This window comes from Zalophus californianus, chromosome 15 (assembly GCF_009762305.2).
Source record: "Zalophus californianus isolate mZalCal1 chromosome 15, mZalCal1.pri.v2, whole genome shotgun sequence".
Classification (NCBI taxonomy): domain Eukaryota; kingdom Metazoa; phylum Chordata; class Mammalia; order Carnivora; family Otariidae; genus Zalophus; species Zalophus californianus.
In genome coordinates, this window is record NC_045609.1 from 32,202,310 (window position 1) to 32,319,036 (window position 116,727).

The 116,727-nt window shown below is 54.7% G+C and overlaps 1 protein-coding gene across 2 annotated transcripts; it reads left to right on the plus strand.

The window, feature by feature from the left end:
- The first annotated feature begins 24,228 nt into the window (after positions 1–24,228).
- UNC5B (unc-5 netrin receptor B) lies at positions 24,229–106,103 on the plus strand. Of its 2 annotated transcripts, XM_027596516.2 has the most exons (17): positions 24,229–24,747; positions 84,916–85,140; positions 88,935–89,078; positions 89,544–89,647; positions 90,429–90,609; positions 91,241–91,408; positions 92,182–92,346; positions 92,572–92,604; positions 94,438–94,632; positions 94,991–95,380; positions 96,009–96,096; positions 97,197–97,365; positions 97,508–97,741; positions 99,706–99,855; positions 100,492–100,656; positions 101,422–101,603; positions 102,439–106,103. In XM_027596516.2, exons 1-17 carry the CDS (start codon positions 24,669–24,671, stop codon positions 102,602–102,604), a joined length of 2,838 nt encoding a protein of 945 aa, XP_027452317.1. In that variant the 5' UTR covers positions 24,229–24,668; the 3' UTR covers positions 102,605–106,103. The 2 variants fall into 2 exon arrangements, with proteins under 2 accessions (XP_027452317.1, XP_027452318.1); XM_027596517.2 differs by lacking the exon at positions 92,572–92,604.
- Positions 106,104–116,727: the final 10,624 nt, after the last annotated feature.

A 116,727-nucleotide genomic window follows, 5' to 3' on the forward strand; every position in this document is an offset into this window, starting at 1 on the left:
AATGAGGAGATTAGAGGAGGACATTTTTTATTTGCTTTTTGTGCTTATCTCTATTTCCCAAATTTTCTACAATGAATATGCATTGGTTTGTAATCAGAAAAAACACACACAACAAATTACTTTTTTAATAGCATCTCCCCTCCTCCCAAGTCCCTTGATGCCGCTAACCTATCCCCTCCCCAACGGCTTGGTAGCCCCCAGGGTCATTCTCCAAGCAGGCGGGAGGAGGGGGAAGGAGGCAGCTGACCCCACGCGGACCCCCTCCTGCACGCTGGAGGAGGAGGTCAACACGATGTCACCACCTCCGTCTACCTCATCCAAGTCCAGGGCCGGGAGCAAAGGTACTGGGCCCGGGGCGCCTCTGGCCTCTCTGCCAGGCCTGGCAGTTTCTCTGTTGGCCCCTCAAGGACTGAGGGTCAGCCCTAAACTCAGCTCTATCTGCCTGCAGCAGCTGGGCTGACAGCTGGGCCCAGGGCCAGGCCAGTACTGCGGAAGGCACTCTGTAAGCCATTGCCAGCCCCGACTGTTCCCCGGAGAACACCATTCTCGTCTCTCAGTACCGAGTTCCCCGTATTAATTAGTGATCCCAGCCTGGAAGTGCAGGACCTTGACTCTCACGCACACAGCTCCAGGAAAGAGAGTTTCCTATGCCTCACTACTCCTGGCTCTCCCTGGAAAGACGGCGGGCCATCCGGGAGCGGGGGAGAGCCTGGGGCAGAGGCTGCTGCCGGCGCTCACCTTCCCAGCAGTGGGCACGGAGCCCAGCACCATCCACACCCTCACCCAAGCCTCTCGGTGGGCGTGGCAAAGAGTGACGTAGATCTTTGTGTGCTGACCTCAAATAGTATCAGTGTGGTAATGCTAAGTGGAAAACCAAATTGCATCCCCATATAAAGCATATACCCATTGTGTTTTTACAAATAGGTATTTTGGCCAGGTTCATATAAATGACATGTCTGCATCATCTTCGGATTGGAGAAGCGCCCCCTGAAACGGCTCACAGAGGTTAGGAGGTCGGTTGTCTGCAGTGGCTGGCTGGGTGAGGACAGCAGTAAGGGAGAATGAACACATCTTGTTTTACATAATCCAAAAAAAGAAGTGATGACATTATGGGCTATTTTTTTCCCACCCAGAATAAATAAAACTTTAAAAAGAACTAAACATGGTGGGCACGCTTCTGCCTCCAGACTCTAGCAACTACTAGCCATCCTCATGTCTGGAGAATGAGCGCTCCGTTGCTCCCGCCTGGGAGCTGTGTCCCTCTCCGGGGAGGGTCGGCCACACCCTTGGAGACGGCTGGCCAGCCGTCACGGCGGCCAGGTGGCTCTGGGCTCCTTGGCAAGACCGGCCTTGGCCCTGGCCCATCCTTCAGCAGTGATGTCAGAGACACCCCCTGGGTCCCCGCCTCCCTCCCCGGATCCTTCTATGGCATTGCCACCCAGTGCCTCATGGATCCATGCTGAGGACAGGGACTTCGGACCTACTCATAGGGGACCGAGTCTGCCTTCCTCCGACTCATCAAGCCCCTGATATGTGCCAGACGTTATGCTGGGTGCCTCCATTGCACCATCTAAACATGGTTATGTCACTCTTCTCCAGGGGGAAGGATGAGACAGTTAGAGGCACAGCCAGGGATGAAGTAGACCTGTCCGGTTTGGAAATGCACAGGAAACATACCTATTGTTATACATATGTCTGTCTTCCCACAGAAGACAGAGGGAGAGTGAGTGTTTTCTTGAAAGGCTTGGAGACAATGATCCATCCATTCCATGTTTGGAGCTGGTAGGACATCGTATAAGCTCATAGGCCAGAATGGGGCACAAAGTCCCCCCAAGGGGAAGGAACTGAAGGAGGCAGTTGGTCCTTGTTGGATGGAGAATTGATGGAGGAGGAGTTGGTGGTGCTCTGGGGGCGTACACAGTACAAAAGGGCCTCAGCTTCCCTCTGGGTTGAATGGGACATCTGTAGCAACGGCCTGGGGCAGGGCTGAGCAAATGCTCCAGGTGTTTAAGAAGCAGCCGCAGGTGTGCACTGGATTGGGCATGCCTACCCTGATGTCTCCGCTCAACGCAGGTCACCATCTGCAAAGAATGAGAAGATCCCACTGGGCAGATGGAGAGACTGAAGCCCGGAAATGTTGTTGTGGGGGAACTACCACACCTCTCTGGGTGAGCCTCATGCCTCCTGTGATCTCCCACCGTGCCCCCCACTGCTCCTCTCTCTGCTTCTGAGTTCAGCCTTCTGAAGGAGGGGAGCAAGCTGTGTGGGCCGTCCCCCTCTGCAGGCAAAGCTGGAAAGCCCTGGAGAAGGAAGTGCATGAGAGTGCCCAGCACCAGGTCTTAGAGCATTGTCGTTGTGCCTGCCTCCCCTTGTCTGGCCCAGCTCCAGGAGGGTGCAGGAGACGGGCTGTGGGATGAGATCTGGGGAAAGGGAAGGGAACTCTTGGTCCCAGCTCTGCTACCAACTTTCTGTGTGGTGACAGAGGGCCCTGGCAGGCTGTTGGGACAGGAGATGACAGGCCACAGTGAGAGTCAGGGACTGGTCAGGATGGGGGTGCGCGTGCCATGCCCCCTGCTGGTGCGGGTGGCCAAGGTGGGGGCCGGGAAGGGGGCTAGTCTTACCCATGTGGAAGGGAGGAGAGGGAGCACCTGTGTGAAGGGACAGGAGGCCTGGTCCCCGGGCACATTCAGGGGGGCCGAAGGGAAGGGGCGCATGAGCAGTGGGCCAGAAGCAAATGGTATCTGTGTCGTCCCATGCGGCAGCCCCTGACCACAAGTGGCCACGGAGCACTGGAAACGTGGCCACACTGACTAAGGAACTGAAACTTCAGTTTTCATTTTAGTTCGTTTTTTTAGAATTTAATTTTAATTCATTTCCATTTAAAATTGAATTTAAATTTTAAAACTGATACTTGATTCACTTATTGGAAAACTTTTTAGTATGTTTACAACAACACAGGTACTTCGCCGCAGTAAATTCTATGAACTATAAACACTGATCAAGTATTTCAGTTGAAAATGTAAAGTTCAAACTGAGACATACTTTAAGTGTAAAATACACGCCAGATTTTGAAGAGTTAGTATAAAAAAAAGAATGTGATAACCAATTTTTATATTGGTTACACGTTGAAATAAAAATGTGTCAGGCAGATCGAGTTCAATAAAATATATCAAATTAATTCCACTTGTTTCTTCTACTTTTGAAAATGTAGCTGCTAGAAAATTTTAAATTACCTATGTGACTTGCGTTATATTTTAGCTGGACAGAGCTGAAAGTCTGGAATGCTGGCCTAAATTTAGCAGGAAAATATGCATTATCCACTATGTGACTCTGATATGAGTAGCCCTGGGACATCAACCTCGCTCCCTAAGACTGAGGAGGGCCCCTCTGTATGCTTCCAGAGTACCCCATATGCATCTCAACACTGAAAAAAAAAAAAAAGCGCTATGACTCTAAGGCTTTATACGTGTATTTTATTCAATATGCGCAGAGTCTGTGTGTGAGTTGGGGTTCTGCTTCTAGGCTCTGGTGCCCCGCACCACCATCCTGAGCTGTCAGCAGGCCCCGTGCCCAGAGTGTCCTAAATCCAACCAGGCATGAAAAGCCTCTACCTCTCCTGCCTCCCGGCACAGACAAGGCCAAGGCAGAGTCATCAGCCCGGGACTCTGCACGCTTCCAGTGGCCGGGTGCGGGCAGGGGGGGTTCCCAGGGGAGCACAGCATGACACACGTCAGACCTGTCCCCTCCGATGCTGTAGAGGGACATACAGGCCAGTGAAATAGGACCCCAGTCCCTGCCGCGTAATATCTGGGCTTGGGCCACCAGTGTGCAGGGCCCACTCAGGCTCCCAAGCCTGCCAGAAACTCCCTAGATCCGCATAGATTTTCCCGAGGGGAGAGGACCCTGAGGGATGAGGAGGCTGGACCCATGTCTTCCCCAGGCCCAGGGAGGAACCAGATCGACTTGCCTGTCTTGTTGCATTTCTCTCTGTCCCTAGTTTCCCTGGATCCTTTTCATGGGGCAGATTTTCACACAGTCCTTGAAACCACCTTTGACCTGGTCTTCGTCATAGAGAGAGAACATAAAGGCCAAAATTCCAGACCAGGCAGTTTCTCGGGGCTGCAGTGTGAAACAGAAATTGCTGTGTGGCCTTGGGAGAGTCACTTTGCTTCTCTGTGCCTGTTTTCCCAAGTGGGAAGACAATCCTGGAGGCCCCTCGTCTGCCCCACACCTGAGGTAGAGAAGACCTCTATGGAGACAAGAAACGCTGGGGAGGAAGCCCTGCATGTGCAAGCACGTAAAGATAGGAGACCTGAGCCCATGGCTGATGACCCGGTCCCAGAACCATCGCGTGAGGGTAGCAGATACTCCATGGAGAGGTGGTTTTGCCAAGCGAGGTGTTACGTGAAAGCTACAAGCAACCTGCTCCCCACTTCTCTTCAAAGACTCCTCTCTCCTTTCTCTCCCACTCTCCCCACTTTGGGCACTTACCTGCTTCTCTGTACAGGAATAGACTCATCTTTTCATTTATTCAGTCAACAAACATCAATTTAATATTTATTATTATGAAAATTGCCTGGTACAACGTCGAGAGCTTGCTAGATTTTATAATTATTTTAATCATTGTCTTCTATGTCAGGTGCTGAGCACGCTCTGCCCCTGTAGACCAAGTGCTTCCCTGAGGGCTCTCACCTACTAAATATCCTCTCCCTGGACCTAACGGCCCCAGGGATGATGCGGATGGTGCCTGCGCAGCCTCACAGAGGGGCCCCTCCTGCCACCTCTATCTTTGCAAAGTTTCCCCCCATGCGTGCCCCCTAACAGGATCACTGTGGTCTCCAAACTTCTCTCTCTAGCAGTGGGACCCTTTCTTTAAACAGATGGCCTAATGTGTAAGCCAGCTCCTGGTGAGGGGGTGGGGTTCTGGAATCCTCCTACCCAACACCCACCCCCATCCCACTCTGTAGCAGCTTCTTAGATACTGCTGCAGAACCCCGGGACTCCCCAGAACACAGATCGAAAGTTACTGGGGTGAGGAAAGACTGGGAGTCAGAAAGTTAGGGCTACATAGCACAGGCCATTGTCGTGCTGTGCAACTTCAGGCAAATTACTACCCTCTCTGAGCTTCCGGACCATTTTGGTCCAGCAAGGAGGTTGGATGGGTGAGTCAGAAGAGATGGCCACGATCCTACAATGGGGTGAAGGGAGAGAATTAGCACGAGTAGGGGTGAGACAGCCGCCCCGCCCTTCCAGAAACAGGTGACCAGGGAGCAGCCACATCTCTTCCCCATCTGGAGTGAGTCTTCCTCTGGAGTGAGTCACTGCACACCAGGAAGGCTTTGAGGTCCTGCTTAGACACTAACTGCCCCAAAATATGTCTCCTCTAGTCTTTCACAATGTCTAAAATTCCACCATTAGCACTGCATCCCTTTGGATCCCCGGTACTTTATGTTCCACTCAGATCTCAGGAAAATACGAAAGGCTATATATAAGAAACCGAAATAGCTCATCAGATAAGACCTTGGTGAACATAAGCTGGCAGAGATGGGCTTGGTTTGGCAGTCAAGGGGGTCAGCCCAAGAACCAAAGCCCAACTTTGCCAACTTCATCATGACCATCGGGCAGACCAGCTTGGCCTTCTGCCCCACTTCGAGACCCACGCGGTGCAGCCAAGCTTGCCCTGCAAACTCACCTCCCACCGCAGCCCTGTTCCTGCCTCTCTGCCCCGCCACCACGCTGTGCTGATGGAACCGTAGTTCTAGCACCGAGTGCTGGCTGGGCGCGGTTCTCTGTGCCAGGGATTGGGCCATGAGAGGACACCCAGCACCCTGCCCTCAGACACACGGTAAACAAGTAAGCAAATAAACAAGGCTGCTGCAGATTGGGCAAGTGGTATGATCAGGTTAATGCTTTCAAGGGTCACTGGTCGCTGGATGGACAAGGGATTTGTAGGGGGACAAGAGGAGAGCCATTTGTCCAGGAAGCTGGAAAAGGGGCTGACAGCCGCCCAGTCGGATCCCCCATTTCACAACTGGAGAGACTGGGACCCAGAGAGGGAAGTGGCAGCAGGATGGTGTAGTGAAAACAGTCTGGGCTGATTTGCCTCATCTGAAACCCCAGCCTGAATGTTATTCCCTGGGTGGCCTCATTGAAGTTCTCTAGCCTCCCCGAGCGCCACCTCCCACATCTGCTAGGGGGGCTCCCACGCCCCCTTTCGGGGGCCATGAGCATGGACGAGATGACGCGTGTGGAGAGCCCAGAGCATAGTAGGTGCTCGGTAAACGGGGCTATTAGCATTGCCCTCGGCATCCGGGTGACCCGCCCAAGGTCACACAGGGAGTGAGCGGACAAGCCAAAAGTGGACTCCTGACCTCCCAGTGCCCTGTCCACCCCGGCGAGATCCAGCCAGCTCTCAGTGGAGTTTCCAGGGCAGATGACGGAAGGTGGAAAAAATTAATAGGACATTATGCAATTGACTAACATCAGGATAAGCGATTTTTTAAAAGGAGGGCGGGGAGGAAAGTGCCTCAGAGGACACACTCTCTTCACGAGCTACTGCTCTGTTTCCCAGTGTGTTTTTCCCTGAGGTAAGCTCAGTGAGAAATACAGTAAATTACTGTTCAGCAGGAAAAGACCATCCCAGCCGGTGGGGAGCCCTCCTCCCCGAGCACAACCACCAGGAAGGGAGCTCACTTCTCCAACCAGAATGCTTCAAGTCAGCAGGAGAGTCCAGCCAGACCCACAGGCCTGCTGGGACAGCCTCGGGGAGGACAGAGGTCCAGTGGAGGGGCTAGCTGGCGCCACGGCACCTGCCTGGGGCCGTGTAGAGAGGACGGTGTTGAGTGACTGTGGAGCCTGACTCCTGACACTCCCTTCACGAGCCGACTGTCTTTAGCCGGTGACCCAACTGCTGTGAGCCTCAGGGTCTCCATCCATAACCACCGAGCTGGTAGCACCCTTCGGTTGGTGCAAGGAGGCTGCCGGATCCCATGGGACCACGTGTCGAGGTGCCCAGGAGCCCAGGAGGGACTCAAGGCTTGCTTGCCTCCCTGTGGAGGGCCCCCCTTTGGAGAGTGAGGAGGGATGTGGTTCCTGGAAGGTGAGAACAGGATGGGACTGGGGAGTGGGAGCAGAAGGAGCAAGATGGGGGTAACTGCTTCTCTGCGTGGGCCGTGGGGTGGGGGGGCAGCTGCCGAGCCCCTACTAGAAGGGACCTGGAGGGAAGAGGCTCAGATATTGAGGGAGCACAGAGAGGGGAGTGAGGGACGTGCGTTTGGTGGTATGTTCGAGTTCATAAAGTGGCACTTTCTTAAGGTGCTTAGATTAGCTTCCAGGGGCGGCCACAACAAAGTGCCCCAGACTAGGGAGCTGAAAATGACACTTACTGTCCCACAGTTCTGGAAGCTGGAAGTCTGAGATCAAGGTGTGGGCAGGGCGGTGGTCCCTCGGACACTGGGTAGAAACCCTCGTGGGCTCTGCGTTGCTTCTGGGGACAGCCAGCAGTCCTCGGACCTTCCTGGCTTGTGGCTGGGTCCCCTGATCCTCCATCTTCACAGGGCGTGCTCACAACATCTGCCCCGTGTGCGTCTGGGTCCGGAGAATTCCTCCTTCTTGTATGGACATCAGTCATGCTGCATTAGGGCCCACCCAAATGACCTCATCTTAAATTGGTCACACCTGCAAAGACCCTATTTCCAAATAAGGTCAGGCTCTGAGTTAATGGCAGTTAGGACTTCAACATACCTTTTTGTGAGGCTGGGAGGACACAGTGCAACCCATAACAATGCTCTCAGACATACTGATCTATTTAAGCTTGGGGAGAAGTGCCAGTTGTCCATATCAAGCAATATTTTTTGTGTGACAGCTTGGACAAGGGGCAGGTAGCTATTACGGGGGGGGGGGGGACTAAAGGCCCTGCAAGGCCTCCTTTGTCGCTGCCCCTACTAAGGGACGGGACTAAGGCAGTCCCTCCAGGAGAGACAGGGACTTTGACCGCGGAGGCCTAGAATAATTAAGACTGAAAAGAGTTACTGTGTGTCAGGCCCCTACTGGTCATATCACAAAGTTCATCTCATTTCCCTCTCAAAATGACCCCATGAGGCAGGCATTGTGCCCACTCCCTGGATGGGCAGTGGAGGGTGAGACAGGCTAGGGGTCTTGACCAAAGTCACACAAGTGTTTGTGATGATGAGTACCAGGGGATGTATGCAAGGGTTGAATCACTATATTGTACACCTGAAACTAATGTAACACTGTATGTTGACTCTACTGGAATTAAAATTAAATTAAATTAAATTTTTTAAAAATCAGCCCAAGTGTCAAGGAGAGGAGCTCGGCTCCCAGCCCAAGCAGCCTGGTGCCACACCTACGGGTTTCACCCCTGAGCCCACTGCCTTCCCGCAGGAGGAGCCCACTGGGAGGTCCTTCTTGTCAAGGACCTTCGGTGTCAAGGCCTTGCAGAACCACATCCAAAGGTGAACCAAAGACCATCTGAAAGGGTAGCCAAACCCTCTCCCTGGTCAATAGCAAGATCCAACAGCTGCTCATTGCACTTGAGGTTGGGGAGAGCACTAATCATAGGTGGACTCAATCTAATTACCGCTAAAGCCCAGCACCCATCAATTCAACCTGAGAAGAACATGGTCCTACCCCAAGACAGAGGAAAGTGTTGACCGCTCTATGAAAGATACAAGCAAATGAAGTAAAATTATATTTCAGTCCTCACATTTTTTCTAGGTAGTATTCATAAAAAATAGAAGTACTTTAATACCTATGAGGAAGTAGGAAAATCGGCAGCACTGTGCTGGAACCAGCTCTGCTCCCCAGAGCCAGTGAGCACATCTTTTCATAACTCTGTATGTAATGCTGATAACCTGAACTCAGCGGTGGGGGGAGTATTTACACAACCGACGTTGGCAAACACTGCCAATCAGGGCCGCTGGGACTGTTTGTTCTTCTTTTTCTTCTCCCTCTAAGAGCTGGCTTTGGGCTATTATAAATTATATTTTTTAAAGTTTTGATTTACAATTGTTCATTGCCAGTATATAGAAATACAATTGATTTCTAAATATATTGATCTTATATCTGGCAACCTTGCTAAATTTACTTCTTAATTCTTGTAGCGTTTTTTTTTTTTTTTTGAGCGAGAGTGAGAGCGAGCTGGGTAGGGGAGGGGCAGAGGGAGAAGGCGAGAAAGATTGTTAAGCAGGCTCCACACCCAGTGGGGAGGCCGGCACAGGGCTCGGTCTCACAACCTGAGATCACGACCTGAGCCGAAATCAAGTCAGATGCCTAACCAACTGAGCCACCCAGGCGCCCCCATTCTTGCAGCTTTTTTATAGATTCCATCAGATTTTTTGCAGAGACCATCATGTTGCTTACAAATAAAGACAGTTGTATTCACGTCTTACCAATTTGCTTGCCTTTTATTTCTTTTCCTTGCCTAATGGTACTGGCTAGAACCTATATAACTTTTCAGCTTTATTGAGATGTAATTGACATACAAAATTGTGAAAGTTTAAGGTGTTCAACCTGTTGATTTGATATACCCTTTATTGCAAAATGATTACCACCTTCATCATGTTATATAATTAACATTTCTTTTTTTATGGTGAGAACACTTAAGAACTTCTCTCTTAACAACTTTCAAGTATATAATATAGTACTATTACCTATAATCACTGTGGTGTACATTAGATCCCTGGAACTTAATTCATCTCATAACTGGAAGTTTGTACCCTTTGCCCACTATTTCCCTGTCCACTCCGCGCCCCGCCCCCCCCCCCCCGCAGCCCCTGGCAACCACCATTCTACTCTGTGTTTCTATGCATTTGGCTTTTTTAGATTCTCCATGCAAGTGAGATCATGCAGTATTTGTCTTTCTCTGTCTGACTTACTTCACTTAGCATAACGGCCTTAAGATTCATCTGTGTTGTTGCAAATAGCAGGATGTCTTTTTTCCTCAGCCAGTGCATATATCATATATATATAAGGTATATATATATATCTCAAAAGTGTATATATATTTCAATTATATAAATGTATGTCTCTCTCAAATCTCAAGTAAGAAAACAAATAGCCAATTGAAAGAGGAACAAAAGACTTAAACAGATATTTCAACATACCTAGTAGAATGGCTACAATTAAAAACACTGACCATAACCAACATTGGCAAGAATGCGGAAAAAGTGGAAATCTCATGCTCTACTGGTGGGAATGGAAAAGGGTGCAACCACTTTGGAAAACAGTTTATCAGGATCTTTAAATATACACCTAGTGTTTAATCCAGATATTCCATCCCTATATATTTACCCAAGAGAAATGAAAGCACATATCCGTATAAAGACTCGCACACAGGGGCGCCTGGCTGGCTCGGTCGGTACAACATGCAACTCTTGATCTTGGGGTCATGATTTTGAGACCTACATTGGGTGTAGAGATAACTTAAAAAAAAAAAAAAGACTTGCATACAAATTCTCGTGGTAGGTTTTTTTATAATAACTAGAAACAACCCCATACATCTGGCAACAGGTGATTAGATAAACAAATCATGGTATATCCATATAATATGTTATTACTCAGTAACAAAAAGGAACAGACCACTGATACACTTAACAACGGGGATGAATCTCAAAATTAGTATATGAGAGGAAGAAACCAAACAAAAGAAGAGTACGTTTTGTGTGACTCCGTGTTTAGAAAATGCAGACTAACAGTGAAAGAAAGCAGGTCAGTGTTTGCTTGGGAGGCTGGGGAAGACCGAGAGGCAGGAGGGAGGGATTACAACGGAACATAAGGAAACTTGTAGGAGTGATAGATAACAGTCACATAACAGTTTTGATGAGATCATGGTTCCATGGGTGTATAAGGGTCTAAATTTATAAGATATACACATCAAATATGTGCAGTTTATTATACATTGACATATATTTAGATTTCAATAAAACTGTTCAAATTGTTTAGAGTATATGCTATGGTCCATAAGTACAACAAATATGTAAAGCTTATATTGATTAATTTGATAGATTTGTTTGCCTTTTATTGCTCAAGGCAACTATATTTTCTATTTACAATATTGTGCTGTAACATATAAAACAAGTTTTTCTTATCATGTAAGAAAAAGTTGTTGCTATGGTAATACCAGACAAAGCAGCCTTCAAAACAACGTGTTACCAGCAATAAAAAGACATTACGCCATGATAAATGGTCAATTTATCGGGAAGACTTGACCTTCCTAAATGTCTATGTTCTCAATAATGGAGCTTCAAAGTACATGAAGTGACTACTCAGAAAACTAAAGGAAGAAGTAGAGAAATTATATTTGAATATTTTAACATTATTCTTTCAACATGTGAATAGGTAGATTAAAAAGGATTTGAACAAAGGAAATAGATTTAAGCACAACTATCAATTTGTCAGTTGCTTTCAATAAACTACCTGACATTTATAGAATATTCATAGAATATTACATTTAACAATTATAGAAGATACCTTATTTATATATGTACACAGAATATTCAAGATATTATACATGATATATTATTATTATAGATATATTCATGAAGAAAAACTATAATAAATTTTAAAGGGCTGAAGTCATGAAAAGTTTGTTCTGTGACCATGTTTGGATGAACTAAATATCAGTAACAAAAAAGTATCTGGAAAATACCACATATTTGGAAATTATACAGCACACTCCTAAATAATTCAGTGGTCAAAGAATAATGCCCCGGGAAATTAGGTAATATTTTGAACTAAGTGAAATTGATTTGAGATCTTTTTCTCTTTCCCAACATAAGTATTCAGTGTTATAAATTTCCCTCTCAGCACTGCTTTAGCTGCATCTTCACAATTGTGTTGTACTTCCATTACAGTGCAGTTCTAAGTATTTTTTTTCAAGTGTTAGGAGATTTTTCTGTTATCTTTCTGTTATTGATTGCCAGTTTGATTCCCCTTGTGGTCAGACTACATGATTTCAATTCTTTTAATTTGTTGGGATTTGTTTTAAAGACGAGGATAAGGAATACTTTTGTGAATTTTCCATGAGCACCTGAAAAGAACGTAATATTCTACTATTTGGGTAGAGTGTTTTATAAATCCCTATTAGATCTGTTGGCTGATGCTATTGCTCATTTTTTCTATATCCCTGTTGATTTTCTGTCTGGTGGAGAGAAAGGGATGTTAAAGTCTCCGGCTGTAACTGCAGGTAGGTCTATTTCCATTTCTCCTTCCAGTTTTGTCAGTTTGTACTTCATATATTTTGCAGCTCTGTTGTCTGGTGCATACGCATGAAGGATTTCTATATATTCTTGGTGTGTTGTCCCTTTTATCAATATTTAACGTCCTTCTTTGTCCCTGGTATTTCCTTTGCTCGGAAGTCCACTTGATATTATTAATATATCCACTTTGCCTTTTTAAAAATATTTTATTTATTTACTGAGAGAGAGAGAGAGCACAAGCAGAGTGGAGGGGCAGAGGCAGCGGGAGAGAGACTCTCACGCAGACTCCACACTGGGCACAGAGCCCAGTGCAGGGCTCAATCCCAAGACCCTGAGATCACAACCTGAGCCAAAATCAAGAGTTGGACACTTAACCGACTAAGCCACCCAGGTGCCGTTCCACCCTGCTTTTTTAAAATTAGTGTTTGCACAGTACATTTTCCCCTTTTTACTTTCAACCTACCTATATAGCTACATGTGAAGTGGGTTTTCTGCAGACGCCATATAATTAGGTAAATTTTTTATCCACTGTGCAAATCTCTTTTAATTGATGTATTTAGATGACTTACATTTAACGTAATTATTGATACGTTACGGCTTACATCTACCACTTTATTATTTGGCTTATTTGTTCACTCTTTCTTATTCCTTTGTCCCCCGCCCCTTTTTTTTCCTCCTTGTAGGTTATTTGAATAAACTGAATGAAATTGAAAAGAAAACATATCCAAATTAATGGAATGCAAATAAAGTGCTGCTAAGTAGAAAGTATAGCTTTAACTGCTTATGTTAGATAGGAACAAAGCTAAATATCAATGATCCAAGCATCCACGTTAAGAAGAAAAGAAGAGCAAGCTCCACAGTAAGTAGAAGAAAAGAATTAATAGAGTGAAAAGCAATCATATAAAAAATAGATAAAAGAAAAATTCATCAAAGACAAATATGACCATTTGAAAGATTAAAAAAGGTTTTATCAAAAGACTGACAACCCCTTAGCTAGGTTGAACAAGAAAAAAAAAAAAAGAGAGAGCCAAGGACACTCAAATTACCAATACCAAAAACCAAAGAGGACATATCATTATAGGTTCCATCCTAAAACCCTACACAAATAAATATGAAAATTTAGATGAAATGAAAAAAATTCCATCAAAGTACAGCTTATCAGAAGTGGCCCAAGAAGAAGTAGCAAATATTAATGGGCCCAAGTCTGTTAAAGAATTGGATTAACAACCAACACCTCCAACAAAGAAAACAGTTCTCTCAAGTGGCTTCCCTGGTGAAGTCTTTCAACTGTGTAAGGAAGAAATGATACCAATCTCACATAAATTTTTTCCAAAACTAGAAAAGGAAGAAATGCTTCCTACTCATTTCACGATACCAGCATGACCTTCCACTAAAACCTCACAAAAATATTACAAAAAATAAAAGTACAGATCAACATTTCCTCATGAACATCAGTGTGAAGATTCCTTAACAAAATATTGGCAAGTTGAATTCAGAATGTGGCTTATCCCAGGAATGAGAGGCTAGTTTCTCACTTGAAAATAAGTCACTGGGGGCACCTGGGTGGCTCAGATGGTTGGGTGTCTGCCTTCGGCTCAGGTCGTGATCCCGGGGTCCTGGGATCGAGCCCCACATCGGGCTCCTGGCTCAGCGGGGAGACTGCCTTTCCTTCTTCCCCTGCTCATGCTCTGTCTCTCTATATCTCTCTGTCTCAAATGAATAAATAAAACCTTAAAAAAAAGAGAGAAGAAATCACTGTAATTCACCACATTAACAGAAGAAGGAGGAAAAAATTATGATCATCTCAATTAATGCAGAAAAAGTATTTGACAAAATCTAATGCCCATTCATGATACTTAAAAATCTTAGCAAAGTAGGAATAAAATAGAAGGGAATTTCCTCAATATGGTGACAGATCGCTATGGAAAGCTGACAGTTAACATCCTACTTAATGATGATATATGAATGCTGTCCCCTCACGATCCAGAACATGTGAAGAATGTCTGTTCTCATCACTTCTGTTTAACATTGTACTGAAGGTTTCAGCCAGTACAATAAGGCATGAGAAATAAACACAATTCATAATGATTGGAACGGAATGAGTAAAATGCTTTTTATTCACAGATGATATGTTTGTGTATGAACAGAATCCAGAAGAATTGAGACTAAAACAACAGTATTGATTACTGAATCTAGTAACTCACAGTGTACAAGGTCATTATGCAAAACTCAGTTGTATTTTTATACAGTTAGAAAATGAGACTAAAACCATTTTAATAGCATAAAAACCCATAAGATTTATAGGAATAAATTTAATAAAAATGTACAAAGTCTTTACATTAAAAATGACAGGTTAATGCTCAGAGAAATTAAGAAAATGAAGAGGTACGCCTGATTGCAGATTGAAAACTCAGTGTTAAGATGTCAGTTCTCCCCAAATTGGTCTATACATTTGATGACATCTTATCAAAATCCAAACCTTTTTAATGGAAATTAACTAATTGATTCTAAAGGTAATGGAAATGGTAATGATCTAGAAGAGCCAAAATAATATTGAAAAAAAAAAAAAAGAAGAGGGTTAGAGAGCTCATAGATTAACTGTAAACCCCTGGTGGTAAAGATGGTGTGGTATTGGGGTAAGGATAGACAAACGGATTAATGAAACAGAACAGAGGATCCAGAAATAGATTCACACTTACACAGTTCAGTGATTTTTGATAAAGGGGACCAAAGCAATTCAATAGGGAGAGGAAAGTCTTTTCAAAAACATGGTGCTGAAACAAGTGGATAATGAGATGGGGGAGAAAATGACCCTCGACCTCCACCCCACACTATACATTAAAAATAATTAGAGACAGATAATAGACTTAAACATAAATGCTAATTACTATAAACCTCCTGGAAGGAAACAGGAGAATATCTCTGTGACACAAAACGCAGTAATCATAAAAGAAGAAATGTAAAGCACAGATCTTTATCAAAATTGAAAATGTTGGTTCTTTAAAACACACTGTTGACAAAATGAAAAACCAAACAACAGACCACTGGGAGGAAATATTCACAGCACATCCATCTGACAAAGGATGTGCATTCAGAATGTTCAAGGAAGTCCTACAAATCAACATTAAAACACGAGAAACATCCCAATAAAGATCGGGCAATAAGTTTGAACAGATCCTTCATAAAAGAAGACATACAAATGGCTAATAAGCACATGAAAAGGTGACCAGCATCAGTAGTCATCAGAGAAGCGCCAATTAAAACTAAATTGAGATACCACTTTACACCCACTGGCTTCATTAAAAACACTGACAATATCAAATGCTGGTGAGAATTGTGAAACTGGAGCACTCATACACCAAAGGTGGGAGTACAAAGTGAAATAATCACTTGGGAAAAACAGTTTTGGCAGTTTTCTATAAAATTAAATATATACTTATCTGAGGACCCAGCAATTTCACTCCTATTTACTGCAGGAAAAATGGAAACAGGTTTCCAAAAAGAAAAAAAATTTGTTCAAGAATATTCACAGAAGCCTTATTCATACTAGAATAAAATGGGAAACAATCCAAATGTCCATTACAAGAGAATGAATAAACAAATTATGGTGTGTTCAAATAATTAATACTATTTAATAATAATAAGGAACAAACTTCCGTTACCACAACAACCTGGAATGGATCTCAGTCATTATGGTGATCAAAAAGAGTCGGTCGGCTACATATTATCTGATTGCATGCATGTGCATTCAGGAATAAGCAAAGTTGATCTACGCTGGTAGAAATCAGGGTGAGGATTGTCTGGGAAGGAGGCAAGGGAGTTTTGAGATGATGGAGATGTTCCTATCTTGATTGGGATTATGGTTCCTCAGTGTGTTCACTTGTCAAATGTCATAGAACTCTACACTCCAGATCTGTGCATTTCATTGTATGTAAATTACATCTCAACCAAATTCTTTAAAAGACAGAAGAGGAAGTAGTGGGCAGGAAAGTGGGTATAGTGCTAGTTCTTGAACCTTCGTTTCCTCGAACTTGAACTTCTCCACCGTTTGGGATCTCCTGGTTCCAACAGGTCACCCCAGCCAGGCAACACTGGTCTACTTCCCGACTTCTGCACAGGTCCTTGAGTGATGGTATCTGGACAGCAATCACTGGAATGTTTTACAGCTCTTAACTGGAAGCAGAAGTTTTGACTTGTTTAAAAAATCTCTCACCCTACAACTTGCCTAACTACTTAAAAAGCTTAGCCATTTTAAGAAATAATGTGTATACACACATGCACACTGACAGAGTCTGCTTAAAAGTTGCCGACGGTGATAAAGAGTCATCAGGAACAGCAGACCTAGAAGCAACCAATGAAAAGCTAAATCGGTCCAAATTCATAGTTCATGGTGGAATCGATTTTATGGCAAAAGAGTGGAACAAAAAGAATCTAAATATCCAGAACCAGATGAGCTGACTGCTGATATTACAAAAAAGAGCAGAGGATGTGACGTGGAGTGCTCACCATATGGCCTTTCACTGTAGCATCAGCATTCAACAGAAAGGAAAGGTCTACACCATCCCTCTCCCCAAACACACAACACACAACACACACACACACACACACACACACACACACACACACACACACACACACACACAGTCTACTCTACTCCACTCCCATATTCTTTCCTTTCCCTCTTCCTCCAATTAAGATCTCTGTGGCCCGTGCATCCAGTTCACAGGAAGACCACCTCAAGAAGACTTTCCATGGAAGAATTTCCTTGGCATTTATCCTGAAAATCATAGTGAGTTACCTTCAAAAGAACCAGCTACTGAAAATCCATAAGCACAGAATCCCAGAAACACGGGAATGTTGTCTCTCTTACAAATTAATTTTGAATTATCTCTCATTTTTGGTTTAAAAAACTGCTAGAACTTAAGCAATTCTACTTTTGCCCAAATGAAAACTTTACAGAGTTATAATTATCAAGATAGTGATTTGTAAATAAAGTTGATTTAAATATTAATCTCAGCGAGTGAATTATCTTGTGCTCTCTGGATAGTATAAATATAGCATTCAGTTCGATTAGCAGCCCATTATTACATGAACAATACTGGAAGCATAACATGAGCAGTTCTGAAATTGGACATATTTGAAATGGCAAAAGGCATTTCTATATGCCAAGCGCTGTATTGTTATAGTTTTAAGACCAACGTGAAGTGCCTTGATGTTTTCATTAGACAAAGCAACCTGGTGTTACCTGGACACATTTAAACTGGAATGTTTAAAACAGAGAACAAGGGAGTTTAAAAGGTCTATCTTGCTATTTTAATCATCTCCTTAGACCGTACCCTCTCCAGAGATTATTCACCACTCATAACTCCAGACAGGATCAGAAGAGGCTGGTACTGTGGACCAGTCAACGCTCAAGGTCAGTCCTGGCCAGCTGTCCCTGGCTCTCCCCCAGCCTCAGTTTCCATTTCAGTAAGTCCAGGATCAACACTAACCTCCAAGAACAATGGAGAGGAACAACAGGAAATCACGCTGTTGAAAGAACTACCCAGGGAAACTGAGGTGGTCCCTTGTGTGTGTCGGCCCTGCAGGCTCTGAAACCAGACTGCCCGGGGTTTCAGTCTGGCCTCTTGTCTCCTGCTAAGCAGGGAAATCTGAGTCACAGTTTTCTCATTTTTAAAATGGAGATAAGCAGAGCATCCACTTCACGGCTTATCATGGAGAATTGAAGGAACTGATTCTAGTAGAGCTCTTGGCGTGGCGTCTGGCTCCCTGTAATTGCTTGGTGTTCGTTAGGTGGCTTTGTTCATTTTTAAGACAGTGGCCACTCCTCTAAGCACTGGTCAGTCCTGCATTCACACAGGTATGTTGGGAAGTCCACAGGCACCCCTAACTCACCACGTCCAGATTCTCCACCTTCTCCCCAACCCACCCCTCCTCCTCTTTTCACTCTTGCTTTCATTGCAACCCTGCCTTCCCCTGTTAGCCCCCCCCAGCCCCCATTCTCTCCCCTAACCCCAAGTTCCCATACTCAAAGAGGCCCAGAGTCCAGAGTCTTCTTTCTCCCTCTGAGTCCTTACCACCTGCAGCCCCAGGCCGGGTCTCCTTGCCCCAGGCACAAACCCCACTGGCTTCCCTGCCCTGGGCTGTCCCCCTTAGTCTGCCCCTACAACACCCCAGCCTGAAAGATGCTCCCACAGCTGGGCTCCCATCAGGCTCTCTCCAGCTCAGTCAGCACCCATGACTCCCCATGTCCTACAGAATCAATCTCTAGCATAGCAGGCCCTGCCTTTGCTGGGAGATTCCCCCTCCTGCTTTCTCTGCTCTTTTGTCCCCTGGTGGAAGGACAAGGGCCTGGCCACGCCCTGACCGCACCATCCACATTCCTGGCCCTACATCTTTCTCACACATTCCCTGGAATGCAAGCCTCTTCCAGGTTTATGGTTTCCTTCCCACCCTGGGTCTGGAGCCTAGCACTCTCTCTTCAGAGCTGATAAAGCCCCTCTGGGCAGTACTGAGATTTGCCAGCCAGACTGGGGCACATCCCAGGCCCGGCTCCACAGCCTTTCCCCCGTCCTGTAAGCAGGACAGGTTACCTAATTTGTAGGACCCAGTGCAAAATTATTCTGAACAGGGCTCCTTGTTCAAAAATTATTAAGAATTTTGGGGCACCTGGGTGGCTCAATAGGTTAAGTGTCTGCCTTCAGCTCAGGTCATGATCTCAGGGTCCTGGGATTGAGCCTCTCCTTGGGCTCCCTGCTCAGGCTGGAGTCTGCTTCTCCCTCTGCCTGCCACTCCCCCTGCTCATGCTCTCTTGTGCTCTCTCTCAAAAAAAATAAAGTCTTTTAAAAAATTATTAAGAATTTTAAGATGGACAAACCCCAACTGAGGGACATTCCACAAAATACCTGATCAATAAATCTCAAAACCGTCAAGATCACAAAAACAAAGTCTGAGAAACTATCACAGCCAAAAGAAGCCTCTGAGGTCATGATCACTATGTGTAATGGGGCATGCTGGATAGGATCCTGGAACAGAAAAAGGATATTAGGTAAAAACTAAGAAAATATGAATGAAGTTTAGTTCACAAATAATATATCAGTATCGGTTCATTAATTGTAGCAAATATACTACATATGGATATGAAATACTAATAGTAGGGGAAATAAGGTGAGGGCTATATGGGAACTTTCTATATTACATCTGCAATTTTTCTGTATATCTAAAACTGTTTTAAAATTCAAAGTTTTCTTTTTTTTAATTAACAGCACCAACAAAGAATTTTGAGATAGCAACAAGCAGAGAAAATGAGTAAATTGTCTAAGACAGAGCCAGGATTTAAAGCCGGATCTGCCTGACCCCCAGGCTTTTGTGACTAACTGCTTCTGTTGCCTGAACCCCAGGGAGAAGGCCCTCCCCTGGGGACAAGAGAAAAGATGTGTGTGGGGTAGGGAGTGGGAGGGGGGCTGTCACAGTATTTAGCTGAGGTTAAGAGCCCAAGCTTGACGGTCACGTAGTGTTATGATTCCATTTATATGAAATTCCCAGAATAGGCAAATGCACAGAAACAGGAAAGTAGACTCATGGTTGCCAGGGGCTGGGAGAGGAAAGAAAGAATGCACCGGGGAAGCAGGGGAGGGAACTGTTTCATGGTGTGGGTTTCATGGTGGGATTTCTTTCTGGGGTGATGGAGATGCTATTGAATTAGATAGTTGTGATGACCCTACAACACCATGAATATGCTAGAAAACACCAAATCGTACACTTTTATTTACTTATTTATTTTTTAGTAAGCTCGACGCCCAACATGGGGCTTGAACTCATGACCCCAAAATCGAGAGTTACACGCTCCACTGGCTGAGCCAGCCAGGCGCCCTGAATCGTGTACTCTTAAGTGGTAAGTTTTATGTTACATGAATTTTTTTCTCAATTGAAAAAGAAGAGTACAAACTTGAGAATCCATTCTGTCTGGATTTGCATCTCCACTGCACCACTAGCTGTGTGTGACCCTGGCCAAGCAACCTCTCCGTGCCTCCGTTTCTTTACCTGGCAAATAGGGGTTGTAATAACAGTACCTGTCTCAGAAGGTTGTTGTCAGCATATAAAAGACTTGGGGCGATACCTGGCACATAGAAATCACTCCACATTAGCTATAATAACATGGTAGAGCTTCAAGGGGCTTCAACCCTAGGCGCCTCCCTCCGCAGGGTCCAGGTATTTGGACTGGATGGGTCAGGGGAGGGATTATGAACTCATTCTCAAACCTTCCCTCCCAAGATCCTCCAAACCGAGTCGTCTGAGAGCCCCCCTCCCCCAGACAAGCCGGGGGTCCAAGAGCCACTCCTCCGGAGGCCCCCCGGGGTAGAAGCCAGGGGCGCTTCTCGCTTCCAGACCCACAGCCTGAGGATGGAGGTCGCCGCGGCCGCGGGGGAGGTGTGGAGCTGCAGCGCGCCGCCTAGTGGCCCCTGTGAGAACACGGGTCCCGGCCGCAGAGGGAGGTGCCAACCCAGAGCGGCCAGCCCCGCCGGCAGGGAACCCAGGGCATTGTGACTAAAGAAGTAGCCTGTACTCAACCAGATAAGGGGCTTTCTGTATATTCTTTTCAATTCTAGGAGGTAGTTAGTGTTTCCATTTTACAATTGAGGAAACCGATGCTAGGAAAGGCTCAGCAGCCAGCCCACCTTCTCCCAGAAGGTAAGAGCTGTCCCTGGTCCATCCCGGAATTCCAGAACTCTGTCTCCCATATGCTCTTCTGGTTTGGGAGAAATGAGGATAGCCCATGGAAGCATCTGCAGCCCCCACTAAGGGTTAGAACTGGCTCTGAGACTGTCTCAAAGCAGCTATGTTTCAGGAAGGCAGCCCCACCTCCTTGCCCCAGACCCTAAGCCCCCAGGAAATGGAGGGGGAGGTGAGAGGCTCCTTCTAGGGTTGGTTGAAAAGGCTATGGGCCCTTTGCTCATTAACCCCTCTTTTTCCAGCCTCGTTGATGTTTCCACTCAACCAATATTGATCATAGGCCTATTGTGTGCAGAATGAAGTCTTCCAAGCTGGATATATAATGATAATCCGGAAAGGAGGGGCCCTGCCTCTAAGCAGCTCACCACCTCCCCCTCCTTCTTAACTCACAGCAGGACACCTTTGCTGTGAGTCTGAGGGCACTGGGTCTGGGAACACCTTGGTAATTCTCAATCCAGTTACTCCAATCAGTCGTCCCAGGGCCTGGGCTTTGCCCGCTCTTCACCCATCCTAGGAAAAGGTATGTGCTCAGGGTATTATGACTCCCTCTGAAGTCCTTTCCCTGGCCCTGGCTGAGGACCAGCACTCACACTGTTACAGCATGGGAGAGGGGCAGGGGAATTTCGGAGGGATCCCCAATGTACTAAGTTCCCCACCCTGATGCTGGCATCCTGGAGGAAAAACAGGGCCCAGGACCCTCCCCCCAGTCTCCATAGGCATATTTTAAGAGTTGAAAGAGTTTTTAGGCTGGGTAGGAAAGTGGGGCAGACACCTGCAGGAGAGGGGGAAATAAATAACCACTCTTCTGTTGCTTGCCCTCCCATCCCCCCTTCCCTGCTGCCAGGAATTAAAGTCATAAAACCTGACATTGGATTAGAAGGGCCTACCTGGTGCAACTACTGGCTGAACAGCAAGTCCAGAGGACTGTAGTTTTTGGAAAAATCTCCAATTCCCACTGGCCTCTGATGAAGAAAGAGAGAGAGAGAGAGAGAGAGAAAGGGAGGGCACTGGCACCAGCCCCGTGGTCCCCGCATGCATGCCATGTTTCTGCTGAGGTCCCTGCTGAGTTATTTAGCATAGTGTCCTTGACCATGTGTCTGAATCCAGGGGATGACAGTCAGCAGTGGGTCTTGGTACCTGTGTTCCTGTATGTGTTTCCTCCAGGAAGTTAGGTATCTAAGTATCAATTTGTCTTTAGTGCCATTTTCTTGAGAGTATATTTGTGCTTTTGGAGGTGTATGTCTGTGTATGCGTTTGTGTCTGTGACACAGGGTATGTGTGTGCTTTTTGGGGGTCCCTCGTCTTAGGTATAGGGTTTTCTGTGCAGTTGGATGCCTACCTGTAAGTGTTTCAAGGAGGGTCCTTTTGCACCTGTGGGTCTTTGCTGCACGTTTAGCTATGCTTACTTTTGTAGGTGTCTCTCGCGAGGTGTGCTTATAACGGCGTCCAGGGGTTCGTGCACGTATGCAGGCTTGTAGTTGTGTGGATGGGCGGGGTTGGCTTGGCGTGATGAGCTATTGACTCTCATCCACCACCCCTGCTGGCTGTCCTGGGCCAAGCCAAAAATAACCCAACTACCTTTGCCCACAGGGACCTTTCTCAGTTGGCCAAAGTTCTTCCCAGGGAGTCCTGCTCCACCCAGATCCACCCTCCTGATCCTGAATGCCCAGCCAGAGAGGACGGGGGAGGGGGCTGACTACAAGCACCCTGCCCCAGATGCTCCAGACCCCAACCTGTGCGGGACTGTGTGGGGAGGAGGATATTGGGCAATACTGACTGCTTCTCTGCTCCTACCAAGTCCCCTTCCAGCCTGCAGGGTCGGTCCCCAAGTCCTTTCTCCTCCCATCTAGGAAGCATCCCTGGGGATACTTGGCCCTCTTCCAGCCCATCCCCTACCGGCTCCTGGGCCTGGCTGGACCAACCTCTGAATTTTTTCACCCCTTCCGGAAGCAGCCCACTGCACTCGTATTTGAGGAGCGATTCTAGATCTCAGATCCAGAAAAATCCCAAGTAGAGAACAGATCAGAGCTGGGGGGGAGAGGCATTCCTGCTGGCTGCCAAGTCCAGCCCCAGAGGAGGGGTAGGGTGGATGCTCCCCAGCTCAGAGAGTTTCTTTCCAATCCCATCTCCCCTGCCCCCTTCACTCACTCATTCTCACAAAGCCGTGTGATCTTGAGCAAATGACTTTACATGTCTGTGCCTCCATTCCATCAACTATAAAATGGGGATACAATTGGTACAACTCAGAGTTGTTGTGAGGACTAACTCAGGTAACGCATACAAAGTGCTTAACCCCTTTCCTGGGGCACAGGTCTTTGCCAGTGTAGCTGGCTCACCCCTCCTGACATCTCTGTGTTTCAATCTCAAGACACTACCATCCCTCAAACTCCACCTAGTTCCATATGTCTTCTAGCCCACCTTTGGGTGGCCAGGACTTTCCCCCACAAATCAGACTGGCAGGGAGGCGAGATCTTGGAAAGAGAGATTACTGACGTTTATGCAGTTTCCATACATACTTTTTTCATTCAACTCTACACCCCCTTATGAGATAATTATAATTTTTCTCTATTTTAGATGATGATGAAGGGAGCGTCAGAATGGTTAAGTAACTTGCTCAAGGTCACACAGAAGGTGAGGAGCAGAGCCCAAAGGCTGTTCCTCTCCCCTCTGCCCCACTGTCCCTTGGAGGGCAGGTTTTTAACATTAGCACCTAAAGTGCTACAGGAGGTTTAGAGGGGTCTGGTAAACAGTTCTGCCTAAGGTTGTAGAGCCATCCAGGATGAGCCACATCTGTACCCACCTTCACATAGCTGTAAGCCCCAGCCTAGCCAGGACTTGAGTATTTGAGATTTTCCCATTTAGGGAGTCTTTTTTGGAAACATCTCCATAGGCTGAAGGCATAGGGATGTAATACAGACTAAGGGAGCCAAAAGTGAGAGTCGTCAACTTAATCAGATGATAAAGCCAACACAGCCAAGCCAAAGGAGAGCTTAGATACATTTCCTTAGTTTTTGGAAAAGAAAATTGGGCAGACTCCGTTTCCAGCTGCTTTCCAGTGGCCGGGTTTTCCAACTCGCCAGGCCCAGCATCTCGCGAGGACCCCCCCCCCCCAAAGGCCCCCAGCTCGGGCCGCGGCGCCGCCCAGGTGGCCGTCGGTTTCCCCCCTCCGGGGGCCCCCTGCCGGCCCCGCCCTTGCCCGCCCAGGCCCCGCCCAGGCCGCGCGCCGTCCCGCTTTGCTCGCGGACTGACTAGGGCGAGCGAGCGGCTGCGCTCGGCATTGTGGCAGGCGGCGGGGGCCGGCGAGGGCGCCGGGGCCGCGGGCAGCGGCGGGGCGCAGAGAGGCGCGCGCGGGGGTTCTGACGGCGCGGGGCCAGCCGCTGCGAGGGCCGCTGAGGGCACTCACCTTCCGTCGCGTAACTTCGAAGCCAGGGCGTGGGAGCCCGGAGAGCGCTCGGAGCCCCAGAGCCTGAGGAGCGCAGAGAGGGGCGCGCCGGAGCCTGGTTGGAGAGCGGGCTCTGGGCACCCACTGCGCTCCGAGCGCCAGGCAGCCCTCTGCGCAGCGTGGCTGCCGCTGCCCCCACGGAGGGCACGGGCTGGCGCGGCCGGGCGCCGGGGAGGACGGCGAGGAGGAGGCGGCGGCGGCGGAGACGGCGGCGGCGAGGCTGGGGCCAGGGAGAGAGCCCCGGGGGAGAGGCGCCCGAGCCTGGCCGCGGGAGCATGTGGGCCCGGAGCGGAGCGCGGGGCGCGCTGCTGCTGGCGCTGCTGCTCTGCTGGGACCCAAGGCTGAGCCAAGCAGGTAGGGAGCGATCGGGCATGGGGGCGGGGGTATAGGGGACCTTTGCGCCCCAGTCTGTTCCTAAGTTGAAGTGATCCATCACGCGTCGATGTGCACAGGGAAAGCGCAAGGGCACCCAAGTTAGAAGGTAGATTTCTCCTCCCCACCAAAGTGGTCGATGGCGCAGCCACCTCGCTGGGGGCGCCTGCCAGGTGGTTCAGAGTAAGCTTCCTGCCTCCCCTGACGCCCTCCTAGAAGGGATCGCTTCTTTTCCTTGGAGCGGGTGTCCGAGTCGGAGTCTGCTTCTCCCGGAGGACTGGCCTCCAGGGGACCCCCGGCTCCCCGCGCATGGCGACGGCAAAAAAAAAAAAAAAAAAAAAGAATAGAAAAGACTATTGCTGCTCGGGCCAGGTGTGTGCTTGCTTGCCTTTCGCCGGAAACTTCCTAGTCGTGGTTCCTGGCTCTTCCCAAGCTCCTACGCGCTGCACCCACCGGAATCCGCAGACGGGAAGGAGCGAGAGACCTGCGGAGCACGGGAAGCGCGAGTCCGCTCCGCGAGCCGGGGGAGGCCAGCTTGAAGGGCTTTGGCTATAGAAGGGGGAAGGGCTGAATACTGCCGTACAGCTTTCCCCGCAACCCCAGGATCCGCAGGTCTGGAAGGATTTTTTCTGGGGTTTGGTGCGTGTGTGTGTTGGCGGGGGGAGTATGTAGTGATGCTGCCAAGTTTCCTTTTAAATGGGTCACTGACATTCTCCCCAGTCCGGGGAGCAGACAAGATGCGCTTGCCTACAGTGGGCCTGCAAGATAAGATGCCTTAAGGGGGTTGGTGGGCTCCTAAAATAAAGTCACCACCACCACCACCACCACCCCCTCGCCCTGGTTGTGTACGCCTCTTGCTCGTCTGTAGCTGGGCCCCGCGTCGCCGACTGGGCTGCGTCTTCAAGGCGAGCCAACCTCTCTTTGGTGCCGGAACCCAAGTAGGTGGGCTGGCGGCGGCCGCTGGACACCTCGGCTCCCAGGGCCGGGCAGGGTGGGGTGCAGGTTGGGTGGGGGGCGTCCTGCACGGAGTCCTCGGAGTTGAGGCTGAGAACCCGGCAGGAAAGCTGGCGCAGAAAGTAGACGAGGTGACGCAGCCCACCCCCGCCACCTTTCGCTGGGATGTTGGCATCCGCCCCCCACGTACACCCCAATAGCCAAAGATTCCTCACTCTGGAATTAATGATTCCCACGGCCTAGGAGCGAGGGCTTGGTTTTAGCACATCCTCCACTTTTTTTTTTCCAGCCCTCTGTTGTAAAGTTACGACACAATCATTTGATCCAAGTTAATTACGATTTGGGCAGACTCTGGTATTTAAAGCAGTGTTTTGAAGTTGGAAGGTAATGATGGGGGGAGGGGGCAGGCTGCTGAATGACCAACCTTGTTTTAAAGAGTGCAGTTGAATGTGGGAGTTGCTGGGCTGGGGTGTCGGTTTCTGGTTTGAGGGTGATTGAAGGGTAGGGTGAAGTCTCTGTAAAGGGCACTTGGACAGGGTTGGGGCTTGAGACACTCTTTTAGAACCAGCCCGGCAATGGGATTAAGAATAAATACTGAGGTTACTGAGGGTGGGGGAGGACCTCCCCTGGGCAGGAAAAAGACAGGACCGGTTGGCCTAGGGCTCTCCAGGGCCAGGTTCAGCTGGGGAGGCTGGGGGCGGCCTACCTTCCCTGCTTAACAAAGCATCCAGCCCCCACCTTCCCCAGAGGAAACACCAGGCCCAGGGCTTTGATGGATTTGGGCACAAACGGAGCCCAGCCAGAAATGGCCTCTAATACCGGGCTTTGATTTCTCACTAGTGAGCAGAACCGGTGCTGGAATTGTGCTCATTACTTAGCACGGCGGGGGCTGCCTGCCCACCCGCCTAGAGAAGGGCCAACTGGTGGGGTCGGCGTGCAGTCTTCCCTCTGCCCAGAATGTGAAGCCCTTAGAAATCTGCCTTCAGGAGGGAGAACATGCCCCTTCCTCCTACACAGCCCGTTTTTCTCATGCCACAGGCACAGAATATCTTTCAGAATGTTCTTTGGGTCTGCCCAGTGCGTCCCATTTCACGGATGGGGAAAACCAAGGCCAGAATGTTGGCTTTCCTCATGTCTTGCCTTCACCTGACCATAGATTGTGGACTTGCATGCAGGGCTGCTCCTCTCTAATAGCCAGGCTGGTTCAGGTCACACTGGACTCCTCCTCGTGGCCCCATCCACCTCTGCCTTGAGGCTTATATCAAGCTGAGGGAGACAAGGCTGTCTCCACAGAGTGGGGCTCTTTCTAGCGGGTGTGCAAGCTCCCGTCAGGTGGCAGGCACTTCTGTCTCTTTTCCCTCACCCCCCTCCCGGGTGGATACGGGGATGAGCTCCCTTTACAGCACTGAGGATTTTTAAGCCATAAAGTCTGCTGGTGGAAAAATCAAACCCAGAACCATAAAACCCCAGACCCTTAGAAGGAGGTGTCAGCAAGTGACTGGCCAGCAGAGGCCACTTCAAAAGCCTGGGCAGCCCTGAGGATCGTCTCACCCCACCCCTTAGCTTTCCTGGAGTTTTTAAAGAGTCTTGCCTTGGCCTCTGACTGGGGTGGTTGAGAAGGGACCGTGGTATCATGATAACACTTCTTTTTAAGATGCAGTTAAAATCAGAGTTTTCCCAGTGTCTCTGCTGTGTGTGCAGGTGTGTGCGTGCATGTGTGTGGGTGTGGTGCGGTGGCCCATCCCGTGTCTCCCTCTACACTACAGCAAACACCCATCTCAAACAAATGGAAAATCAAGAGTGTCTTAATGCGCTTTCTCATTAAAGTGAAAGTATCACTACAGGGGAGAAATTTCGGAGGTAATTTCTCTCCTCCCTCCTCTCTCCACTCCACACCCCCAACTGGGAATTCCAGAGGACAAAACAGTTCCCCTTTTCCAACCCCTTTATTTAACTGCTGAAGCTTTGGGACAGGCCCCGACATGTCCAGGGGTTACATGGGGACTCAGGGATAGATCTGGGATCTGAACTCGGGCCTCACAAACCTCAGGCTGGTTCTGGCTCCTTTCTACCGCTGAGCTGCAGACTGGCCAGCATGGGTCTGGCACCGAGCTGCTGAATTGAGGCCGGAGGGTAAGCAGGCAGCTACAGATGAGGTTTGTTTGGTAGTTAGGTCAGACTGGGACTTGTAGCAGGATGGGGGGAAAGAGGCAGAGTCAGGAACCCGGACCCCAGACTGGTGGAACAGGGCTGGGCCAGAGGTCAGAGGTAAGGCCTGAGACTAGCCAAGTGGCCGAAGGCAGCTCCACCCTGGTCCTAATCCTGCCCTAGGTGAGAGAAATCACAAGCCAACCAAGCTCCCTTGGGCTGTGGAACTACCTGCCTCTACATTTTAAAGCTCTGCCTTCGTTTGTACGGGTAGAGCAGAATATATTTTTACTTTTTATTTTGAAGCTTTGGGGAGCCCCTCGCCTCCCCACCCACGCTGTTGAGTTTCTGGCTGTCAGGCCTAAGATGAGACCTTCCCATCTCCCCTTCCCCTCTTCACCACTGTCTTCTAAGGAGGGTGTGGGCTGCCTAGGACTTTGAGGTTGGGGGTAGAGAAGGACCCCCTCCTCCCAAGTGCTTGGAGAGTAAAGTTAGTGATTCTGAATGGCCCCTCCTGGAGCGCCCCGCCCCCACCCCCAGCATGTTCTTTTGACCCTCAGCCCTGATGTTGTGGTGGCATGGGGACCCCTTGGAGCCCCCCCCCCCCCCGCCGCCCCAGGCCTGTTGGAAAGGGAGAGAGGCGGGGTCACGGGTTGGGACTGAGGAGTAGAGACACCCTGCCCCCTTGGCTGGGTGGCCCCCCGGGGACAGAAGGGAGGGGCGCTGGGCATCCGAGGCCACAGCCGGAGCCTCTCCTGGCCTCCTCTTCCTTCTCCTCCTCCTCACCAGTTTCCTAAACAGCTTCCACAAACCGAGTCATTCAAGCTGTGAAGGCAAAATGAAACCAAACAAGTGCCTTCTGGGCTTTTCTGTTTCTTGTCTTAATTTTTTTAAAGGGAAATTTACAATACCGTAATTAGAATAATACGAGGAAGGGCCGTTTCAGGAAGGTCCACGGCATCGGGGCACGGCCCCCTTGGATTTGCTTCTCGAGTTGGGGCTGGCGCTCCCCTCCTGCCGCCCCCCCCGTGGGCCTGCGCTCAGCCAGGGCTCCGCGCGCCTGGGGGGATGTCTCCGGACCCCGACACCCAACTGGCCTGGGCTCCGGGCTGTGAGTTGGGCGGGCGCGCGGGATTCACACTCGGTCCCGTGCCGTAGACGCCGCCGCTGCGCCCCCACCGGGCAGGTCCCGCGGCGCCCCTTCCTCTCCGGCCGCGGCTTTTTTCTCGTTAACGGCAGTGAAAACACAGGCTGAAGTGCGCGCATAAATCAGCCACGGCCCCGCTCCACCACCCCTTTTGTTCCCCGCTCCTTCTCTCCGAAAGCGGCCGGGTGCTGGTAGCCCCCCAGTTGACCCTTGCCGGCTGCGCAGCCCAACTGTGCTTAGCGCCTCCCCGCGCGGGGTGGGCGCGCTGCCACCGCCCAGGCAGCGCTTACCTGGGGGGGCGCAACCTGGACCCTCGCTCCTCCTCCCTGTGCCCCCCGCACCCCTCTCTCCTGCTCCCTGTGCCCCCCAGCACCCCTCTCTCCTCACTGCCCCCCTCCGCATCCCCCCTCCTCCTCCCTCTCTCCCTGCATACCCTTCCCTGCATCCCCTTCCCTCCCCTCCTGGGCAGAGTTGAATCCGTCTGCTGGAGCCCCCAGAACTCCAACACCTCGGTGCCCAGCCTCCGTCCTCACCTCCCAGAACAGGCTGCCCCTAGCGCCTCACAACTTTCCCTGGGCCGCAGTGTGGCCCGGGAAAAGGCAGGCTGTGGGTATGAGAGTGTGTATTAAGGAGTATGCGTGTTGAGGGGGAGGTGAGAATGTCTATTAAGGAGGTGGGCGGAGGTGGGAGTGTGCAGTGGGAGGTAAGGGTAGGTGTGGTGTTGCGTTAGGGTGTTAGGTTATGGAGGTGAAGGTGCAGGATGTCGAATAGATGTGTCTGCGAGTGTTCTGCCTTTTGTATATTGGTATGTGTGAGGTGGCTATGCGTGTTTGGGTGTGTGGGGGTGTGTGCAGGGTGCATATGGGCACAGCTGTGGTGTGTTTGTGTATAAATAGGTATGTGTGGTGTGGGGACAGTGAGTCACCACCAGGCATGAGAAGCTCCATCTATTGTATTCTGCTGGGGATGTCTCTTCCTGATGGGACCCAGGCCATTTGCCCTTCAGCACTAAGGAGAACTTAACTTTGCTCCATGCTGGGGGTTGTGGGCAGGATTTGGTCCAGGTTCTGGAGTTGGAAGGGCAGAGGCCAGGTGTCCTTGCGGTCCTGTCTCCACCACCCCGCCCCCCTTGAGGGCAGAGGACAGGTCCTGCTGCTCCAGAGGGCGGAAGGTCAGCCTTAGATAGGTCCTAAAGCCAGTCCAGAAGCTTGACTGATGGCCCCCAGGACAAGGGTCTGAGTCCTTGAGTTGCCTGCAGTTAACCTCCAGCTTACCAAGAACAGTGGCGGCACCCATGATTTGGAGATCAGCTCTCTGACCTGGGTCAGGCTCATGCTGAATGAAGCCCTCTAGGGGCAATAGGGTCTCCTCTGGAATTTGCTAGAGAAGAGGCAGGCAGAGCTTGAGTGAGTGGCATCCCTCATGGAAAGCAATGTAAACAGGCATGGCTGGGGCTGGGACTCTCAGTGGAAGCCATTGAAAGTGGCCACGTGTGCACACAGACACACTTGAGAGCCATACTCCACTGTCCTTACCACTTCCTTGGTCACCAAGAGTCCCTCTGCTTTCCCATTTATGCCTATACTGACTGCCGTCTTTAGCGCTAGGATAAAAGATGTGCCTTTCCGGACCAGGGAGACCTACAGGAAAGTCACAGCCTCAGTGCTGGGGCATAGTGCCTTAGTTTATAAAACCCTCTTATAGATGGGACCTCACTTGGTCCTTGTAAGAACCCCACTGGGGAGGAGAATGCCCACTTAGGAAGCTGACCTGGGACCCAGGTCGGAGCCAGAGCAGCCCTGGCCCCAGCCCTCCAGGTGGTCACTATGTTGGATGCTGATGTCGACTTCATCACTGGGATGACCTTCAGAGAGTCTCAGATGCCAAGTGAGGGCAGCATCAGTATATGTAGGGGGAACCCAGCAAAGAGTGAACTTTCTTAGCCTTGGGGCTTCCTGGAAGGGGTGATAGGAGTCAGACCTTGATTCTCTCTTTTTCAGGTCTTTCTAAGAGCCTGTCCTGAAAAGACAGAGTGGGGGCTAGCTAGCTGGGGTACCTAGGCCGGGGTGCCCAGCCCCAGACCTCTCCCGCTCTCAGAAAATTGGCCCTGTTGGCATCTGCTCAGCCACCATCTTGGGCGAGCCCAGTCCTTGGTGAGGCAACCCCTGGTCACATTTCCACTCCTGGGCCTCCCAGCCTCATCTGAGGGGGTGCACCTTGGGGAACTGACCCTCAACTGCCTCTGACTGTAGGATGGAATCTGGGGTGGAAGCTGGAGAGGAAAAGCTATCTCACTCTTTGATACTCTCCCTGTGTCTCTCGAAGATGGAGGGAGCCCAGAAAATACTTGTTACGCACTAGTGGGCATTATGCTGGGGGCGGGAGCATGAGGTGGTATCCTCCTGTGTCTTCTGCCATGCCCCCACCAGAGGGGACAAGGAGGGGAGGAGAGAACCCTGGGCCCCAGAGCTACTGTGAGCCAGTCAGAGGGGGAAGGCTTGTTTGTCATGACTTCCTGTAGGAGCTCCCAGCCCCTCTACACCACCCCTCCTCACAGAGGCCCCTCTCCAAGGTACGGAGGGTGCATGGCAGGGCTGACTGGGATTTTGAGGAGGTTAAGTTAACGTAGCCTTCCAGCATTACCACTTACTAACTGTGGCCTTGGCCTCTCACCTAACTGTGTTGTGCCTCAATTGCCTCATCTGGAAAGTGGGGGTAGTAACCATCCTCGTGGGGTTGTTTTAAGGATCACATGACCTGATTATGATAAAGCACTAGCGTGGAGACAGCCCGGTGATACCAGAGTATCACTTCCTCTAGGGGCAGGTGCGAGGAGAGAGGAGGGAGGCTTAGGGCCTGGAGGCCCAGCAGCTCCTGGCCTAGGAGTTAGGGGACTCTAGTGTTTGTTCTTCTACTGTTGTATGACAGCTACCTTTTCCTCTCTGGGTCCTGGTTGGTCTCCCCTTCTGGAAGTTTGGGGTGGGGAAAGGTAGAAGGATGACCTTTAGGGGCCTTGGGTTTTTGTTTCTGTTTTTTGTTTTTTTTTTGTTATTTGTTTGTTTGTTTTGTCTAGTTCCATCTCAAGAGGCCCTAGCAGCCAGCAAGAGACAGAGGTAGCTGAGGCCCAGAACCACTTGTGTTTATAGAGGCCCCTCTAGAAAGTCAATATATCGACTGGAATGCCCTTGTGAGCATTATGTGGCCCTGGGTCTCTCTCTCTGAAGCCATAAATCACCCTTCGGGACTTCAGTCCCATTTTCTTGCTCCATAAGCGTCTCCTGTCTCAGAGGCTGGGAGCCCCAGATGCCAAGTAGGGCCCAGGGGCAGAGAAGGACCCCACTGGCAGAGGCAGCCTGAGTCTTCGAGAGAAGAGGCACTTAGTTCCCCCGCCCTCCCAGCCCCAGCAAGGCTCACGGGGGCCCTGGGGAGGGGGCAGGGGGGGACACACTCTCAGACCTAGCCAGACCATTCACTGTTTCATTTTGCAGGGGTGGAGGGTGGCTGATCTTGCAGGTGGGGAAGGAGGGATCCTGTCGGAACACTGGCCCAGCCCCGAAACTCAGTGCACATGCATATATTCTTTCAATCCGAACAAGCACTGGGCTCTACAGACAAAGGGGGGGTAAAGCAGGGGCCTGACCCTTGAATTGACTCGTGTCGCTTCTTGAGGCCCGAGCCATGTGCCCGGTGTGTGCTGCTGGGGTGCGAGAGTGAGGGAGATGGTGCGGCAGAGAGGAGCCGTCTCACCGGTGGCCCAGGAGGGATCCAGTGCACTGCTTGGAGGGCAGGCCGTGCAGTCAGACCACTTGGGCCAAATCCTGGCTGGGGCCCCATCTGGCTGCGTATCCTGGAGCGAGTCGCCTACCCTCTCTGAGCTTTGGTTTCTTCGTCTGTAAAATGGAACTGCTAATAACGCCGCTTGCATCCGATTGCTGTGGGGAAGAATGAGGTAATACAAACAAGCGCGTCACACATTCTCAGGTGCTCAGTGACATTCACCATCCTCATCAGCATCGTGACTACTGATGCCACATATTGCGTGGTACAACAGGAAGTGCTGAGGCTGTGGAGAGAAGCCTGTGGGCCTGCAGGGCTGGTCAGGGGGGGCTTCCTGCAGGAGGGAGGGTGTTGTTTGGCCTTTGAAGGATGAGCAGAGTTTGGGGAGGCAGAGAGGGCATCCCTTTTAGGGGTATATTTGTGAGGGTGTGGGGGTGGGAACGTCTGGCTCATCCACCCAGGAAACAAATTGCTAATTCAGCTACTGACTTGGATCTGATCATCTGGTACAGTAAGAATTCTGGGGCTAGGGGTCCCTTGGTACTGTGGAAAGAGCCAGGCTTTGGGATTAAAGCAGCCCTCAGCCCTCCATAGCAACTGCCACCTCACTCACTGAGGACCTGGGCCAGGTGGTTCAGTGTCTCTGGACCCGCACATCCCCACCTGCGAGGTGACCTGCCCCCTTCACTGGGCAGCGCTGTGCTGGGAGATGGTATATGTGATCCTGGCATGGAGGAGGTTCTCTTGATTTCTGTTGCCTTCCCTCCTTCCTGCCTCTCCCCCACCCTGATCTGGCTGACCCCTGGCGGGGGCTGTGCCTTGCTTTTTCTCCCTGGACATCTCCAGGAGAGCAAGGAGACAGAGAGTGGCTGCTTCCAGGTTGACCGGAAAGCCAGGGAGAGGGGCAGGAAGAGGGAGTCTGCCTGCCCGTCTTGGTCCCTGGGGTTCACCTAGGGCTGGTGGGTACCAGGAGGCATCCCCGAGGTCTGGGAGGAACATCTACTGAGATCACCCAGGAGCCTGCAACCCCCAGAGGCCTCGAATGGCGTCTAGAGGCATTACTGGAGTCAGGAGACAGAGCTGAAGGAAAGCAGCTCCGTAATGCGATCAGAGGCGCCCGCCTGCCCAGCCTGGGGCCTGAGCACCCATGGAGGATGCCGAGCTTACAAGAAATTGAGTCAGAAATTCCAGGAAAGTTGTTCCTGGTTCCTTCCCTCATCCCACCTTCGGGCATTCTGTGACACAGCAGGGCAGAGCAAGACTCACAGAGTGAGCAGTGACCCAGGACCGGGTGACAAATACTGCATGGGGCAGCCTCCCACTCTTCCCTTTCCTTGTCACTGAGCCAGGGCCCTGGGGACCTGGATGGAGGCAGGATGGGGTTGAACAACTAGGTAATGAAAGAGCAGCTATGACGCTAGGTGACTAGGGGATTGGGTCTGATTTTGCTCCCTGGCACATCCCTGGCACCCAGTGCAGTCCCTGGTGCATAGAAGGTGCTCAATAAAACACTTGTAGAATTGGATGAACGAGAACTCACGGTCAGGCCTCATGCACCCAGGTCGTTGCTACGATTCAGTCCCTACTGTGCTTTGGGCTTGCTGCTATGGATGTAACCAAAGAATCGGGACATTCGGGTTGTTTTGCCTGCATCCTCCCCATCTTTGCCTACCTTCCTCCCTTCGTTCTCTTCTGCTTCTGTCTTACTATGTACCAGACGTGATGAAAGTCAGAGCCAAGTCTTCAATGGTCAGAGCCCCTAGGTATGAGAGAGTTTATTCGCTAAGTCCAGGGGAGCCACGAAGAATGAACCAACTATCGTCATCAAGTGCCTTCTGCCCAGGCCCTTGTCGAATGTTTGTTTCCTACTTGCATTCCCAAGCCCATTGATCATTCCCCTCCAGCTTGCCTTCTCGTGGTGGCTCAAGAGAATGCCTGTTGCATGCACATGAGCTCTGGGGCCTGGGACTATGTGTGGGCTGAGGGGTTATTTTTTGAAGGCCCGTGGGCAGGGTCTGACCACAGCCCTCAGCCCTCCATAGCAACTGCCACCAGTTCCTTGGCAGGAGCTGGGTTTGGTGCAGGGGAGCAGTTTTGGCTGCAGGGTCTAACTGAGCCAGGTTCTCCCTGGCACTGTGTTCAGTGCTAACATTCAGGGAGCCTCCCTGGGAGATTCAACCCCCTCGGGCCCTTGGCCGAGGCAGTGGTAGGCCTGGCCAGTACCACCCTCCCAGCTGGGCACCCACTGATTCTTGCCAGGAGCCCCTATCACAGGCTGAGCTGGAATTCCTACCTAGCAGCCAGACAGCCAGGGCTGCTGGGCACAGTGAACCCTGCTGCAAATCTGATCTGGCCCCATATTTTCTGGCTGGCGCACCCCACTTCTGTACACACGTGCACAGATTCAGAAGAGACAACAGCAGAAAGAGCCCTGAGCTAAGGATTGGGAAGCCTGAATTCTAATCCGATGTGCACAGCTAATCTGCTGTGTGGCACTGAGGTAGTCCCTTACCCTCTCTGGGCTTCGGTGCCCTCTTCTGTCCAAATGAAGAGGGTCTGCCCTTGAATTAGAAAACTGGGTTCAAGTCCTGTCTCGGTCGCTAACTGTAGTTCCCCGAGCCTGCACCTCCTCGCTGTAAAAAAAGGAGCCCCAACTGGCTGTTGGAGAGACCAAACAAGATAGGGCATGGCTTGTAAAAGCTAGTTTCCTTTTCTTTCTACCCAGGAAGAAATCCATCTGCAATCTGCTGGTTTCAGCCCTCGCTTCTTTCTAGTAGTCCCTTTTGAAGGGAATATCAGACATAAGGTTCAGGGTGGCCTGCTGGGGACTTAGTGATCCACCTGGGGTTACAGCGAGGGGAGAAGCCTGCATGATCATATGCATTTGGAAGGAGCACCGGACTAGACATCTGGAAACTTCAGCTCTAAGGCCAACTCTGTGTGACAGAGAACTCGCTCACCCTCTTTGAGCCTTGGTTTACCCATCAGCAAAAGGAAAGAAGAAGTGGCATGTCAGGTTTTCTCTTTCTCCAAAAGAGAAAACACCCAGGGAGATGCTTTGGAAACTGTTCTCCAAACCCAAGGAGCTGATCTGAGGTAGGAGGTGGGCAGAGTAGGGTCTGTTGTCCCTCAGACTATGTGGTTCCTGTGAGAGTTGTTTGCTGGGTGGCAGGGAGGGCCCACCATTTGGTTCCCTGGCTGGAACCTCCCGCTAGTTGGTGGGCCCTGGCTTCTCCCCTAGCCTGGCTGGCCATGGCTGTTGAGCTACATGACGGAGTTTGGGTCTCTTCCCACCCCACTCCATGCTGCTGCACACCCCAGAGCAGAGGAGGCCGGGGTGCCACGTCAGGGAAGGTTAGTGTCAGTGCTGGCTTTGATGTGTCTGAGCCAGTGCACCATCTGCCATGTCCACCAGAACTTACATAATCCCTCGGCCGGCTGCCCGTTCTTAGAAAACAGGGCAGGCAGGACCAGCAGGGCGTTGGAGGGGTAGGGTTTTCTTCTCTGCCCTTTATTCCCTGGCAGCCCACACCTCCCCGGACTAGCGTTCCTTCTCTGAGCTGCTCCTACACCGTCCGGAGCCCAAGACACGAATGCAAAGTCAGAGCGAGGCTGAGGTTGGAAGGGGACGTGGCAGGCCTCGAGGGCTGCTTGCTGACAGCACGTGGCCCGCGTGCCCGCCAGGCTCCGAGGGGGAGGGGCGAGGGGGCAGCTCCAGCTTCCAGGAAGTAAGGGCAGACCCTCCCCCATTTCCTGCAGAGACCTTCCCCTTCCCACATTTTATCATGTCATGAGCATTGTTCATACATCTAAGTAGCAGCCAAATAACACTGCCCACTTATGACCGAGACCCAAGATCCAGCCCTGTCTTTTTTCTTTGCGAGCTGCATGATGTGGGCCTGGCCGCTGCCACATTGTTGGTCTCCATTTCCTCATCTGGGAAATGAGAATAATAAAGCCTGCTTCCACAGCTTCAATCGTGAGGGTTGAATCAGTTAATAATACATGTAGAGGGCAGAGAAAGGGTTCTATAAATGCCAGCTGTCATCGTTGGTACCCAGTTCCATTCTCTCTTTTTTTTTTTTTTTCTAAGAAAATGATACAGAATGACCAACTCTGGGTCATTCTAGGAATGCAAGGTTGGTTCGAAATCCATTCATATTAATAACATGCCAAATGAATATCATGTACCAGATTAATGAATCTAAGAAAACAAAATCATGTGATGATCTCTATAAATGCTGAAAAAGCCTTGGTCAAAATTCAACACCCATTCATTGTATAAACACTCAAAAAAATAGCAATTAAGGGATTTTTTTTTTTTTAGCCTGATAAAATATATACATACTCTAGTCCTACAGCCAGTATCTTGTCTAATGGGGAAACAAACACTAAAGGCCTTTCCATTAAGATCACTAATGAAGCATGGATACCCACCATCCCTTCTCTTCAATGCTGTGCCAGAAGCATTCGCCAGTGTGATTAGAGAAATCACTTAGAGGCCCAAAAATGGGTAATGACAAGATAAAACTATCCCTACCAGATGTTAAAACATACTGTAGCGCCTCCATAATTAAAACTGCAGCATGGGTGCGTGAGTTGTCGGACGGACCAGTCAAACCTAATAGAAATTCCAGATTGAGACCCAAGTGCGTAAAGAAATGTAGTATATGACAAAGATGGTATCTTGGCCCATGGGGATGAAGACAGACTTTGAAATAAATAGTGCTGGGACAACGGGGTAGCCATTTGGGAAAAAGTAAGCTTTGATTCACATTTCACACCATAGAGGAAAAAAAAAAAACTCCAAATGGATTAGAGATCCAGATGTAAGTAGTAGACGAAACTGTGGGTGAATTCCTCTGTAACAGTGGGGTGGGAAAGGCTTTCCAACTATGATTCAGAATCCAGAGGCAATAAAATTAAAAAATCGATTGTGTTTATTTCTTAAATATTAAAAGCTTTTTTTTTACAATAAAGCACCCCAAACTAGTCAAAAGACAAAATATTTGACAAACCAGGAGGAGATGTTTATAACATATACCCAGACAAAGAACTAATATCCCAATACAAAAAGCACTCTAAAATATTGAGGAACAAAGGACCAAACACCTGGTAAAAAGAAAAAGGAAGAAAAGAGACATGAACAGACAATTCACAAAACAAGATATAAGTGACCCTCAAACACATGAAAAAATATTAAAACTCAGAGTTAGAAAAATGCAAATGAAAACAACCCTGAGATACCACTTCTCACTTTATAAGACTGGACAAAATTAAAACTTAGGACTACACCTTCTGTTGGGAAGCTGTGTGATGCACGCTTGCAGACGTTCCTGGTGGAACCACTCCTTAAGTGCAATCCTTCAGATAGATGGCCAGTATTTCACAGCAGTGCATTATATACTCCGTTCTTTGGTCCAGCAACCTTCCTCTTCCTTTCAAGTACAGCTTTATCAATACAAAAATACATATGCACATTGTTTGTAATTGCAAAATATTGCAAGTCACCTGAGTGCCTTGGAGGAGGAGTTCAATCCGCTACGTACAACACAAGCACACATCAGCAATGATGGCACTGTTGGGGAGCCGAGAGGCTGGGACCCCCAGGATGTTCTGACCTGCAAAGGAAGTACAAAACAGCATCTAGAGGATGCTACCTTTCTCGTAAGAGAGAAGCGGGTGTGAGATCAGGCCAGATCTGGACCTCTCTTCTCTTTCTGTTTTCATGGCTGCTTGGATGTTCTCTGCTTCCTCATGCACATGCCTCCTAATCTGCTCATGGGTCCAAGCAGTGGGCTCTTCATGGGGCGATGGGTTCCCCGTGCCACTCCCAGGGAAGAGGGAGAGGGCGGGACGCGCAATTGCTGTCCCTGCCCTGGCTTTAATTGTGACTCCTGGCTCCGTGTGGTCCTGAGAACATCCCTTCAACCCCCTGGGATTCGATTTCCTCTTCTGTAAAATGAGAATAATGAACCCTATACCACTCACCTCACAGAGAGGAAGTGGGATCATCGTCGCAGTTCATGTGTGTGCAAAAGGCTTCATTTATTATTTACCTACAGGGTCTGCCAGTTGCTCTTTGGGCCTCAGATAAGCCTTGGAGCCTCCTTTTCCAGTCCCTTGCCACACACGTGCATACTATACACGCACACACCCCTCCATTCTTTCTAGAGCTGTCAGACATGCTGAGGTGGCTGCCCCGTTTGCTTTCACCTTGATTAGCGAGGGCCCCATCCACATGCACTCCATCTGTGTGCCAGGTGTGTTGTAGGCCCTCCGAGGCCGTGGCCGCCCTCCTACTCTGGGCCTGTTCTCTTGCCCACATTGAGTATCATTGAGCCCTTGTAAGGACTCTGGGAAGAAGGTCTTACGGGGCTCAGGGAAGTGTAGTGACCCACCCCAATCTTCCAGATTTTATGTCAGAGCCTGGTCAGGTTGTAACCTAGTCTCTGGGTTCCAAATTCAGTGTTCCTTCCAGGAACCCACTCTGCATCTGTGCCCCGCGCTGGGACCAGGTCTTACCCACATACACCTCCCTGGACATCCCCGTGAGAGCCGGCTGCACAGCGGTGACTTGGGGAGTGATTGCGTGGTGAATGCACAGGAGCCCTGGGCCATCCTTGTCAAATGCAGCCGCCCCACCAGTGGAACTCTGGTCTCAGTAAAGAGCCCATGGACCGAACTGGGCTTTTCCCACAGACCAGTCCCAGCCAGCATGTCAGCCTTCTCTCTCCAGCCTGTGCCATTTTAAGGGTTGGTCCGAGAGGGCTCACCTTCACTTGGGCACATGGGGAGGAACATTAGCAGCCCCAGGGGCACCTTGTCTGCAGGCCTCAGGCCTCTACAGGTCAGGGTGGGGTCTGGGGGGTGGGGAAGGGGCCCACCCGGACCTGAGCCTCCACAGAGAGGGAGGGGTCCTTGGGCAGGCAGTGGAGGGCATAATTGCCGGAAGGTCATGCTCCCAGCCCTGAGAACTCTGCTTACCAGTCAATAAGTCATTTATTACACCCTTGACAGCGTCCTCCTTTGCCTCCGCCCTGGATCCTGTGCAGCTTGCAGAGGGAAGGGCTCGGCCAGCTGAGGGTCTGGCCTCTCCAGGGAGAGGGGCTGCTGGAAGCCTGAAGTCAGCTGTCTTCCCCACCTTCCCACCGTAGCCTACTGGACCAGAGTGCTCGCAGAAGCTGCCCCCCGCCCCGGGGTGGGGGTTGGGGGGCTGATCACTGCTGCAAAGAGCCAGCTAAACAAGTTCCCAGGTGCTTGAGCATCTCCACCTCACTGCCCTGGACTTCCTTTCCACGGTGCCTTCTAGGGTGTCCTAGTGCTTGTGGGGGAGGGTCAGTCCTCAGAGCCTCTCGGAAACCACGGCCTGGCAGAGCTTGTGAAGGGGCACATGAGGACCTGTTTCCGGCTTGCCTGCCCAGCACTTGTCAAGGTGGTGCCCATTGCTCACAGGCATGGAGCACTTGGAGCAAAAAGCACGTTCACTCGTGAATCTCAGCTTCTTAACAGCCCGGGAGACCTCCGGGAATGACCCCCAGAACAGTGCCTGGCACAGAGTGGGCCATCAGGGCGAGTGTTCGCACTTCCTCTTACAGGTGGGGGAACTGAGGCAGAGAGAGAGGGATGACTTACCCAAGTTATCTCGGGACTTGCTTTGTGGCTGGCTGAGTTTTCACCCTTATCAGGCCCTTTCCACCCTTGCATGGCTGAGAAAGATTAAGAAAAGAAGCATTTTAGACTGTTGTAGGTTGTCTTTCCGGGGCACCCTGTCTTACCTCCAGGATTTACCTCCAGGGAACTCAGCCAGAGATTGAGAGGAGCTGTCAGGGCTTTAGCTCTGAGTGCTCTGAGAGGGTAGGGGTGTGCGCCTGTTCAGGGACTGGGGAAGCTGGTGGCCCCGCAGCCTGGCCTCTAGCCCTCCTGGCGACACCACATTCAAAGGCAGAAATCAGGCTTGAGCAAGAGCAAGGCAGTGGCCATGTTCAGTGGTCTGTCCACACAGTAACCTGGTTGACCCAGCTTGCTTCTGGGCAGGAATGCTCCTGAGATAGCCCCCTGCCTTCCCTCTGTCCACTCTGCCCTCCCTGCCACATCAGGCCTCTGACTCTGGGTACCTGGGCCACCTGTCCCCTCCCCGGAATATGTCATACCCTTCCCTTGGATGCTCACCATGGGTGGGCAGCTGGGACCAGCTTTCCTATAAGGGAAATTCCAGATCCCACTAAATTCCAAATTCCACAGCCTTATCTGGCACCATTCTGTCTGGCCTTCGATGGGCTTCCTGGTGTGGGAGGAAGGACCTCCCTAACCTCAGAGCAATTATTAGGGGGCGCCCACACTTTCCCACCCCCCAAGCCCCCTGGGTGTGTCACGGGTTTAGACCATGGCTGGAACACACAGGGCCCTTATATGGAGAGCAACAAACAGCAGTTTGGGGGAGGAGGGAAGGGGAGAGGGACGGACAGTAGGTTTCACAGCGGCAAGCAGGCTCCGTAGTGGGGTCCCTGTCTCACGTAGCCCTTTCAGAGCAGAGATGCCACACCAAAGCAAATCAGGGCCACTTGCTAAGCCTCAGTTTCCCCATCTGTTAACTGAGGGGGGTTGAACCGGTGAACTCTGAGGCCCCTTACAGCTTTCAGCTGCATGTTTTCTAAAATCCCCCTTAGCCCATCAGCCTGTAGAATTTCCTGATGTCCCAAGAGGGCTGTTGCGACACTGACTGACTCTTTCCCAGCATTTCCTGTCTAGCCAGGACCGTGTAAACAGAGGGGCTGATGAGAGTGGGCCCTGCAGCTGCAGGAGCGCGCCATCCCCATTCAGTAGACGATGCCTCCACGCGGAGTGTTCCCCCCCGCAGCCCCCCCCCCCATGCTCCTTCTTATCATCCAGGTCTTGGCTCAGATGTCCCTTCCTCAGAGAGTCCTTCCCTGATCCCCTGCCCCTTTTACTTCCCTTCTAGCACCTCCTACGAGCTGGGATGAATATTTGTGCACTTCTGTGCTGGCTGATTTCTTATCTGTTACACTCTAGCCTGGAAACTCCACGCAGACAGGCCGTGTCACTCACCCAGTAACATACCCGCAGGGCCCAGAACAGTGCCTGGCACAGAGTGGGCCATCGATGAACAGGTGCTCGGCGAATGAATAATCAGGGTTGTACATGTGAATCTCCTAGAGTTTTTTCAAAATTCCCATGCCTGGCCTTCACCCCTAGCAGTTCTGGTTTAAGAAGTCTGTGCGTATGAATTTTGACCTCTCAGATGCACACCCCTTGTTAAAAAGAGACCCGCTCAGTGGTTCTCAACCTTGACCGAATGATGGGATCACCTCTGCCTGGATTCCCCCCCAGAGATTCTGACTTAATTGGTCTTAGGCTCTGGACGTGGGCATTGGGAACCTTAAAAGCACCCCAGGTGATCTGCTGTGCCTCTAAGGTAGAGGGCCCCAGGATCCAACCCTCTCCAAGGCCTTTCTGGTCCAAAGCTCTGCCATTCTTGGAAAGCCCTGCAAGTTTAAACCATTCTGTGTTCCACGTGACAAGCCCAAACCTCCAGTGGGGGGAACCTCCTTGCCCTCCCCTCCTGCGCAGATAAAGAAAGAGTAGCCCTATTTGACCCTCATGGGCAGTCCATGGTGGGTGTGCCCGGAGCCCTGCGGCCCTTCTCCAAGCAACTTCCCAGGAGCGCTGGTGGCTCTGTGCACAACCCAGCACCTCCCTTTCCTGGCAAGAGGGCTGAGCTGTGTTGGAACCTGTCTCTTCCCCTCCCTTGATAGCATGCAGTTTTAAATAAGATCTTCATTTACCAGAAGTTCACACCACAGCTTATGTGTTATATGAGAAGCAGCGATCTTGTGCTCACGGGGAAGTGCACGGAGACGCAATCAGGGGGACTGGAGGCGAAGTGGCCGCAGGGGCGGTGGGGGCGTGGGGTGTGGGAGGAAGGAGGAACCCGTGGAATCCGAGCTGGCACCCGGCCCCGGGCCTGGCAGTGCCATGCTCCTCTTGGCTCAGCGCGTGGCGGGTGGGGGAGGTGCCCCGCTCTGCCAGCTGACCTCCCGGCTGCTGGAAGGCTTGGAGCTGGGCGCGAGTGTGATGTCACCACCGGCTCTGCCAACTGCCCTCCCCCCACCCCCACCCCCGCTCTGGATCATTTACACGTACGTCTTCAGTGGCTGGAGCCGGGGGTCTTGCCTTTGACCTGCTAGGTGCCTCCGGCCTTGCCTTGGAGGCTGTGATAGGAAGGGATTTGGTGGCTGTGGACAGATGCCCCTCCTCCCCCGCCGTGTCCTGCCTCACCTCTCCCCCCACCCCAGGCCTATGCAGCATGAAGAGCAATAAACAAATTCCAGTTGTACAGGACTCGACAGTTTCCAGGGTGTTGCCACGCACTCCTCCCAACCGCTCCTGACATGGGTATGATTACCTTGCTTGTGCAGAGGGAGAAACTGAGGCTCGGGGGGTAAAGACTCTGGCGGCAGAGATGCGGCCTCGTGCCAAGATCTCTGTGGGCGCTGCCTGGGCCTGGTGGGGGACTGGAGGGCAGGTCGCCGTCACGTCTCAGCGTGGTCTGCAGTGTTTTTACTCCAGGGCTCTTTGTCTCTTCTGGTGACCTGAAAGCCAAGAGGTCAAGGATGGAGTATCGGAGTGCCTGTGACCTTGAGCCAGGCTGCTTCCCTCTCTGGGCCTCAGTTTCCCCGAAGGTAAACCAAAAGAGTTGGATTAGGTGGTTTTTCAGGAAGGTACTACCCTTCAGCTCCTACTTGCAGGTCATCTAGTGTGCCCTCGCCTTGAGGAGATGAGGCAAGAGGGTCTTGCCGTGGCCCTGTTACGGGATCCGTGGTACAAGGCCGATGTGCATGTAATAAATATCGAGCTGACAAATGCTAAGCCGCAACCCCAGCCTCTGAATAAATAAAAAGTTGCCCAGAATAACAGCCAGGAAAATGCTCGGGCTCCAGCCAGCACTCACCTTCGCCCCCTGCCATGGGCCAGGCCTTTGTGCCTCCTCGGCCCACTGCCTCCCACCCCCTTCCTGTCCCCTGTCCATCACTCGCTCCAGCCCCCAAAGGCAGGCGCTGTCCCAGACTGGCCTTAGTTCAGGGCTCTGCAGATGACAGCTGGAGGACAGCCCAGCCAGGCCCTCATGGGGCTGGGGGCGGGGCTGGGGGGGGTGTACTTTTAATCCCCACTGCCAACCAGAAGTCTTTCCTTCTTTGTGGGACCCTCGCTAGCATTTCTGGCCCCCTCCCTGAGAGACCAACTAGCCAAACTCCAGCAGAGGCCTTCTACTCTGCCTGCCCCTGGCTGAGGCCAGCAGGAAATCAGGGCCAGGGGATGCATAGGTAGCCTCAGGATGCTCTAGGATATACTAGTCACACTTAGTTTGATATTGCTCTGATGTGTATATGACTGTGTGTTTCCTCTCTCTTGGTGTAACAGCACAGGGTTTATAGGGGCAGAGACCCAAGTGTCAGGTCAAGCGTAAAGTCACAGAATGTTAGAGCTGAACACGCATCTCTCTTTTCACAGACAAGGAAACTGAGGCCCCAGGTGGTCATGTGGGGGGTGAGGACACCTGCCCAGGGTCACACAGCTAGGAAGTGGCCGAGCCTGGGTTTGAACCAACATCTAGGGCCTGTGCCCTTAACCCCTACTGACAGTGCCCTCCGCCCAAGGCCTTTGTTGGAGCCCCACGGATGACCCCTCACCGTTGGGATCCCATCTAGCCCCAGAGAAGTCCAAGCCAGGGGGATCCAGCCTCCTTGGTCCTGGTCTTGGTTTTTGACCATTTCCCGTCAGAAAGCCTGTTTTCTGCTTTGTGAAAGGAACCACTGTCCTGTCACGGGGTTTCCCTGAAAGCGTAGGGGCCAGTCCCAAGACGTAGAGCTTTCCTCTGGGCCCCAAGCTGTGTGAGAAGCAGCTGACAGCCTCTTGGAGTGGAAGGCTCTGAGCATCAGGCAGAACACACACCCCCTTTTCGTGGCCCTTCTTAGTCTCCACAGACGGTGTCTCCATGGAGGGTTCCAGTAGTTCTGTGCAAGAGGCAGTGGGGGTTTTAATCCCCATTCTACAGGTGAGAGCACCAAGGCACGGCTAGTCAGGGAACGTAGCCAGAGTCTGGTGGCTAAGACCATGGCCCAGCCAGTTCAGGGCTAGGTCTGGGTCCCCTGCCGCCCGGCTGGGAATTTGGGGGACTCGCTTAGCCCCTCCTCCCCTGCCCTCTCATGGAGGTCCTAGGGCCGGTCTAAACTTGTGGGGCCTGATAGCTGGCCTGGAGACTTGGTATCTAGAACCCCTCCTGGGCAGGGCCAGATTCCCACTTGGTCCTCAGGTTCTGCAGGCCCAGAACAGACCATCCTGCCCCGCTTCCTCCCCAGCACCCAGGGCAGGTCCCCTCCTCCCCTCTGGCTGTGAGCGCAGGGCCTCTGTCGCAGGACTCCTGGCCTGCTGCTGCAGCCTCTGACATTCCACCCCAGAAGATAAGGATCCGTCTGGCGCCTGAGTGCTTTTTTCCTCCTTCTTTCCGAATCTGTTCCCTGATTATCTGCAGACAGCTCCTCAGTGGGGGGCCACCAGGGAGAGGGCCCAGCCCACAGAGAAAGACAGGAGGGGGTGGTGACCAGGAGGCCGGTGGCCACCAACAGGCCCTGCTGGTAAGACCCCGCTCACCGCCCCTCCCCCCCCCCCGCCACACCCTCTGGGGGCTTGGCAGCCATTGACTAAGCCCCCCAGCTTTGCAGAGAGCTGAGGGCAGGTTTCCCTCGGTAGACTGACCCACTTTAGTGGGAAGAAGGGGTATGTGGATGGGGGGGCCGGGCCAGAGGGTGGGGTTGCTTCCGTGGTCAGCGTTCCTCAGCACTGGGCCTGGACAGTGCCCAGAGGGGATGTGGTAGTGGCTACAGCCAGCCAGACAGCCACATCCTGTGGGAGACGCTGGCCGTTCCCAGGCCAGACAGGGGCTGAGGACACTTAGGGACAGAGGAGGGAGAGTGCTCGAGGGTTCCTAGAGCCTCTCCCCCAGCTCTGGGGACTGGTCTCAGGAGGCTAGCATGGCCTCCTGGCCTCAGCCTGGAAACGAGGGACTCCCCATCACCGGGGCCCAGGACCTGGCTCCATGGGGGGAACCCCTGCCTTAGAGTGCCAGTGTCGCCCCTAGAGAGCATCTGGTCACATTCAGGCAGTGTACAGATAGGGAGACCTGTTCAGAACAAGAAGGGATCACGCCATCTCACCCACTGGCAGGTCGGGTGCTCCTCCATCTTCCAGGGGTCAGTAGTCCGCATCGTGGGCCCCCACCGCACTGGGAGTTGGGAGCCCTAAAGTCAGGTCAGTATGTTACCGCTAACATGCTGTGTGACCTTGGGCAAGTTCCTTTTCCTCTCTGGGCCTTGCACGCTTCAGCTGTAAACTGGGAAGTTAGCCTAGGTGGGATGAGAACATACAGCCTCATGTTGGAGGTAATACTCTGGCTTGGAGTGGGTGCCCCATAAATATAATCGTGTCCAGCCATCGGCAGCTCTGGCCAGGGACCTCAGGACTGGCAAAGCCCTGCCTCGGGAGCCTGCACAGGGGGTGTCAGGAGGCTGAGGGGTCAGCCGTCTCTCTCCATGAGTATTTGCTTGGGCAGGCTCTGGAAAAGGCCCTACATCTTCCCTGCTCCCAACCTCCACTCACTATCCCTTCCCCCAGGCCCCTAAAACCATTTGGGGGAAGGGAAGCGATGCAAGATCATTTTTTATGGCTTCCTGGCCCTGGAGCCAGAGGGCTGGGGACTGGGTGGTGTGGGCTGAATTCCTGAGCCTCCCGCTCGTAAATATGAAGCCTGGGGCTGGGAGGACATGGCCGTTAAGCTGTCAGCAGAGCGCCCACTTAGAAAGTCGTAAAGTGGTTCTTGGAGCTCCTCAGAGCTGGGCCCAGGGCTCTCCTACCCTACCCTGGTGGGCAGTGGACTCCTCACTTGCGGGTGTGGGGCTCCCTCTGCCTGAGCCTCCATCTGAGCCACCAGTCTCCCGTGCTTCTTCCCTGCTGCTACCATTAGCTGTGCCTCAGTTTCTCCTCTGTGCAAAGGAAACCTGCCTGCTTCTCCTCTGGGGGGGGGAGATGGATGGGAAGTCCAGGCCTGGGGCTCCCTGGAGCTCTTAGCAGGCCAGTGGATGTCTCAGAAGGCATAGAGGGGCCCTGTTCCTGGATGTCTCCTGAGAACAGTGAAGCTCCCGTTATTTCTAACTCCCTTCTCTGTGTCTAGCCTAAGGAGACCCAGAACCTGCCCCAAGGAGTGCACAACATTGCAGTTAGGGAGAGAAGATGGATGCTTATGAAGAAAGAGCTCATGTTTTCTCTAGCTCAGAGGTGGAGGGTCTCCATGGCTGAGAAGGGGGAAGGCTTCCTGGAGGAGGCAGACACGTGGGCAGGACTCAGGGAATATGGGAGTGGGAAGTGGGGATGGGTGGGCAAAAGAGCCTGCCTGGGGTGGAGCCCAGGGTGGGGGTGCAGTGCAGGGGCAGAGGCCAAGGAGCCAGGACCTGAACTTGGGGGGCAGGGGCGGTCTGTGAGAGCCATGGGGCTTTGTGAACACATTGCCCAAGGACCCTCCTCTCTCTTGGTCACCAAGATGCATGCTTATGTGGACAAGCTCTGACAACAGAAGGGGCAGTTGTCACCTCTCCCACTGCTTAGCCCTGTGTCCTTGGACAAGTTAGCCCATCTGAATCTCCACTTCAACCTCAACAAGGAATTAATAGCAATGTACCGCCCGTAGCATCCGTTGTCAAAGTTTAGATGACACGTTGTGGGAGGGGATCACTCAGTGGTTAGGGGTCTCTGGAGTCTGGTAGCCTGGATTCAAAACTCAGTTCTACCTCCTACTGACCATAAGGCCTTGGGTGATGACTTGACTTCTGGTGGCCCCAGTTCTCCCATCTGGGAAGTGGGGTTCAGGTAGTGGAGTTCCACACCAGCTGCTACTACGTGGGGGTGTGGGGGTGCGTAGACAGTGTCTGTTGCAGGGCAGGTGCCTCCATCCTCAGCGTGTGGCCTCTGCAGGGTCGGGAAGGGACGGCTTTATTGGGAGCAAGAATGGTCTTTATTAGGGCTCCTTAAGTTCTTTTTTCAGTCTTGAGAAACGTTTTAATGCTTACCTTAAGGCAAGTAGAAACAATAAATGCCAGTCCATTTTCCTCATTTGTGGAGTGAGCTGGGTGGGTCCGGGGAGGACGGATGGTAACCAGAGCTGGGGAAGATGAGTAAGGCGGGAGCGGCCCCACCAGGCAGGCAACTGGGGCTGGAGGGGACTCCTCTGTCTTCCCGCAGCGGGTGGGAGAGAAGGCGGCGTCTGTGTCGCCTCCTTAAACTCCACCACAAATAGCCCAGCTCCCTGCAACTCCTTGAGGCAGAAATGGGGCGGGGGGGGGGGGGGGGAAATTCAGCAACAAAATAAATAAATAGGAGTGTGATCATTAAAAATAAGCTGCTCTGGGGGCCCTTCCCCGGGGTGGAAAGGCCAGTCTCCCAGCAATTTGGAGCCCCAAGAAGGGATTGCTCACAGCTCTCAGGGGGTCGACCATTCTGCAGAGCACCTGCTGCTCCCAAAGGGGACACGGAAGCCAGGACACTGGCCCTGCACCCTTGGTGATGACCCAGGGAGGCCCTATTCCTGGGCCACTCCCCGCCCCCCCCCAAAGCTCTTGTCTTCCCGAGGCTTCCACCCGACCGCAAGCTTTGCTGCTCACACTCACTCTTATTCTCCATCCTCCCTACTTGCCTTGACCTTGCTCCCTGCGTTCCTTCCCCTCCCATGGCTTCTAGTCTCCTGCTGGGCCAGCTGGGCTCAGACTTAGAAACTGAGGCCTGATAACGCCTTGCCAGCTTCCCTGCTGCTGAGCCGTCCTGGCTGGGGGCTGGGGGCTGGGGGATGATGGTAGATGGCGGATGGTAGCAGAGAGGGCGGGTTCAGGTGTGAGGGGCCTGCCCTCCAGCCACCCTAAACCTATTCTGTGTCCCCAGGGGGCCTCTGACCTCTGGCCTCAGAGACGCTGAGCAGCCCAGGCTTTATAAGGCAGCAGATAACTTGGCGGGTGGTGCCGTGGGTTTAGGAGCAGCCCTGGGCAACGTCTTCCAGGAATGTAAGGTCAGCAGAGACCTCCCCCAGGGGGACCCACTAATGGGAAAGGGGCTCCTGAACAGCAGGAGCCATCTCACGTGCGGGGTGGGCAGAAGGGGGAACAGCAGGTGGCAGGCTGTGGTTCCTCATCGTGCTAAGCAGTTAGGAGCCCCCTCAGGGGGTCGCTGGGCGGATCGCCTCACTTTGTGCCCTGTTTCCCCCTTACCAGCAGCACCTACCTCATGGGAGGCTGTGAGGGGTCGGGTGAAGGATCCCTGAGAGGTTCAGCCCAGGGCTGGTGAATCAGAAGTGCTCGGAAGTACATGCCATGCTTCTCCCGACGCCGAGACTAGTATTTGGTGCTAAGCTAGACAGGGCCCAGCCACAAGGTCGCCGACTCCGCCCCCCCTTACCCCCTCCCCGCGCCCCTCCATTCTCTGTTCAGCAGAGAGTTCCCCAGGTGGGCAGTCGGCAGCTGGCTCCCGGGTCGTGAGTGATAGCCAGTGCTATCACTGGGGGTTCCTGGGTGAGTCTGAAGCCCAGATTCCTCGGGTCAGCTTCATAGGCTCCCGGCCTGCTTCTCCGTCTGCGCCCTGTATACACAAACCTCAGGGCCTGCCCTCAGGGAGCTGCCTGCTGCATGGGCTAGACAGGCCTGGGGCTTGAGCAAAAATAAGCAGCTGTCCTATGTGGGGAGCTTGGAGGCGGGCACAGCCGGGCTCCAGGAGCTTCAGACAGGTGCCAGAGGGTGGCACGTTAGATGCTGAGCCAGCCTCCCTCCCGCTCCCCGCTCCGGCACTGTGGTCTCTCAATCCCCGCCAAGAAGCTCTGCTTCCAGAAGAGTGCCTGAGATTGTGAGCCATCCTTCTCACGTGCCAACCTCTGTTCCACACCCCTGAGGGGCACTGTCACTCTCCGGCCATGTGGCCTGCTCCATTTGGGGACGACTTGGACAGCTGTTGGTCAAGCCTAAATCTGCCTCCTCTGGCTGCCACCCCCTGGCCCTGGGCCAGCCACTTGCCACTATAATTCCTCTGCTAACATAACCTGCTGATCTTTAAATTCCCCTTTGCCCAGGACCCGAATATCACCAGTGAGGAAGGAAGGCTCTCGGGGCATGTCCAGGGTCCCTAGAAACCAGTGGTTCCGGCCACGGAGGTACTGGGTGCAGCCTACCTCTGGAAGCCTCCAGCATGGTCACAGGGCCAGCACGGTGGGTGTGGGTGGTAGGGCCTGGAAGGGCCAGCTTTATCCCTCGTCCTGCCTTCTGCTCCCTCTGACACCAGCCTCCCACGGGGCCCACGCATTGCTTCCTGTTAGGGTAACAGCAAACAGAGGCCAGTGACAACAACGATTTCCTACCTGCCCAGCAGATGCCTGCCTTCTCTCTGACCCAAGCAGATACCCACCCCCCTCTGCCCTCCCATTTGCCCCCCACTCCCCCTCCTACTACGTGGTCCCCTTTCTAGGAGACCGGGGGAGGATGGGAGCCAGGGCAAGCTGAAGGCATATTTGATATTTCTGGCCAGGCTGTCTAGCCTGAGAATGCCTGTGGCTGAGAAATCAGAAGAAAGTTCCTTTGATGGCCCTTAGAAGTAAGAGGAGGCAGGCTCCTGGATACCAGTCCCCAAGAGCCAGAGACAACTTTGGTGGGGATTCCTGCCTGAAGGGGGGGTGGGGGTGGGGGATTCAGGATGACCTGCTAGGCTGCTTTTCCTTTGACAGTCTGAGAGTCCATGAGTCTCTGATTTTCTGGCTTTGGAGCTGGATATTTCTGAATCCACCATCACACTGGCCCCCATGTACGCAAGGGACTGTTCTGCGCACTCTATGTGCATCGACCCTATTCATCCTGAAAGCCTCTTTAGGCAGAAATTCTGTCCCCATCTTCCAGAGACGCCGAGTGACCAGCCAGGGCGTCCCACTTCGGCAGCGTGCCTCCAGACCCCACCCCATAATCATCGCACTACTGCCGGGTCTTCCATGATGCCTAGCTGTCTTCTACAGCCCTCAGAGCCTGTTTCTTGAAATTCAGTTAGCTGTGATTGGCTCTAGCCAGAGGAGAGGTTGCCCAAGCATCCTTGAAAAGCCTGGTGGGCCACAAGTGCCCAAGGGGCCCCCTAGAGAGACCATAACTGCAGCAGGAGCCCCCCCACTGCAGACGTCCTAGAGATTGCCTCGGCTTGTTGCCAAGGCCTCCCTAAAACACCCTGCATCTGTGCTGTAGCTCAGCCCTCTGGACTCAGAGGCTTGTGTCATGGAACCTGGTGGCTGACCACGTCCAACATTAGTGCTGGCTCCGGTGGCCCTGGTCTGCTCAGGGAAAGGGCCAGAGGCCACAGCGAGCACATGCGCCCTAGAGCCGAGAGCTGCCCTTGGGAATGGCCTTGCTGTCCTTCCCCGCCCGCCCTTCGCTGAGTGCTGCCCAGGTAGCCATGTATTATCTGAGTAGGGGGAATGTGGTATCGGGCTATCTAGCTCTGTTCCTGGGAGCATGGGCCAGACTCGAACAGCAACAGTAGTTAACAGGCACCCAGACCCGAGGCTCGCCTTCTCTGCCTGGCACTGCACCAGGAGATCTCTATCTTTAATCACAGGTTGTCAGAGCTGGAAGGAGCCTCCTATTACCATGGCCCAAGTCGAGGCCCTGAGCCTCTAAGTGCTGCCCAAGGACACGGGATCATAATGGTGCTCCTGGGCCTTTCGAGTAGGTTAAGGCCAGGTTAATCTTAATAATAAACCTCTAACAATGGGGATAATAACAGCCCAGGCCTCGCCCGGCCCGGGCCCTGTTATCTCACACATCACCTCCGATGAGATTATAGAGCAGAGAGGATGTGGGGCTGGCCCGGAGTCACAGGATGGGGAGATGAGACTTTCCCTGGAGTCCCTGGCTCTGAGGGAAAGGCTCACACGTGGCCTGGTGCTCCAGGAGGCCACACACAGAAGTGGCCCGCAGTGACGGGCGTGTCCTCTACCTGCATGGTCTTGCATGGTAGCCTTAGCTGCACAAGGCTGTTGAGCACGGGAAATATGGCTGTGCAACTAAGGAACTGAATTTTTCATTTTAATTAATTAAAGATTAAACAGCTAGTGGCAGCCATGCTGGATGGCATGGCTCTGGAGGTTCTGGGAAGATGCCATCCATCGTGTGTCTAGTATGGCGTAAGCATTCCACCGGGGAGTTAATCCTTCTGCAGCCCAGAGGGGCTCCTCAGAGACACCCCTCCACCCCCACCTGAATGGCCAGGGCAGGAGGACCAGAGAGGCCTGGACGGGCTGGAAGTCTGTCTGCTTGTCTCAAGAAGACCCTCTGCGGCATAGAGGGAGTAGATGCTGTGGCACTGGGGATGGCATATGGCGGCGGCCGCTCTTCAGATCTTCAAATCTCACCCGTGCCTGGTAGTAATGACATTCACTGAGTGCTAACCAAGCAGCAGGTACCGTGTGAAGGGCCTGACCTGTCGGCTAAGCATTGTTCTCCTCATTCTGTAGTTGAGGACACCGAGGCCCAGAGAGGTGAAGTCACCAGCCAGAGGGCACACAGAGAGCATGCAACAGCACCAGGATCTGTATGCAAGTTTTTGTCTGTCTCCAGAGGCCATGCCCATTTCCCAACCCTCCCATTGCTCTATTTACCATGTACCTATTCTTCTGTGGCCAGTCCTGGGCCAGGCAGCTTTCGGGACACAGAATTGTACAAGGCAGGGTCCCTGTCCTTCAAGTCTCCTCCACACATCACTCGCAGTACAAAAGGATAAGGGGTGCCCCCGTGCCCAGTCGGGAGTCTCTGAGCCTCAACCTTCATGGGCTGCGGCAAGTCTTCTTGTCCCCCGGGCCAAAGCCCACCCGGTTTGAATGCTCATCTCTGAAAAGGACACCCAGCACCCAGCAGTTTCCTGGCACTGCAGAAGGCTTGCAGCAAAAATCAGTTGGATGAATATTCTCTAGTGTTCTCTCCTCACTGAGCCAGGCAGGAGAACCCCATCTCATTTTTCAGGGGAGGAAACTGAGACTCAGAGGAGCCTCAAGGCTCGCCTTAGGTCATGCCCTTGCTCAGGGCAAGGCAGGAGGGCCCCCAGCTCTCCTGATGTCTCCTCCAGGGCTCTGTCTACCTCCTGCAGCTGCTTTTCTGGGAGAACCAGGGAGCAGGTGGAAGGAAAACACTCCGCTTGCGTAGAGAGGCAGTCATAAATATAATAACATCCAAGAGGAGGAGGAGAAGGAGGGAGAGCAGATGCTGAGAGTAAGGATGTCCGCTTCCGAGAACCTGTGTTCTCCGGCCCCGCTGTGAGCAAGGATCCTGCAGGTCACTGGGACTGCTTTGAGAGAGAGAGGATGTAGAGAGAGAGAGTATGCATGTGCGTGCACGCGTGCCTCAAGTCCCGCTGGTGTGGCCATGTGCATCTGTGGCGATCACGGCACACAGACCGTCTCCAGCTCTGTCTACCCCCCCCCCCCCCAGCCCGCTTCCCAGTTCCCCGGCAGCCAGATGTCTCCCAGATGTTTCTCACTTCCTGCCTGGCTCCGTGCAATGCGTGTGTGTGTTTATTTTGGACAGCTCACTAAATAATAACCATTTTAAGAAAAGCTTTTCATAACCCTGTTCCCACGAGGAGTCAGAGTTCAGGAAACAATCCCAACTCTATTCACTATTGTCCCCAGGCTCTCTTCTCTATGTCCTCTGCTCCCCCCACCCTCGGGGACCACTTTTGAAAAGATTTTTTTTTTATTCTACGGGACGCGTCCTCTCTCCATGACGCTGGCTCTCCAGGAAGCTGAGGCTGGGTATTTCTGAAGAGTGTCATGAAGCTGGGGCCTCAGAGCAGACAGCCCCGTAGAGCTTTGCTACTCCTAGTGTGGTCCCTAGACCAGCATCACCTGAGAGCTTGTTACGAATGTAAAGTCCCAGCCCTGGCCCAGACCTTCTGAATCCAAGGCACATTCCAGCAAGACCCCAGGTGATTCATACCTGCTTCAAGTTTGAGAAGTACGAGGCTGGGCTACTTGTTGAGGGGTCATAGGAGCTGACTTGGAGGGGGGTTGGGGGCCCCGCCATCAGGAGAACCCAAGCGGGGTCTAGTGATACAGACTAGGAGGCCCTGAGCCCCCAGTGCTTGGAGCCTGACCTGCTTGCCCTGGTCGGGGAGCGGAGGGAGTGAATGGGCCTTGAGAATGCCACCCCACCCCCGGCAGCCAGTAGGGCAGCAGGCCGGACCTCCCCAGCCTGGCCATGTAGCACGGTAAAGAGGTCTTGGGCCAGCCCTACCGTCCGCTTCTTGGGCTCCTGCCCTGTGCCCTCTAGAGATTGGTGTGGGCCTCTCCATCCCCAGGGGATCTGGGCTCTTCAAGGGGATGGCCAGAGTTTGTGTTCTCCTGTCTCTACGTGACCCAGCTTGCGGTCCTGCCTCCTATGAAAATAAAGCAAATCATGTCAGCTCTGCTTGCCTCATGGGGGACCTGTGATCGCTCCATAAACTATCCAACCCTACGTGTGCCCAGTGTTATGTCTCTCAGCGAGGGCTTGTGGAAGGCATGGCATGCCTGGCTCGGGGTTGGGTGTGGATGTCCTGAGAGGCCTGAGACCCAGGCTTGGGCTAACTTCAGGCAGCTGGTGGCTTAACTGGGGAGACGAGACTCCCGCCTTTGGAAGGTTAAGGAAAAATCTGACCCCAGGGCAGGAGACCACCAGCTGGCAAAGGCTGCGCCTCAAGCAAGAACAGAGCTGACAGGAGTCCCTTTCTGGACGAGATGGGGTTGCAGGGAGGGGTGTGGCAGGCTGAGAGGGGTGTGAGAAGATGTGAGGAGATCCTAGCGAGGGGGAGAGCCCAGGGTAAGAGGCCCGCGCAGGTTCCTGGTAGAGGGATGGCTCCCAGGCCTAGTTGAGTCCCTAGTGGGATGGGGCTCAGGATGGTAGGGTGGCCCTCCCGGCAAAGACCACCCTGTGGGCACTCTTGGTTCCTTCGCCACAGAAGGTGACCCCATTGTGTGTCAGAGTAGGTGCCCATTAAACCTCAGTAATCAGTGGGTGAGTGGATGGAGAAGAGAGGGAGGGAGGGAGGGAGGGTTGAAGGTAATCATCCTAGCATTCTGTACTTGTCAAAACCCTTTCCCATTCCCCATGTTTCTGCTCCCACGCTTGCCCTCTGAGGGAGAAAAGGCATGAGTATTTCTCCGTAGGATCAGTAAGACTAAGGCCCAGACCCAGAGAGGTACAGCCCATGGGCCGGCAGTCTCCCAGGAAGAGCACTTCCTGAGCACCCCAGCTTCCTGATGCTCCGCAGAGGCAGGGCTGGGCCCCGTGTCATCCACCCTCCCTGGCCCATTCCCTGCGTGACTGGGGACCCGGCCTACAGGCCATCCACAGCCTGGCTGACCATGCCCCTGCTGCTCGGAGGACCCCGGTGCCAGGGGCCGCCCAGCTGCAGCCTTCCCCAGATTCCAGCACAAACCAAATGAGACAGTCAGTGGCCCTGATTGTCCACCAGAGGCATGTCCAGGCCACAGCAGGGTTGTCCAGGAAGCTCATCGCTGAACATTTATTGAGCACCAGCTGTTTGGTCATGGTTCCCCAAGACAATAAAGGATGGTAAAGGTCGATTTCTGCTGCAAAAGCGCTCGTGATGTCTGAGAACAGAGGGCGCACAGAGCGGCAGCAGCTCAGGCTGTGGCACAGACGTCCCCGGTACATCAGGCAGGCTTCCTGGAGGAGGTGCTGTTGGAGCTAGGCCTGAAGGGAGGGTTGGGGCCTGTGGAGAAGGCACTGTTCCATCTGGCCAGCCACTCCAGCAGGTCCCCACCACCCCGCCCCGGGGAACATGCTGGAGAAGAGAGGCCAATGAACAGGCCTGCCTTGTTTTTTTCTCGCCCACCTAGGGCTCCACTCTTGGATGAGCTCCCACACAGGGCACTGTCCGCTGGGGCCCTCGCCCTCTGAGCTCCCCAGACCTGACCCTCTGTAATTCTAATCTGATACCCAGCCCCAGCCCCAGCAGAGCTGTTTCAGGGACCTGAGACTGGGTCTTCCTCACCTCTGCATCCCTAACCCCCCAGGCCCTGGCAAGGATGTGAGCCATGGCCATACCCCCCACACTAGAACCTGTGCATGGTTAGAAGTTCTATGCCTTTCAGGTCTGTGAGAAACCAGGCAGCAAGTTCCGGACATCAGACAGAGGGTCTTAGGAAAGACACACCTCCTTTGGTTTGCCCTGGGGTCTGGTGCCAGGGAAGTAGGGAAGTAAGTCTCCCTAGTGATGTGGGGTCTTCCTTGTGTCCCAGAGACCCCTTTCGAGGCCTCAGGGAATAAGAGAGAAGAGGGGGAGGGCCACCTCTGCATTTGGCTAGCTGCTGATTCCCTTCTCCTGTGTGTCTTTATCCTCCTTTGTGTAATAAGGGGCACACTCAGTGACCCCCTGCGGCCCTGACAGGTGTGTGATATCTTGGGGAAGGAGATGCCAGGTTCACCCTGGGGAACCTGTCCGTGGGCCCTGAGCCTGAGCCCCTGGACCTCCTCTCCTCTTCTGGTGACAGAGCCTCTGCGCAGGAGACAGGCTCCCCCACCCTCCTGGGCGGGCTGCCTTGCCTCTGGCCTGGGCAGCGCTTAGCCAAGCAGGATTGCCTGGGGAGGCTGCCCCCAGAGAGGAGCGAGGAAGGGAAGGAGGGGGGCAGTACCGACAGTGCGGAGAGGGCAGTCCTGGAGCAGCAGGAGGCCCCTGCCTGCCCGGGTTCCTCTTGGGACCTGCACATCCTCACCCGCATTTAGGAGGTCTGAACTGGTGGGGGGACCCCCACCCCCACCCTCCCCTTCTTCCCCTGAGTTGGCACTTTTCTTCCTCTGGGTGTTAAACTCGGCTCTTCCTTTTTTCTCCCATTCCCTACTGCCTGTTAAATAATTTAAATATTTGGGCCTAAAGGGCTTCAATTATCCTTTAATTTACATTAGTAATTTATGTATTAGGCAGAATGGACACGCGGTTAGTGTAACAGCCCCCAGTAGACCGGCTAGTATCTGCTGCATTTGATGTTCTTGAGAATTCCATCATTTTCCTTTGCAGCCCAAGCTCTTTGTTTTAAAAGAAACTCGTATAATGTGCATTTTTACACAGCCCCGTGTACACGTTCACGCGTGCACACGGGAGGGTGCCCGAACTCACAGGGATCACTGACATGCGCCTGCTTACAGGCGTGTACACCGAGGCAGAGGCCATGGGTCACACACACACACAGAGCAGGATGTAAAGCACACGCCCCATTGGCCTGCAGTTGCCACTCGCCCGTCCACCCTTCCTTATTTCTACATACATGCTAGTAGTTGCATCAGTTGGCCAGGTGGTCCCAAACATAGCTCCTTCCAGTAAAGAGGTGGGTGGGTTCCAGATGGTGTTCAGGTGGACCCTTCTGTACCCGAGTTTTCCGTCCCTCCTGTGCAGCCCCACATGGGTGCCTGACTGAGCCCAGGGTTGAACACACACATGAGAGCAAGATCATGGCCACCTTTCCACCCGCCCACAGACCATGGGCTGGTACCAGCTCCAGACTCCTTTTAGGCATCTCTGATGGGCTGCCCACCCAGTCTTGGCACCAGAGCCTTCCAGCCTGGGCACAGCAGCCTGAGCCCTTGCCCTGACACAGCCAGGCTGCCAAGGGGAGCCCATTCAGGATTGCCAGCTCCTGGCTGCCCCTCTGTTGCTGGCCCAGCTGCCCCAGCGCCTGGTTGCAAGGGCTGGGGCTTCCCAGGGGGTGGGGACAGTAGTGACAGAGAACAATGATCTTATGTGTGAGTGTATGTTTCTGAGCTTGTCAGCTGAGACAAGCCCCTAGCCCTGTGGGAACATACCTTGTAGCTCTGTGCTGAGACCATGCTTTCCAGGCAAGGCTCTTTGGATCCAGAGCTGTCCTGGAGGATGTGGCTTCCCAGCTGTCATCCCTAATTCTGTGAGGGCCCCCAGCATGGTTCCTCCTTCCCATCAGTCCCCTTTTGTCCCCCACAACCTGTAAAGCACAGGTACCTAGGAGGCAGGTGGCCCAGTGGGCAGTGCAGTTGGTAGGAGCAACTCATTATACAGACAGAAAACCAAGACCACATCTTAGGTCACAGGACAGTACTTAGAGAATCCCCTAGGAAAGTCCCTCGTAGGGTACTGGCTGCGTATCCCAGTGCCCGTGGGGCCTTTTGGAGCACAGATTTGTCTCTTCCCACTCTGGTACTCAGACTGTTCCCCTGCTACCTGGGATGGGGCGGAGATGTGGTTCTCTTCCCTGAGCACATGGCCAGTGTGCTCCTGGGGTCCTCCTGGGAACCCCCACCATCACCTTTCTCCCAGCCTTGGCCTCTTTCTCTTCCTCGTCTATCTGGTCTGGCTTGGGTGCGTGGGTGCTTCCCAAGTCCAAGCTTAATTCCTGCCTCCCCCAGGAAGCCTGCCCTGATAACCCCCAGCCTCTCTAGTCCTGTAGCCCGTACCTTAAAATCCAGGGCAGCAGTGGCAAAAACAGTTCATCTCCGGTGACTGTTTGCAAGCCAGAGGGTGAATACCTGATGTGTTACATTCAGAAGAATTCTAGAGCCACACCTGGCCTCGTTTGTAAAGGTAGCATCAGTTAGGAACGTCTGCTCTGGACACGGGATTGGATTGGAGTTGGAGGCACTGAGGCCAGGTAATTTGCCATCCTGGATCCAGAGCTCAGTCACAGCCTCGTTACCACATTCTCATGGTTGCCCGAAGGCTTAGCCCCCTCCTGACTCCCAGCACAATGGCGTAGGCTGTACCTCTCCCTGGAGCAGAACCTACTTCTCTGCCCCCACCCCCGATTCTAACATAGGTCTGGATCTAGTAGATGCTGAAGAGGGGGATGCTTAGAGTATGCTCAAGGTGGAAGGAACTCTGGAGACCATCCAGTTCAGGGATGGCAGATTGGCTTCCTCTTGCCTGCCGACGAGATGGAACACGTCGTGGGCCAGTGTGTCTCGAAGGTGGCCTGTACTATAATAAGCTTGCTTGTAAATGCTGTCTCTTGCTTGTGTTGCACGTGCCTGCCGACAAAGTGATGTAAGTTGCAGAGGGTCCCTGCAAAGACCCTGAGGCAATGACTTCTAGGAGCTGTGCCGATCCTGAGGCGAAGATCAGGCTCAGCTGGAGAGAGTGCCGTGAGCAACTAGTGATGTCTGTCACAGGCTCAGCCATGGCAGCCATCCTACCAGGGTATGGCTGTCTGGGTTTTATTCAGTCTTCTGAGGAGACTGATATGGAGCCAGGAGCCAGAGAGGGGTACTGTGTCAGACATCGTCCCGTTGCTTGGTTGAATGATTGCAGAATCCTAGCTCCTGCTAAGAGAGTCAAAGTAAAGAAGGCAGGAGTTTTTCCAGCACATTCTCATGAGTTTTCACTTGTGCTTACAGTACTCACGAACACACTGAAACACATACAGTGCATATAGTCATGCTCCCAAATATATGCAAACACACACACACACTCTCTCTCTTTCTCTCTCCTGTGCCTTCTCCCTTGGCAAGCCTTGCTTGGCTGATCAGTGGGACGTAGGGGCAGCTCAAGGGAGCCTTGGCAGATACATTGGCCATGTGTCTGTCTGCTTCCTGTAACTGCAGTCTTCATGGGTCTTCATGCAGTTTTTAAACTTTTAAACTTTTACCTTTTACCCTTTAATGTCGTAGGTGGTTGGTGTGATGAAAACACTCTGTAAACGGCATTTAAAGGCAAATTGGATTTTCTTCTGGCAGCCGCCCTAGCCTTGCGACTCACAGGCTACAGAACACACCTCCCCATCTGCGAGAGCAATTTTCCATTGGCCCCGTGATGGGAGATGGAACACATCGTGGGCCAGTGTGTCTGGAGGGTGGCCTGTACTATAATAAGTTTGCTTGTAAATGCTGTCTCTTGCTTGTGTTGCACGTGCCTGCAGACAAAGTGATGTAAGTTGCAGAGGGTCCCTGCGAAGACCCTGAGCTCTGTCTCCATCCGACACCCTTCCCCCGACCCCCACCACCAGCCACACAGCCCTGAGCAGACAAAGGGATGAATGAACCAAGAACTCCTGTCCTGTGAGAGTCTCATATGGGAGCTCAGGCTGGGAAGAAGTGAGGATGCTATTTTTCTTTTTTTTTTAAGATTTTATTTATTTATTTGACAGAGACAGTGAGAGAGAGGGAACACAAACAGGGGGAGTGGGAGAGGGAGAAGCAGGTTTCCCGCGGAGCAGGGAGCCCGATGCGGGGCTCGATCCCAGGACCCCAGGATCATGACCTGAGCTGAAGGCAGACACTTAACGACTGAGCCACCCAGGCTCCCTGCTATTTCTTTTTCTTTAAGCTCTCTGAAAAAAAAAAAAAAAAATCCACAGGCTGGGGTTGTATATTTCCAGCCTGTCATTTCATTTGCTGTTAGATTGACCAGACTTTTCTGGGGAAGTCTGCTGCTTGAGGTGTACCAGGTGTGCGGGCTTTGTAAGTACATGAAGTGAGATGTAGTGAGTTTAGAACAACATGAAATGAGGGCTTTTCTCCCCCTCGACGAGAGAGTGAGCTGAGGTCTGGGTTAAAATAAGTATCCTATAGATTGTAATATTTTTCTAAATGTACTTTAAAAAAAAAAGGAAAGGGGGAAGCAGGTGCTCTCTCAGTGGCACCTGAATCTTGAGTTTTAGCTTTCGGCTCTAGTTCCTTCAGAGTTGTTCCCAGGCTGGGTGGTGTAACTATGAGCTGATCTGTTGCCCTCTCTGAGCCTCTGTGTTTTCATCCATCAAATGGGACGACGTTGGGCCTGGGGCAGCAGAAACCATGACAGAGCACCCGGCCACAGTACGTGGCTCCCGTTTGTGGCTCCGTACTAGGGCGTGGCAAGTTTGACCTGTGCCTCACGGGGGCCGGACATCAGTCCCAGAGCCCACAGCCTCCTGCCCTCCGCCTTACCCACTCCTGTTGGCAGCGTGCATCGCATCCCTGTCTCTCACCTCTTTCTAATCTCAGTCACCCCATGAAGGCAGGATTTGCACTGCATTGTACAAAAGAGGAAACCAAGGCTCCAAGAGGTCGCTAATAATAGCCTCTAGCAGTTTTTAAGATTTTATTGTGTGCCAGGCACTGTGCTGAGCTTGTATTAAATCACCCCCTTCAGTGCTCAGAACAACACAAGAGGTAGGCATCCTCTCTCCCTCTTGGAGTGGAGGAAGCAGGCTCAGTGAGGTGGAGAGACTTGCAGCAGGCCAGAGCCCTTCCTGGGGACTTGCCTCACTAGACAGCACCTGTGAACTCTGGGGAGAGTGAAGGCATTAAAAGCATTACAGTACATTCCAGAGACAACCAGTCAGACCCTGGCAGTCTGTTTTTCCCAGAGGGGCAGAGGGCAGGCAGGGAAGAGGGGTAGGGGTTGGGGAGAAGAGGGGGCTTTTCCTGGAAAACTCCAGGGCGGGACAAGCTAGGGCAGAGCCCAGGATGTGGGGTCCCTGGGTCTAAGGGCTTTTCCACCCTGTCCCTCTTAGCTCGTTGCCTCTGCAGCTCAGACCCTGACTCCTCCCCCACACCCTATCCCTCATCAGCTGTGGGCTCGGGGGACCCCCAAAGCATTGACCATCAGAAGTGCCACACCCTGTAGCAAGGCCATATTAACCACCCCACTGTGCAAGGCAGTTCCCTGAGCTTCGGCCTTTCCCCTGGCACCATGCCCTAGAGATCCTGATGCAAGGAGTAGCAATGGTACTTCCCAGAGATGAGGCTTGCTTTTCACCAGCCCCTTTTCCATTGCCCAGGCCCTGCATGCAGCAGGTGGGCAGGCTCACAGGCACAGCCCAAGTGGCACATGCCGGGAGTAACACTGTTACTGGCTACAGGGGTGGAATGGTGTGTGTGTGTATGTGTGTGTGTGTGTGTGTGTGTGTGTGTGTGCACTCAAGCTTGCATGTGCTGAGTCCACTCAATCCTTGGACAGCCTGGGCTTTGCCTTCCTTTCCCTGGGGCCCTGCCAAGCTCCCAGCACCTGGTTCACAGCATTTCCAGGCTGTCAGAAGCTGGGCTTCCCTGAGGGCTGCCAAGGGGAGGCGGGGCAGGAGTGCTGGGTGGGCTGGTGAGCTCTCTGCCTCCCCAGGGCCTCCCAGAGCCTGGGGGTGAGAGGTGAGCACCGATATGTGGGGGGAGGGGTTGCCCCAGAGGCTAGAGCAACTGTCTCAGGAATGTCTTCCAGGAGGGATTCAGGCAGGACCTGTGACAGGTGCGGGTCACAGCTTGAGAGGGGCATCCCAGGGACCTCCTCCCTGCTCCATGTGTGTCCTTCTTATTTACCACATCATGTCAGCTTATAGACCAGCAGTGCAGTCCCCAATTCAGCAGGTGGGAGACTGATGTCTGGAGAGGACAGAAATCTGCTCAAGGTCACATCGAGTTAGTAGTATTGTTAGGACTGAACTCCAGGGTTTCTGACTCGGTTCAGTGCTCTTGCTATGATAGCAGGTGGTTATCAAATTAATGTAAATTATATGCAAATGTCCATGGCTCTGTACACCCAGCATGGCAGGGTGTGTCCTAGGGAGGCTGGTGGGGATCTCTTCCCTTCACAGACTATCAGAGCTCATAATGCCCATGGAGATCATCCTGCCTGCCCCAAGGCTTGGGTCCCAGTGGCCTGTGGCAAAAGGGGAGGGGTGGGTGTTGGCTCTGGGACTGTGGGCACCCGGCGTCCGCTGCGGTGGTGGCATGGGGCCGACAACGCCAGGAAATAGCCAGAGGAAGCCTCCAGGATGGGCCCCCAGAGTCTAGAAGACGCCGTGGGCCCAGCACAGGGAAGTTTTCTCACGCATCCTGGGAAGGTGACTAGCTCTCCCCAGGCCCCCTGGGTCCCCATCAATAAGCCGGCCTGAATGGAGAGGCTGGGTTGGGGAGATTTATTTCCTGGCTTTGGAACCAGCCATTCTCCCTGCCCCCACCTTCCTCCTGGCCGGAGAACAATGGGACATCCCCGGAGAGGCCTTCCTGGGGCAACAGGTGCACAGAGCAGGGTGGATGGCCTCTGGCCCCCACAGGCTCCCAGCCCCCAGGCTGTTCCATACTCCATGCACACGGCTTGGTTGAGCACTTCGGGAGAGCTTCCCAGAAGTAGAATTCTAGAGAAGGCATGCCGTCCTTGACCCATGTGGCCACACAGCTTTGTGGATTGGGAGCAAGTTATCCCCAAGTCGTCATTCTCTGAAGACGGCAAAAAGTATTTTCCAGATATCACACACTGCTGGACTTTACCAGATGCCACTCGCTGTGGGGGGGAAGGGGATGTGAATTGGAGACAAAAGGAGCTCAGGGCCTTGGCTTCCAGAGTCCCTAACTTAGAAACACCGGGGGCCCCTAGGGACCTGCCTTCCTAAGCGGGCCACTCCTTGCTGGTAATTAGCGCCATCCATCTGCAGTGAGATCTGGAATGAGCGGAAGCCCTTTAAAGCAATTTGCTTTTTTAATCTCACCCCTGTGATCTCATTTAATTTTCTCAGCCAAACTTTGTTCACTGAGGGTGGCTGAGTTCTCACCCTTCCCAGACGGGGTTGACTGTGAGCGCCGCTAGCATTGGTCTCACCTGTGGCAGTTTGGATCCCAAGCAAAAGACCTGCCCCCATCCAGCTGCAAAAGGGAAGAGTGTAAAAGACAGAGGCAAGCAGGCCATCTTCCCCTACTACAGGGGAAGATGGGATTATTTACAGAGTCACGCTATTTGGCAGTGTGTGTGTGTGTGTGTGTGTGTGTGTGTGTGTGTGTGCGCGCGCGTGCGGGCGCGCACGCGCGTGCTGGCCTGGGGAGGGGTGGGGTCCTCGGGTAATCCTCCCATGAACTCTGTGGCATTGGTGTATGATCACCCCATTTTACAGACCAGGAAACTGAGGCTTTGAGTCTCGATGACTTCCAAGGTTCGTACCATGTCCCCTTCCTTGAATGATGACCAGGTGGCACTCCCTAGGGAGCTGGGGTGCTGCTGTTCACAATGTCATACCCCAGAGGTGACTGGATAAGTGGCCGTGTGCCTGCCATACCCTGTACCACTGCCACTCACATAGGCTCTCCAGCCCTGGCCCCGGCTTCTCCAGGAAGGGAGACTCAGCTGAGCCAGCAGAGCTCCTAGGCTGTCAGCAGCCGGGCTAGGAGAGAGAGCTGCGGTGATTTATGGCTGCCTCGTCCCCTAGCGCCCTGCCTGGGCCTGGTGTACTTACTGACTAATGGAAGCCCAGCACAGAGGAAATAATTCTGCCAGGAGTCGGCTCCAGTGACAGGGGCAACCACCGCTGCCTGGGGGTGAGGACAGCATAGGGAACAGAGGGAAGTCAAGCAGAAGCCAGAGACAGAGGCACACAGAGAGTTCTGAGAAAGCAGATGGAGCCCAGACAGGGACTTGGAGGTGCAGAGGATGGCCCCGCCTGGCAGCCCAGTCGCTGGACCAGCTTCTCCAGTGCCCCGGTGGGGAGCCAAGAGGTGAGCCAGGAGCCCAAGGTCCCAGATGTCCACCAGCATACCAGCCTGAACATTTGGTGTGGGTTTTGATATTCATAGAACATCAGAACTTCTCATCTAACCCCTCAATGACAGATGAGCAAGCAGGGGCCCAGAGGGGGTCAGGGACTTGTTCAAGGTCACACAGCAGTTGATTACTGAGCTGAGACAAGAGCCCAGGTCTCCTGCTTCCCTGGGATGTCCCAAGAACACCCCAGCCTGTGCGGAGCCCAGGGGGATGGAAAAGAAAGCCATAAAAAAAACATAGATTGTGAGGCAAAAGAGAGAGTGTGGAATTAGGGGGGCCAGTCCGGTCCAGGGAGAGGGAGGGGCACAGGATTAAGGAAGTATACTAAGGAGAATTAGGACAACCCCAGTAGCAGGAGGGGAAGGGGTCCAGCAGCCAGTATAGACCGTCCTGGCCGGGACAGGTTAAGGGGGAACCCTGGAAAGCTATGCCTCAATGGATCCCCTCTGTTAATCAGCAGGTGCTTCCTGAAGCTCTTTGCCAGGCACGAAAGGGCGAGCAGGAGGAGCGTCAGCTCAGTCACCCCTAGGTCTTGCCTTGTTCCTCTCCACCTGCATCCCCCGGCCGACATGCCTGGCCTTGCGCTAGGAAGAGAAGAGCCCTGGGATCAAACCCCAGCTTCACCACCAGCCCAGCTTCTGAGCCAGGCAGGCCATTCACCTCTGAGCCTCTGTTTCCTTACCTGTTAAGTGGGACCATTCTGCCCACCACCAAACAGATGGTGAACTGGGAAGTTTGGGCTGAGAGTTGCCGCTGGCCTCAAATCAGGTGTCTAAGGACCCCTGTGGCTCTCTGGGACCCCTGTCCCCTTCAGGCCACCCAGACCAGTCACATTAGGTGGCTAGAACCTCAGTGACGTGTTCAGTCTGTGAAATGGGCAGAATCAAGGCCACCGCCCCAGGGTCCCGTCACCCCTCCAGCCCCAGCCTGGAGGGCATTCCGGACTGGGTGGTAAGCTCTCGCCTCCGCACGCCAGGTGCCTCGCAGAGGTGCCGCGTGGGTGTGGAAGGTGTTGCCCCTGGCTGGGGACCCAGCAGCCATCTGGGGCCTGACAGCCAGAAGGAGGGAGAAAACCCGCATCTGTTGCAGGGCAGAGACGAGGCTCTGTTCCCTCCCCGGAGCCGGGGCGGGCCGCAGCCAGGTGTGTGAGGAGCTCTGCCAGCTCAGCCGGCCTCAGCGGCTCCCACAGACAGCCCGTGTGCCTGCCGTGCACCAGGCCTGTGCTGAAGCCTATCGCCCTTGTGATCCACGCAAAGCAGGCCATGTCCTGATACCCACTTTCCAGACGAAACACAGAGGCCCAGGGACCTGAAGTGACATTTCCAAAGACGGCACTGCATTAACTGGGCACCATTAGTGAGCGCTCACCCGGAGCCAGGAGCTGAACTAAGTGTTCCACACACAGTCACACATATTCTTCCCGGTTATCCGCTAGGCTAGGGATTCCTCACGGCTCCGTTTTCCAGGAATAGAAATCAAGGCCCAAAGAAGGAAAAGCACTTGCCTAAGATCCCACAGCTCTAGATGCCGAGATTCTCCCTTGGGTGCACGGGAGCTCTTTCCACTGAGAGCAAGGGCCCTCACCCTCCTGGTGAGTGGGGAGGGGGGGGCCCTCAGCTCCAGGCGGGGCTCCCACCTCTAGGTCTAGGCTAGAGGAATCCATGCATTGCCTCATATTGGCCAAGCGCAGGACGGGAGGCGAGGGCTTGCAGATCCGAAGGGCCTGGAGTGAAGCCCTGGTGCTTTCAAACACTCTTGCTTCATGAGTGTCCAGAAGCCACCCCACATCCCTCCAAACCCAGCCCCGTGGCCCCCAGGACACCTGGCTTCTCACTGAGCTGTGTGGAGGGGCTGGCTTCCCTTGTGCCTTTCCCGGATCCCTCTACTCCAAGCATCCGAGAGAAGCAGGACAAGCGATATCCTTGGAGAGCGTCCTTTTAGAGGAAGAAGGTCCAGAGAAAGGAAGGGACTTACCCAAGGTCACACAGCTTGGAGCATCCCAAGGAACCTCAGAGAAGTGGGAGGAAGAACCAAAGATGGGCTTTGCCCACCTGGCTCCCACCCATGCCCATCTGCTCCCAGGGTCACCCAGGTCCCCACCCTACCCCAACATTGTCTTTTCTCTTGGGGTTGGTGCCCAGCCAGGCGAGGGATTCACCAGTGGGTAAAGACTTCTTCCCCAGAGACCTAAACATCCAAAGCCCCTCTTCCCCCGCCCCGTCCAAGAACCCGCCAGTCACCAACCTGTCCGAGAGCCAGCTGGAGGATGACAAGGGATAGGCTGAGCCTCGGGGTGGGAAGCTGGGATTGAAATGTCCCAGCCTCACCTCGTGGGCAGGGTGGAGGGAGGGTACGTGCAGCTGTTCATTAGAAAAAGAATCGTGAGTAATCTTAGCCTCCGACAGCCCTTGACAGGTTATAAAGCACTTTCACATCTATAAGCAGAACCTATGGTAAACCCCCGTCTGGAGATTAAGAAACGGAGGCTCCCAGAGGTGAAGTGGTTTGCCTAGGGTCACATAGCCCATTAACGTATGAGTGGGACTTGAACCTATACGAGGTTTCCTGAGCATGCCAGCCAGACCCCGTGCTGGTTACCTTCCCGTAGGTGACTGTTTACCTGAACGGCAGGCCTGGGAGATGCCCGTGGATCTCCCCATTTTATAGAGGAAGAACTTGGGGCATGGAGACGACCTGCGGTGGGGTGCCCCAGCCCCAGTCCAGCCAGGTCAGTGGGCCTGGGCCCTCTGCACCCGCTCTTGACATTAGGGACGGACAGCCCGGGCAGCTGCAGGTCTGCCCATCTTGGATATGGGAACACGGTGCTGGGGAAGACACCTGCAACAGTACGGTTTGGGTTTGAGCCAGCGCCTCCAGGGGACAAACCAACATTTGTCATCGTCCCTTTCGGTGGAGAGAGGTGGGGGGCACCCAGGGTCAGGGGTGGAGGCTCTAGGGCCCTTCCGTGGCCCAGCACAGGGGTGGCCCAGAACTGCTCCCAACCTCCTGCCCAGAGGACGGCTTCTCTGCTTTTGTCAACTGTCTCCAGTACTTGTGTTTCTGTGCCTGAGATCCAGACTCAGTTTGAGAAGGCATACTGGAGATATCCAGTGTTTCTTTCCGGGGGCCCCGCTGTAGGGGCGACAGGCAGAGGCACTCAGCACCCCCCCCCACCCCGCCCCTCTCTTTCCTCACAACTCCAGGGAGGAAGTGGCAATAGGTGGAGGCAAGACAGGCAGGCAGGGCCTGGGCGTTTAGAGGCCTCTGATGGCACCGGGTGTGGCCTATAATCCCACTGGCTGGCCGCCCTGTTCCCTAATTAAAGTGTCCTTTTGAAAATGCCCTCCGGTCCAGGCCGAGCAGTGCTGGGAGAGGCAAGCACCTCCCAGAAATCTCAGCAGCTTTCTCACCGCTCCTGGAGGGCCTCTAGGCTCAGGGCCTTTGGTCATCCTGAGGAGGCAGGGGGAGTCACGCACGCTAAAGTGAGGACCCCAGGGTGGTGCCTGTCCCATCATGGTCCCTGTCCTCCCAGACCCACCTTTCTCCACCACCCCTCGCTGAAGTCAGCCGGCTGTCCTGGTCCAAGAGCCTGGAGAGCCCGGATCAAAGGCTCTATTGAAGAGGCTTGTTAGAGCGGGGGATGCCAGGGGCAGAAGAACGGCTGGGGGGAGGTAACCAAGAAGACTGAGTCACCATGGGCCAATTGTGGTGAGTGGGCAGCGGGTGGCTGGAGCCAGCTTTTCGGGCTGGGAGGAGAGCCCAGCCAGGAGGCCCAGGAAAGGGGTGTGCTGGGAGCCCGGGGCCCTGTGCAGAGGTTGCCACTGCTGCACGGGGACCCCTCCACCGGTGAGTACCCTGTTCCTCCGCGGTCCTTTACGAAAGCCCCCCTTCAGTCAGAGCAGCGGAGCAGCCAGCCCGGTCAGTGCTGCGGGGGCAGGGCTAGGGAGGGCTCTTGCATATCCGGAGTCTTTGCCACACTGGAGGCCCAGAGCCCGTGGGGCTGTGCTGAGGGTGCAGGGGGAGTGGCCGATGCACACCCGTGGAGGCTGGTCAGGAAGGAGTAAGAGCCACTCCGTTACTGGGCCAAGTCGCCCCAGCTCTCTGGGCTCTGTTTTCCCCTGGGGTTAAGGTGGGGTGAGTGGAGACAGTTCAAATCAGGGATGGTGGAATCTTTTTTTTTCATTGCTTGATCGGTGTGGCTGAGTGTGGTCCCGTGTCGAGAAGGAGTCTGAGGCCCTGTTCAGGCATTGATTGGCGATGTCTGCCACAGCCTCGGGATGGGCCGTGGTGCCATGTGTTTGCGCCTGAACTGGATTTTCTCTACAGCCCTCATACTCTCTACCTTCCCAAGACTCTGAGGTGGACATGGACTTCCTCATCCTGGCTCTGCCTCTGGATCCTGAGAAGCCACTGGAAATTGGTCTCAATTTCTCCATCTCCAAAAGGGGAAGAAGGCCTTCACTGAGCCTCTCAGGCCTTGACTCCCAAAACTCATCTTTTTCAAGGTTACCAAGCCCTTTCCGATGCCGCCCTGTGCAAGGTGGAGTGTGCCTATGCTCCCGAACCTTCTCCCCGTGTGGACCTGAGCCCTGGGTTTTCCCTTTCCCTAGCTCTGTGATTTGGGGCAAGTCCGTTGGGCACTGAACCATGGTGGGTAAAGTAGGGACTTCGGTGCCTGTGCCCAGGGAGTCCAGCTGTGCACCCAGAGTGCTCAGCCCCAAGATGCGGTGCTGATGAAAGTGTCGGAAGAGCTGGTTTCTTTGCCCGCTCCTGACCTGGGCTTTGGCTGGAATTTTGATGCAGGTGGGGCAGGGGAGGCTCAAGGAGAGTTTCAAAGCATTGCAGGCCCAGACTTTCGGCTCTCCGCCACGCTCTGCTGTGCCGAAACCACAGGCCCAGCCCGAGCTGTCTTCTCCGTAAACTCCCCAGTCCCTCCCTCTAACCAGCCCCATAAAAAGGGAGCAGGGCAGGAGGGAGTCCGGCTGCAGACTTTGTAATTTGGCTTGGAGGCGGCTCCTGTTCGTTTTAACCAGGCTGTAATTACGGCTGGCACCCGGCACCCCTCATTACTGGAGGCTGGAAGGAGGACTAATTATAGCATGCTGGGTCCCGGCTGGAGTGGTGGGGGGCCAGGCAGAGCTGGGGGCTGCAAGGCCAGCAAACAGCCCTCCGGGTTGGGACCCTGGGTCCCTTCCCCAAGGCTCCTCATTTCTCTTGCTTCCAGAGCCATTCATGGGAAGGGTGGGGCTTAGGTCGAATCGACGCCTCTTCCCAGGGAGAGAACTCAGAGGAGCCCCGGTGGTTCATCCACTCATGCAAAGAGCACTTCTGAAGCACCTACTGTGCGCTGTGCTGGCGCTAGGGGGTCAGCAGTGGGCACACACACGCCATCCAGCCAGGGATGGTGTTCCAGCAGCAAGTGCCAGTGAGGACATCCCACTGCTGAGCACATCTGAGTATGTCCACACTGGGTGGCAAAGAGCCACTGTTCTGAGGCTTCAGTGGCCCCAGTGGCCCCATCCACTCCCCTGGGGCCCCCTCCCCAGCCTCACTTGGCACGGCAGAGGCTCCGGGACCCTGGCCCAGAGCCCACAGAGGGGGTTTGGTGTTGTGATTGCCAGCGTGCATCTGTCCCCTGGGGTGAGACAAGGACCTGGTGGAGACTCAGGCACTGAACAAGGAAATACACAGATGAGCATATAACTGAAAGTGGTGGCGAGGGCAATAAGGAAAAAGAAATGCCCGAGGAAGAGCCAGGGCCCCAGGTAGTCAGGAGGGGCCGGCAGGGCTGGGCTCTCTGAGGAGGTGACCTTTCAGGTGAGACCTCCAGACAGAAGGACTCAGCCCGGTGAGGCGGGGGCGGTGATGAGGCAGCATTCCAGGTATCTCCACTGGAGGCTTGCAGCCTAGGATCTTTCGCTCTGAGGTGTCCCCACACTGGCTGGAAGCATAGACGGCAGTGGGATTTCTCCTGCACGCGGTGCCAAGAGCGCCGGACCGTTGACTGTGGACCTCCAGTCCAGGCCCAGCTCTGCCAGAGTGTTGTGTGACCTTAGGCCAGTCACACCCTCTCTGGGCCTTGTCATCCTCATCTGTCCAGTGGGAGGCCCCCCCCGTAGGCCACAGCCCTCCTTCACTGCCACCACCCCTGCGTATTTGAGAAGGCTGTGACCAGCAAATCCTGTTTAAATACCACATTTTGGGGATACCCTGAACTGTAAAGTGAGGACCCTGCAGCCAGGATGGGGGTAGGGGCCAGAGAGCTCGGGCTGAGAACTCCAGGCCGTCCCGTTCTCTCCGCTGAGTTATTAAGAGCCACCCGGAAGCAGACACAAAGGCAATTGTCCTGAGCTGGAGTCAGCCCCTAGCCCCCCAGCTGAGAACAATCAGGGAGGAAAACCAAGGCCATTTGTCCAGCACGGAGTGCGGCAGCGGCTGCGGCTGGGAAAATGCCGAGTATTTCTCAGCTAAAATTAGACACCTACTAAACCTTTACGTCAAGGGCAACCTGAAGCTTCTGTTGTTTTGAACTTGTGATCCCAGAGGCCATGGGGGCAGGAGGGTCTCAGGAGAAGCCCGTGACCGTCCCCCCTCTCAGAAAATGCTGAGCCACCCCTTGCACCTTGAGGGTGCCCAGTAAGGAGGAGCAGACCAGGGGACAGATGGACAGACAGGGGTGTGGGGGAAGGGGTCTGGCTGGCCAGGGTCACCAAGCCCGGGTGGCTGACACAGCTCCGGTTTCCTATTGGAGACATTCTCCCTTCAGCAGCGACACTGTTACTCCCTGGGTTCCGTGAGGGCGCCTAGAAGGAAGTGCAGGAAACATAAATAAGAAAATAAACAAGAAGTAAAAATAAATAAGAAAATAACTCTCCATCCTTCCTGGAGGAAGTAGGCATCTCTCTTTGCTTGTGGGGGACAAGTCCTGCCACTAGGCTCCCAAACCTGGCTTCGAATCTTTCCTCCACCACCACTTGGTGACTTGGGCAAGTTGCTTACCCTGCTGAGCAACTTCAGGTAAAAAATGGGGGTGGATATCACAGCAACCTCACAGCGCTGTTGGAAAGACAATATAGATGTAGATAGTGACAAATGATAATAATAAAAACAACACAGCTTATGCTCAATAAGTCCTTTTGATGTGTCACGCACTGCTCTGAACAATTTGGGCATATAATGTGTCTAACCCTTCCGTTTTGCAGATAAGGAAACTGAGGCCCCGAGAGGCTAAGGAATGTGCCAGAACACAAGTGCAGGGGATGGCTGTCATTATCCTTAGTGCCATACACCGGAGCCGATCTAAGCTAAGGTGGCCGGCCCCATGCTGCCATGTGATTCCTTTGGCTCCTTTTGAAAGGTCTCCGGCTGAATCACAGAAGCTCAGGAAAAGGGAGGTGACTCCGTTTAGCACCGTTCTGTGAGCTAGGTGTTTTATATTTCTGTTGGGAGGCAAGAGAGCATAGAGCGGTGGGCCAGCAGCAGCCCCTGGGAACGTGTTAGAAATGCACGTTTTCAGTCCCCACCGTGGACCTGCTGAGGGGGGCCCGGGGGTGTAGGAGGAAGGCCATGGTGCCCTGGGTTTGTCCATGCCTCCAGGGGATCCTGGCGCATGCTGCAGTTTGAGAACTACCTCCGTGGAGGTTGATGAGTAGGGGCTTAGAGTCGGGGAGATCCAGATATAAGGGCCAACAACCCTGCTCTGTGACCTTGGCCAAGTTACCTAGCCTCTCTGTACCTCAGTTTCCTTACCTACAGCGCCGGGATCCTCATAAGAGTACCTGCCCCAAAGATTATTGGGAGTATTCAGTTGGATGCTGTATGCCAAGTGTTCTACATGGTGTCTGGGAGCGGGCTGGCCTGTAAATGGCCGTTGTTACTGGTTCCCCGTGTGACCTGCTATGACTCAAGGCCGTGGGAAAGGGAAGGTGGGTCTGTGTGGCCAGGGAAGCCCATGAATCCCAGCTGGAGTGCCGCTCTCCCTCCAGAGCAACTTAGCAGAACCGAAAGTGACCCCACTCTCCTGGGGCTGCAGGGTCCAGGGCAGCTGAGATGGACATCTCCCACCAGGCTCGCTCCCTATCTTTCAGGAGCCTTCAGTGTTAACCAAAGAGACCCATGAACTGCATGAGGCTCTTTTCTCCTCCCCTTTCTCAGGGAAAGAGCAAAGGCGTCTCCAGGGAAACCAGGTTTGAGAATGAGTAGGGAGACAGGGCCGTCTCCAGACCCTGGGCTCTTCGCCTCAGGGCCCTCAGCTGCACGCAGGTGGCCTTGCAGTTTCCGGGAGTGTGTCTTGGCTCTTGTCCTCACCACCTGCGTGTTTTTGAAGGCTCCTTGGAGGCCTCTGGGGAGCCCTGTGCTCCTCATCCATGCCTTTCTCCCCAAGAGGAGTCTCCTGGGGCCAGGCCAGGCAGAGAGCACAGCCCCACCCCCAGGCTCCTGGAGAGAACCCTCCCACCACTGTCCCCAGGTCCCCTGAGCCATCCACATGCCTTAGTGTCATGTCGGACTTGCACACCTCTGGCCCCATCTCTGAGAAGTGAGCACAGTTGGGCTCATGATATTGTGTACATTTTACAGACAAGCCAAGGCCCCAGGAGGTGAGGCAGCTAACCTCATCACGCAGGAACCATTCTGGTGTTTTCCTTCCACGGAGCCACACCTCCCCCCTACCTCTTTTCCCCCTGACTTCTTTATCCCGCTGGAGAAATGCATGGAAGATTGACACGTTGAGGGCTGTCACATAACGGGCTCAGGGCCATGGGACAACTCCCCTGAAGTGACACGGTGGCAGAGCTGAGGTTGACCCAGGTCCTGCTTCCTCTAGGGCCCGTGCTCTTCTCCATGCTGTGTTTCAGGCTCTTTCCTCCCCTCTGCTCTCCCTGGGGCCCAACTATACGCCCCCTCCCCAGAGAAGAGCCCTGTCATGGTGCATGTGGGTCAGGCACCTGCCCTCTCACACTTCTCTGGCTCCAGCTCAGAGGTCAAGGTGAGCAGGCGGAGCCCTGAGCCAAGGAGGCCCAGGGATTACATCAGCAGGTACAAACAAGGAGGCAGGAGCAGGGCTGGGAGTCCCACGGGGCTGAGGGTGGAGCTCCACCTGCCCCACGCAAGTCTGTTTCCTTCCCTCCTTCCAGCTTGCATCAGCCTTTTATAGCTCCATGTCATCACTGAGTGGGTCATCACTGAGTGGGCCCGGGCAGTGGCTGGGAGGTTGGGGCAGGGTGGGGAGTGGGGAACCTGGCCGGCACCTCGAACCCAGAGGAAAATCCTTGAGCTATTGGTCAAAATGTCAGCCAGGGACACTGGCAGCCCCAGGAAGGCACAGCCACCATTTCTTACTGCAAAAAAGCAATAATAAAACTTAGAGCACTGGGCTGCCTACCTGGCAAAATAGTTTCACACTTCTGACCCTGATGTTCCCGACAACCCGAGGGGGGCAAAGCAAGTAAAAGTGGCCCCAGGTCCCAGAAGGCAAGAGTGAGGCCCAGAGGGAAGTGGCTCACCCAGGTTTGCTTCACGAGCAAATGACAGCACCATGAGTTTCAGCCCGAGAAAAATACAAAGGATTATAGGGACCTGGAGAATGAGCACTCCCTCCAGTAGTCGAGGTGGAAGTAAGTCAAAGCATGCTTCCTGGAGGAGGCGGGCTGGCTCCCTGACTGAGAAGGAGGGAGCTGCAGACAACAGCTGTAGATTTATTTCTGCACTGATGGTGGGTCTGCAGGCAGAGGGACATCATTGTGGGGCTAGGCTGGAGGCAGACGAAGCAGGAGTCTGAGAGTCAAGATGTGGGATCCTTAACCTTGAACTTTGGCAGCAAGCTTCCCATGGGTGTGACTGAAGCTTGGCCAGAGCTCTCCAAGGCCCTACCGTAGGTGTGATCAAGGGGAGATGAGGACGTCTGATGAATGAATGAATGAGTGGGGGTGAGTCCCCGCCCACCACCCTGTCTCCCTTGACATGTGCCTGACCAGCCATATGGGTCTTCCCCTTGGCCTGTGGCACCTGTCTCCCCACAGCTCCAGCGCTGACTACTCAGCTGTTCACCCAAGGCCAGGACCAGGGTCTTCCCCACCGGTGGAGCCAGAGAGAGGCAAGGGTAAGAGCACTGGGCTGGCTGCCAGGATGCCCACGTTCCAGCCCAGCTTTGCTTCCCACCTGCTCTGTGACCTGAGATCAGTTGCTCTGACCCCTGGGAGCCCAAGTCTCTAAGGTCTGCCTCCCTCAAGGCCCATGGAACCTTGGCCTTGCGGAAGAAGCAGAACAGCAGTATGGGTGAAGACCGGGGATGGACGCCACCTTCCCTCGATCCTGGGGCCTGAGCGCAAACCCAGGTGGATTCCAGGCTCGGAAAAGGACAAGGAGGAGCCCCCGCCCCGTTCCCCTCGTCTTCCATGGCCGGTGCTCTCAGCTTTCTCTTTCTCTGTCCCTCTCCCCCTGACTCACCTCTGCCTCTCTTCCTCTCTCCTGCTTTGTCCCAGGCCCCATTTCACAGATTGGCCAAGGCCAGAGCCCGCCGCCCTTTTTCTCCGGCCCTGCTGTGGTTCCTTTTGTGCGAACGTGATGCCCACATACTGGGGTGGCTGCAGCCACTGACGGGCGGTTTGCCCTTGGACAAGTCATTGCTCCTGTCTGGAAGGAAGGGCTTGGCCTCAGGTCTGAGGGCCCCGTAGCCCAGGGTCTGAGCTGCCTCCTGGTGCCTGCCAGGTGGCCCACAACCAGCACTGGGGCAGGGTCTGGCCAGGCGTGGTGATGGTGCCGAGGGCGGCGGGCAAGGATCATAGCCGATTTTCTGCTTTGCGGTGTGTGGGCGTTTGTCTCCCCTTTGCGAGGAGGGGTTGTTGAGCTCTAAGAACAGGCCTGACCCTGGCCTTCCCAGGAGGGTATGCAGACACCTCGCCTGGAAGGACAGCAGGGACATAAGTACACTGCTGTACCCATGGGCTTGTTCACTCTTCTGGGGGACAGAGACAGGACCCCGGGCATCTTTCTGTCTAGCTCCCAAATGTGCCAAGCCAACCTGATGTCATTGCCTAGTGGCTCCCCACACCAGCCCTGCATCCTGCCGCTTCTCCAGCGACCCGGGATGCTGTGCCGGGGAGGGGGGGGCAGTCAGCCCAGCAGGCCTGTGCCCTGGACGTGTAGAACTGTGCTGAGTGCCACAGAGATGCCTTGTGCATTTGGCTTGTGGTTTCAGTCTTCAGTTAAGGACCTTGCAAGGGAAACAGAATATACACCTGTATATGGTGGCAGTTCAGTAACAAAGTATGTGTCCTGCCTATAAAAGTCTGAGAGGACTGATGTCCTGTGTAAATTCTGGTAAGCTGGGGGGTGGGAATGGGTGGTTTTTATTTTCATTCTTATTTTTTCCTAAATGGTCATCAGAAAAGGCCAAGGGGGTAAAAAAGTGTTTTCATTAGAAGGAAAAGGAGGATTTTTAAAATAAAGTTCCTCCTCCTGCCCCGGGAGTCTAGAGCCCAGTTTCTCTGTGGGCTCTGTTGCTCAGGTGCGGTGGGATTTTGAGGCCAGGCCACACCCTCTCTGCTCTCCGTCCTCTAGGATTTGATGGTCTCTGAGGTTCCATGGGTTAGCGGTGTCCTATAGGATCGGGTTTCCAAATGGACTGCCTCCCAGGGCTCAGGTCAGCCCAACCTGCGTGCGTCTGTCCCCTCTGGCCACTCCCTCCCCCCTCCACCTGCCACCCCAGGTGTTGGATGAAGTCCTGCATCCCCAGTAGGCCCAGCTAAACAAGCAAACAGGATTTCCAGGTTCTCCAGGATCTTGCCTTCCAGAGAGCAGACCTGTCCAGACACAGACAGGGAACAATCAAATACAGGAAAAAGGTATTCCAGAGAGAGCTGAACACTGTCAAGAAAAACAGACAAACAAGCAAAACAACAGAAAGCCCCAGGACAATCGGGATGGCATAGGGGAGAGCAGAGGAGGATCGGTGTACACGGGGCGGTCAGGGAGGGCCTCACTTGGGAGGGGCAGGTGGCACTGAGATCTTGGGGACAGAGGGTTGCCGCAGGAGTACAGGGAGATTGGGCGGCGGCGCGCGTGCATTCCAGGAGAGAACAGCAAAGGCCCTGTGGTGGGAATAACGGAGGCACGTTCAAGGGGCAGGAAATACGCCCAGGGGCTTGGAGGTCAGTGAGGATGGGTGAGCCTCTGAAGTCAGAGGGTTGGATGCCGGGTGGGACTTCATTCTAGACGCAAATGGCCACTGTCCGAAGGTGCAAGCAGGAGAGGGAGATGGATTTCTGTTTCACAGGATGGCCCCACTGCGAGGTGCGCGTATTGCAGGGGGAAGTAGGGTAAGCACCGTGAGGAGGTCCCAGCGGGAGGACATGGGCTTGGGGAGAGAAAGGGAGGCCTCCCTAGTAGGACTGGAGCAACTCAGACGCACCCATCCCAACTCTGAATGGAGAAGAGATGGCCAAATAGAGGGTCCCCTAGGAGCCCGAGCCACGGCCAGTGCCTTAGAGCATTGACATAAACAGTTCTGAGAAAGGAATCTCTGTCCCAGCCTAGTGGCAGGGATCCCGGGGAGAGGGTGGCGGCCTGTGACCGTGGGTGGGGTCTGCATGTGAGCGTGTGTGTGTGTGTGTCTCAGTGTGATGTCTTGGGGGCTGCACCAGGCTAGCAACAGGTCCCTCCAGGCTAGGATGGATCTCTGTTTGGCTGGGGCGTCCAGAACAAGTCTGGGACTTGTCAGGCCCACAGAGGTAGGGAGGCCAGGTGCTGGGGTGAGGACGCCAAGACCCTCTTCCCTTCAGCAAGCTAGTGAACTCTGGAGAGACTCTATTTGCTCATCTGCAAAATGGGCAGGAAAATAGCTGCCCCCTGCTAATCCCTCAGGGGCATCGTGGGCCAAAGGAGGCCTGTGGTTTAACAAGAAGAGCTTTGGGTTTCTCATTAGCTGTGAGCCTGAGCAAGTCCTTTTATTTCCTTGAGCCTCAGTCTCCTCCTCCGTGAAATGGAACACCTAGTTCACAGGATTATTGTATTGATGATGTTTGTTATCACACTGCATGTTGGTGAAAGGTTATTATCGGGAATGTGATGCATAAGAGGGCTTTGAGCCCCTTGTCTGAGAGAAGAGACGGAAGCAGAATGCCCCCTCCTTAGGGCCCAAGCGTCCAGGCATAGTGACACCCTGGGACCTAGGGCTTGGAAGAGGAGCCAGAAATAAGCCCTAGAGAGGCCCAGGCTGAGGGAGTCCAGTGGCTGAAGGAAAGGTGTGGGAGCAGGGTCTGGTCTCTTGGGTGTGGAATACAGGCTCCCCAGGCACCAGTGAGAGTCTGAGGGTAGGCCCAGTAACCATAGTGTCCCTCCTGACTTTGTAAGTCGTGTGGCCCCCAATAAAATGGGGCCCGGCCTTCATTCCAGGAATCGGTGCCTCCCATCAGCTCCTTCACTTGCCCTCACTTGCTCCTGAGTCCTTCCATTTCTCAGGGTCAGCCAGACACCCCCCTTCAGGATGCAAGCTGCTGTCCCAGCTGGCCATCACGGCGAGGCCACTTCCTGTGGCCAGCACAGGAAGTGATGTCATGGGCACAGGCGGGTCTACAGAGGGTGTGGGAAAAGGGCTGTGCAAGGGCCCTCTTTTGTTAGGAGTAACTCAGCGTCCCCCAAGCCTGCCAGCCCCCATTTGTCATCAGTAACGGCCATTGTAACTGCCTCTGAGGGGGGCCCCAGCCTGAACCCCACAGCCGCCAGAAGCCAGGGCCAGATGGAAGAAGGGCTTTGTGTCCAGGGAGGGGTCCTTCCATGGGGGGTTTATGTGTTTTTAAAACATAATAATAAGTGGGCTCCTTCCCCCCCCAACCCTCCACACTCCCCACTGAGCACATCAGCCTCTCAGTGAATGGAAGAGATTTTCCATGCAGTGGGAGGTCAAGTCTGGTGAGAATCAGCCCGCATCCAGGGGCTAGAGAGACTGTGATTGCTGATGATGAATGTGCCCAGGGTGGGGTGATTCTCTCTCCCTCACCTCCCGCCCGCTCCCCTCTTCCCTCCCAGCCCTGCCCCGTAGGCGTGGGCACTGCCTCAACGCCAGCCAGCCCTGGAGACGCATGGCCCTGCTCAGCTACAGATGCCCACCTCCCGCTGCTGAGCCTAGGGGTCTCAGGGCCGGCCTTGTCACCCGCCTGGGGACACAAACCACTGGGTGGGGGTTTCAAGGACCTCCATACCAAACCCCTGCAGCCTCGTGCTGAGGTCTCTGCGCTGGGCAAGACCAGAGGTGGCCCCGGCTGCGATGGGTGGTAATGAGTTTCCATCCCAGGCAGGGGGAATACAAGGACCAGACATTTGCCCCGAGCCCTGCCCTGGCTGTTGTCTACCCTCTTCAGCCCCGAAGCGGAAACTGCACTCTGGTCCAGCTTGGCTATTGATTTGCTGTGTGATGTTGAGTAGTCACTTTCCCTCTCTGAGCTGGTGGAATGTAGGGCTCCAGGCCCCTCTGATTGTGCCTTTCTATGCTTCTGCCTGTTCTCCCCTTTCTTACAAATGGCCCCAAGAGGTAAAACAACCTTCCTGAGGTCTCCGTGGCAGAGTGGGGATTCGAACCCATCCCTCTCAGGGTCACCATAAGGGAAGCAGAAGCCCTCTGGCTTCCCTGGGTGTCTGGTGATAGTCTCCCTTTCAGAAATGTCTGAACACTAGTTTTAGCTTCTCCCTCCCCTCAGGGGTAGCTCTGGAAAATACAGTTTCTTCACTTTGGTCCTGAAGCTACCTCCTTCACCTCCAAGGGCCTGGCTCCTGCTTATTCTAGTGGCTTAGATGCTGGCACCTCTTAAGCAAGCCCATGGCCTTGACTTCCTCCCTGCCAAGTGGGAGCCTGTGTCCCCACACTGGGCCCTGCCCAGGCCCAGCCCCTGGGAGGGAGCATTCAATCTAGCATAGCTCCTCCTGGCAGGTGGGGATTGGGCCTGGGCTCCCGGCTGTGTTCGGCAGGCTCCACTCCCCTCCTAGGGGCCGGTTACTCGGTCCTGAACACCTTGGGGGACACCAAGGAAGGTGCAGTGTGCTCCCTGCTCTCCAGAGCAGCCACCAAAACTGCTAAGGAACCTTGGAACTGCTGGAAGCAGGGACGTGCCTGCCAGACCCCACCCTGGTCACCCCTCCTCCCCACATTTTAAGTGGGTTGGGAGCAAAATGGAACCTGTCTGTGAGGAAGCCAGGTTGGTGGTGAGGGGGTGCAAAACTGTGTCTCATGAATATTTGAAAGCAGGGCGAGAAGGCCAGGGAAGGCAGCTCCGTACTCCAGAGGAAACACTCTTCTGTGGAACCTCAGAAGTTAAAATTGTAGCAATGGTTGGAACCTCAGACAGTGAATTTCAGTTGAAAGTAAGAAGGACTTTTCTGTTAGGTCTATTCAAAGGAGAAAAGCAGCGGTGAGTTCCCTGTCCCTGGAGGGATGTGAGTCAAGGTTGGATGGAGTGGCTGAGGGGGTGTTGTACAAGACGGCCCTTACAGTAACCTGTCTCCCTATGAATCCACGTCCACGTGACACCACCCGACAAGAGCCCTCAGGCAGCTGTAGGTAAATTGGAAGTGAGGGTTTGAATGGCGCCCACCAGAGGTCCAACCTGGAGGTGCTGGTTGTCCTGGTGAGCTGAGGCCTGGGGTAGGAGGGCCTGGGCTTGGTTGGGAGAGCCTAGCAGCAAATAGTGCTGTAGGACCACGGTCTGTGCGGGGCCTTTGAGCGAGGATTAACAGTGGCAAAAAAAAAGGTGACCACGCTTGAAGGAAATTCGCTTCAGGAATTAAAAACGGACCCAGTGGGATACCGTCCTACACGGACACATTCCACATAAGACACCTTCTAATCTCAACGTGATCAAATCAGAGTAAGACTTGAGAGATTGGTTCCACCAGCTTCTCGGTGTTCGAGATGGGGGCTGTGTGGTCAGAGGAAGGCCAGCGGTGACACCAGTCCCCAGCTGGGGTACAGACCCAGACCTCCTGGCGTTTTCCCGCGTTTGACCGTCTGTGGTTACATCTGTTGGGAGGATGTGCCCTCCTACCCTCGTCTTGGGATAGCCAGGCCATTCGTGTATGTGGCTTTTAAAGGCAGGTTGCATTTTAAATGAGTTGTGCTATTAGAAAAATGCACTTGATGTGGGATATTTTCCCGCCAGCTGGAACTCCAGATCCGGATCTGGCCTGGCAGAAGCAGGCTGTCCTCTGCTGGGAGCTCTTCTCAGTGTTGGAGTCTCCTCTGTGAAGACCTGTAGCGAAGCCAGGGTGACAGGTGACGGGGAGAGTTGGCCCTTCCTCCCACCGACAAGGGGACCTTGCCATGGGGCAAGTCCCTGGGTGCCCCAAGTCTTCATCTGGAAAATGGGAAGATAATCCTCACCTTGGGGGTTGTGGGAAGTAAACTGGGCAAAATATTTAAAGTACCTGCCACATAGTGGAAGCAAATGCCAATTCTAATTCAGAAGTCAGATTCAGGTACCTGAATGCCCGGATTTGCTCCCTCGCTCTCTGCTGCTTCCTGGCTGTACAGCCCTGCGCCAGTTACTTTGTCTCTCTTGGCCTCTGTTTCCTCGTCTGTAGGAGGGGCATAATAATAAGTTTCCCAAACGGTGTGCCAAAGCACCCCAGGGTGCTGCATGCATTCCCAGGGGTGCTATGGGAAATTGTTCATCTTAGAGGAAAGACAGCTGTGCTGAACAGCTTGCTAGACACTGCCACAACTGTTTGCTCAAGATAGCTTTCGATTTCAACATTGTATCACACTTCTGTCCTTCACACAGCATCCTGTCTTTGCAGAGGTGGGATTTGAGCATTTGGAAGTACTCTGAGACAGACAATGAGGGTGGAGGGGCCAGTCTGATTCCAAGACTTGAGAAGCTGTGCCCAAGCAGTGTGCACACCCCCATGACTAGCCAGTGTGCCTCTTTAGGAATGGAATACGAATCTTATTTTTCCTCCGATTTATGGGTATTGGGTTTTTTTTATTTTTTTATTCTTATGTTAATCACCATACATTACATCATTAGTTTTTGATGTAGGGTTCCATGATTCATTGTTTGTGCATAACCCCCAGTGCTCCACGCAGAATGTGCCCTCTTTAATACCCATCACCAGGCTAACCCATCCCCCCACCCTCCTCCCCTCTAGAACCCTCAGTTTATTTTTCAGAGTCCATCGTCTCTCATGGTTCGTCTCCCCCTCTGACTTACTTATGGGTATTGTTTTTTCAACAATATGGCTACCAAGTTGTTAGGAAGGACACACACACACACACACACACACACACACACACACACACACAAGCTGTTTGGCTCTAACTATTTAATAAACAGAACCACTAGGAATTTCTTTTGGCCTTGGGATAAAAATTACCAAGACACTAAAGACCAAAGAAGTTTCAGAAGCTGTGTGTGGGTTGATGCGAGCCTCCGAGAGTTCAGAGGAAAGCCTCAGGCAGAGGAAGCCCCCCGGGGACCCTGAAACTCCATCACTCTTCTCCCTCTAGGCTGGCCCTCAGCTGGGATACCTGTGGAGCCTCCCTCAACTTCAAGGGCCCAAGCCAGGGAGAAGTGTTCACTGATGAGGGCAGGAGCCCAGCCTAGCAATTTTATTGAATTTGCATTCACTGAGCACCTACTACATACCTGGCAAGCGTACAGTCTGCTGGTGGTCCGCCTGGGGAGGAATTCTCAGGTCAGACCTAGTCCTTGTCTCCTGGCAACATCTGAATCCAGGACACCCCGGGGGGTGGGGATGTTGCAAGTAGCTACATCGAGAGCTCCCCTGCTTGGCTGGGCCAGAGAGGCACCGATGAGGATCCCCAGCCGCATCCCTGCCAAGGCCAGAGAGGAAGCTTTGTGTCAGGGTGGAGAGGAGAGGTGGGGCCAGGGGCCGCCAGGCTCGGGCCCTGCTGCACTAATGGATGTCTCGTGTTTACTTTCCTCCGCCGCGTCTGCGCCTGCTTTATAAATGAGCCGCATTAGGGTTATAAAACCAAGTCATAAATACAGTCTGCAGTGCCGCAGAGAGCCAAGACAGCCATCACCTGGGGGCTGGGGGCCGCACGGTTAGAAAGGAGAGCTAGCAGGTGCCTGGACCCACAGGCTCCCATGCACCTTCTCTCCCACCCTCCAGAGGGAGGCCTGGTCCCCCCATCTCACGGATGAGGTGCCTGAGGTCAGTAAGGGCGACTTCAGAACCAGCGGTGGCTGCGTCTGAAGTCTGCGCCCTGCCTCACACCCCCCATACCTGAGACTGAAGCAGGGTGCTCGCAGCAGTTGGGGGTGCTTGGAACCTTGCAAGTGCTCTGCTGCCCACATGCCCTCCTGGCTCCATCCGCTCTCAGGCTGCTGGGAGACACTGTCCAGCTCCCTCGGCACTCTTTCATCTTGCCATCAACTGCCCAAGCTCCCAGAGCCTAGGGGCTGCCAGTCTTCTACCTACAAAGAAGGGGTCTCCCTGCCTGACAGAGGGAAGTGGGCATGGAGAAGCCCCAGTATCCTCAGGGCTCTTCCCAGTTTAGCTGCCCACTGGCCAGGGAGCCTCGGTCAGTCATTACCCCACACGGATGGTCTTCAGTTTCAAAACAAGGACTGTTCCAACCTCGCTGACCCTTTAATGAGAGAGCTCTGAGAGTTGTGGGGTCCTGGCTGGTGTCAGGATGTATCAGGATTCTCAGATGCGGGGACACTCACCATGTTACTGAGCTACTCCAGTGGCAGGCCGCGTGGGCAGCATCCCAGATGCCGGGGTCTGCTTATCGGGTTCAAACCTTGGCTCTACCTCTTGCTAGCTCTGTGCACTAGAGCAAGTTGCTTCACCTCTCGGAGCCTCAGTTGCCCCACATATAAGCCAAAGACTAACATAAGTACCTTACAGAGTTGTTGCAAGAGTTAGGTAAGCTGACTGCATACAGTACTAACAACACAGTACCTAATGCGAGGCGAGCATTAGTTGCCATTTTCATGCAACAGCTTTGCACCTACTATGTGCTAGGCCCCTCCTGGGTGTTCATGCTTATCTAGCTCATGTGGTCCTCGAAACAGCCCAGGGGAGGGTGTTTACCTCCCTGCCATCTTCAGAGACGAAGTAACGCGCTGGGAGTTAAAGGGCTATCCTAGGGTCACACAGAACATGCTAGATGGAGCTGGATTCACACCTTCTTGCGGGCTTCCCCTTCGCTCCCGCAGGTCACACACACACACACTCTACCCGGGACGGATCGCCTGGAGCCAGTGACAACCTCTGCGTGTTCTCAGAGCGCCTGAACCCCCCCACCCCCACCCTAAGTCTTAGCAGGAGCTCCTGGTCCATAAAGAGATGGCATGTTTTGTTCATTCGGCTCTTGGAGAACAGTGTCCCCTTGGCCCCTTTGCACCTAGGGGCCAATGCATGGCCCATCATGGCCTCCTGGGTTAGGGGATAAGTGCCTCCTGGGGCCCCACCCCACTTGAGGGACTGGGTTGTGCAACAGTGGCAGGCCATGGCCGGCTGTGAGGGGCTGGGCGGATGCACACCCCTGCAGTTTAATTCATTGTTCCCTCTGGAGCTTAGCCCCCACCGTTTGTCCCAGCCACCTGACTGTTTGGCGCTTGGTGTTGGAAAGTCAATTTTCATAAGTGGATGGTGAACCAATGGGCTGGCCTGGCCTGGTTTCCCTCCCTCCCAGCACTGGTGGTGGCCGGGCCCTCTCCCTTCCTGTTTGTCTCACCTCATGAGGCACTGTTGTTTCCAGGGAGGCCGATGGGCCAGTGTTCCCCTTTGGCCCCTTGTTGGGGAGGGCGTTGCAGGCACAGCCTATCTGCGTTCCCAGGCTCTGCAGTTCTCTTGTCTGTTGTTAGGGTGGAGGGTGTGGGTTTGGCTGAGGTGGAAAAGGCTAAGGAGTGGGACAGAGTCACAGCCCAGAGGAGGGGGTGCTCTTCGTAAAGGCTGCTGGGGAGGTGGTCTCCCCCTCCATGCTGCTGCCTGCCTTGGGCATTCTGGAGGAGGAGGCCCTGTGCGGGTGCCAAGCTCCAAGGAATCCAGGCCCGGTGCAGCCACCCACCCCACCTCACCCCACCTCATGCCTCTGTGGGTCCTGGTTTGTCTCTCCACTTGCACCAGGCTGGCTGGCCGGGGCTGCAAAGGGCAGCTGTGGCTTCAGGGCAGAGCTGGCCTGCTTTGTGCTCCGGCCTCAGCCCCATTCCAGACCTTCACGTCCTGGGGCATCACCGTGGGAAACTGGAGGGAGGCTCAGTAGGTCCAGTGCAGGGGACACTGGGGAGGGCTAGAGGGGCATCCTTGTCCAGACGGATCACTTCAGCTCTCCAGGCCACCCTGACATCTTGATCTGTAAAGAAGTAGAATCGCCCAGTATCAGAGAGCTAGGACTGGCTCCAAAGCACAAGCTCTTAAGAGCTGGGTGGGATGCGGAAGCTGAGGCCCCCAGGAGTGCCAGACCTTGCCCGGGTCAGAGAGGGCATCCCGGCTGGTCTCCAGCTGCCCATCCCCTCCTCCTAGCCTGCAGCCTCACGGAGCCCACCCTCCCTCCACAGGCACGGATTCTGGCAGCGAGGTGCTCCCCGACTCCTTCCCGTCGGCGCCGGGTGAGCCCCTGCCCCACTTCCTGCAGGAGCCCCAGGACGCCTACATCGTGAAGAACAAGGCTGTGGAGCTGCGCTGCCGCGCCTTCCCCGCCACGCAGATCTACTTCAAGTGCAACGGCGAGTGGGTCAGCCAGAATGACCACGTCACGCAGGAGGGCCTGGATGAGGCCACGGGTGAGCCTGCCCCACTCGTCCGATCACCCCCAAGACACCGGGGCCCAGGGGTGCCAGGGACGCTGGGTCCTGGGCCTGGCTCCACCCTGGGCTCCGTGTGAGACTTCACACAGCCATGGCAGCCCCTGGGCCTCAGTTTCCCCTCTGGGGTTCATCCTGGATCCGTATCTCCCCAACGGTTGACCACATGTCCCCGTCTGATTGGGTTACCAAAGAAAGAGCACCGAATCCTTTCCTCCCCATTTCCAGCTTACATCAGGGAGCAATGGGGAGAGCAACGGGGGTGGGGGGGCAGTGCTAGAGTTCTTACAGGCACGCACGCACGCACATCCAGCGCCTGCTCTGCCCCTTGTATAATGAAGAGGAGCTGCCCTGTCTGCAGCCCTGGCCCCCAGCACATACCCAGAATCCTAGACCATCGTCAGTGTCAGAGGGCCTCTGTGTTTGTGGGGAGTGGTTGTGTCCCCGTTCGTGAGAAGGATGCATCTCCTCCGTAGAGATCAGCTGTTTTCGGTCAAAAGACGAGGTTGGTATTAGTAAGTAAATAACCATAGAGGTGGTGCCAGGACGTAGCCCGGATCCTGAGAGGAAGATGCAAGCGGGGTCCCGGGCACCCCCAGCAGGGCCCCCGAGGCCAGGTGTGGGCTTCTGTGTCCCTAGGCCCCTCAGGGGGTCCTTTCCAGGGCTCAGGCCAGGGAGCAGGGCCATGCTGCTGCTGGTGGGCTGCAGGTGGCCAGTGTCGGGCAGCCCAGCCAGGCGCGGGTTCCCGGGACCCCTCGCCCCACGGCCCGCCTCCGCTTTGGTCTTGCTGCTACCACCTCTTCCCTCACCCTTCTCTCCCTTCTTTTGGAGCCTTCTCTTGTTTCCTTTTGCCTCTCCCGCCTCTCCATTCCCGCCCCGGTCTCTGTCTGTCTTCCCTTATGTCTGTCTCTCTGTCTCCCCCGCCAACACTCTCTCTCTCACTCTCTCTCCTTTCCCCCTCCTCCAACTTCGTTTTTCTGTGAAAAGCTTGCAGGTTTCAGTACCGCCCAGACTTGAAACCATACCCCAGAATGTACGTAATGCCACTCAACTGTATACGTTAAAATGGCAAGTTTTAGGTTATATATATATTTTACCAACATTTTGAAAGAATTTTAGAAAATGGATTTGGAGTCTCATGCTCCCCCAAGATCTAAAAAATAAAATAAGGGATTTTTAAAAGAGAGAGAAAAGAAACGTACCCCAGCTGCTCCCAGGCCCTGGTTGTGTGACTCTGGGACGTCCGTCACCCTCTCTGAGCCTCACTTCCTCTCCTTGTAAACTGGGACGTTAACGGAAGGTCCCCGTGGGGGTGGAACACGGTGGGGCCTGCGTGGTGTTGAGCATAGTGCCAGGACCCAGCAGGCACTCAGGAAACCCCATTTTTTTCTATTCTCTTTCTGGCTTTTTCTTGGCCTCTTTCCTCTTGAAACCTGTCCTTATTTCTCTGTGGCCCTGAGCCCCTCTGGCCCTGATCGGAGGTCAGTGGTGGGGGTCCAGACCGAGCAAAGGGATGGTGTACCCTGCTGGGGCCTCTCACAAACCCTGTAATTACGAGTAATAGTAACAGCATGGCTCCTTCTCCCCTGCTACCAGGCACGCGAGCCCTGCCAGCCCCCGAAATTGGGGCACTCTGGTCCCCATTAGTGACAAAGAATAGACCGGGTCCTGTGGGCACGCCCTGGGTGGCCGTGTGGCTTGGTTCCTCCTCAGCCTCCTGCTCCCCACCCTGGCACTCTTGGAGGCCCCGAAAGAACAGAGGATGACAGCCGGGGGCCAGAAGAGCCGAGACGAGTCCCCCAGCCACCAGCTCATGCCGGGTCGGGACAAGCAGCCCAAGCCTGGGTGTCCCGGCCCAGACACCACCTGCCAGGTGGCCGCCGTGCCGGAGCGGGGCACACCTGGTGCTGGGGCCCAAGTCTGGGAGACTGAAGGTCCTTGTGCCATGTCTGCTGGTGACCATCAGCACGGTGTTGAGTCCCACTGGGTGATGGTTTGTCTGTCCAGCTGTTGGGGGCTTCTGGATGGATGACCCCCCTTGTGAGGGACCCCCCCTTCCAGTTTCACAGCCTGGTGAATGAGGGGCGGGGGGCCCAGCTGTGGTGGCCTGGGCCACGCCGCATCACTTGTCGAGCCAAGACTCCGGGCAGCCGCTGTGAGCAGGCACAGCCACTCCCCCAGGAGTAGCCTCTTCCCTCCTGATGCTCCCTGATGGCAGACCCCCAGCCCCCCCCCCCCCCCGCTTAGATCCCTGGGATTTTCTTCACTGTCTGGGGTCCCAGTGCAAAGGCCATCCCACCCCATGATCCAGGACAGCTAAGGCAATGCACTTCACTGGGAGAGTAGAGCTTAACCAGGGCAAGACACAGATAGCTGATCTCAACCCTGCTCGCACCTTGAGGTGGGACTTCGGGCCTGCCACCGACCCTCTCTGCGTTCACATGTGGAAGGACCCTGGATGAGATCCACATGACCTTCCAGAGTAGATTTGTATTCAGCCTTGGCTGCGTGCTATGGCAGAGTGATTGTCATGCTGAGTGTGTTACTATGATGAGGGAACTGAGGCTCAGAGAGGCTGAGTAACTGAATGAAGGTCACACAGCTGGGGAGTCAGGTTGGGCCCAGAATTCAGACCTGTCGAGCCATCCCACCCTACACTTGACCACCATGCCACAGTACCACGGAGTGTTGGCAATCCTGCCCTTGAGGGGCTTATCAGAACCCATGTGTAAGCATGAGAGGAAGAGCTGGTACACATGGCAGGGAGGAGCAGCTTTAGGGATTCTGAAAATGGGGGTAGTCAGGAAGGGCTTCCTGGAGGAGGAGGCCTCGCTGTCCTCCCACAAGCTTTGGGGAAGAGCTTTGGATGGGCATCCTAATCCAGAAGGGTTCGTTCCTCTTCTAAGCATAAGGGGCTTTGTCGGGGGTTGGCAGGCTGGTGGACCCAATTATCCAGAGAGGCCTCCACGCCCTAGTAGGGAGCTGTTGAGAGATTGGAGGGCTCCCAGGAAGAGGGACCTCCCACCAGCTCCAGCTCCTACCCAGAGAGAGGCCACATGCTGTCTTCACATATTTGTGGAACACCTTTTCTGTGCCAGATCCTGGGCCCCAGCAGTAAACAGGGCAAAGCCCTGCCTTATTCTCCTGCAGGAAATATGTAATTCATACATGACCACATCAATAGATGATACAGTTCCAGAGAGTGGTCAGTGCTGTGGGGAAAACAGACTGGGCAGGGAAAAAGAACTGCACAGCCAGTCGTGCTCAGTGCGGTACTTGGGGTGGGCCAGGGTCAGAGGGGCCTTCCGTCTAGAAGTGAGACCCAGCCCAAAGCTGAGGTGACTGGGAGTCCATTGGGTGCAGGGGGGACAGAAGAGAGTTCTAGGCAGGGAACTAGATGTGCAAAGGCCCTGTGGCTGTGGGGAAGATGCCCAGGGAGGCTGTGGTGGGTAGACGGTGTAGGGCCTGGCGGCCAAGTGGAGGATCAAGGTCTTTGTGTTGTGAGGACTGGAGGCACAGCCAGGGGAGTGACGCAGCATTTGTGCACTTTGCAGAGCACACCCCGGCTTTAGGGCAGGACGTGGCTGGCACGGGGGGCAGAGGGCTTGCGTTAGCCAGGGCAGTCTTCAGGGGAGTAGCAGTGGCGGCTCGGGCCAGGGAAATACATGGAAACGGGAGGCACTTGGCAGAAGAGAGACAGATGTCCCGGTGCCATGGCCCCTGCTTCCCATCCTCAGACCCGCCCCCTGCTGACATCCATCTCCCCCTCTCAGGCCTGCGGGTACGGGAGGTCCAGATCGAGGTGTCCCGGCAGCAGGTGGAGGAGCTGTTCGGGCTGGAGGATTACTGGTGCCAGTGCGTGGCCTGGAGCTCCGCCGGCACCACCAAGAGTCGCCGGGCCTATGTCCGCATCGCATGTATGCTGTCCAGACCCCCCCCACCCCATTCCCCCGGGGCCCCTTCCCCTTGCCCGTGCCCCCCCCCTCAGAGAGGAAGTTCCTCCTCTGTGGGAGCATCCCTGGCTGAATATGCCCACCACAGGGACGTCAGGGCCCATGGGTGCCCACTGAGAAGAAGCCTCCTAGACCCAGAACGGGGCCACCTCTGGCCTCAGGATTTCTAACGGCCCCTTTCACCTACTTCTGTAAAGGGAGCTGCCTGCTTCCGCACCCTCCTGGGTTGTTCTCTGCTTAGTATATCAGAGTCAGGGAGGGAAACCTGTTCCCCCAGGTCCACCCGGTGAGGCCCCACTTTCGTGACAAGGAAATGCCCCAGGTGGAGCCCGTTCCCTTGGTATGCACTCCCACCTAGTGGCTAGAGCAGGGTGCTTCAGGCTTCAGTTCCACCTCATTGTGCCTGGTGACCCCTCTTCCTTCTCCCAGACCTGCGTAAGAACTTCGATCAGGAGCCTCTGGGCAAGGAAGTGCCCCTGGACCAGGAGGTTCTCCTGCAGTGCCGCCCACCAGAGGGGGTGCCTGTGGCTGAGGTGAGCAGGGACGAGCGGAATACTGGCATGGCAGAGACCAGCCAGACTTGGTGTTTACTACCAGCCACGGTGCCTCAGCCTCCCAGAGCTCTCCCCATTTCACAGATGGGAATATCAAGGCTTGAGACAGAGAAGGGAACTACCACCTCTGCAGAACTCAGAATGTGTGGACCCCAGCCAGGCCCTCCACAGGCATAACCCCGAGGGATGGGGCAGAGCTGGGGCAAGATCCCCAAGGGCTACTCGGGCAGGCCCCAGGCTCAGTCTCTTGTAAGACTAAGCCTGTGGCCGAATCCTCCTTCCCCACCCAGAAGCCAAAGCGCCAGCTTTATGGACACCAAAGGGTCTCCATAATGCGGGGGCCTAAACATGATGCACCCCACGTGGCCTTTGCCTTAATGGGGAAGGCGTGCACTACTAGCTAATGCTTATTTTGCACGTACGGGGAGCTAAGTACTGTTCTCCACACTTTCCACACTGCCGTGTTTGATCCTTGCGACAGCCCTGTGGGGTAGATGCTAATAAATGCCACCCTCCGTTTGATGAAATTGAGGCCGTCCAGCTGCTGGGTGGTTGTCACGACCACTGGGTTCTGTACCGCGCAGCGCAGGGCCTGGCCCCTGGCGGGCCTGCCTCACCGTGTCACCACCGTGGGCGACCGTGCGTAGAGCTGCTGCCCTGGTTGTGGCCGCCCTCCCTTCCCCTCCACAGAGGGCCCACTCCCCGGGATGCGAGTGAGTAGGCACCGGGCCCTCACGGCCCCCCAACCACACTCCTGCAGGTGGAGTGGCTAAAGAATGAGGACGTCCTCGACCCCACCCAGGACACCAACTTCCTGCTCACCATCGACCACAACCTCATCATCCGCCAGGCCCGCCTGTCGGACACGGCCAACTACACCTGTGTGGCCAAGAACATTGTAGCCAAGCGCCGCAGCACCACCGCGACCATCACCGTCTACGGTACGGGCCCACGCGGGGGCAGCCTGGCCAGGGGCGCGGGAGAGGCGGGCCGTCTGCCCACTCACCGCGTCCTACCCAGGAGGCCAGCAGGGCCTCGGTGGACAGCTGGGCGGCTGAGGCCCAGAGAGGGGAGGTGCCTTCACCGAGATCACACAGCAAAGCTAGCCGTCAAGTCAGGCCCTCCTGGGTTTGGGGTTGGACCGGGGCCCAGTGAGTATCCTCATGCCCGAGCCTGGCGTCCCAGTAGAGTGAGGAACGGCCACCTAGGCCTGCAGGCTCTTCCTTGCGGTTCCCTTGGGTAGGAGGGGCAGAGCCATAGCTGAGATGCCTCGAGTGTGGTAGAAAGAGCCCTATTTCGGGCTCCGTTACCGGGTGACCTTGGGTAAGCGTCAGCCCTCTCTGGACCGTCGTCTGTCATCATACAATGAGGCTGGGGATAGACCGTGGCCTCCCTGGTCCTCTCTGGTGCTGACGGCTGTAGCCCAGATCTGTCCCCAGTGCTATGGCAGGAGGGGTCCAGTTAGGAAAGGCCAGGCCTCAGCAGAAGGGCTTCGTGGGGGCTGGAGATGGGGTTAGGGGGCCCACAGGTCGCAGAGCCAGACCCAGCACGTGACACCCGCTGCCCTTGCAGTGAACGGTGGCTGGTCCAGCTGGGCAGAGTGGTCGCCCTGCTCCAACCGCTGTGGCCGTGGCTGGCAGAAGCGCACGCGGACCTGCACCAACCCGGCCCCGCTCAATGGAGGCGCCTTCTGTGAGGGCCAGGCCTTCCAAAAGACCGCCTGCACCACCGTGTGCCCAGGTAAGGCCGCGGGGCCAGCCGGCAGCCTACCCACCCCGGTTCCCACCCCACTGCCCAGCCCTGCTTTCTGTGCTGGTGCCGGCTGCCACACTCAGGATGGCTGTTCTCTCCCCACTGTGGGGGGCAGAAGGGGCTTGTCCTGGGGCCCGTGGCTGGCGGAGCAGGCCGGACAGGATGCCGCGGGCTCTGCCCTCTCATTCTGCGCCCGGCTGCTAGAGAGACAGACACAGACACAGAGCTGCCGTCAGACGGGTGGGCTCTCCTGCCCTCCAGGCTGAGGGTTCTCAGTGTCAGCCTGCAGGGCCTGGGTCCCAGCGCTGCCTGGGGTCAATAGGAGCCTGTGCTCCTGCCCTTGACCTAGACACGTCTTGTCCACCACCCCTAATCCTGCAAAGGTCCTCTCTCCTCTCATCTTCGCCTCACCCTGTGCGTCCCCTTCTGTGGGTCGCTTGCATGCCTGGTTTTATCCGGGCTCTTAGGTTTTTGTGTGTTTGCCTTGGGTTTGAGTCCCTGTGAGTGCCCTGGGCTGCATCTGTGTGAGGGACCGTGTGTGTTTGTGTGTGTGTGTGTGTGTGTGTGTGTGTGTGTTCTGCCTGCCCCCCACCCAGTGCCCCCCGCTGCACTGGCACAGGGCCACGTGGCTGGGGGTGGCTGTGCTTGCGTCTGGCTCCCTCTCCTGCCGTAGCACGCGGGGACGCGTGCGGGTGCTTTGCTGTGCTCTGTGTGCGGAACCACGCGCTGTGTCCCACGTGCTGTGTGCCGTGCTCCCACAGTCGACGGAGCGTGGACGGAGTGGAGCAAGTGGTCGGCCTGCAGCACCGAGTGTGCCCACTGGCGCAGCCGCGAGTGCATGGCGCCCCCGCCCCAGAACGGAGGCCGAGACTGCAGCGGGACCCTGCTCGACTCCAAGAACTGCACGGACGGGCTGTGCGTGCAGAGTGAGTCCTTGGGATGGCAGGGCCCCCTGGGGGGGGGCTCGAGCTGGACGAGTGGGGGCCCCATCCCCAGCCTGCCCCAGGCCTCTGGTGCGGGCTGCGGTGGAGCAGGCCCTGGGGACCTCTGCCACCCGCCACGTGCATCATCTCATCTGCGTGTTTCCTGTCACCTCACCACCCTTTCTCTGCCACCTATGTCATTGTCTTTCCCTTTATTTCCCTCGACAGATAAGAAAACTCTAAGTGACCCTAAAAGCCACCGTAAGTCCCATTTCATGGCTGTCCTCTTTCCTCTGGGGGATCCTTGGCTCTCCTTGACTGGCTTTTCCAGGGTGTGGGGTGCAGGGCAGGGTGGAGAACAGGGAGACTCGAAGGTGCCCCCTCACCCACCCTCCATGGGGTCCCCTGGCCCCCGGTGCTGCACGTGTCACGGCCTCCATCGCGTGCAGACAGGCAGACCAGCAGCTGACAGAAAGGATACCGTCCCGAGCCTCCCATGACGGAAGAAGATGGGGCTCAGAGAGAGGAAGGGGCTGACCGGGGATCCAGCCAGGATTTGAATCTAACTAGTTATGTGGCCAAAGCTGGTGCTCTTAGCCTTGCACCCTCAGCTTTCCTCTCTGTGACAAGGCCAGGCCCACACCATCAATCCGGAGCCCCTCACTGTACCCCCAACAGCGCGGGACTAGGTTTTCCAGGAAACCCGCTGCCCAGCATCAGCCCCAAGGGGCTGGTCAGCTTCCTCCCTAGGCTGTGCTGTGGCAGCCCCAGAGCAGTAAAGCTGCTCAGGCAGATTGGCCTGTGGTAATTAAACCATAATTTCCAAATCATTCCAGAATCATAAAATCAGCAGTGAGGCCCTGGGCCCAGCTCAGGGGGGGGGGGGGGGGGGGGGGGGGGGGGGGGGGGCTGGGCTGGTGTTCCCCCAGTGGTCAGGGAGAACATCAGGAGGCAGAGCCAAGCCCTTGAGGGCCTCCTCTGGCAGCTCTCCCGGGGGCCAGGAACCTGCGGGAGCCCAAGAATGAGGGTGACTGAGGAGAGATGGGGCCAGAAGGCGGCAGAAGCAGGCAGACACCAGGACTGAGCCACGCCCTACCTGCCGAAGGCTCAGTCTGCACCAGGGAAGTGGGGCTTGAAAGGGTCCAGGCAGGGAAAGCAGGCCTACTTTTCTGAGGCCTCCCCACCCCCCAGGAGGGGAGACGGGACTTGTGCTTCCTGGAGCTCCCAAAACAAACAAGAAGGAAGAGCAGGTATCTGGGCTCTGCCTGTGTGCTCTCCCATGTGGTAGCCACTGGCCACGTGTGGCTCTTTCAACTTCCTGTTAACTTAGTTAAAATTAAACACATTGTTAGAGACCTAGTTCCTCAGTCACACCGGCCACATTTTCGTGGCTGTCACATGGGACAACACAGACATAGAACGTGCATCGCTGTGGAAAGCACGGCTGGATGGCACTGCCGTGTAGACCCTCCCTTTTAACCCTGACACCTTCCTGCCTGGCCCGTATAGAGTTATTTGTAGCTGTGTAGCAGCCTGCCTGGGGGAGGGAAGTGTAGCCGTGGGTGGCCTCCCTGAGCCCCTTCCTTCCCCTCCACCTGCTCTCCTCCTTGCCACCGCATCACCTTGCCTCTCATTCCCGCCTCACGCTCCTCTGCCTCCATCCCCACCCCCACTCCGGGCATAGGATGCGAGCTGAGCTCAGGACGGCAGCTGGCAGAGAGTTCTGGGAGCCGGGACCTCCGGCCTGAGGATATGCTGCAGGCTTGCAGTGGGGCCCTCAGTTAACCTCCTGGCCAGGACAGGACAGACTGAGCCACAGCCCTTGTCTCTTTCTCAGAAGTGAGCCATGAGTTCACTGTTGGGACAGACCACGAGTCATTTTACTGGTCTTTCGGCACTGGGAGGGTAGCAGGGCAGGGGACTTGAGGCCACTTTACTTGCAGAGACCGATGCGCAGAGCAGTTCAGGCTTGCCTGAGGTCCCGGCCAGTCTTGGGGGGCGCTGAGACTAGGACCTAGCCTAGGGCAGGTCTGTCCTGGGACCTGGGTCTCTGCCCCGGGACCTGGGTCTCATGCAGCCCTCCTGTGCCCGCAGTGCTGGAGGCCTCGGGGGACGTGGCGCTGTACGCAGGCCTCGTGGTGTCCGCCTTCGTGGTCGTGGGCGTCCTCATGGTGGTGGGGGTGGTGGTGTACCGCCGTAACTGCCGGGACTTCGACACCGACATCACTGACTCGTCCGCCGCACTCACTGGCGGCTTCCACCCCGTCAACTTCAAGACTGCGAGGCCCAGTAAGCACCTGGGGACACCCGGCGGGGTGGAGGGGGGGCAGATGCAGGCTGGGGCACCCAGAGGGGCAGGGGCAGCAGGCCAGACCAGCCAGACCGCAGCGGAGGCTCCTGATCCCTCCCGGGGTTTTCCTAGACTTTGCTCTACAGTTAACTGGATGAGTGTAGATCAGAGGCACACAGGGAAGAGGAGCAGCCCAGGTGGTGAGTCCCCAAAGCTTCCTGCAGCGGATGGCAGTTGAGCCTTTGGCAGCTGAACACTGGGTGGGATTTGGCAAGAGAAGGGCCCCCGGCAGGAGCAGAGGGTGGGAGCCGGCCAGTGAGGCACAGTTGGGTCTGACCGCAGCCCCAACCCCTGCAGACAATCCCCAGCTCCTGCACCCGTCGGCACCCCCGGACCTCACGGCCAGTGCTGGCATCTACCGCGGGCCCGTGTATGCCCTGCAGGACTCAGCCGACAAGATCCCCATGACCAACTCACCCCTGCTGGACCCCCTGCCCAGTCTCAAGATCAAGGTCTACAATTCCAGCACCACCGGCTCTGGGCCGGGCCTGCCCGATGGGGCCGACCTGCTGGGGGTCCTGCCGCCCGGCACATACTCTGGCGATCTCACCCGGGATGCCCACTTCCTGCACCTGCGCAGTGCTAGCCTCGGCCCCCAGCAGCTCCTGGGCCTGCCCCGTGACCCGGGGAGCAGCGTCAGCGGCACTTTCGGCTGCCTGGGTGGGAGGCTCAGCATCCCGGGCACAGGTGGGCTCCTGCTCTGCTTGCCTCTCAGCCCGACCTCAGCGTGCCCCCTCTAGGCATCCCCAGCACCCCCTCCACCGATAGGAGCTAGGACTTCCCTGATCCCTTTTCTCAGATGGGAAACATGAGGCCCAGGGGGGAGAATGATAATAAAATAGAAGACTTGGGGTCCAGGCCTTTCTCTGGCCCACTAAGGCAGGGGAACCTCATCTGCTAAGTGGGAGAGAGTATCTCTTCATAATTCAACAGACCTACAGAGCACCCCTGGGAAGGCAGGGCTGCCCATCTCAGGCTGCAAAGCCATCAGTTGATGGTTTCCCAGTTTCAAATGGATCTGGGACTGGAGCTGGCATTGGGGCCTTCTGACTTTGAGTCCTTGCCATCTTTATACCCTTTCACAATGCCAGGGGCCCCTGTGTTACCCGACGAACTCACCACTGTCAGTGACCTGGGCTGTCCTTGTACCGAATCCCCAGAGTTTCTCTCTCCACCCCTTGCTGTCGACCACCTGGATCTCGGGAGATGTCATTCTCCCCCCCGCCGACCTAAGCTAGGAGCCCCCCCCCACACCCCTGTTCTAAGCTCTTAGACTCCCTCCAGCCCCTCCCTGCTGACCTCCCTCTCCCCCTAGGGGTCAGCCTGCTGGTGCCCAATGGAGCCATCCCGCAGGGCAAGTTCTATGAGATGTACCTCCTTATCAACAAGGCAGAGAACACCCTGTGAGTAGAGAGACCTCAGTTCCAGCCTGGGCGGCCCCCCTTCTCTTCCTCTCCCTGCTGCCTGTCCACCCTGGGTTCAGATATCACCATCCCCCACTCCCTGATCCTAAGGCCAGAGGTAGTCCTCCAAGGAGGACATTGACAGATCTTATTACATACAAAATCAGCAGGACAAATCACGAAACTGAAAGGCAGTTGACAAAGTAGCTACCTTATGACAAAAGGTTAATATCCTTACTAGGTAAAGAGGCTTTGAACATTTCACTACAAAAGTGGTCAGAGGATATGAAGTGATTCACACATACTCTCTCTGATGCACACACCCTCACACACACACACACACACACACACACACACACACAGAGGCCGGTAGATTATGAAAAAATATTCAGCCTAATTTGTAGTCAAAGAAATAGTAATTCAAACAGCCATGAGATATTAGGAGTTTTTTACTTCTTGAATTTATAGGGTTTGTTTCATACGATAAAACCTTCATATTGACAAAAGCGTGGGGACTCGGCCCCCCCATGACACGCCCCTGGGAGCCCAGACCGGTAGCAGTTTTCTAGAGGGCAGTTTAGCAAACACTTGTCCAAAACATCCCAAGAGCGCAGAACCCTTGAAAATGCGAACAAAGGGCGCCTGGGTGGCTGAGTTGGTAGGGCGACTGCCTTCGGCTCAGGTCATGATCCTGGAGTCCTGGGATCGAGTCCCGCATCGGGCTCCCTGCTCATCGGGGAGTCTGCTTCTCCCTCTGACCCTCTGACCCTCTTCCCTCTTGTGCTCTCTATCTCTCAGTCTCTCTCTCTCAAATAAATAAAATCTTTAAAAAAAAAAAAAAGAAAGAAAGAAAACGCGAACAAAAATATGGCTGTGAGAACTTGGCCGTGAACAACAGAAATCTGAGAACAATCTTAAGGCCTGTGCCATCCTTCTGCCTCTCCTTAACCCCTGACCTCTGGGAGCCCCGGGGGGGTGGAGACCTGCCTTGGGCCACCCAGGAGCCAGGGCAGAGGCGGGAGCCCCGCACCAGTCCCAGCCCTTGCTGAGCTTCCAGCCTCCCCTCACAGTCTGCCCCCTGCCCTCTGCCATCTCCCCAGCCCGCTTTCAGAAGGAACCCAGACAGTATTGAGCCCCTCGGTGACCTGTGGGCCCACGGGCCTCCTGCTGTGCCGCCCCGTCATCCTCACGGTACCCCACTGTGCTGAAGTCAGCGCCGGTGACTGGATCTTCCAGCTCAAAACCCAGGCCCACCAGGGCCACTGGGAGGTGAGGAGCCGAAGCTGGGAGGCCGGGCCCGCTATCTGAACCTGCTCTGGGAAGCCTCCAAAGCTGAGAGAAAGCCCCTTTTCTCTTGGCCCCGCCTGGGTGGACCTCTCCACGGCCGTGACCTGTGTGCTTCACCCTGCAGGAGGTGGTGACTCTGGACGAGGAGACCCTGAACACCCCCTGCTACTGCCAGCTGGAGGCCAGGTCCTGCCACATCCTGTTGGACCAGCTGGGCACCTACGTGTTCACGGGTGAGTCCTACTCCCGCTCGGCTGTCAAGCGGCTCCAGCTGGCCATCTTCGTCCCCGCCCTCTGCACCTCCCTGGAGTACAGCCTCAGGGTCTACTGCCTGGAGGACACACCCGCGGCCCTGAAGGTAAGGCCAGGTCGTCGGTACCGCCCAGCACTGGCACACTGGGAGAGCAGCACCCCTGGCTCACCAGCTGCCGCGCCTTCCCGTGTCCCCCAGCCCGGAATCGTGGTAGCCCCCTTCCACCATCAGCCTCATGAATCGGTCATTCCTTGCTCCAACATTGAAACGGCATCAGACCCCCAAGGTACAGAGAGGAATCAGGCACAGTTCTGCCCTCACCAAGCTCCAGGCTAGAGGAGGGGGAGACAGATAGGGGGCTCCCTGACGGAGGGCGAGGAGCACCCGACTGGGAGGGGGAGGGTCTGAGAAGGCTTCACAGCACAGTTAGCCTTAGACCCGTGCTCCGAAAGCCGAGTAGGGGTGCCAGGCCGAGGAGGCCGAAGGGCCTTCCGGTAGGCAGAGCCGCTAACGCAAAGGCAGGTGTGTCATTCCGAGTGGCCAAAGCCTGCAGGGGCTGTGTGTATGCGACAGGGAGAGAGATGGGGCTGGGGGGTGGGCAGGGCTCAGCTCCCCAGCAGCCTTGGGAGCCATGAGCAGGAATTTGGGATCCATCCAGTGGGCGGCGGCATAGACGCGGTGGACCCCTGTTCACAGGCGCTCTTTTGAAAGCCCCTGTGCTATGCTGGGGCATGGCTGCACAAGAGGCAGAGAGGCCAGCTGAAAGCTGCAACTGGGCCCTGGGCCCTGGACACGAGGCAGTGACAGCCGCGAGGACAGGGTTGGCCGCTGTGTTAGCAGAATGGACAGAACCCAGTGACTGATGGGAGGGGGAGGGGAGGGAGGCGTGGGGGCTGACGGCCAGGTTCTGAGTATATGCAAAAGGACAGACGGTGTCCCTGCATGAGGGAGGGGCTGTGGCAGGTGCCAGTGGTTTGGGCGGGGGGGGGGGGGTGGTGGGCAGAAAGGTGAAGGTGTCAGATCTGGGCACATAGAGCCTGGTGGTGGCAGTGTGGACCTGTGTTACTAGCACCCTGCCCCCTCCCCCCGCGCCTCCAAGTCCCACCCATTGCCTCCCCAGCCCTCCGCCGCGTTCCTAGGACCTCAGGCTCATCCTAACACTGGAAGAACACGGCTCCTTGGCCCCGTGTAAACCTCTTCCCTCCTTCCATCCCCCTGTGAAGCCTCTGGTCCGTTTCCTGTAGCTCCAGGCCTCCCCTGACCCAGGGTCTGTGGTCTCCTCCGGTCCCTGTCTCCCAGTAGCACGTGACTTGTCCCAAACTCCAAGTCACGGACTGAGGCAGCACAGGTGGCAAGGCCTCATGGGAGAGTGCATGTCTTCTGCTGGGCTGAGCTGGCCTGAAATTCCAGAAGGCCCAGAATGGGTTGGAGGCTCTGGGAAGTGCTCTTGCGGCCTGCATCCCTCAGCACTGGTGCGTTGGCCGGGGTTCAGCTTTGGTCAGAGAATGGAGTGGAGGTCAGGAGGGGAGCTGCCACATTTTGGCTTGATGGCATTCCTTATCTCTTCAGTCCCCATCTGTCCGTCCATCCGCTCGTGCATCCACCCATCATCCATCCAGCTTGCTGCCCATCTATCTGTATACTCATTCACTCAGCAGTCCATCTGTCTGTCCAGCCATCACCAAGCATCCATTCATCTTTCCTTCCATCTGTCCTTCTATTTATTACCCATCCATTTGTATATCCGTCTACACGTCCATCTGTCTGTCTGTATTTATGCATCCATTTTTCTATCTATCTATTCGTCCATCTCTCTGTCTAGTCATCTATAAATCCAGTCATCTATCCATCTGTCCCATTATCTGTCCATTCATCCATCTGTTCACACAGTGTGTCTTCTCTGAGCACTTACCAAATGCCTGGCCCCGTGCTCCGATGGATACCTGCCCTCAGTCCTACAGCCTGGCTCCCACAGCCCGCATGTGTCCCCAGACCCCCAGCTTGCAGCAAGAAGAACCCATTGGCTAAGTGTGATGGGCTCCCCCTTCCCATTGCCTCCTGGCCCTCAGGAGGTGCTGGAGCTGGAGCGGACGCTGGGTGGCTATCTAGTGGAGGAGCCCAAACCCCTGCTGTTTAAAGACAGTTACCACAACCTGCGCCTCTCTCTGCACGACATCCCCCATGCCCACTGGAGAAGCAAGCTGCTGGCCAAGTACCAGGTGAGGGCTGGGGGAGGGGAATGAAGCTGGGGAGAGGGGGAACATTTGAGGGGCTGCCCAGGGAAGACCAGTGCCCCTGCCCAGGCCTTGGCCCCGCCTCCTTCCTCTAGGCTTGCCCCCACCCCCGGTCTCTGTCTCCCTCCCACCTCACTTCACACTCCCAGTCATCCCGAGGCACAGCCTCACACTCGGTGCCCACCCCATGGCACACTCCTAAACACAGATGTCTATATACATCACCTTCAAAGAGGCCTTACCGTCTCTAAGAGTGTTCATGCCTGGCAGACCTTGCAGAGGAATCTCCACTAGTCACATCCCTGTGCCTGGCACCTATCTGCACAACACTATTGAGTCTGCAAGGCTTCCAGCCCAGACACACGTGCGCACACGCACTCGTATACGCATGCACACCCTTGCACACACACTCACGCATCCAGACTTGTGCCTTCTCCCCCATATGCTCCCTTTCTCAGCTGAAGGACCCTTGACCAGCTCTTCTCCCTCTGCCTGTCTGAATGGAGAGGCCTGCACTGCCCACTGAGAGGTCCCCGCACTCGCCGAGGCTGGCCTCATCACCAGCCTCTGAGGGCAGGGCAGGCTCGCCTCCCATCCTTGACCCTGCCGCCCCTCCCTCAGGAGATCCCCTTCTGTCACATCTGGAGTGGCAGCCAGAAGGCTCTGCACTGCACCTTCACCCTGGAGAGGCACAGCCTGGCCTCCACAGAGCTCACCTGCAAGATCTGTGTGCGGCAGGTGGAAGGGGAAGGCCAGATCTTCCAGCTGCACGCCACGCTGGCAGAGGTGAGGCCAGACACTCTGTGGGGCCAGGGGGGACAGCGTTCAGACCCCCGTGCTGCCCCCTCAGCTGCGGGGGAGTGCTGTCTCCCGTAAAGATATGTTCCCTTCACCTCCCAAGTCTGAGCTGGGACCTGCGCAGTTTTGCTCAGAGCTACCACTTACTGTGCTTGGTCCTGTGGCAACATCTAAGTCGGAAAGTGGGTTCTAGGGAGGACAGAGACCACTGACCTTGGATCCAGTCAGCACTTGGCCCAGGCCTGCAGTTTTCCCCCACTATAAATCCAGCCTGAGGTTTACAAAACCCAGGCCACCCAGGACGGCAGTGCTAGAACCTCCTTGCAGCATGGTGTCAAGAGCACTGGCTATGGGCCTAGGCCCCGCTCTGCCCCTACCTTGGCATGTGACCCTGGGCACGTCACCTCCCCTTTCTAGACTTCATTTCCACACGTGTAAAAGTGGCCCTGTGTGGATTAGACCGTGGCTGAGGCTCCTTGTGGCTTTGTAATCACGAGAGGCCATCAGCATTAGCCTGGGCCAGTGCGTGAGCATGGTGCACCCTGAGGGCTGGGGGTTGGGCATGCAGCCCTGGACCTTGGAAGCTTCCAGGGGAGGAGGTCTTTGGGCAGCTGGAGCCTGCCCAGAGCGTGGGGAGTAACCAGAACCTCCATGAGCTCACAGTCCCGGGCAGGAAGGTTGGAGGGACGGGTGCCAGTGCTGTGCATGGGGTGGGGGGGCTTTTCCCCTCTCACCTTGCCCCTGCTTTTCCAGACGCCTGCCAGCTCCCTGGACGCCTTCTGCTCTGCCCCTGGCAGCACGGTCACCACCCAGCTGGGGCCCTATGCCTTCAAGATTCCACTGTCCATCCGCCAAAAGATATGCAACAGCCTGGACGCCCCCAACTCGCGGGGCAATGACTGGCGGCTCTTGGCGCAGAAGCTCTCCATGGACCGGTGGGTGTTGGGCCGGGCCCAACCCACCCCAGCCTCCCTTTGTCCCCAAGGGGCAGGTGGGGCAGGCAGCCCGACAGTCCAGGCACATCCTTCCATCCATGGGTGATCAGGAGCTCAGGCTCGGGTGTGCTAAATCCGAGAAGCCCATTCCTTGAGGAGCGCCATGCTCAGGGTGCTGGCCTGTGAGAATCAGGGGAAGCCGGGACACCAGGTGTAATCACCATCTTCACCCCCATGCCCAGGACAGAGCAGGTGTTCTGGAAATGCTTGCGTAGTGACAGAGTATATTTTCATGTCAAAACCCTTCTGGAGAACTTAAAAAGTTCTTCTGGATAAATACAATGGCAACAATAGTCCTTATTATTACATACTTACTGAGAAACCCTTTAATAAACCTGTGTTGAGCAGATGCTACATACAAGACACCTTACTAGAAATGGATGGGCTTTGCAAAGTGTCTAAGGCTTTGTTCCTGCTCTCGGGGGAGCGTGGGGGGTGAGACCAAGCAGGGAACGGATGTGGGAGGAGGAAAGAATGAAAGGCTAGGTTTGGACCATCTCTCCTGGGGCCAGTGTCTTTCAATGGTAGTACTAACAGGGATGATGGATGATGATGAGCAAGACAGTTTCCATTTTAGAGAGGAGGAGCCCGAGGCTCAGAGAGGAGCAGGGGCTACCCTGGGACCACACAGCCCCCCAGCAGAGGGGCTAGGGTTCAGACCCAGGATTGTGGGACCGCAGAGTCTTCTCACCTCCCAGTGCTCTCCCCATTTCCATGCTCGCAGGAGGTGCTGGGTGTTTGGGGAGCCCAATGGCCTTCTCCTTCCCTCTGCCAGGTACCTGAACTACTTTGCCACCAAAGCAAGCCCCACGGGTGTGATCCTGGACCTCTGGGAAGCTCTGCAGCAGGACGACGGGGACCTCAACAGCCTGGCGAGTGCCTTGGAGGAGATGGGCAAGAGTGAGATGCTGGTGGCCATGGCCACTGACGGGGACTGCTGAGCGGCCCCGGAACCATGGGCTGGGAGGGCGGGCAGGAGGCGGGCACAGGGAGGCTCGGGCAGCCTCATGAGAGGCGGGGCGGCCTATGCTGTCCCCCAGCTCACAGCCGGAGTCACCCTCTCCTCCTCCCCTCGCCCCACTCCAGACCACGACCAGCCTTAGCAAATCCATGTAGTCCGTTGTCCAGAGGACCCAGTGCTCCTTCTCTGCCCTTGGCTGTCTCTCCTGCCAGCAGATCTCTGCGGGGAACCCCCACGAGGTCTCCGGAGGCAGCCCAGGGGGCCAGGAGGGCCCCCCCCCGACTCCTTCCACACCACCTGCTACTGCCGCCCCGGGAGCTCTGGGTTACGTTTGTCTAAGTTTCGTCCTTCAGTTTCTCCCTCAGTTCCTGGTTTCTCCCCTGCCGCGAGCCCCTTTCTCCTTTCACACCATTTTCCTCTTTGAAGAGTCAAGTACAATTCACACAAACTGCTTTCTCCTGGCCAAAGCAAAAAGGAAAAGTAAAGGAAGAAAGAAACTTCAGACCGCCAGTCAGGCTCCAAGAAGAAAAAGAGCAACACCAAAACCACAAGGGAAAAGAAAAACCCAGTTTCTTAGGAAACGCACATGATTTATTATCCAGATATTTGGATAAGTCCTTTTTAAGAAAAAAAAAATGAAAATGAAAAACAACACAAAAAAAATAGAAAACTCTTTTCTTGAGTGTGGATGAGTATGGGCTTGCTCATGGCTCTGGCCAGGAGTGAGCATGTGTGCATGTGTGCCCGTGTGTGAGAGAGAGATTATCAGGGAGAGAGAGACAGAACACCTTGCTGCTAAGGATTCTGTCTTAGACTAACTCCTACAAGGCCTCAGTTTCCCCAGTTGTACAGGGTCAAATGGGGTTTTAGCCATGGTACCGTATTTCCCTCTAAAATCGTAAGCAGATGCTGAATCTATAGAGCCAAGGAGCCCTGAGGTCTGGAGTGGGGTGGGGTCCTCCCGCCCACCCGCCTCCCCAGGCAGATGCCGCACAGCCTCCCTGGGCTCCTGGGGAGTCCGGATTAAGAGGCCTTGGGGTAGAAAGTGTGGGCAGGCCGGGCCAGCTGTGAGCCAGGGACGATGTTTCCAGTGTCCCAGTCTGGTGGCTCCTGGAGAAGGGGGTGGGGCCCAAGCAGAGAAAGAAGTGGGGCGGAGGGAGATAGAGTCTCCTATGGACGTTTCTCTCCTTCACCCCGGGATGGGACCAGCCAGGTCATCCCTCCACCTAGCAGCTCGTAGACTAGGTGGGCTGCAGCATATTGGCATTCTGTTAATGCCCAGGAATCCAGAAACTGGTCTTCCCCAGCCTCAGTTGGCTGGGGAAGTTCATCTATAAAACAGAAGGGATGGATAAGAGGGCCTCTAACTGCAGAAGCCTGAGCTTCTGGGCCTCGGTGTGGCTTTGAAGAACGTGTCAGCAGTCAGCCTTGCAGTCCGGGAGGTGGGTGCCTGGCTGGGCTCTACATGCCTTCCCCCGCCCCGTACTGGAGGAGGACCTGGGGAGGGCTGTTTTCCCAGCTCTGACCTCCACCGGCACCTCCCTCAGCCCGGTTCTCAGCCTCCCTCTGCAGTCTGGGAGGTCTTGAAGGGAGCTTTGAACAGGCAGGGCTGCCAGAGTGGAGGGGCCAGGACCCCCTTGCCAGCCTGCTCCAGGACGCTCCAAGGGGCCATCAAATCAAGGTCCCTTTTTGACTGGCTGACAAGGGCTGGGACCTGGCTCTTACAACTGGCACAGAGGCCTCTCTCTCCTCCTTTGCACCCAGGGCAAAGTCTGTGCCAGCTCCCCCCGCCCCGACAGCTCTGGGCAGGCTCTGACCCCAGGGCTTGCCCCAGCAGGTCCATGAGCAGCTGCTGGGACCAGCCTGGGCATATCCTGGCCTTTGAAAGCCTGGTCTCCTGGGAGGAAAGCAGGTTTGGGAGCTCCAGTCCCAGGCGGTGTCCCCAACCTACCCCTCCCTGCCATGGACTCTGGGGCTTATGGGGGTTCTCACCACCTACCGACCCCCCTGGGGGGTAGGTTAGCCGCAGGCAGACAGAGGCCTGCTCGGTTTGAGAGAGGATTTCTTCTATCAGGGCTGCTGAAGGGGCTAGGCCTGCATTCGGGGTGGGGCAGCAACAGCTCTTGACCCCAGCGCCTGTGTGGTGTTGCCTCAAAGGCAGCGAGACTTCCCTGCCCAGGGTGCCCATCCGCTGGGGGCTCCAAGTCCCCGAGGCCTCCTAGCCTGAGCCACGGAGGCCTGTGTGGCAGCATGGCCTTGACGGCAGCCTAACCAGTGCCACAGAGGCTTTCCCGGTGCCCTTCCCATCCGTCTCTAAAAGGCCCCCGGGCAGCCTGGAGTCCAAAGACCAGCGCTCAAGCTCCAGCTGTGCCATTAAACTGCTGTGTGGCCTCAGGCACAGGACTGCCCTCTCTGGGCCTCATCTTTTCATACCCGCAGCTGTCTGACTCCCTTTGGGTTCTGACACATGGTCGTTCTAGGGTCCTAGTGGGAACCCTAGTGGGGGGAGGTTGGCCGCGGTCTGCCATGCCCCTCCTTCCCACCCTGCCTGCCCAGCACCCAGGATGGGAGCTTTTGCTGGATGAGGCCAGGCCAGCCACCCATGTGCCATTTCTCAGTTGATATCCAAAAAGTGTGTACCAGGGCCTGGAGCACAGACCCAATTGGCTGGAGCCTCCTGGGAGGGTTCAAACTGTCCAGCTTTATAAGAAACGCCTGGAAAAGTTTAGCTGGCTCCATCCATCAGTCCTCTGCTGAGGCTGCCGTGGCTGCAGCCCCACACCGCCCACCTTAGGGTAGCATCAGGATTTCTCCTCTTACTCAGGCCTAAGCGGCTGCCGCACATGACCCATGTGCCCCATGAGAGGCAGATCAGGGGCCCCCGAGGGGCTTGCAGGGGCCTTGAGTGGGTGTTTGTGTCTCTCTCATCGCTGGGATGTGCTTGCACGTGCATGTGTGTGTGCGTGCTCCGGATGTGCGTGCTTTTGTCTGCAGGCACATCAGGTTGCCCGCGCCCCCCCCCCCCGGAACATGTCCCCACCCGGATGTGCGTGTGTGACCTCCCTGAGTCCACAGGGTCAGTCAGTGTATCTTCTACGTGCCTCTCCTCTGCCTTCTCTCGCAGAGACCAGGGGTCCTCCTAAGGGTGTGGGGGTCTCTCCATCTCCTGGAAGACCTAGGACCCTCTGGTCCCCTTCTCCCAGCAACCAGGCAGCTGGGCCAGGTCCCTTAGTACACCTTCGGAGGGAAGGTGACCGGGAGTTTGGGTGCAGGGAGCAGCTCTGCTGGGGGCAAAGGGCTGGCCCCCCTGCCTGGGCCGTGGACATAGTTATGTGTCCCGGGGATGTAGGGCTGCGGGGATGGCCCGATCCCACTGCTGTTTATTCTGTAAACTTCAACCTGTACATAACGTTTAGCATTCCTATTGTAACAAAATTAATTTTTACAAAATAAATTATATTTCCTAGTCTAATAAAAAATTCCAGTTGTATTCTGTTGTCTTCCTGACTGTCTTTCAATCAGCAACTGGGATGACCTTCCTGCTTTTCTCAAAGTTCTGTGGGTTTGGGATCGGGTGGTCATTGTCAGCTCTCTGAGCTCCTGGAAACGATCAAGCTCAACTGCTTCATTTTACAGAAAGGAAAACTGGCCCAGACAGAGATAAGGACTTCTCTGGTCACACAGCAAGGTAGAGCCCGGGCTGGATCTGGATCCCAATCCCTGCTCCCCAGTCGACACCCTCAGTGCATAAAGCATTCATGGAATATGTTCAGGGGTCAGTCATTTGAGCCAGCCGTGGGCTAGGTGATAAGTGGACATGAAGCCCCCAGCATCCCTTTCTGCCCACAAGAAATGCAGAAGGGCGGAGGCTGAGAGGTCAGTTTAGAGCACTCACCTGGAACATAATGGTGCACGTAGAAAGGGATTGGTGGGTGGGCTGGGATCGCGTGACTTTGGACTCAGGGCCGCTATGCATGGTTGGGCAGGTGACACACTGGACAAGAGTATCATTTCTAAATACCTGAAGGGGAGAATGGTGCCATTCTCACAGATTGCAGATTTGTGTATTTACTGTGTTTCCAGCAGATGGCAGTAAAGGTCCTGTTCTAATAAAATCAGAACATTGGTGTTAATTTTCCCACAGATGGCTTGAAGGGGTGTTTCTTTTCTACTTTGCACAAGGGGGCCCTGTGGCTGGCAGGGGCCCTGTTAGCTGGTCGTCAGGCCTTCCTGCGAGCTGAGTTCTAGTCCCAGCATTTTCCAGCTTGCAGTGCCTGCTTCATGGTGGATGCTGTGATCTCTGAAGTTTGGAGTGAAAGTACCCTCTGGTCTCATAGTGAGAGACTCACAGTGTCCATCAGCACATGAAAGGCTCTGAGAAGTCCCACGAGAAGCTTGTTTCTTCATATTAATACAGGGTGCCCCCGGTGTATTTGGCCGTGGACCCCTTTTTAACCTTCCCATGCCCTGAGGTATGAGGTACCTAGAGGCCCCGCCTGTTCTGACTTTGAGGGAGCTGTGGCTCTGGGGTGTGTGCCAGGTGTCGCCTGGCTGTCCCACGACGGGTAGGGAGCACCTATGAGCTAGGTCCTCTGGGAGCTTATGGCGCAGTGGGGCGGGCCCGAGTGTCCTTGTGCACTCACACACACATGCGCATAGACCACCGCTCAGACTGTCATCATTCCCCTGGGACCCAGGGTGTCTGCAGCATTCACACTCATCTGCCGGGGGGGGGGGGGCAGGAAGGGAAGGGGGTACAGCCTGAGGGGGGGCAGCAGTGCAGGGAAAGGTGGGCAGAGTCAGGTGTGGGATGGTAATTTCCTACCAAGTAGCCCCATAAGCAGGCAGATTGTGTAGGGTGCCCCCAGGAATCAAGGATACCCATTTAAACCCCTTACCCTCTGCCCACTACCTAAGCAGGAGGGCCTCTACCTTGCCACCTGCCCCTTGCTAGGTGCAAAGAGTTCTGGCCTGGGGAGGAGGGACCTGGGTTCTAGTTCTGATGCTGTGCGGGTCACTGTCCCTCCCTGGGCCTCAGTTTCCCTACCCATGAATTGTGGGCCTTAGACCTGCCAGGCTGTAAGTTCCCTCTGGCTGGTGTAGTTCTGTAATTTGGGGTCCTGCTTCTAGGCTGGGGTGTGACAGCCCCACCTGGTGGGCCCTCCTCCCTCACAGTTCCAGGGGTGGATGAGGAAAAACCAGAAGCCGGCAGAGATGGGCTGGTTCCGACCCTATAACCAAGCGGCAGCCCCAGGAGGTGCCCTAGAGCTGGGCAGGGATGTGACGAAGCTGGTGCAGCCCTCAGGCTTCAGACCACCAGCTGCCCCCCTCCGCCACTGGGGGCCATAGGAAAACCCATTCCAACCCCAGCCTCGGGTTCAAGATCACACACAGGAAGACCTCATCCAGTTCGGCTTAGCAAATCTGTCAAAACTCTTGCCCATTTTAATTCAAAACAGGATACGAGCCTATGGCAAAAAAAAAAAAAAAAAAAAATGTTTAAAGAACAAAAGAAGAGTCTCACGTCCTGTCTGCTGCTCCCCTCCCTGTCCCCAGTCTTCCCCACCCAGAGGCAACTGGTTTATTTTTTTATATATCCTCTCAGGAAGATCTATGCAAATACAAACATATATTTGTACATGTAAATATTTAAATATAATGGATCTGATCCAAGAGTCTCAACCCCTTGAGGTATAAACATGAAATAGTTTTATTTTTCCAATAAGTGCTCGGAAATTCATTTCGCCAACACTGTGTTTCCCACAGGATAACAGGCTCCCTTAATGATGTCCCCATGGAGGTCCCTAACTTTTCCCTCCCTCGCTGTCATTAAGACGGTCTCTATCTCATTTTGGTTGCTAAGGCTCAGCCCATTGATCTTGGAACTCCAGCGTCCGGTTTAACTAAAGCGCTCGGAGGGCCTGCTGTATAGGCCACTGGGGGCTGTGGACCCCTGCTCTCCCTGCCCCTTCCTTCACCGCCTCCACCAGCCTCTCTCTGCTGCCTAGGGCACCTTCCTCCCTCCCGGCCTCCTCCCTCCGCCCGACACGGGAAAACCTGCCATCCAACCCGTCACTCCGCACTGGGCACAGGCATCCCACACCAAGAGCCCAGCCTTCCTAGCCCTTGGTCCTGGAGAACTGGGTGACTGTCCTCAACAGGAAGCTGTCTCTACCATAATCCCTGCCCTGGATTCAGCCTTCCAGCGACAGGAGGAGCTCAAGATGAGGAGCTCCCCAGTCCTGACTTTTCCCCAAACACAAGCTGGTGGGGCGGAGGGTGGGGTTCCACGGCTCATCCGGCACACCATGTCCGTTGGTCAGTCCCGGGCACAGGGTCCAGGAGGCACACACTGCCCTCAGAGCCTGTGGCCTAACCAGGAGACAGAGACACCAGCGGACAAAGGGGGCCATGGAAGCTCAAAGAAGCCACTGACTGAGCTGAGCGTCGAGAAAGGCTTTCTGGAATAGTGGTATTTTAAAGATTTTATTTACTTATGTGAGAGAGAAAGAGCACAAGCAGAGTGGAGGGCAGGGGGAGAGGGAAAAGCAGACTCCCCACTGAGCAGGGAGCCCAATGCGGGACTCCAACCCAGGACCCCGGGATCATGACCGGAGCCGAAGGCAGACATTTAACCTACTGAGTCACCCAGGCGCCCCCGGAACCGTAATATTTTAGAACATTGGGGTTGGTTTCTCTGAGCCATAGTTTCTCAGCTGTACATTTTGGGGGAGATGCTTTTAGGCAAAAGTTTGCAGCAACTTCCTTTTATGAAACTTCTTGCTAAGAGAAGACACTGATGTCCCTTTAGCAGGTAATGGGTCAGATGTCTGCCGCAGGTGCCGAAATGGTCTGAGGGCCCTCTCTGGCTGTGCGTATGCACGTGGGGGTGGGAGCTGGTGACCTCTCAGGGACCCTGACCCAGGACATGGGGGTAATCCTGGGGAGGGGGCACCCATGAATCTGTGCCGTTCCTGCAGCCGTGAGGACCTGACCCAGCCTGGGCCTCCCTGGGGTAGCTTGAATCTACCCACCCCAGCTTCTCGGCCTAGAAAGCTTCCCCAGGGAGAGGGTCTGGGATACTTGGACATTCAATCAATATTTATTGATCTGATCCATAGATGGGCACGGAACAGGGGGTGCGGGGCGATAAATCATGCTTGGACGCGGCCCCCTAGCAGCTCACTGCAGCATAAAAAGTGAGTTCCCATAGTTTCCCAGAACTGAGGAGCAGCCAGCCTGGGACTGGCACCAGCTTTGTACAAGCACGAAGAAGGGAGAGGATCATTCTGGCTGGCCTGCCTTGGAAGGTAGTGGTGTCTGAGCAGGTGGAGGGCTGGGTCCAAGGAACCACCAGGTGGCAGGAACTGCATGGTCACAGGTATGGAGATGAGAAAGCTCATAGCAGAGGGATCAAAGGATCAGTTTGGGAGTCTGGGAAGGACAGAGGGGCCAGGCTGACCCCACTGCCATAGGCCATCCGCTCCAGGTTCACACAGATCTGTTCCTTGGCATTGGATTCAGCCTCAGGGCTTCATCTGTAGGCCTGGGTCAAAAGCAAGTATCTCCAGGACCCAGACTGCTCATCATATGAATAAGAGAAGTGGCCATATCAACACTTCACAAAGAAACGTGCCCTCTTGGCTGGTTCTTAAAACATACGAGGTCTTAGCTTATTGCTTGCTTCCCACTTCTGTTAGCAGCATGGATCTCTACTTGAGTGGAACAGGAGGATAAATGTTCTGTCAGACGGCCTCTCACGTTTGGCCTCAGCACTCTAGGGAGCAATAGGGAGCAGTGGAGACTGTAGCTAACAGAGACCACCCAGCCCACTGGAGGGGAAGGCCCTTACTACTGGCTCAGACTGGTGGTTGCCAGGCAGGAGTGAGGGCCCAGGACTGCTCTATCCTTCTGCTTTTAGAAACCAGACATCAGGATTGGGATTTGTATGTGAAATCATTCCATCTGGCTAACTGCGGGCCCTATTTTTTTGAAACACCGTGTAGGTCCAACAAGACCCTCCCAGCCTGGGATCTGCTTGGCAGAGGTGGGCTTTAGAAAGGTGTCCAGCAGGGGAGGGACAGGCTCAGAGCTGCTCTGGTTCAGGGGTCTGCTGACTGAGACCGTCCTGAGCCCCTGGCCCTGTCTACAGAGTGCCAAGAGGCCCCTGCCTGCGCGCCACTTTGCTGGGGTGGCATCTGAAGGAAAGTGGTGACTGCCTCGGCACCCCTCCTACATCCCTCCATGGGATGGTGGCCTCAGCCCGTCTTCTTCCCAGGAGCTTCCCCACTGCCTGATGAACCCCAGGTCAGGGCTGAGCTGAGGCCCTGGGGTCTCCGCAATTCCCCTACCCCCAGGTCGCCAGGGACAGATGCCCAGTGTTCAGACCAGTGAATATTGTGATTACCCAAGGGGGTTGCAGTGGGCAGAAGCTGTCCCCGAGAACTGCAGGGGCTCACTGCGATCCATTTTCCCAACTTTTAGGATGGCAGAGGTGGGGGGTCCTCGGCCATCATCTCCTGCATTTCACCTGATGCCAGAATTCCCTCCACAATAGCCCAGACTCGGGCTTGTCCAGACGCCACTGGACTACCTCCAGAGATGGTGAACACACTCCTTACTAAAAGAATAATAATAAATGGCATTTATTGACTGCTTACTTATTTTCACCGTAGGGGCTAATTTTACCCTCAGCAATCGCTAGGAATATGTCTAAGTCATACTCCCTGACGACTTTTCAAAGATTTGGAAACCGATCTCATGTTCCACCCTAGAGCCATTCCTCCTCCATCCAAATGCTGTCAGGTCCTGATGAGGCACAGCTCAGCGTCCACAAGCCCTTTTGTGCTCCCTCCAGTTCCTAGTGGCTTGCCTCTGTCCCTTCGACTCCCAGGGGGATTACGGTGGGATGACCTCACAGGATGGGGGAGGCATAGAGCCACCAACAACTGGGAGGTCTGACCCCCTCTGGCTCCAGAGCCCATCCCCTTCCTAGGATGGAGATATGCTGTGAGCCTGCTGGAGTCTGGAGGCCCATCTCAGGTTGGTAACCATCAATTCAGAGTGGAGTTGCTTGCCGGCTGGGGACTTTCTCCAGCGAGGCTCATCTGCTCAGATGTAGGTGGGTGCATCCGTGGTCAGCCAGCGGGACCACTAGGAGACGGGGGCATGGGGATTTGGGGCATTGCTAAGATGCTACTGCAACAATGGGCCATGGGATCTAAGCTGAGTCGGGGTGGAGGGCAAGATGCCCGATGCATGGAGGGGAGACAGAGGGGTCAGGGGCTGGAATCTCCAGGAGGCACAGAACTTTCCCAAAGGGAGCCGTGGGACACAGAAGGAGAGGTGGTTAGAGTCGGAGGGTGGATTTGAACTGGTAATGTGAGAGCAGACAATTAGCTCAGCAATTATGAATGAGTCCTTGTCTCCCCAGACCCACGTGCCCTGCGGGGGAGTCCAGTAAGCCCCAGACGGCAGGAGTGCAGCCTCACCCAGCCAGCCAGCCTGCACCCGCTGCAGTGACAGAGCGTCGTCGCAAGATGGCCTGCCAACCCCGTGCCTTGGCGGCCTCGGCAGCCTCCTGGCTAACTTCTACAGCAGCAGCTGTGTGAATATGCAGGTTCTGCCTGTTGCTGAATTGCCTACAGGTCAGCAGGCTTTGGGTTAAGAGCTTGTGTGACTTGGATAATGTCCCCAGCTGGGCTCTGGGAGCAGTAAGGTGTCGATTTAAGTCTTGGCCACTTAGTAGCTGTGTGACTCTGAGCAAGATACCAACCTCTCTGAACCCCAGGGTCCTCATATGCAAAATGAGGCTAACTGGCGTACCTAGTTATGGAGTTGTACGTTGGACCCCAGTAGGTGTCCCTGCAGGAGAGAGGTGGGGGGCAGCCAGCGCAGAGCTCTTTGAAGAAACCCCTTCCTTGACAGGCAGCAGTCCTGCTTAACAGACACTTACTCTCTGCTGGAATTGCTCCACGTCGAGTTCTGGGTCCCTTGAAAACATCTGCCCAGCCCTGGGAGGCCAAGTGCAGCAAGAGGGACGCCTGACCACCCCCCTCCCCATCAGGGACAGCATCTGGGAAGGTCTTCAGCCTTCTGGTTTTTGTTATTTCACCGTCGACAGTGCCTATTCTGTCAGCTGTAGTTAAAGTGTACAGGATCGGAGCGTCTTGGGGAAATCCGGATGCTTGACCCGATCTGCACATTGCACAAGCTAAATGGAACAGAGAGCTCGCTGAGCAAACAGATTCAAGACAAGTCTTCTGCCTTCCCCCCAAGAACCACACAGGGGCTCCAAATCCTCCAAAACAGTGTCCCAGGGCCCCCCACAGCTCCCGCCTTCTGCCCACCCCTTCCCCACCTTTCAGGTAAGGTCCAAGTGTCTTGGGCTGGATATTTCAAACTGCACTGACTTAGGTTCGGGAGGCAGGAATGGGAGCCAGGATGGTTCAAGGCCTGGAACGCGTAAGAGGCCAAATTATTAAAACCTTGCAAATATGGATCTGTTTTTTTAGGCTGGACAAATCAGTCAGATACTGAAGCCAAGTGGCCCCAGCCTCTAGTCCGTTGCCCTGCCTGTGACCAGCGATCACCACGGTCACCTCTTTAGCCCTGGTGGGGCCTGTTCTCCTCTCCTGCAAAACCCTTATGGAATGCTGTGCCATGGAAAGGAAGGCTGTGGCCAGCAGGGTGACGACCACGCCCCCAGTCTGGCTCCCAGGGCCGTCCCAGTCCCGAACTTTCTCACAGCCTCGTACCCCTCACTCCACCAACATGTCACCGCTCTCCCCTCTGCCTTCACTTTAGCCTTCTGCTCCTTCTGGAAGGTCCTCCCTGCCGTCCTCCATGGGCCACAAGCATGCTGAAGATTCAGCTCCAAGGTCACCTCTCCCCAGAAACCCTTTGTAGAGGCCACTTCTAGGTCACAGGCTTAAACAATGGAAACCTGAGTGGGATAAAAGGGCCCACAGTGACCCCCCCCCAGCTGACTGCAAACAGGCTCATTAGGCGACCCACCTGGAAATAGCCAGAGGCCCTGGCTGACCCATGGGCTGCTCAAAATCGGGCACAGGGGGCGCCTGGGTGGCTCAGTCATTGGGTGTCTGCCTTCGGCTCAGGTCATGATCCCAGGGTCCTGGGTTCGAGCCCCGTATCGGGCTCCCTGCTCGGCGGGAGGCCTGCTTCTCCCTCTCTCACTCTCTGAGCTTGTGTTCCCTCTCTCGCTGTGTCTCTCTCTGTCAAATAAATAAAATCTTAAAAAAAAAAAATCGGACACAGGTACCATAAAGGGGAAAATTCCATACATTCCCATGTCTCCCCATTTCCCCCCTTAACTGCAGCTCCCCACCACCGCCTCCTAGCAGACAGTCTCTTCTCTACTCTCCGGCCTGCTTCTTCCTTGCAGTGTAGTCAATAAACTTCTACCTCCTTCGTTCTGCCTTGGTGAGTTCTTTTACCTCCCATGTCGCTGGCCTCCGCCAGATCGGGAAGCCCCATACCCTTTTACCTGCATCCCACTTCTTACCCTACCCACCCCCAGGCCCTTAGGAGGGGCACGTGGGAGAGCAGAAAACAGGTGCCACCTTCAGAGTCAGACACACCTGCAGGGGGAGCAAATACAGGCTCCACCGTCCTGTGACCTTGGGCCAGCTACTTAATTTTACGAGCCTGGGACTTGCGCCTGTGAAATAGGGCGGGTGCCCAGTCCTTGCTGACTCCTGGCACCTGCCCACCAATGCCCCCCACCGCACCATGCACACCCCTGCAGGGCTTCCAATGCTGGCCTGCCTCCCCGGGGAGGGTGCAAGCTCCTCTAAAGCAAGACCCCAGCCCTCCCTACCTTTGGGCCTCTGCACAGTTTTCACTCTCAACACTTCTGACACCAAACATGTGGGTTTTTTGCCCACCAACAACCAATTCTCCCTCTCTCCAGTGTCCTGCAATTCAGTTCAATGCTGACACAACCGCTGGGAGATGGCATCAGTCCCTTGAGACTGTCACCACCTCAGACGCCAGTAGAACATATGGGCTGCCCAGGGTATCCAGACTTCTGTCCGACTTGGCTACGAAGTCGGGGGTTCCTACAACACCCCAACCTTTAGTTTCAATAGTTTGCTAGAAGGGCTTACAGAACTCAGAAAAACACTTATCTTACTATCCTCAGTTCATTATAAAGGATACAGATGAACAGGGTCCAAGGTCCCCAGCAAAGGAGCTTCTGTCCCCATGGAGCTGCCAGGCACCACCCTCCCAGCAAGGAGATGTGTTCCCCAACTCAGAAGCTCTCTGAACCCCATCATTTAGGGGTTTCTATGGAGGCACATAGGCATGATTAATGAACTCTGTGGTCATTGTGATTAAATCAGTCTCCAGCTCCTCTTCTCCCCTGGGGCGGAGGGGGGGTATGGTGCTGAAAATCCCAACCCCTAAATTTGTGGTTGCTTCCTCTGGCACAACCTTCCCCCATCCAGAAGCTATCTAGGGGCCCAGCAAGAGTCACCTGATTAGCATAAACCCTGGCGTGGTCAAAAGGGGCTTATTATAAACAAACAAACAAAACTCTCCTAGTGATGAGGGAGCAGAAGGCTAGCTGAAGACAGAGCATAAGCTGACACCCTGCAACCCATGTGTGTGACATTCTTCCAGGGATCTCCCAACTATCTTAATGTTAATACCTTGCTAGAAGGGAAAACAACCTTAACTTGACAGTGGCCTGAGCTCTGGTATCTTGTAGGAATCCAGTAGGTTGGTCCTCTTTAGCATATGAAAGTTCTTTTGAAACCTCCCTTTTCCTTATGTCCCCCAGCTCCGGAGTATATAATCCCCACTCCTCAAGACCCACATGCAGCAGCTCTTTCTGCCCACGGGCTCTGTCCCCGTGCTTTATTAAACCACCATTTTGCCCCAAAGATGTCTCAAGAATTCATCGGCTCCAGACCTCACTCCCCCGAACCTCACCTGTATTCCAAAACCACATCACTATCACCTCTATTACCCAGAAAATTCCAAGGGTTTCGGAAGCTCTCATGTCCAGACCAATGTTAACAACAAAATCCAACCAAGTGAATTTGAGGATCTAATTGACTTTATTAAATGATTCATGGACTGGACAGCACCCCATCTAGCAAGCAGAGAGGCACTCGAGGCACTGTACAAAATGGGAGGTTTTTATAAAAGGAGGGTGGGGGCAAAAGAGTTTTTAGGAAAAAAAAAAAGATCTCTCCCATGGAGGTTGTTTGCTAGGGGAAAAGCAAGATATCTTATCACGTGGATTGCCTTATCTTCCGTTGGGGGTGGGGTGGGATAGAGGGGGCCCCAGGTGACAGATTCATTTGGTGCTGCTGGAAAGAAATATTTCCTGACTGACCAGTTAAGGCCACATTTCTGGCGGAGGTTGAAACTGCATTTAGTTTGGGTATTAAGGCCCGGTTTGGGAACTCAGTCATTTGGGGCCTGCGGTTTTCTTTCTTTAACACCAAATATATATATGTGTATATATACATGTATGTATATATGTATTTTTAAATATTTTTATTAATTTGAGAGAGAGAGCGTGTGGGAAGCGGGGGAGGAGCAGAGGGAGAGAGAGAGGGCAAGAATCTCAAGCCGACTTCCCGCTGAGTGCAGAGGCTGGTGCCTGGCTGTACCCAGGACCCTGAGGTCACACCTGAGCTGAAACCAAGAGTCCCACGCTTAACCAACTGAGGCACTGGGGCGCCCCCCAAATATATATTTATATCACGGTATCACAGGTCCTCATTGCAGTAGGTCTGTTGAAGGAAGGAAACTGTTCTGAGCCTCACCTTGCCCCAGAGCACCCAGCACTGGGCGCCCCCTTGTGGCGGGGGCCATCACAGGCGGGCAGGGGTTTTAGAACCCCAGCTCCATTTCGGCGTGCCGCAAGCGCCGCCTTCCCCTGTCTGTGAAAGGCGCATACTTGCACCCCTGGCCCTCAGGCTTGCGAGGGGTGAAAGGCCTGGCAGAGAGAGGAAGAGGGGCGGGTAAAGGTGGCCCCATTGGCCTGCCGTTGGGACGCGAACGCGAAAGTCCGGGGGCTGGTGGGAGAGCCTGGCGGGATGGTCCCGAGGACCGGTCCCCCCACCC

Excerpts from the sequence above, each read along its gene's own strand:
- UNC5B (XM_027596516.2), top strand. The coding sequence starts at position 24,669 with ATGTGGGCCCGGAGCGGAGCGCGGGGCGCGCTGCTGCTGGCGCTGCTG. Across the intron at positions 85,141-88,934 it reads GGGCCTGGATGAGGCCACGG|GCCTGCGGGTACGGGAGGTC; the intron begins GTGAGCCTGCCC and ends TCCCCCTCTCAG. Across the intron at positions 89,079-89,543 it reads GGCCTATGTCCGCATCGCAT|ACCTGCGTAAGAACTTCGAT; the intron begins GTATGCTGTCCA and ends TCCTTCTCCCAG.